The 140586-nt window shown below is 47.4% G+C and overlaps 8 protein-coding genes across 15 annotated transcripts; 4 read left to right on the forward strand and 4 right to left on the reverse strand.

Annotated features, from left to right (window-relative positions):
• Positions 1-25725: 25725 nt before the first annotated feature.
• Positions 25726-34592, reverse strand: DHRS1 (dehydrogenase/reductase 1). 2 transcript variants are annotated; one of them, XM_003420965.4, is made up of 9 exons: positions 34282-34589; positions 33527-33699; positions 31789-31932; positions 31565-31644; positions 27832-27964; positions 27373-27519; positions 26747-26816; positions 26315-26395; positions 25726-26130 (listed from the first exon to the last, which is right to left on the reverse strand). In XM_003420965.4, the coding sequence occupies exons 2-9, from the start codon at positions 33674-33676 to the stop codon at positions 25994-25996; spliced, it is 942 nt and encodes a 313-aa protein (XP_003421013.1). In that variant the 5' UTR covers positions 33677-33699; positions 34282-34589; the 3' UTR covers positions 25726-25993. The 2 variants fall into 2 exon arrangements, 1 of the variants encoding a protein (XP_003421013.1); XR_002784062.2 differs by having other exon boundaries at positions 26088-26130; positions 26659-26816; positions 34282-34592.
• Positions 34593-34646: 54 nt separating this feature from the next.
• On the forward strand, positions 34647-41287 carry NOP9 (NOP9 nucleolar protein). Its single transcript, XM_003420966.4, has 10 exons — positions 34647-34994; positions 35194-35640; positions 36402-36512; positions 36757-36898; positions 37026-37218; positions 39336-39476; positions 39856-39981; positions 40118-40354; positions 40575-40680; positions 41019-41287. Exons 1-10 carry the CDS (start codon positions 34748-34750, stop codon positions 41174-41176), a joined length of 1908 nt encoding a protein of 635 aa, XP_003421014.1. The 5' UTR covers positions 34647-34747; the 3' UTR covers positions 41177-41287.
• Positions 41288-41727: 440 nt separating this feature from the next.
• Positions 41728-43959, reverse strand: CIDEB (cell death inducing DFFA like effector b). The gene is made up of 5 exons (XM_064291845.1): positions 43919-43959; positions 43455-43611; positions 42471-42620; positions 42041-42234; positions 41728-41860 (listed from the first exon to the last, which is right to left on the reverse strand). Exons 1-5 carry the CDS (start codon positions 43957-43959, stop codon positions 41728-41730), a joined length of 675 nt encoding a protein of 224 aa, XP_064147915.1.
• LTB4R2 (leukotriene B4 receptor 2) lies at positions 43799-48034 on the forward strand. Its single transcript, XM_003421005.4, has one exon. The coding sequence runs from the start codon at positions 46350-46352 to the stop codon at positions 47439-47441; it is 1092 nt and encodes a 363-aa protein (XP_003421053.2). The 5' UTR covers positions 43799-46349; the 3' UTR covers positions 47442-48034.
• Positions 48035-49591: 1557 nt separating this feature from the next.
• LTB4R (leukotriene B4 receptor) lies at positions 49592-53723 on the forward strand. The gene is made up of 2 exons (XM_010600547.3): positions 49592-49853; positions 50441-53723. The coding sequence occupies exon 2, from the start codon at positions 50450-50452 to the stop codon at positions 51500-51502; it is 1053 nt and encodes a 350-aa protein (XP_010598849.3). The 5' UTR covers positions 49592-49853; positions 50441-50449; the 3' UTR covers positions 51503-53723.
• A 342-nt stretch (positions 53724-54065) lies between these two features.
• ADCY4 (adenylate cyclase 4) lies at positions 54066-71041 on the reverse strand. Of its 7 annotated transcripts, XM_064292349.1 has the most exons (25): positions 70488-71041; positions 69010-69207; positions 68730-68891; positions 67968-68117; positions 67388-67536; positions 67196-67307; positions 66247-66374; positions 65971-66129; positions 65582-65714; positions 65182-65352; positions 61412-61455; positions 61229-61315; positions 60967-61036; positions 60541-60638; positions 59743-59827; positions 59498-59635; positions 58764-58874; positions 58347-58531; positions 58056-58140; positions 57455-57613; positions 55639-55785; positions 55291-55398; positions 55062-55176; positions 54598-54722; positions 54072-54511 (listed from the first exon to the last, which is right to left on the reverse strand). In XM_064292349.1, the coding sequence occupies exons 1-25, from the start codon at positions 70644-70646 to the stop codon at positions 54359-54361; spliced, it is 3231 nt and encodes a 1076-aa protein (XP_064148419.1). In that variant the 5' UTR covers positions 70647-71041; the 3' UTR covers positions 54072-54358. The 7 variants fall into 7 exon arrangements, with proteins under 7 accessions (XP_064148416.1, XP_064148418.1, XP_064148419.1 ...); XM_064292347.1 differs by lacking the exon at positions 70488-71041 and having other exon boundaries at positions 54073-54511; positions 58650-58874; positions 61412-61458; positions 69010-69183; XM_064292343.1 differs by lacking the exon at positions 70488-71041 and having other exon boundaries at positions 54073-54511; positions 58650-58874; positions 69010-69109.
• An 863-nt stretch (positions 71042-71904) lies between these two features.
• RIPK3 (receptor interacting serine/threonine kinase 3) lies at positions 71905-75676 on the reverse strand. Its single transcript, XM_064291846.1, is given in 10 exon segments — positions 71905-72334; positions 72336-72551; positions 73241-73576; positions 73786-73853; positions 73964-74131; positions 74341-74390; positions 74506-74654; positions 75121-75205; positions 75207-75345; positions 75580-75676. Coding segments are annotated over 10 exon segments (1377 nt in total). The 3' UTR covers positions 71905-72265.
• Positions 75677-110923: 35247 nt separating this feature from the next.
• NFATC4 (nuclear factor of activated T cells 4) lies at positions 110924-121161 on the forward strand. The gene is made up of 10 exons (XM_064292351.1): positions 110924-111193; positions 112300-113395; positions 115313-115475; positions 116067-116266; positions 116590-116762; positions 117561-117701; positions 118790-118845; positions 119127-119253; positions 119453-120034; positions 120763-121161. Exons 1-10 carry the CDS (start codon positions 111094-111096, stop codon positions 120828-120830), a joined length of 2706 nt encoding a protein of 901 aa, XP_064148421.1. The 5' UTR covers positions 110924-111093; the 3' UTR covers positions 120831-121161.
• The last annotated feature ends 19425 nt before the right edge of the window (positions 121162-140586 follow it).

Raw genomic sequence — 140586 nt, forward strand, 5'->3', positions numbered from 1 at the left:
ATAAACTCAGACTACTCGACAGAAACCATGCAGGCAAGAAGGCAATGGGATGACATATTTAAAAATTGAAGGAAAAAAATTGCCTGCCAAGAATCATATATCCAGTAAAACTGTCTCTTAAATATGAAGGTGAAATTAAGACATTTCCAGATAAACACAAGTTGAGGGAATTCATAAAAACAAAACCAAAACCACAAGAAATACTGAAGGGAGTTTTTTGGTTAGAAAATCAATAATATCAAGTATCAATCCAAGACTAGAACACTGGGCAGAGCAACCAGAAGTCAAACCAGACAGGGAAATCCAAAAAAACAAAGCAAGATTATAAAAAAAAAAAAGCCCCAAACAGCGTAACAGATATGTTATTATATAAAAGAAGACAACATTAAAATAACAAAGAGGGACTAAGAAATGTAATCATACACCTTCCATATGGAGATGAAGATACGGCGATACAAAGAAATAAAAGTTAGTTTTAAATTTAGAAAAATAGGGGTAAATAATAAGGTAACCACAAAGGAGACAAATTATCATGCTCGTCAAAATGAAATACAAGGGAAAAATAGAGACTCAGAAGAAACAAAATCAACAATAATATGAGAAAAGGACAATATATAAAGAAAATCTACTCAGCACATGAAATCAAGTGGGAAAAAGAAACTGTCAACACACGAAAAAAGACATCAAAATGATAGCACTAAATTCATATCTATCCATAATTACCCTGAATGTAAATGGAATAAATGCACCAATAAAGAGACAGAGAGTGGCAGAATGGATTAAAAAACAAGATCTGTCTATATGCTGCCTACAAGAGACACACCTTAGACTTAGAGACACAAACTAAAACTCAAAGGATGGAAAAAAATATATCAAGCAAACAATGATCAAAAAAGAGCAGGAATGGCAATATTAATTTCTGACAAAACAGACTTTAAAATTAAATCCATCAGAAAGGATAAGGAAGGACACTATATGATGATTAAAGGGACAATACACCAAGAAGATATAACCATATTAAATATTTATGCACCCAATGACAAGGCTGCAAGGTACGTAAAACAAACTCTATCAGCATTGAAAACTGAGATAGATAGCTCCACAATAATAATAGGAGACTTCAACACACCACTTTCGGGGAAGGACAGGACATCCAGAAAGAAGCTCAATAAAGATACGGAATATCTAAATGGCACAATTACCCAACTTGACCTCGTAAACATATATAGAACACTCCACCCAACAGCAACCAACTATACTTTCTTTTCTTGTGCACATGGAACATTCTCTAGAATAGACCACATATTAGGTCATAAAGCAAGCCTTAGTAGAATCCAAAACATTGAAATATTACAAAGTATCTTCTTTGACCACAAGGCCAAACAAGTGGAAATGAATAACAGGAAAAGCAGGGAAAAGAAATCAAACACTTGGAAACTGAACAATACCCTGCTCAAAAAAGACTGGATTATAGAAGACATTAAGGATGGAATAAAGAAATTCAGAGAATCCAATGAGAATGAAAACACTTCCTATCGGAACCTTTGGGACACAGCAAAAGCAGTGCTCAGAGGCCAATTTATATCAATAAATGCACACATCCAAAAAGAAGAAAGGGCCAAAATCAAAGAATTATCCCTATAACTTGAACAAATAGAAGGAGAGCAACAAAAGAAACCCACAGGCACCAAAAGAAAACAAATAATAAAAATTAGAGCTGAACTAAATGGAATAGAAAACAGAAAAACAATTGAAAGAATTAACAAGACCAAAAGCTGTTTTTTTTGGAAAAAATCAACAAAATTGATAAACCACTGGCCAAACTGACAAAAGAGAGACAGGAGAGGAAGTAAATAACCCGTATAAGAAATGAGATGGGCGATATTACAACAGACCCAACTGAAATTAAAAGAATCGTATCAGATTACCATGAAAAACTATACTCAAACAAATTTGAAAACCTACAAGAAATGGATGAATTCCTAGAAACACACAATCTACCTAAACTAACACAAACAGAGGTAGAACAACTAAATAGACCCATAACAAAGAAGAGATTGAAAAGGTAATCAAAAAACTCCCAACAAAAAAGAGCCTTGATCCAGACAGCTTCACTGCACAGTTCTACCAAACTTTCAGAGAAGAGTTAACACCACTACTACTAAAGGTATTTCAGAGCATAGAAAAGGACAGAATACTACCAAACTCATTCTATGAAGCCACCATATCCCTGATACCAAAACCAGGTAAAGACACCACAAGAAAAGAAAATTATAGACCTACATCCCTCATGAATATAGATGCAAAAATCCTCAACAAAATTCTAGCCAATAAAATTCAATAACATATCAAAAAAATAATTCACCATGACCAAGTGGGATTCATACCAGCTATGCAGGGATGGTTCAACATTAGAAAAACAATTAATATAATCCACTACATGAATAAAACAAAAGACAGAAACCACATGATCTTATCAATTGATGCAGAAAAGGCATTTGACAAAGTCCAACACCCATTTATGATAAAAACTCTCAGCAAAATAGGAATTGAAGGAAAATTCCTCAACATAATAAAGGGCATTTATACAAAACCAACAGCCAACATCACCCTAAATGGAGAGAACCTGAAAACATTCCCACTGTAATCGGGAACCAGACAAGGATGCCCTTTATCACCATTCTTATTCAACATTGTGCTGGAAGTCCTAGCCAGAGCAATTAGGGTAGATAAAGAAATAAACGGAATCTGGGGGGCCAAGATGGCTGACTAGGTAGACGCTACCTCGGATCCCTCTTGCAACAAAGACTCAGAAAAACAAGTGAATCGATCACATACATGACAATCTATGAACCCTGACCATCAAACACAGATCTAAAGAGTTGACCTGAGTGACAGAGACTGAGAACTAACAACCAAGGGGAAGCAGCGACTGTTTTCGGAGCCTGGAGCCAGCGTCCCAGTAAGGAAACCTTGGTGCCGGGCTTTGGACTGGGCACAGGGGAGCTGAGCACGGCACCCTCAGAGAGCGCAAAAATGGGGTGCAGCCCTAGCCCCCTGAACTGACCTCAGGGGAAGCCCAGCCAGTGCACGCAGGCAGCACAGCGACACAGCTGACAGGAGGAGAAGTCACCGGGAGGCAGCGACTGGTTTTGGAGCCGGGAGTGCAGCGTCCCAGCTGGTGAACCTTGGCGCTGGGCTTTGGACTGGGAGCAGAGGAATTAACTGCGGCTTCTGAGCGCAAGCACGGGATGCGGGCCTGACCATCGGGGACAATCTCCACCCACCCAGCGCACACAGTCGAAGCGCCCCTCGGGAATCTCAGATAAAACAGTCATCCCAAGCAAGATAAGTAACTTTGTCTATATTCTGGGGTGCTACTCTCTCCTGTTTATCTGAACCCTCCCCCCCCTTCCCAGGTGGCTTCATTAACATTGGAATTTCCTGAGCCAGAGGGAGAACTGCTCTGCGGTTTTTCTTTTCCTTCTTTTTTGTCTTTTCCTAACCCATTCTTCTGGCCTGAGAGAGGCAACCACAAAAAACCCAGGGACCAAAAATCCTTCCCTAATTGGACTAAAAACACAGAACCAGCTCCAGCCAAGCATAGGTGATCCACAGTCTCGGGCTTTCATCCCTACAGGGAACAAGGTGGCTATTATAATGCAAAGGCATTTCTGATAGGGATCTGACTGCAATTGTTTTAGCGGATTACTGGAAAGACAAGTTTCTCAGGTCTGATATCTCTGCGTATTCAACAGAGCCCTCACTGACCCACAACAGGGAATTGAGGGCTGAAGCTCCCCCCGGACCACCTAGTCTCCTGCCTTAGGGGTCTAAGGAGGGTGACACCTACCAATCTGTAGAGGTACTTGCATTGGGGGCCTAAGGTCTGGTGCACACAACTATCACCACTACTTCTCTAAGGTGGACCCAAAATCAGATTCTACTCAAGAATAGTGAATGGACTCAGGCTTATATATCTGGTAACAGCCCAAATCAGCTGGTAATAGGCCATAAGTGAGTCAAGGGCTACGACAATCAAGACAGCTCAATCTAGTAGCCCATCTACGTATATTGAAAGAAAACAAAACAAGATAAGACTCAGTGAGCAAATATAGAATAAATCACTACAATCTCTTAGTGATGGCTTGGAGACAGCAGTTGATATCAAACCACATAAAGAAGCAGACCATGACTGCTCCTACAACTCCCCAAACTAAAGAATCAAAATCTTTCCCAAATGAAGATACAATCCTGGAATTGCCAGATACAGAATATAAAAAACTAATTTACAGAATGCTTCAAGACATCAGGGATGACCTCAGAAATGAAATAAGGCAATCTACAGAAAAAGCCAAGAAACACACTGATAAAGCAGTTGAAGAACTCAAAAAGATTATTCAAGAACATAGTGGAAAAATTAATAAGTTGCAAGAATCCATAGAGAGACAGCATTCAGAAATACAAAAGATTAACAATAAAATTATAGAATTAGACAATGTGATAGAAAATCAGAGGAGCAGACTCGAGCAATTAGAATGCAGAATGGGAGATCTGGAGGACCAGGGAATTAACACCAATATAGCTGAAAAAAATCAGATAAAAGAATTAAAAAAAAATGAAGAAACCCTAAGAATCATGTGGGACTCTGTCAAGAAGAATAACTCGCGTGTGATTGGAGTCCCAGAACAGGGAGGGACAACAGAAAACACAGAGAGAATAGTTGAAGATCTCTTGGCAGAAAACTTCCCTGACATCATGAAAGACAGAAGGATATCTATCCAAGATGCTCATCGAACCCAATTTAAGATTGATCCAAAAAGAAAATCACCAAGACATATTATCATCAAACTTGCCAAAACCAAAGATAAAGAGAAAATTTTAAAAGCATCCAGGGATAAAAGAAAGGTCTCCTACAATGGAGAATCAATAAGAATAAGTTCAGACTACTCAGCAGAAACCATGCAGGCAAGAAGGAAATGGGATGACACATACAGAGCACTGAAGGAGAAAAACTGCCAGCCAAGGGTCATATATCCAGCAAAACTCTCTCTGAAATATGAAGGCGAAATTAAGACATTTACAGATAAACACAAGCTTAGAGAATTTGCAAAAACCAAACCAAAGCTACAAGAAATACTAAAGGAAATTGGTCAGAAAACCAATAATATCAGATACCAGCACAACACAAGGTCACAGAACAGAGCATCCTGATATCAACTCAAATAGGGAAATCACAAAAACAAATTAAGATTAGTTAAAACAAAACAAAACAAAAAATGCTTAAAACAGGGAATCATTGAAGTCAATATGTAAAAGATCACGATAATCAAAAAGAGGGACTAAATACAGTGGCACAGAACTGCCATGTGGAGAGGGATACAAGGCGATATAGGACAATACAAGTTAGGTTTTTACTTAGAAAAATAGGGGTAAATATTAAGGTAACCACAAAGAGGTATAACAACTCCATAACTCAAAATAAAAACCAAGAAAAACGTAACGACTCAGCAAACATAAACTCAAATACTATGAAAATGAGGTACACACAATTTACAAAGAAAAAGTCTCAGCACAAAAAAGTATGTGGAAAAATGAAATTGTCAACAACACACATAAAAAGGCATCAAAATGACAGCACTAAACACATATCTATAATTACACTGAATGTAAATGGACTAAACGCACCAATAAAGAGACAGAGAGTCTCGGACTGGATAAAGAAACACGATCCGTCTATATGCTGCCTACAAGAGACACACCTTAGACTTAGAGACACAAACAAACTAAAACTCAAAGGATGGAAAAAAATGTATCAAGGAAACAATAAGCAAAAAAGAGCAGAGTAGCAATATTAATTTCTGACAAAATAGACTTTAAAGTTAAATCCACCACAAAGGATAAAGAAGGACACTACATAATCATAAAAGGGGCAATTGACCAGGAAGATATAACCATATTAAATATTTATGCACCCAATGACAAGGCTGCAAAATACGTAAAACAAATTTTAACAGAACTGAAAAGTGAGATAGACACCTCCACCATTATGGTAGGAGACTTCAACACACCACTTTCGGAGAAGGACAGGACATCCAGTAAGAAGCTCAATAGAGACACAGAAGACCTAATTACTACAATCAACCAACTTGACCTCATTGACTTATACAGAACTCTCCACCCAACTGCTGCAAGGTATGATTTTTTTTCTAGTGCACATGGAACATTCTCTAGAATAGACTACATATTAGGTCATAAAACAAACCTTTGCAGAATCCAAAACATCAAAATATTACAAAGCATCTTCTCAGACCACAAGGCCATAAAAGTGGAAATCAATAACAGAAAAATTAGGGAAAAGAAAGCAAATACTTGGAAACTGAACAATACCCTGCTGAAAAAAGACTGGGTTATAGAAGACATTAAGGAGGAAATACAGAAATTCATAGAATGCAACGAGAATGAAAACACTTCCTATCAAAACCTCTGGGACACAGCAAAAGCAGTGCTCAGAGGCTAATTTATATCGATAAATGCACACATACAAAAAGAAGAAAGAGCCAAAATCAGAGAACTGTCCCTACAACTTGAACAAATAGAAAGCGAGCAACAAAAGAATCCATCAGGCACCAGAAGAAAACAAATAATAAAAATTAGAGGTGAACTAAATGAATTAGAGAACAGAAAAACAATTGAAAGAATTAACAAAGCCAAAAGCTGGTTCTTCGAAAAAATTAACAAAATTGATAAACCATTGGCCAGACTGACTGAAGAAATACAGGAAAGGAAACAAATAACCCGAATAAGAAATGAGATGGGCCACATCACAACAGACCCAACTGAAATTTAAAGAATCATATCAGATTATTACGAAAAATTGTACTCTAGCAAATTTGCAAACCTAGAAGAAATGGATGAATTCCTGGAAAAACACTACCTACCTAAACTAACACATTCAGAAGTAGAACAACTAAATAGACCCATAACAAAAAAAGAGATTGAAACGGTAATCAAAAAACTCCCAACAAAAAAAAGCCCTGGCCACGATGGCTTTACTGCAGAGTTCTACCAAACTTTCAGAGAAGAGTTAACACCACTACTACTAAAGGTATTTCAGAGCATAGAAAAGGACAGAATACTGCCTAACTCATTCTATGAAGCCACCATCTCCCTGATACCAAAACCAGGTAAAGACATCACAAAAAAAGAAAATTACACACCTATATCCCTCATGAACATAGATGCAAAAATCCTCAACAAAATTCTAGCCAATAGAATTCAACAACATATCAAAAAAATAATCTACCACAACCAAGTGGGATTTATACCAGGTATGCAAGGCTGGTTTAATATTAGAAAAACCATTAATGTAATCCACCATATAAATACAACAAGAGACAAAAACGACATGATCTTATCAATTGATGCAGAAAAGGCATTTGACAAAGTCCAACACCCATTTATGATAAAAACTCTCAGCAAAATAGGAATTGAAGGAAAATCTCTCAACATAATAAAGGGCATTTATACAAAGCCAACAGCCAACATCACTCTAAATGGAGAGAGCCTGAAAGCACTTCCCTTGAGAACGGGAACCAGACAAGGATGACTCTTATCACTGCTCTTATTCAACATTGTGCTAGAGGTCCTAGCCAGAGCAATTAGGCTAGACAAAGAAATAAAGGGCATCCGGATTCGCAAGGAGGAAGTAAAATTATCTCTATTTGTAGATAACATGATCTTATACACAGAAAACCCTAAGGAATCCTCCAGAAAACTACTGAAACTAATAGAAGAGTTTGGCAGAGTTTCAGGTTATAAGGTAAACATACAAAAATCACTTGGATTCCTCTACATCAACAAAAAGAACATCGAAGAGGAAATAACCAAATCAATTCCATTCACAGTAGCCCCCAAGAAGATAAAATATTTTGGAATAAATCTTACCAAGGGTGTAAAAGACCTACACAAAGAAAACTACAAAGTACTACTACAAGAAACTAAAAAGGACCTACTTAAGTGGAAAAACATACCTTGCTCATGGATAGGAAGACTTAACATAGTAAAAATGTCTATTCTACCAAAAGCCATCTATACATACAATGCACTTCCGATCCAAATTCCAATGACATTTTTTAATGTGATGGAGAAACAAATCACCAACTTCATATGGAAGGGAAAGAAGCCTCGGATAAGTAAAGCATTACTGAAAAAGAAGAAGAAAGTGGGAGGCCTCACTCTACCTGATTTTAGAACCTATTATACAGCCACATTAGTCAAAACAGCCTGGTACTGGTACAACAACAGGCACATAGACCAATGGAACAGAATTGAGAACCCAGATATAAATCCATCCATATATGAGCAGCTGATATTTGACAAAGGACCAGTGTCAATTAATTGGGGAAAAGATAGTCTTTCTAACAAATGGTGCTGGCATAACTGGATATCCATTTGCAAAAAAATGAAACAGGACCCATACCTCACACCATGCACAAAAACTAACTCCAAGTGGATCAAAGACCTAAACATAAAGACTAAAACGATAAAGATCATGGAAGAAAAAATGGGGAAAACGTTAGGAGCCCTAATACAAGGGATAAACAGAATACAAAACATTACCAAAAATGACGAAGAGAAACCAGATAACTGGGAGCTCCTAAAAATCAAACACCTGTGCTCATCTAAAGACTTCACCAAAAGAGTAAAAAGACCACCTACAGATTGGGAAAAAATTTTCAGCTATGACATCTCCAACCAGCGCCTGATCTCTAAAATCTATAGGATTTTGTTAAAACTCAACCACAGAAACACAAACAACGCAATCAAGAAGTGGGCAAAGGATATGAACACGCACTTCACTAAAGAAGATATTCAGGCAGCTAACAGATACGTGAGAAAATCCTCTCGATCATTAGCCATTAGAGAAATGCAAATTAAAACTACGATGAGATTCCATCTCACACCAACAAGGCTGGCATTAAGCCAAAAAACACAAAATAATAAATGTTGGAGAGGCTGCAGAGAGACTGGAACTCTTATACACTGCTGGTGGGAATGTCAAATGGTACAACCACTTTGGAAATCTCTCTAGCGTTTTCTTAAAAAGTTAGAAATAGAACTACCATACAACCCAGAAATCCCACTCCTCGGCATATACCCTAGAGAAGTAAGAGCCTTCACACGAACAGACATATGCGCACCCATGTTTATTGCAGCTCTGTTTACAATAGCAAAAAGCTGGAAGCAACCAAGGTGTCCATCAACGGATGAATGGTTAAATAAATTGTGGTATATTCACACAATGGAAGACTACGCATGGATAAAGAACAGTGACGAATCTGTGAAACATTTCATAACATGGAGGAACCTGGAAGGCATTATGTTGAGTGAAATTAGTCAGAGGCAAAAGGACAAATATTGCATAAGACCACTATTGTAAGATCTTGAGAAATAGTACAAACTGAGAAGAACACATACTTTTGGGTACGAGGTGGGGAGGGAGGGAGGGAGGGAAGGTGGGAGAAGATTATTTACTGATTAGTTAGTAAATAAGAACTACTTTAGGTAAAGGGAAGGACAATACTCAATACATGGAAGGTCAGCTCAACTGGACTGGACCAAAAGCAAAGAAGTTACCTGGATAAACTGAATGCTTCAGAGGTCAGCGGAGCAAGGGTGGGGGTTTGGGGACTATGGCTTAAGGGGACTTCTAAGTCAATTGGCAAAATAATTCTATTATGAAAACATTCTGCATCCCACTTTGAAATGTGGCGTCTGGGGTCCTAAATGCTAACAAGCGGCCATCTAAGATGCATCAATTGGTCTCAACCCACCCGGATCAAAGGAGAATGAAGAACACCAAGGACACAAGGCGATTACGAGCCCAAGAGACAGAAAGAGCCACATGAACTAGAGACTTACATCATCCTGAGACCAGAAGAACTAGATGGTGCCTGGCCACAACCGATGACTGCCCTGACAGGGAGCACAACAGAGAACCCCTGAGGGAGCAGGAGAACAGTGGGATGCAGACCCCAAATTCTCGTAAAAAGACCAGACTTAATGGTCTGACTGAGACTAACGGAATCCCGGCGGTCATGGTCCCCAAACCTTCTGTTGGCCCAGGACAGGAACCATTCCCGAAGACAACTCATCAGACATGGAAGGGATTGGACAATGGGTAGGAGAGAGATGATGATGAAGAGTGAGCTACTCGTATCAGGTGGACACTTGAGACTGTGTTGGCATTTCCTGTCTGGAGGGGAGATGGGAGGGTAGAGAGGGTTAGAAATTGGCAAAATTGTCACGAAAGGAAAGACTGGAAGGGCTGACTCATTAGGGGGAGAGTAAGTGGGAGTAAGGAGTAAGGTGTATATAAGCTTATATGTGACAGACTGGCTTGATTTGTAAACGTTCACTTAAAGCGCAATTAAAATTATTATAAAAAAAAGAAATAAACGGCATTCGGATTGGCAAGGAAGAAGTAAAAGCATCTCTATTTGCAGATGACATGATCTTATACACAGAAAACCCTAAGGAATCCTCCAGAAAACTACTGAAACTAATAGAAGAGCTCAGCAGAGTATCAGGATACAAGATAAACATACATAATCAGTTGGATTGCTCTACACGAACAAAAAGAACATCGAAGAGGAAATCACCAAATCAATGCCATTTACAGTAGCCCCCAAGAAGATAAAATACTTAGGAATAAATCTTACCAGAGATGTAAAAGACTTAGAAAACTACAGTATACTTCTGCAAGAAACCAAAAGAGACTTACATAAGTGGCAGAACATACCTTGCTCGTGGATAGGAAGACTTAACATTATAAAAATGTCTATTCTACCAAAAGCGATCTATACATTTAATGCAATTCCGATCCAAATCCCAACGACATTCTTTAAGGAGTTGGAGAAACAAATCACCAACTTCATATGGAAGGGAAAGAGGCCCCAGATAAATAAGGCATTACTGAAAAAGAAGAACAAAGTGGGAGGCCTCACTCTACCTGATTTTAGAACTTATTATACCGCCACAGTAGTGAAAATAGCCTGGTACTGGTACAACAACAGATACATGGACCAATGGAACAGCATGGAGAATCCAGACACAAATCCATCTACATATGAGCAGTTGATATTTGACAAAGGCCCCAAAACAGTTAAATGGAGAAAGGACAGTCTTTTTAACAAATGGTGCTGGGATGACTGGATGTCCATCTGAAAAATAATGGAACAAGACCCATACCTCACTCCATGCACAAAAACTAACTCAAAATGGATCAAAGACCTAAATATAAAATCTAAAGTGATAAAGATCATGGAAGAAAAAATAGGGACAACGTTAGGAGCTCCAATACATGGCGTATACAGTATACAAAACGTTATAACGAATGTAGAAGAAAAACTAGATAACTGGGAGCTCTTAAAAATAAAAAACCTATGCTCATCCAAAGAGTAAAAGAGTAAAAAGACTACCTACAGACTGCAAAAAAGTTTTTAGCTATGAAATTTCTGATCAGCGCCTGATCTGTAAAATCTACATGATACTGCAAAAACTCAACTGCAAAAGGACAAATAACCCAATTAAAAAATGGGCAAAAGATATGAATAGACACTTCACTAAGAAGACATTCAGGTAGCTAACAGATACATAAGGAAATGCTCACAATCATTAGCCATTAGAGAAATGCAAATCAAAACTACAACAAGATACCATCTCACCCCAACAAGGCTAGCATTAATCCAAAAAACACAAAATAAAAAAATTCGGAGAGGCTGGGGAGAGATTGGAACACTTCTACACTGCTGGTGGGAATGTAATAGGGGACAACCACTTTGGAAATTGATTTGGCGCTTCCTTAAAAAGCTAGAAATAGAACTACCATACGATCCAGCAATCCCACTCCTTGGAATATATCCTAGGGAAATAAGAGCCTTTACACGAACGGTTATATGCACACCCATGTTTATTGCAGCACTGTTTACAATAGGAAAAAGATAGAAACAACCAAGGTGCCCATCAATGGATGAATGGATAAATTATGGTATATTCACACAATGGAATAGTATGCGTCGATAAAGAACAGTGAGGAATCTGTGAAACATTTCATAACATGGAGGAACCTGGAAGGCATTATGCTGAGTGAAATTAGTCAGTTGCAAAAGTTCAGATATTGTATAAGACCGCTATTATAAGAACTTGAGAAATAGTTTAAACTGAGAAAAAAACATTCTTTTGTGGTTACCCGAGGGGTGAGGGGGGGAGGGTGGGAGAGGGCATTCACTAATTAGACAGTAGATAAGAACTACTTTAGGTGAAGGGAAAGACAGCACACAATATAGGGGAGGTCAGCACAATTGGACTAAACCAAAAGCAAAGAAATTTCCTGAATAAACTGAATGCTTCGAAGGCCAGCGTAGCAGGGGCAGGTGTCTGAGGACCACGGTTTCAGGGGTCATCTAAGTCAATTGGCATAATAAAATCTATTAAGAAAACATTCTGCATCCCACTTTGAAGTGTGACGTCTGGGGCCTTAAACGCTAGCAAGCAGCCATCTGAGATGCATGAACTGTTCTCAACGCACATGGATCACAGGAGAATGAAGGACACAAGACGATTACGAGCCCAAGAGACAGAAAGGGCCACATGAACCAGAGACTACATCATCCTGAGACCAGAAGAACTAGATGGTGCCCAGCTACAACCAATGACTGCCCTGACAGGGAACACAACAGAGAACCTCTGAGGGAGCAGGAGAACAGTGGGATGCAGACCCCAAATTCTCATAAGACCAGACTTAATGGTCTGACTGAGACTAGAAGGATCCCGGTGGTCATGGCCCCCAGACCTTCTGTTGGACAGGAACCATTCCTGAAGCCAACTCTTCAGACATGGATTGGACTGGACAATGGGTTGGAGAGGGATGCTGGTGAGGAGTGAGCTTCTTGGATCAGGTGGACACTTGAGACTCTGTTGGCATCTCCCGCCTGGAGGGGAGATGAGAGGGTGGAGGGGGTTAGAAGCTGGCAAAATGGGCACAAAAAGAGAGAGTGGAGGGAGAGAGCAGACTGTCTCATTAGGGGGAGAGTAATTGGGAGTATGTAGCAAGGCGTATATGGGTTTTTGTGTGAGAGACTGACTTGATTTGTAAACTTTCACCTAAAGCACAATAAAAATTAAAAAAAAAAAAAGAGTACGAGTGGCAATATTAATTCCTGACAAGATAGACTTTAAAGTTAAATGTACCACAAAGGACAAGGACACTATATAATGATTAAAGGGACAATATACCAGGAGGATATAACCATATTAAATGTTTATTCACCCAATGACAGGGCTGCAAGATACATAAAAAGAAATCAATCAGCACTGAAAAGTGAGATAGACAGCTCCACAATTATAGTAGGAGACTTCAACACTCAACTTTCAGTGAAGGACAGGACATCCAGAAAGAAGCTCAACAAAGACACAGAAGATCTAAATGCCACAGTCAGCCAACTTGACCTCATAGACATATACAGAACACTCCATCTAACAGCAGCCAATATACTTTCTTTTCTAGTGCACATGGAACATTCTCTAGAATAGACCACATATTAGGTCATAAAGCAAGCCTTAGCAGAATCCAAAACATCGAAATACTACAAAATATCTTCTCTGACCATAAGGCCATAAAACTGGAAATGAATAACTGAACAATACCCTGCTCAAAAACGACTGGGTTATAGAAGACATGAAGGATGGAATAAATAAATTCATAGAATTCAATGAGAATGAAAACACTTCCTATGAGAATCTTTGGGACACAGCGAAAGCACTACTCAGAGGTCAATTTATATCAATTAATGCACACATACAAAAGGAAGAAAGGGCCAAAATCAAAGAGTTATCCCTACAACTTGAACAAATAGAAAGAGAGCAACAAAAGAAACCCTCAGGCATCAGAAGAAAGCAAATAACAAAAATTAGAGCATAATTAAATGAAAGAGCGAACAGAAAAACAATTGAAAGAGTTAACAAGACCAAAATCTGGTTCTTTGAAAACATCAAAATTGATAAACCATTGGCCAAACTGATAAAAGAAAATTAAGAGAGGAAGCAAATAGCCCGAATAAGAACTGAGATGTGCGATATTACAACAGAAAAAAAAAAAAAATAGACCCATCTTAAATTGAAACAATCACATCAGATTACTGCGAAAAATTGTACCCTAACAGTTTTGAAAACTTAGAAGTGGGTGAATTCCTAGAAACAGACTACCTACCTAATCTAACACAAACAGAGGTAGAAAAACTAAATAGACCCATAACAAAAGAAGAGATTGAAAAGGTAATCAAAAAACTCCCAACGAAAAAAGCCCTGGCCTGGGCAGCTTCACTGCAGAGTTCTACCAAACTTTCAGAGAATAGAAAAGGACGGATACTCCCACACTCGTTCTATGAAGCCAGCATATCCCTGATAGCAAAACCAGGTAAAGACACCGGAAAAAAAAAAAAAAGAAAATTACAGAACTATATCCCTCATGAACTTAGATGCAAAAATCCTCAACAAAATTCTAGCCAATAGAATTCAACAACATATCAAAAAAAATAATTCACCATGACCAAGTGGGATTCATACCAGGTATGCAGGGATGGTTAAACATTAGAAAAACAATTAATTTAATATAAATAAAACAAAAGACAAGAATCACATGATTTTATCAATTGATGCAGAAAAGGCAATTGACAAAGTTCAACACCGATTCATGATAAAAACTCTCAGCAAAATAGGAACAGAAGGAAAATTCCTCAACATGATAAAGGGCATTTATAGAAAGCCAACAGCTAACATCATCCTAAAGGGAGAAAGTCTGAAAGGATTCCCCTTGAGATCGGAAACCAGACAAGGGTGCCCTTTATCACCACTCTTATTCAACATTGTGTTGGAGGTCCTAGCCAGAGCAATTAGGCTAGGTATAGAAATACAGGGCATCCAGATTGGCAAGGAAGAAGTAAAAGTACCTCTATTTGTAGATGACATGACCTTATACACAGAAAACCCTAAAGAATCCTCCAGAAAACTACTGAAACTAATAGAAGAGTTCAGCAGAGTATCAGGATACAAGACAAACATACACAAATCAGTTGGATTCCTCCACACCAAGAAAAAGAACATCGAGGAGGAAATCACCAAATCAATACCATTTACAGTAGCCCTCAAGAAGATAAAATACTTAGAAATAAATCTTACCAAAGATGTAAAAGACCTATACAAAGAAAACTACAAGACACTACTTTAGGAAACCAAAAAAGGCCTACATATGTGGAAAAATATACCTTGCTCATGGTTAGGAAGACTTGACATTGTAAAAATGTCTATTCTATCAAAAGCGTTTTATAGATACAATGCAATTCCGATCCAAATTCCAATGATATTTTTTAATGACTTGGAGAAACAAATCACCAACTTCACATGGAAAGGAAAGAGGCCCCGGATAAGTAAAGCATTACCGACAAAGAAGGACAAAGAGGGAGGCCTCACTCTACCTGATTTTAGAACCTATTATACTGCCACAGTAGTCAAAACAGCCTGGTGGTGGTATAACGACAGATACATAGACCAATGAAACAGAATTGGGAATCCAGACATAAATCTATCCACATGTGAGCAGCTGATACTTGACAAAGTCCCAAAGTCAGTTAAATCGGGAAAAGATAGTCTGTTTAACAAATGGTGCTAGCATAGCTGGATATCTATCCAGAAAAAAATGAAACAAGACCCATACCTCACACCATGCACAAAAACTAACTCAAAATGGATCAAAGACCTAGATGTAAAATCTAAAGTGATAAAGATCATGGAAGAAAAAATAGGGACAATGCTAGGAGCACTAATACATGGCATAAACAGTATATGAAACATTACTAACAATACAGAAGAGAAATTAGGTAAATAGAAAAAAAAAAAAATACAAGCTCCTAAAAATCAAACAGCTATGGTCATCCAAAGACTTCACCAAAAGAGTAAAAAGATTACCTACAGACTGGGAAAAAGTTTTTAGCTATGACATTTCCGATCAGCATCTGATCTCTAAAATCTACATGATACTGCAAAAACTCAACTACAAAAAGACCAATAACCCAATCAAAAACTGGGCAAAGGGTATGAACAGGCACTTCACTAAAGAAGACACTCAGGTAGCTAACAGATATATGAGGAAACGCTCATGATCATTAGCCATTAGAGAAATGCAAATCAAAACTACAATTAGAACCATCTCACTCCAACAAGGCTGGCATTAATCCAAAAAACACAAAATAATAAAATTTGGAGAGCTTGTGGAGAGACTGGAACACTTATACACTGCTGGTGGGAATGTCAAATGGTACAACCACTTTGGAAATCGATTTGGCGCTTCCTTAAAAAGCTAGAAAGAAATAGAACTACCATATGATCCAGCAATCCCACTCCTTGGAATATATCCTAGGGAAATAAGAGTCTTTACACAAACAGATATATGCATACCCACGTTCTTTGCAGCATTGTTTACAATAGCAAAAAGATGGAGGCAACCAAGGTGCCCATCAATGGATAAATGGATAAATAAATTATGGTATATTCACACAATGGAATACTACACATCGATAAAGAACAGTGATGAATCCGTGAAACATTTCATAACATGGAGGAATCTGGAAGGCATTATGCTGAGTGAAATTAGTCAGTTGCAAAAGGACAAATATTGTATAAGACCCCTATCATAAGAACTTGAGAAATAGTTTAAACATAGAAGAAAACATTCTTTGATGGTTACAAGAGTCGGGGGAGGGAGGCAGAGGGATTTTCACTAATTAGATAGTAGATAAGAATTATTTTAGGTGAAAGACAACACACAGTACAGGAGAGGTCAGTACAACTGGACTAAACCAAAAGCAAAGAAGTTTTCTGAATAAACTGAACGTTAGCATAGCAGGGGTGGGGGTTTGGGGGCCATGGTTCAGGGGACATCTAAGTCAACTGGCATAATAAAATCAAGGAAACATTCTATATCCCACTTTGGAGAGTGGCGTCTGGAGTCTTAAACACTAGCAAACAGCCATCTAAGATGCATCAATGGGTCTCAACCCACCTGGATCAAAGGAGAATGAAGAACACCAAAGGCATAAGGTAATTATGAGCCCAAGAGACCGAAAGGACCACATAAACCAGAGACTACATCAGCCTGAGACCAGAAGAACTAGATGGTGCCCAGCTACAACCAATGACTGCCCTGACAGGGAGCACCACAGAGAACCTCTGACGGAGCAGGAGAGCAGTGGGATGCAGACCCCAATTTATCTTAAGAAGACCAGACTTAATGGTCTGACTGAGACTAGAAGGACCCCAGAGGTCATGGTCCCCAGACCTTCTGTTATCCCAAGACAGGAGCCATTCCCAAATCCAACTCTTCAGACAGGGATTGGACTGGACTATGGGAAAGAAAATGATACTGGTGAAGAATGAGCTTCTTGGATCAAGTAGACACATGAGACTATATTGGCATCTCTTGTCTGAAGGGGAGATGGGAGAGCACAGGGGATCAGAAGCTCGCTGAATGGACATGAAAATACAGAGTGGACAGAAAGAGTGTGCTGTCTCATTAGGGGGAGAGCAATTAGGAGTATATAGCAAGGTGTATGTAAATTTTTGTATAAGAGATTGACTTGATTTGTAAACTTTCACTTAAAGCACAAGAAAAATTAAAAAAAAATTGAAGACAACTAACATGCGATTGGGAGCAATACTGGGTGGCAGTATCTGGATATAAACACAGGTGGATGGGCTAGATCGTTGGGCCAGATTTGACCAGAGGGTCTTTAATAGGGATAGAGGTTGAGTTTGATTCTTTGGTCCCCAAATAATCATCTGCCCGACAGCAAGATGTGTGGGAGGTAGAACAACAGAGTGAGGAGACACAGGGATTGTGGCTGGCACAGCATCGGTGAGTCGACACTGGGATCTATCTGCTTGCCAAAAGCAGTAACATTACACAGAGCTGCGCTAGGAGAGCTTTAGAATGATGGAGCTCATAGGTTCCAGACTCTTAGAGTCAGGCCCTTTTGGGAGTATTTGCTCAGTTTTAAGAGGGAGCTGGAGAAACCATAAGGTCCAGAGGAAGAAATCAAGATGGTGAGGACAGCCCGTTTCCAAAGAGAGGAACTGGGAGAGAAGACTCAAGAAGCAGATGATAATGGCATTCAAACTCTTGAAAGGGTTGTGCTCAATCAACTACATGGATTCTTTTTATCTCAAGAGCAAAGAGCAAAGAACAGTGAGTGGATGTAGATTAATTAAATAATTGTAGTGAATAATTAAGTAATTATTCTAATAATTAAAGCTGTCCAAAGGTGAAATGGGCTTCAATGAATGGTGGTGAGCTTGCCATCATGGGAAGTAACCAAGCATATGCTGGTCAACTACTTTGTGAGAATGTGGTAAAGGACATTCACGGGCTAAAATCTCCCAATCCTGAAGTTCTGAAAGTTTCTAAATCTTTGGAATGGACCTGAGGGCTAGAATGACTCAAAGCTCAGGAAGGTCCTTCACAGTGTCCATTCCCCCAGGGTCCCAGAGTTCTGTGGGCACTTGCTCTGGGTTCTCAGATTCTCTCTTTTCTCCTTGCTCCACAGTTTGTTGAGAATGGCTGGGGAATTCCTTCATGGCTGATGCCCCCATATGCCCATAGCACACTTCCTAGCTGCAGAAGAGGAGGGAACAGGCTGGTTGATGAAAGGGGAGGGCAGGGCCCTAAGGCTGAGCCCAAAAAACAGAGGGCCCCAGAGGAACAGTCCCCACAACAGAGCATCCTATTTCACCCAGGGTGTAGCGAGTGCTGACTCAGGTTGGTGTGCTTAGGGGAAAAATTCAGAAAAGGCATCCAGGAAATGGCGCCGAAAAGCCGGAAAAACTTCTTGAGCCAGAACTGGAGCCTCTGTTACAGAAGCCGAGCTCTGCACAGCGATTGGTGAAAATGATGGCAATGCCTTAAAATTGCCCAGAGCATTGATGGGGCTGGGAATGTGGCCAGGAAGCTTGCTGTCTGGCACAACCGAGGAAATACCATCATGACACAACGTCAGGGGGTGCCATCACGTTAGGGTCAGGGCATATACAACGTGAATAGTGCCTCCTGGGATTGCACCAGGAGGCAAAAAAAAAAAAAAAAAAAATTTTTTTTTTTTTTTTTTTGAGGTAGCAGCTCTGAAATTCTCTGTCCCAGTGAGAAGCAGAAGCCTTGGAATGAGGTGAGACTGTGGAGGCCTGGGGAAGGATGGGGCACTCTGGCTGGTAGATGAGCACAGGGGACCAAGGGCCAGTCCCAAGAAAGAGAAGATGCTCCCTTGGGGAATGGCTCGACCCTCACCTTTCTCCTGTCCCATCCCTCCAGCCATTCATTCATCCATCCATCCAACAACCATGCTAGGCACCAGGGCTATATACAACCTAGTGAGCAAAACACAGACTCAGTCCTTGCCCTCATGGATCTTATGGTCTACAGCAGGGCTGTCTAATTGAACTTTCTAAAACATGGTGTAGAGAGGCAGTCAAATAATCATATAAGCAAATGTAAAATTACATTTTCGCCAACTCCTTTGCCCCCATGGAGAGTATGTGGTGCTGGATGAGCACATAGTGGGAAGAAGGTGTATCTGGGGGTGGGGGTGGGCTTCCTGGAGGAAGCAGAGCTTGAGCTGGGACTGTGGATGAGGAGGAGGACCCCTGGCTTTGGGCTTCATTGCACATCTCCCCTCTGGCCCTCAAGCACCAGGTCCTGTGGTGCCTCTGTCATAGCTCATCGCCAGTGAGGGGTGGCACCCCCACTTCCACTCTTACTGTGGGGTATCCAAGGGGGCTCATTTGCCTGCATGTCCCCATCGCCTAGCACAGTGCCTGCGCCATGGTGGGTGTTCAGCAAACAATTATGGAATTCAGCCAGTCGGTCAATCATCAGCCAGTAATTGTTGAGCACCTCCTATGGGCTGGGTTGGGATATAGCAGTGACCAAAAGATAAGGTCCCTGCTCTCGTGGAGCTTATATTTTAGTTGGGGAGACAGCCTTTATAGAGGAAAACACACAAAAAAGGTGATTTCGGAGAGTCACAGGTGCCGAGAAGAAAATTAAGTGGCGCGTCGAGACAGAGTTGGTGGGAGGAGCGGTCTTCTGAAAGGATGAACAACTGAATGAGGGAATGGTGAGCCACGGAGGCCCGAGCAAGACAGGCTGCAAAATCCCTGGGGGATCAGCGGAGGAGTGAGGACTCCTAGATCTCAGGGAGGGAGCATGGGACGAGGCAGGAGTGTTGGTCAAGGGATGGCTGCACTCCACGCCCCTAGGCACCAGGAGGGAGTGGTCGGGAGTGGTGTGGAACCTCAGAATAGGTGTAAAGAAGGAGCGTGCCTGGAACTGCTGACAGGAGCAGCACTCTGTCTCCCTGTCTCCTGTGCGCCCAGTGTGACTCAGGCTTGAGCTCTGTGCCCTGGCACACAAGACTGGGGGTGGGGTAGGGCAGGGAGGGCCTGGCGTTGAGGTTCAGGGAGCATGATGAGGGTTGGCTGGCCTCCTCAGGGGCCCACTCCCACAGAGGTGCCAGGGTTCCCACAGCTGGCCACCCTGTTGGGAAGTCCTCTCCCAGGCTCCAGGTCACTGAACTGGGGGCATGGAGGCTGAGGTGTGGTGTGTGGGGCTCAGGCCAAGGACTGATGAACACTAAGAAAAAGATGAACACTAGAGGGCAAATAATCCCGAGAGGGCCAATTCTGAGACACAGGGAGGGAGGATGAGGGCCTCATCAGTGGCTCCCACTGGGTCTGTGAGCTCAGCTACACTCCAGTTCAGTTCTGTGCTTCAGGGTTCAAAGGTTCTGTGTGGGCAGAATGAGGGGTCCAAGACCCAGCCTCTGACCTGGCGGGGGGGTGGGGTCACCTTCTACCTGGGGGAAATGATGAACCAATAAAGAGCCAGCTAAGTGCCATAGGAGGAGGCTTTCTCAAAAGGGAGCAAGAGCAATGGCAGAAGAAACCAGGAGAAGCTTTTGGGAGGTTGAGATGGGCCTGGGGGATGAATTCTGACAGGTAGAAATGGGGTCTGGGGGAGCAGGTGGCACTCTAGGATCAGAACAGCCCAAGCAAAGTGCAAAGGAGAGGAAGTATGGTCAGCTTTAGAGAAGGGCAACAGGCTGAATTTGACCAGGAGGTCCCTGGGCTCAGTGAGCATGGGAATTCTTTCACCATTCTGCCCAGCCCCCATTCCCACCCCCCACCAAAAATGAGTCTCCTCCTGCTCCCCTCCCAGTTGTTGTTAGGTGCCATGGAGTCTATTCTGACTCATAGAGACCCCATGTGACAGTGTAGAACTGCCCCATAGGGTTTTCTAGGCTGTAATCTTTACGGAAGCAGATTGCAAGGTCTTTCTCCCTCAGAGACACTGGGTGGGTTCGAACTGCCAACCTTTTGGGTGGCAGAGAAGCACTTAACCATGTGCACCACCAGGGGTCTTTACCGCCCACCCCACCAAAAACAAAACAAAACAAAACAAAACAAAAAACCTAGCAGAGGCAGCATCATGCAAGGGAAAGAGCTCACACTCGGGAGTCATACATATTTGGTCAAATCCAGATTCCTTCGCTGTCAAGACTTGCAATCTGGCCAAGTTAATCAACTTTTCTGAGCCAGTTTCCTCAGCTGTAAACAATGGGGGTAACAGTACTTATCTCAGCCGGCAGATGAAAGGATGAACTAAGACCTCCATATAGTGTTGGGGCCAGCAGCTTCTCAGTAACCATTAATTCTCTCACCTCCTGTAGTGACAGGAGTCTAGCTGGCTCACTGTGTTAAGCTGACAGCCAAAGCTTGACGCCAAGGCACCTTTGCAACTCTTACACAAACCTCTTGAAGGATGCTTACACTGCCAGTTATGGACACACCTACCTGCTTGGGCAGTTTCTATCTGCTGAAATTTGGCTTTGCTTGTTTCTTTCTTCTAGAACCATCTCTCCAGTGAGATGGGGAACCAAGATCTGCCCATTTGCAGATAGGGGAGTTTATGTTCATACTTGCCAAAAGAAATTGAACAAAGCTGACCTACTTCCTCCGTCTCCTCCCCAGCTTTCTTTGGAGGCTTCTCCATTTCTGAGGGCCTAAGAAAGGGCTCTTCTCTCTCCCAGATTCACCCATTATCAAGCAAAGCTTTCAGTTCCTCTCTGCTTCTGGCACACAAGTCCAGGAAGCCCTGTGGTCTCTTAACTTGGCTTTGAGCTGGGCCTGCACCTGGACCCTGGCTGGCGACAACTTTCCACCGCCACAGTGGGCCCACTGCTGAGTTCTCTGATGCCCCTTGGTGCTGAGGGCAGCAGCATCCTGCCCGGCAAGGCCATCCAGTGGGCAGAAGACACAGCCTGTGTCCCTCCTTAGCCTTGGCTCTGTCCCAGGTGATTCCTGCCTCCTCTGCAGCTCAACATGGGCCAGGTCAGACTGGTCAAACCGGAGGCCACGAGGCCCTGGGAATGACCTTGGGTGAGGGCACCCAAAGGGATGTGTGTGGGGCTGGCTAAGGAGATCATGGAGGGAAAGGGAAGACCCAGAAGGTCAGGGATGCCCTGGTTGCCTGGAGGAAGGAACTGAGGCAGAGATGAGGTTTGACAGAGAAAGGCAGGGATAGGAATGTTGTAACAACCACAGGGTGGTGAAACCAGGTTGGGAGGAGGTGATCCAGGTGAACTGCCTCCTGCTTCTTTGAGCTCCCACTCTGGTCCTCCAGTGTTCTCTAATTGTTTCATGTGTGATAACCGAGAGTACTTTGAAAGCTGGACCTTTGTCTCATAAGGCCTGCCAGTAGCCCCCCATCCCTCCCCACCCAAAGCCTAACCCAGGGTTGGGCACTGAGGTGGCTGCAGCAAACACAGCTGACTGGAAGATGGAAGACAGGAGTCCTGGGAAGTGAAGGGGCCAGCAAGGGAGGGCAGGTGAGGGCGTGCTGAAGGGCCAAGAGGATCAGGGGAGGGCGGGTGAGGGTATGCAGGTGAGAGGCAAGGAGGGTGGGGAAGGATGGGAAGCCTCAGAGGGCATGGGCTAAAGGGCCAGGGAGGAGGAGCTTTGTGGGGGGGATGGACCAACCTAGAGGGTTGAGGACTGGGATGGACATGGTTGGGGAGGGGCTGTAGCAAAGTGACTCCTGAGTCACCATGGGGGGGCTCTCCCCAGGGATAGGAGACCAAGCTAATGAAGGGACCAGATGCCTCACATAGTTCCTCAGACAGTGCCAAGGCCTGCCTTTGTGGGTCATGGGGGGTGGTAGCAGGATGAGGAAGAAAGAAGGGCAGCTCTGGCCCAGCTACCTCCCATTGATTTGTCCATTGGTCCCCGGATCCTGTGGGGCCCTCCTGCAGGCTTCTCATTCACCATACCTAAACCCCCACCCCAGTCACTTATATCGCCTAGCCACTCCCCTTTCCTGCCAGGCACCTCCCTCCCCACCCATGAGGCCAACAGGGCCTTCAGGATCCCATGTTAACTCCTCCTCAGTGACTTGTCCCTAAAGTTAGAACCTTAGATCCTGTTGATCCATCCCTACATCCATCACCCTTCCTGGTTAATGCAGGTCACAGCTGGCCAGAGCTCTCATCCATGGGGACATCCTGGGGATAGAGCTCCTCAGCCTGCCTTCTTTTAGCATCCCAACCCTTGGGCGGTTGCTCTAGACAGAGGAATCTCACTTCAGGTGTGACATGTGTCTCACAGCCGCAGTGTAAGTCTACTTCTGTGAGGAGACCAGGGCTGGACAGGGCCGCTTGGGCTGGTTTCCTGCACGTTTGTACCACGGGGTCATTACTCTCCATTCTTTAAACTATTACCCTCTCTCTTACCCTCCCTGCTGGCTGAGTGGGGAAATTTCTGGTGATGGCAGTAGCTGCAATAAGGACTTGGGAAGTGCCGTTACCTAACTTAGAACTGTGGAACACAAGGGCCAGAACAGGCTTGAAACAAACAAAGTTAATGTCAAGTCAATTCTGACTCATGTTGTTAGGTGCCATTGAGTCAGTTCCAACTCACAGTGACCCCATAAGGACAGAGTAGAACTGGCCCATAGGGTTTCCAAGGAGCGGCTGGTGGATTTGAATTCCCAACCTTTTGGTAAGCTGCCAATCTCTTAACCACTATACCACCAAGACTCCAAAATAAGGTTTCTAAGGAGTGGCTGGTGGATTCAAACTGCCAAGCTCTTGATTAGCAGCCAAGCTCTGAACCACTATACCACCATGGCGACCCTGTGTTTCAGAGTAGAACTGTTCTCCATAGGTTTTTCAATGGCTGTGACCTTTTGGAAGCAGATTGCCGGGTCTTTCTTCCGAGTTGCCTCTGGGTGGCTTTGAACTGCCAACCTTTCAGTTAGTTTGTGCCACCCAGGGACTCATAGAACAGACCTCAGAGATTGGAATATACAACTTCTCAGGTGGAAAGAGAGAGGCTCAGATTCATACATAGTCAAAGGTCTCCTCTGAATACGTTTAGATATTTGCTTGTACTGGCATAGACTGTCTGTGGCCACCCAGGAATATGGTAGCATTGGTTTCCTCTGGGTTGGGAACTGGTGGCTAGAGGGCAGGGATGGGAGAGAGACTCTTGACCCTTTTATATCTTTTAGATTCTGAGTCATGTGAATGTTGCCTATTAAAAAAGTAAAATGCAGAACAAAAATCTCTTTTCCATCCTTCCGTGGTCTCCTTTGGGGGATTAACTATTTTTAGGGGACTGGACAAGCCCCTTGGTTTACTCCAGTGGGGATGAGAGCACCTCAGCCAGCCTCTCATGTCCCACAAGCTGATGAGTGTTCCAGCAAGCATGCCACTGGAACAGTATATGGGGGCTGTCCCAACACAGCCACAGGAAGGCCACAGGTACTGCAGACACTGTGGGCAGCCTTGGGGAGCCTCAGCTCTTACCCTGCAGATTTACAAGAAGGGAGATGGTTGTTCTCTGCCCCTCTGATTTACAGCAGCCATCCATTACTTTGGATGGTCATCTAAACTGCTGATGACCATCCAAAGTAATAGTGTGCGGCTCATCTCTGGAACACACCTCATTGCCTTGACTCAGGCTGAGACAAGCACCTGAGCAGGAAAGGCAGCCCTAAAGGGCTCATGCAATCAGTTCCGCAGAAAGCAAATCAGGTGGTACTCCAATAGATAGCAAGGAAATGAGTGTCACTGCCATCAGGGGCTCCGCTTCCTCTCACTTGGATTTGGGCAGTATCTTTCTCCCAAAGGAGCCCTGGTGGTGTAGCGGTCAGCAGTTTGAATCCACCAGCCATTTGTTGGAAACCCTATGGGCAGTTCTACTCTGTCCTGTAGGGTCGCTATAAGTTGGAATCGAGTCGACAGCAACGGGCTCGGTTCGGTATAGTTTTTCTCCCAAATTCTAGGAAACCAAAAACACCCGGGAATCCACCCTTGCTTGATCAGCTGGAAGGCAGCAGGCATCTCTGGGGAGGGGGTGAGGAGTGAGGGGCAGGACAGAAGCACAAGACTGGGGTGTGCTCCTGCCTCAGGTTGTGGAGACATGGGGAACAGCAGGAACAGGTCTGGAGGAAAGGGGTCTTGTCTCAGGGACAGAGTCCCTGAGAACCTAAATGTTTTGTACATCTTTGAGTCTTTCTTCTAAGTACTTAACGTTTTGTGGAGTACAACATCAGCAATCAAAAACATGTTGAAGAAGAAATGAGACCTTTATTTAGCCCCCAGGGCACATTTCAATTCAGAGGCAAAGAGGAAAATGTCGGGACAAGGAAAGCCAAGGCACAAAGAGGACCCGTAAGGGTACCCAAGGCTCACCAAGGACACACAACAGAGCCCTTCCCTTCATATCAAATCTGGGAGGTGAGAAAGGCTGCCTCGTTCCACTGAGATAGGCCAAACCACCCCGGCCTGGCTGAGGAGAGGTGCAGAGTAGTGATGTCAGGCCAGGAGCGTTAGAACTTGCTGGCATAGAGGGTCATAATCCACTTGGGCATGCGGAGGAAGCCGGGAAAGTAGGGGGCCAGCCAGCGCAGGCTGGGGACGTGGGTGAGAACAGACCTCACAGACAGATAGTCTTGGACGGGGCGGCCTGGGGACAATAGGAAGGAGAGGAGGATTAGACCCTTGTCTCCCACTTCTTGGACCCCAATCCTGGCTGAAGAAACTGAGTGGGATGTGAGGAAGGAAAGGGCAGGAAGAGAGTGAGGGAGAAAAAGCAAGCAGGGAACATGGGAGGAGAGGTCCAGGCTGGCTGCTGGGCCCAGAGCCCTCACCATCTATATCCCGAAGGCCGTAGCGTCGAGCGAGGTCACAGGATGGCAGCACCTTTCCACTCAGGCTCAGGATATCAGGGTCTGTGGGCACACACAGAGCTGGAGATGGCCCGGGAGTGGCACAGGGTGACAGGGTTTGGGCTCAACAGGACAGGGCACCACTGAGACAAACTCGGGACCGCAGGAGAATTGTTTCTTTCTGTTCCTAGGAAGGTTCTTGGGCCTCCGGCTCCTGGCCACAGTTCCTAGGAGCTAGTTCCTAAGGGTTCCAAACCTCACACTGGGAATTCTGACCCTTTGGCCCTCCAGAGGCCAAAGAAAAGAAGGGTTTACTCCTTAACCACCTCCTGAACCAGGACGCAGCACTGGCTGCCGCTGCCCTGCAGATCCTCCATGCCCTTTCCTGTAGCCAGTTGTCCCCAACCTCTTCACCTGTTGCCAAAGCCACAACACATTTGCCACTTAGTTCTGTGGTCTCCGCAGACGAGAAAACAGATCTGAACTGAAACACAGGACACAGAAGTGAAGGGTTAATATCGAGTGCATTGCCCAAGTCTCCTTCCCCTTTCAGCTTCTATTCCAGGAAGAGAGAGGCCCTCCTCACTCCACCTGCTGGAGCCACTCCTCCCCCACACCCAAATGAGCCTGCACCTGGCACCAGGCCCACTGCCTTTCCTGAGTGGGAGGATCTGGGGGTGCTGACTAATGTCTGGACCTTCTGGTTGGTAGTTCAGTGTGGGGGTCAAGAGCACGGGCTTGGGAGCTTGACAGTCTTTTCCATTCACCTAGTAAGCCTTTCCATTTATGACATACGTGACCTTGAGCAAGTTTCTTACCCTCTCTGAGTTTGTTTCTCCATCTGTAAAATGGAAATAAGATCTCCCTTACAGGATTAAAGGAAATAGCTTGTGTTCAGGGCTCAGCCCTACGCCTGGCCACCATGAGCACTCAATGAGCAGGAGTAGTTACTCTTGTCACTGTTGTTATTGCCTTGTCATTGCGGATGGAGGTGCTGCTTCCTCTGTACTCTCTGCCTCCTTCACCCTCCCTTTGCCAACCTGCTTGAACACAGGATCCTCAAAAGAGTCCTCCTTGGCCATATGCTCCTTCACCAGTTCTGTCTGCACCAGCCCTGGCCACAGAGACACGTAGCTGACCCCGTGGCGCCGCAGCTCATGAGCACAGTCAGCAGCCAGCCTGTCACACTGTGAAGAAACAGAAGTAGGGTGGGCACCAGGGCACCTTCTTCTCCTACCCTCTCTGCTCCTCCTCGGGATGCCCCAGCCCCGTGCCCTTCCCAGGAGCCCTGAGGGCTTAGCTGCCCACCTTCCCCAGTGCAATGCTACTCTGGCCAGTGCAGAGGAGCCCAAGCAAAGCAACTGTCCATGGAAGGGCGGAGGGAAATGTGAAGGCCAGCCAGCCTTTTCAATCCAACCACCAGGGACTGTATCTCCTGAGCCATGGATAACATCACTGTGTCATCCCCCTCCTCGGCCTCCATGCCTCTGGGTCCTCACCGCAGCTTTGCCCACGCCATAGGGGACGCCGAAGGCATACTGCAGCCCCCCGAAGGAGGAGATGACCACGATAAGCCCCCGGCCAGCTGGTACCATCAGCCGCGCCCCATACACTGAGCACAAGTAGTGGCCTCTGGAAGAGGGGGTGGAGGAAGGAAGAGAAATTAACATTGCTCAGTGCTGGGCTGGAGCCCTGGTGGCCAGGGGTTAAGAGCTATGGCTGCTAACCAAAAGGTTGGCAGTTTGAATCCACCAGCTGCTTCTTGGAAACTTTATGGGGCAGTTCTACTCTGTCCTATAGGGTGGCTATGAGTCAAAATCGACTTGACGGCATCGGGTTTGGTTTTCGGTTCAGTGCTGGGGCACTGCAGCATCTCGACAGTGTCCTCTGCGCTCTACTGGCTGTTGTTGGCAGAGGGACGGCTGCAGACCTGGGAGATGGGGGCTGGAGGCCAGTTCTGAGGAAAACTGGCAAAAACCAACCAATGACAGATAAGAAATGATAATCTTTATAAGATATAATCGAATTAAAGTCACAGTAGCAATTACAAACATTAAAAAACCTCGGGGGGGGGGACTTGAAAATCTATCTAGACTATACATGGAAAAAAAAAACTATAAAATTCAAGTGCAGATGTAATTTGTTTGATGATAAGAAGAATCAACATGTAAAACATCAGTTCTAATGAAGTCAACCCATACATTCAATGAAATCTTACATCTGTATCTTGAGAAAACATTTTGGAGGACTTGATAAAATAATTGAAAGCTCAATGAGAAGAATAAACTGTGAAAATAGCCAGGAAAACCCTGAAAAAAGGAATTTGCAGGTGGGTGAGGGGGATATGCCCCCCTCCCGTAACAAAATGTACAATAACGATACGGCAGTTAAAAGCATGCAGTGCTGGTATCGCGACAGATAAATCAACGAAAAAAAATAGGCCATAATTAGCTCCAAGTGTACATGAGCATTCAATGTATTATAAAGGCAGCGTTTCAAATCTGGGGAAAGATGGCTCATTCAATAAATCAATTCAGGAGGACTGGCTGGCCACGGAGCAGGGGTGGGGGAACACTGGCTCTCTACTTCACTTTTTACTTCAGAAGGAATTCTAAAAGGCTTAAGTATTTGGATATAAAAAGTGAAAGCACAAAAGTACTAATAGAAAACATGGGTGAGGGTGTTAATAAACTTGGGGTGGGGGGACTTTTCTTAGCTTGACAGCAAGATAAACACTATAAAAGAAAAGACTGACAGATTTGACTTCCTAAAAGTAAAACATACATATACATACATGCGTATGTATGTACATATATACATACACAATCACAAACACACTTATACACAGAGTGTGGGGACAGCTTGCTTGCAAAAAATAAACACTAAATTGGGAGAAATGTTTATAAAACATATGTCAAAGGAATCTTGTTCTATAAAGATCTCTTATAAACTAGTGTGAAAAGATGAACGTAACAACACGAACGTCAGTTCATAAAAGAGCCAAGAAAGAGATAAAAAAACCCAAAACTCAACCTCACTAATTATTAAAGAAATGTTAATTAAAACCACCTGGAGATATTTTTGGCTTACTAGAGTTTTGACAAAGATTAAAAGCCTGATGATGTCTGGTCCTGCTGGGGACATGGGGGAAAGGATACTCCCCTTCATTATCATGAGATTGTAAATTGGTGGCGTTTTTTAAAGGGCAATTAATGTTTATGAAATCTTTAATCTCAATTTAATTAACTTTAATTTTTTGTCTCAAGAATTCCACTATTGGGGGTTGATGTAGAAATACTTGCTCAAATTTAAAGGCATCCAGGGCAGTATTATTTAATTGGAAAAATTAGAAACAACCCAATTGCTACAAATAAGGATTAACCCACTGCCCTCGAGTTGATTCCAACTCAGAGTGACCCTATAGGACAGTGTAGAACTGCTCCATAGGGCTTCCAAGGCTGTAAATCTTTATGGAAGCAGACTGCCACAGCTTCCTCCCACAGAGTGGCTGGTTGGTTTGAACCACCGACCTTTTGGTTAGCAGCCGAGTGCTAAACCACTGCACCATCAGGGCCCCAAATAAGGATTAGATAAATAAATTAGGCTACTCCCTCCCAATAGACTATTTTGTGGGTATTAAAACAAATGACAGATATTAATGTGAACAGACTATTAACAGTAGCTATCTTAGGGTAGGGAGAAAGGAATAGTGGTGAGAGAAATAAGATTATACAGATTTTTAGTTTGCGTTTTATATACACACACACACACATACATAATAAACAGGTTTGGTAATCAGAATAAACTTCTTTTGCCATGTGGAACAGTTATCAAAAAAAAAACAAACCTAAACCTGTTGCCATCAAGTCAATTTCGACTCATAGTGACCCCCACAGGACAGAGTAAAACTGCCCACAGGGCTTCCAAAGAGCAGTTGGTGGATTCAAACTGCTAGCAGCCGTAGCTCACCTTAGCTTCTAACCACTGTGCCATCAGAGCTCCAGTTAGCACCCTCCAAATGAAAACAATAGAGAGTTACGGTTTCATAAAAAAAGCCCAGCCTAAGGTAATACAGAGGAAAGGCAGAGAGAGAGAGAGTGTGTGTGTGTGTGTGTGCCTGCGGTCTGAGTCTCTGCCTTGTGGGCTTAAAGCCCTGACCAGGAAGAGATGAGGGTATGGAAGGCACCTCTCTTTGGAGGGTTACAGATGTGGGCACTGCCAATTTCTAGCTCGTTGGGTTTTCCTTCCTTGCTTCCGGGCTGACCATCCCCCTCTGTCCTCATAATCTTTCTTTCATTTTGGAAATAACAATCGTATTCTATTTCTGCTTTTTTGGATTGCAGCCAAGAGTAGCAAAATTGGAGCCGTGGGTGTTCTTAATCACTTTATCACAGATTTGCAGATAATCTCTTGGTTACTCTCACATCCATTGAGTGTAGTTTAATTACCTGAGGGAGCAACATCATTCCAACAATAATAAATGGAGACATAAAACCAAAACCAGTTGCTACTGAGTCGATTCCAACTCATGGAGCCCCCACGTGTGTCAAAGTAGAACTGTGTTCCTTGAAGTTTTCAGTGGCTGACTTTTTGGAAGTAGATCACTAGGCCTTTTTTGGGGGCACCTCTGGGTGTACTCCAATCTCCCATCTTCTGGTGAACAGCCAAGTGCATTACCCATTTGCACCACCCAGGGACTCAGGCTGAGTCAATTCTGGATGTTGTGTTTTCCCTCCTGTGTCCGATAGATGTGGACCCCATGACAACCGTGCCCTCTCTAGGTGATCTGGGAGCATCCATGCCTGTGGGTTGGGAGTGAGGATGTGGAAGGGGAGGACTGGCACTCACTTTTTCTTATTCATCTTGATCTAAAACAAAACCATTTTTGAAAATACAAACCACGGGTGGTACGCATTACTGAGGGAAGGAGGCTCCTTCTCAGTCACAGAGCTGGATGGGCAGGAGAGAGTTCAAGGGCTTGTTCGGATGAAGATTATTGACAGAAACAAGGCAAAAGTTGACACTCCCAGGTATAGACTCCCTGGGAGGAATGTCTCCAGAGGTAAGTGGTGCAAATGGGACAGAAAGGAGGAGATGGGGGCAGGGAGGGGGAGAGGCTGGAAGGAAAAGGAGAGGAGGGCTTATGGGGAAAGGCCCTAGCCCTGAGCCCTCGGCCTGGCTAAGTGAGTAAGGGAGCCTGGGCCCTTGTAGTGGGGCAAGGGGGACACCCACCTAAGTCCAACATTGTTAATGTCATCCCATACGGAGGCAGGGCTTTCCCAGAATGCTTTATTCATGTTGTTGAAGATCACCTGGAAGGCATGGGGAGGGCGATGATCTGAAGGGAGGAAGGTATGAGGGTCTGGGTAATGGAAGGGACAATGAGTGGGGATGAGGACTCAGGAGTCAAAGGGGGAGGTCAGAAGCATGGAGCTGGGATCAGAGTTCAAAGGTACCTGGACCCCGGCATAGGCGTTGTTGACGAGCACATCCAGACGCCCATGCTGCTCCCGGTCCACCTGCTCAAACAGACTCTGCACTTCGCTCTCCTGGCTTGAATCGCACACCACAGGCACGCACCGGCCCCCATTGGATTGCGCCTGGAAGGTACAGAGGGGCTATAAGCTCACAGTCACACATGAGTATGAGACATTAATGCAACTCCCCGCTGACCCAAAGTGGGCTTGGGAGCTGAGAAGCCAATCACAGAAACCATAGCTAGCAAGTGAAGGGCCACGTCAGGTAATACCGCCCCCTGGTGTCTGAGGAGTTTCAGGACTGATAGTCCCACCTCACTCCCTAGGACCCAGGGCCAGGTGGACTGGGATCCCATGCTTAAAGTGAACATTTACTAAGGCTTATATGCAAGGCATTGTGCTTTGAGGACAAATAAGGTGTGGAAAGTTCTCTAGAGAAACAAGTATCCTTTCCTTGTCCTTGGTCATTGCCATCACTCATGCCCTTAGCACCTACCCTTTACCATACACCATAGAAGCACCATACAATTCTAGCCTTCTTACTCTCCCTCCATCTCTCTTCCTTGGAGAAATCAAATCTCTTAGGCATGAACTATTTCTGCTTCCCATTCTGCCTTATCCTCTACAAATGTACCCTATCCTCCAACTTCAGAGGAAGAAGGGTGACTTATTCAAGGACAATCCCCTTATCCTCCTGACACATGCTCTGGATTTCACCTCTTACCTTCTTGTCTGAACTGCTGCAATGCCTCCTGACTGCTCACCTGACCTCCAGTCTTTCTGTCCTAAATGAATTCTACATACTACAGCCACTGTGAACTATCTACAACACAGATCTGGCCATCCTGTTGTTCTGTTTAACATCTTCCAACTGGATCCCCATCTCTTCAAGATAAAGTCAAAGTTCTCTACCAGGGCCTTCCAAGACCCATTCTCTGCTTCCTCTCCACCCTCTCACCCACCAACTCCTCCCTTGCATTTTCATGCTCTGGCATTATTTCCCACAACAGCCACACTCTTTCACCACTGTCGCTCTGTTTATGTAGCTCCCTTTGTTGGAATGCTTTTCCTAACTTTCCTTACCTGACTCTTACCTTTCAAGACTCAGTTTAAAAACCATCTCCTCCAGGGCCTCTGGGCACACCCCCATGTATCTCCATGCTCCTCCTCTGCACTCCAAAACATTCTATGCACATCCTCCTCTTATCACTTACCATATTCACATTACATTGCAATGATCAGTTTCTGCATCTGACTTTCTGTTGAACTTTATCTTTTAAGAGCAGAGACTATATGTTAGTAATCTTGGTAACTCCAGTCTTTTTCCCAGTGCCTGGCAAACCATAGGCACCCAAATATTTATCCCACTGAGCTCTAGTAGGGAAGTCTGACTTGCAAATGAAAACGGACACTTCAATAAACTCTTGCCTAACATAGAGGAAAGCACAGGTCCACAATCCTTATATTGCAATTCCAAAATCCCCCATGGGCTTGATCAGAAAGTTTTTCTCATAAAACTCACTTGATGGCAAAACCTGACCTGACTCGAAGTAATTTACGGTGTTTAACTAGCCCATATTGAGTAAGTATTCCTGTTTTGCTGAAGGCTACTACGGTTTTGGGTAATGAATTAAGGGAGGACTGGAGAAGGAATGGTTAACGGGAAAGGCTCCCCTCAGGTGGTTTGTGCCACTGTGGTCCCAGTAGAAGTGCTCACCTCCTGAGCAGTGGCCCGGAGTGTGTCCAGATGGCGGCCAGTGATGTAAACTGTGGCTCCTGCTTGGCAGAGTTGCAAAGCAATGCCGCGGCCGATACCCCTAGAGGCACCGGTTACCACACACACTTGGCCCTTCATGGGAGCTGCCATGACTCAGCAGCAAAGAGGAAAAACTGCGGAAGCAAGGACTTGCTCTGAGGGAAGCTACAGATTGTGTGTGGAGGGGGGACCCCAACTGGGGCAGGAAGGGGGAGCAAAGATTGGGATCCTATGAAGGGAGAGGAGAAATTTTAGAGGGGGCCACTGAGTGGGGGCCTCAGGGCAGGCCTTGCTGTCCCTTTTGGGAGCCCTGGTGGCGTAGTGGTTAAGAGCTATGGCTGCTAACCAAACGGTCGGCAGTTCGAATCCACCAGCTGCTCCTTGGAAACCCTAAGGAGCAGTTCTACTCTGTCCTATAAGGTCGCTATGAGTCGAAATCGACTCGATGGCAACGTTTTTTTTTTGGTTTTGGGGAGTGAAGAAGGGGGCATGTGGAGCTATCCAGGATTTGACACCTACTGGGACCCACTGAATGGGGACGACGGGGTGGGGGGTTCTCAAGGCGGCCCCTCAATGAGCGTTCACGCAGAGTCCTTCGCTTTCTGGTGCTGTGGCCCCTGATCTGGCTCAGTCCCGCCGAGCCCAGGGTGAGGATTGTCGGGGGTGAGCGCGAGGCCTGGGTGCTCTCAGCCGAGTGGGGAGCTTGCGCCCCTTACCTGCCGCCTGTGCACCCGACGCAGTCCTCGCGGCGTCTAGCTCGCCACACCTGCAGCTCCTGATCTTTGATTCCAGCCCAGGGTTCAGGACCACGTGACTAGGACTCTGGCAGGGTAAAGCGCTGGGGTGGAAGTCTGGGTTCCTGCTGGAGTCCAGCAGGTAACACGGAGGGAGGGCTTAGGAGGACAGAGGGCCGCGGGGTGAAGGCCAAGAATCGGTTGCAGTCTAACCCGGAGGTCTGGATCTCGGGCTGAGGGGACGGAGCCCTGAGGCGGGTTTGGGACAAGCAAACGGGGGCGGGGCTACCCGGAGGACACACCCACGACTTCCGGGCTGGAGGCCGTCGCGGAGCTATGACGCATTACGCCGCAGCCTGAGTGCGTCGGCGTGCATAAACTGGTTCTATCTCCGGGAGACTCTCTGCGGCTAAGGCAGCTTTCAGAGCCGAAACCCGTTGGAGCACCCATGGGGCTGGGTCCGCGCTCTCCCCAGAAGACAGGGCGCCGGTTCCCAGGTGGCGGCAAACGGCGGCGTGAGGCCAAGGGGTCGAGTCGCCCCCCGCCAAGCCGCGAGCCTGAACCCCGCCCCCCTCGGGACGGGGGCTCGGGGCCGGCTATTAATGCGCACCTCCACCTGAGCCCCGAAGCTTTGGGATATTTCCGCCGGGCGCTCTCGGCGCTGAAAGAGGCTCCCGAGACCGGGGAAGAACGAGGTAAGGAGCAACTTCGGCGTGGATCCAAGAGAGATTACCATCTGGGCAAAAAATCCGGGACAGGCAAGGAGATTTGTGGGGGTCCCTGCAGCGTCGGGGCTTAAGTTTCATCTCCCATCTCCTCCTCTTCACTTCTCACCCCTTGGTTGAGTGATGGAACATAACCTTATCTTTCAGCTTTCCCGAACTTTCTTTTCAGAGCTAATGGTGCAGAATGTACTGAAGGAGGTAGAGGCTCAGGCCCTGGCTCTGGCCACAAACAGGTCTGGCAGTGAGATGCTACAAGAACTGTTGGAGTTCAGTCCCTTGAAACCTCTGTGTCGAGTATGGGCTGCCCTACGCCCCACCTTGCGCTTTGTGGCCTGTCATCGGTGCGGGGTCCATGTATTGCAAAGTGCTCTGCTGCAGTTGCCTCGATTGCTGGGGAGCCCTGCAGTGGAGGAGGAGGAGGAAGAGGATGGAAAGGATGGTCCTTTGGAGACCCTGGAGGAGCTGGTCCTGGGACTAGCAGCTGAGGTGTGTGATGACTTTCTTTTCTACTGTGGAGACACATATGGCAGCTTCGTGGTCAGAACTCTGCTGCAAGTGTTAGGAGGTACTCTCCTGGAATCTGAGAGAGCCAGGCCCCGTGGATCCCAATCATCTGGTAAGTGTTACAGGAGAGGGAAATGGACATAGAGAGAATGAGAGTTTAGGAAGTTCAGAAGGAATGAGTAAGCAGAAGAGTAAGTCTTTAGGGGGGGAGTTTGGCCGTAATGAATTATCGGAGAAATTAGGACAGGGTTTAGCAGGCCAAAGATTAGTGTGTGCCAAGGCCCAGGGGGGTGATTCATATAGAGCAATGGATGTCAGACTTTTTTTTAAACCACAATCCACAGCATGAAAAAAAAAATTTCTTTAACACGACTCAGCATACATGTATGTATATATATACATGTTGGATTCAGGTAGAAGTTCAGGAAACAATACCCTTACTACATGCAGTCCACTTGCATATTTTTCTTTCTTTCTTGTTTTTATTTCTGTCCTATTCCATTAAAAAATGCTGGTTGAGATCCACTAAATTGATTTCATGTTACACTCATAGGCCGTGACCTACATTTTGAAAAACTCTGAGAAATAAGGTTAGGGAATTTAGACGAGGCCTGATTTTGGAACACCTTGAATACCTGGTTGAGGAGTTTGGACTATCTCCTATGGACCATGGGGGAGTTGGTTGAAGTTTTTTAGAAAAACTTAAATAGAAATGTAGTCTCAGTTGTGTCATCCAGATGAGAAGAGACATTCAGATATACCACATATGTTTAGTGTCCCCAAGCTGAATCCTTGTTTATCAGTGGAATTCATCTCCCTCCAGGATGACAGTTTGTGATCTCACCACTGTGCATGTTCTCCATCTTCCTCCAGAAACGCGAAGGGCCCCGGCGTGGGAATGTAAGCCAACTGATTTTGAGGTCCCTGAAATCTTCTTGAATTGCCTTCAGGACTTGAGCTCTTGCTTTCTGAAGGACATTGCTGGTAAGGAGCAAAGTAGGAGAGGGCTCTATAATTTACTTTTCTAGAAGTGTTTATTTTCAAACAAGGCCCTTCCTTAGATCAGCCTCATTCATCTTCTGAAACCTGATCCTGTTTGATACTGCAAAGCACTCTGTAAAGACTTTATGTCCATGGTCCCTTGTACCTTGTTGCCTAAAGTTTGAGGTTGTACAGGTCATCTGGAGTTGAAGAAAGCTGCTTTTATTATTTCTGCCTTCTCCCACAGTGTTTATCACTGACAAAGTTTCCAGCTTCTGCTTTCAAGTGGCCTTACAGATCTTACACCGCAAACTGCCCCAGCTTTGTGCCCATCTCTGCAGTGCTGTGATTGGCTATCTGAGTGCTCGCAATTCCTCAGCAGATGGCAGGTACGGTTGGGGTTTCAGAATCAACCACGGTTGGTGGGGCTGTGTAAAACGAATGGGGTGATGTGACGCAATTGCATTTTGGATGAAGTAGAATTAACATGCTTGATCTCTTTCTTGTTGTCTCCAGTCCTCTACTTCTGTTTCTGCGGGATCAGACGAGCTCCAGACTCCTGGAGCAGGTACTACTGGTGTTGGAGCCCCCAAGGCTCCAGAACCTCTTTGAGGATCATTTCCAGGGGCAGCTGCAGACCCTGGCTGCACATCCCATTGCCAACTTCCCTTTGCAGCGCCTGCTGGATGCTATCACAACCCCTGACCTGGTGAGTCAGGAACAGGGCTGGGTCTGTTTCTATACTCTTGTTTCTGCTAGTTCATGTTCACGGAGCCTTGTTTTATTGTGGACCTGCCTCCTTTCCTCTGATGGTGTGCTGGCCATTGCTCTTAAAAAGTTAGTCCTATGAACTTCCCAGACTTTGGATGAAGGCGCATTCTTCCCAGAGAGGATTTGTGTTGGCTTCTTTCAGGTGCCAGAAGGCACTAACAACAGGAAACCAGCTTAATCAAAGTTTAAGCCTACCAGCCTCTGGGTACTTGGCTACAAACCCCTGTGAGCACTAGGGCTGCTGCCACAGTGTCTCTCTTCCTTTGCTGGGTTTGGAATTGGGGCGGTAGGGCAGGTTTAATTCTGGTTCTCCCATACAGTGAGAGTATGACCATCTAAAGTGCCCTCCCAATGTGAGATGGCACCTTTAAGATTGCCCACTCGTCATCTGGGGTCATGAACACTAGCAAGTGGCCATCTAAGATGTAGAAATTGGTCTCAACCCACCTGGAGCAAAGGAGAATGAAGAACACCAAAGACAGAAGGTATTTATGAGCCCAAGAGACAGAGAGGGCCACATAAACCAGAGACTACATCAACCTGAGACCAGAAGAACTAGATGGTGCCTGGCTACAACCAATGACTGCCCTGACAGGGAACACAACAAAGAACCTCTGAGGGAGCAGGAAGGAAGTGGGATGCAGACCTCAAATTCTGGTAAAAAGACCAGACTTAATGGTCTGACTGAGACTAGAAGGACCCCGGAGGTCATGGTCCCCAGACCTTCTGTTAGCCCAAGACAGGAACCATTCCCAAATCCATCTCTTCAGACAGGGATTGGACGGGACTATGGGATAGAAAGTGATACTGGTGAGGAGTGAGCTTCTTGGATCAAGTAGACACATGAGACTATGTGGGCATCTCCTGTCTGGAGGGGAGATGAGAGGGCAGAGGGGGTCAGAAGCTGGCTGAATGGACATGAAAACAGTGGAGAGAAGGAGTGTGCCGTCTCATTAGGGGGAAAGCAACTAGGAGTATATAGCAAGGTGTACATGAATTTTTGCACGAGATTGACTTGATTTGTAAACTTTCTCTTAAAGCACAATAAAAAAAAAAAAGAAAAAAAAGGCCCACTTGTGCTGGGCCTTGTCCAGCCAAACCAAAGTCCTGACATTGGCAAGTGCTCTGAGAGCAAAAGAAGTGTTAGCGCGCCTGCATTCCCCACACCTCTCTGGTTGCAGAGTTGGCCTGACAGTTCAGAACTAGGTCTTCGTTGCTTCCTCTCTCCACTTTAATATCGTTACTTTGAACAGAAACAAACTTTTTAATAAATGTCTTGTATCTTGATTGTATTGTTGGCTATTGGGGTATGTAACTTTGTCAAAACTCATTAAGATGTACACTTAAAATGGATGTATTCAAGTGTATACCTGGAATGAGTTGATTTGTAATACTAGAATTTTTTTTTTTTCTGTGTGTAGCATAGACAGAAAATAGAGCAGCAGTTTGGAAACGGGTAGTGGTGATGTTTGCACAACACGATGACCAAAAAATAAAACAAAAATGAAAGAAAGAGCAGCAAAAATAAGAAAATACAAATGAACAAAAAATTAAAAAACTTACCAGCATCGTATTCTTATCATACTGGTTATTTTTGTGTTATATAAAACACTGTATGTTTTTGCTGATCATTTCTATGTATTTTTACCAAATTGAGATTACTTTTATGTTATTTTATAATTTGCTATTTTGAATATCAATCTCTACCTTCTATAGCAGTAAGTTTTCATCTTTGTAATATCCAGTCCATATTCAAATTGCCTACTTGTCCCAGGAATGTCCTTGTCCAAATTAGGGTCTTGCCTTAGTTGTAAATCTTTTCATTACATTTAAGTCTCTTCAAATCTAGAACAGTCTCCTTTCTTTCTTTTTATTCTTTTATGACACTGACATAGAAGAGACTGGGTTAGCTGGCTTGTTTTCATTGCTTTCGAGGCAATGCTTTTTATGTTTTATCAAGCATTTTTAGTTGTTTTCAGCAGGGGGATTTCGCTGAATAACTTATCCTGCCATTGCCAGAATGCCAAAGAGTCTTCATCCCATGTCTTCCCCCAGCTGTCCTCTGTGTTCGAGGAGCTAAGCCCTGCCCTGGAAGCTGTGCTGGCTCAGGGCCACCCAGGAGTAGTCGTCGCCCTGGTGGGGGCCTGCCGCAGAGTTGGGGCCCACCAAGCCCAGGTCCTGCAGCTGTTGTTGAAGGTGAGTGTCACCTACAACCCAGTTATGGCCTCAGTCCAAATTCTGCCTATTCAGAATTATCTAATCATCAGTCGTTCTTCTAATGAACTCAAGAGGTCTGCAGGGAAAAATGAGACAAGAAGCCATCTTACAGCCCTGGAATGAAAATTGTCTCCCAGAAATGAGAGAGAAGGTTATTTAAAGAAGAATTGTTTATTCAGTCTCTGTTATGTGTACAGAGGCTGTGGATATAGCAAGGCAGATGAGATCGTGCCCTCATAGAGCTTACATTCTTGTGGAGTTAGGCGTTCTTAACTTCTCTTGAAAGCTTTCCCCTGTCTAGAAAGTCTGGCTTAGGGATGGGTCAGTTCTCAGACCCATGTTTTGTCTCCCTGTCTAGGCATTCCACTGTGCAGAGCCCTCATCCCGGCATGTGGCCTGTGTGCCTCTCTTTGCCACTTTGGTGGCTTATGAGGTATACTATGGACTAGCAGAGGAGGAAGAAACAGCACCCTCGGAGCACCAGGTGAACTAGGGGAGAGGCCGAGTCACTGACTCATTGGGAAGCCCCTCACTCCTGACCTCATCTAGGTAGAGATGGCATTGTCCTAGGCATGGGCTCATTCTTCTGATTTGGTGACTGCCTCCTAATGTCCTGGCAGGTGGAAATGGCCACAGCTAGGCCCCTGGGGGAAGTGACAGTCCCAGGGTCTCTACTGCTCCAGCATCTGCTGCACTTCTCCACCCCTGGCCTTGTGCTTCGAAGTCTGGGTGCCTTGACGGGGCCACAGCTCCTGGCTCTGGCCCAGAATCCTGCTGGCTCCCACGTGCTCGATGCTGTTCTGACCAGCCCGTCTGTGACCCGCAAGCAGCGTCGCCGTTTGCTGCAGACTCTAAAGGTTAGACTCTAGCTTCTGCCTTGCCTTCCTCACCTCCATTGATTCAGAGACTGTGAGCTTCCCCTGAGGCGATACCTTCAGAATCAGAGGATATGTAGTTTTAGGCTGTTTTGACCCAGTCTCTAAACTCTTGAAATTTCAGTACTTCTCCCTCACCCACTATAACACCATTTTCTTGGACTGCCCTAGAGAGACCTACCTCTTGCTTGTCTCAATGCAGGGACAATACGTGGCCCTGGCCTGTAGTCGCCATGGCAGCCGTGTGCTAGATGCCATCTGGAGTGGAGCAGCCTTGGGAGCCCGGAAGGAAATTGCTGCTGAGCTGGGTGAGTACTAGAGCCTCTCTTTGACTTATCGGTACTTTTCCAGGTAGATGGATGGTTGGGAGTGGACTTAAATTCAGCGGAGACTGCAGGTCCAAAGGGTGGTCTGGGCCGTGGGTTCTTAGCAGTCTGATCTGTCCTTTCCTCTGCTGTTGTGCAGCCCTGCATTCCCACCCTTCCTCTCCACGTGTGTTCTGTGGATAGAGAAGTATTAACTGTATCTTAGAGGCAGGCCCAGGATCAAGGGAAAATGGGGGGACCGTCACCCATGTAGAATCTGTTTTCAAGCATGGGTGGGTGACTGCGTGATGATACTGAACATGGAGTGGTTCCCTTTGCAGGAGAGCGGAACCAAGAGCTGATAAGAGACCCTTTTGGCCACCATGTGGCTCGAAACGTGGCCTTGACTACCTTCCTGAAGCAGCGAGAGGCTTGGGAACAGCAGCAGGGGGCAGTGGCCAAGCGGCGGCGGGTCCTGAACTCAATACTTGAAGACTGAAGCCTTTGGACCTGGGACTGGGTGTTGATGGGGGAGGGGGAAGGGGCGTGTCTATCCCATCTCTTTCCTGATTTTAATTGGAGTCAAAAGTCTTATTGGTAAATATTTTTATATTTTTATTAGAAATGTTTTTGTTATTTTTTGGGGGGGAGAGTACAAAGAAATAGAGATTTCAAGGTAAAGTCATAAGGGGCTCTCTTTAGTGTGTTGGGCAGCTTAGGGACGGGATGGGAGATGTTGGTAAGGAATCCAGATACAGTAGCAGTCAGGGTGGGATCAACATGTTTGGGGGCAGGTCTGTAGCCTTCAGGGTAAGCGGGAGGCTGGAAATATGGCTGGGAGTGGGCAGCATTCTTCAGGAAAGGGTGTGGGCTGAGGGTCTAAGGCTTTGAGCTGATGACTTCTGCCACGATGGGTCAGCAGACGGGCTGTCTGATAAATTACCCTAGCCTGCACTGTCTGCCCTGGTCCAGAAACCTGATGCTGTCACACTTCTAGCAGTGTGTATGTCTCTTGGAACAACTTTTGGGGTAGAAGCTCAGAGACCCTTCTCAGTAGGCATGGAGGCGGCCCTGCCGCTGCCACTGCTCAGTCCCCTCCACTACGTGGCGCAGGGTGGAGGAAATGCCCAGCAACATATGGCCCACGCCTTGGAGCAGTGTGGAGATCCAACGTAGGAGCTCCCTGGAGGGCAGAGATGAGGGAAAGTCAGATGGGTAGGGGAATACTGGGGGAGGCTATAGAGCCAGAGGGTAGGGGCCCTCCATAGCAAGAGCTAACTGAGGGTAGGTGGGTGCTGGAGAAGGAATTGTGGGGACTGCCCAACTGTAGGGGCAGGGGAAGTGTGACATATTGATCTCTGACCTGAGTATTTTCTTTGGGCCGAGTCCTTGAAAGTCACAACTCATGGAATACAGCCCATAGAATGTGGCTTTGATGTTCAGGCTGCCAAAGAGGTCTCTCGGGTTTTGCTTGTACACATCGAAAGTGATGCGGGCGATGTCCTTGCTGTGCTTGGGCTTCTTTCTGCCCAGGCCATATGACAGCATTCCGCTGTGCTGGGTACACAAGTGAATGCAATTTGGTCTGCTCACCCTGACATCCACCACTAATCCCCATCAGTACTGGATCAGACCCACCCTTGCCTGGAATGTCTGTGTACCATAAGGTGTCCTTAATAGCTCCACAGCTCTCCAGCCCCTCTTCCCCCAAGATCATGGTTAGGCTAAAGAAGAAGCCAGGAAGAGCTATAAAGGATGGGTGGCCAATAGCAGCCTTAGGGTGGGCCTCTCACCCTGGTGGGGCTCCAGCTCTGCCCTGACTCCAGCACCATCAGGCATGTGTCATCCTCCAACAGCTGAAAGAAGTCCTCACTCTCCACAGTGGTCCCATCCTCCTCTAGCACCAGTGTTAGCACTCCACTCAGCAGCAGGGTCTCCAATGCCTATACAGTGGCAGGAAGCAGGAGGGAAGGGTTGGAACTTACCCAGGTGCCTCCCCTCTCCAGCTACTCAAAATCCATCTGTTGGCCTAGACACTGGTTGATGCCCCAACTCTACTTTCTGGCCCTTTGCCATTTCTTCTAATGGCTCTAGCTCTAAGTCTTCTAGTTGTTAGAGGACCCTCATTAGGGGCTGACCTTTTTTCCTATTTGCTCATGTTTCACCACTACCATGTCATCATCATCTTTTCCTACTCCTTTTCTAGCCACTCCTACTAGTTTGGAATTGAAAAGCTACCAGATTGTCTTGAAGTTCATTCTTCTGTCTTATTTAGAGAGCCTTACCCCATTCTCTCCTACCCTCACTGAGCTCTCCAGAACTGTTTTCAGTAATCATGATATTTAACCTTTTTTGAGTCCTCACTATGGCCCAGTATCTTTGTAGCACTTTACATGCATTATCTTTGATTTCTTTCAGCTACCTTCGGAGGTGGATTATATTAATCCCTTTTTATAGATGAAGAAACAGGTTTTGATAGGTTGAATAACTTTCCAAGGAAGTGTTAGAATCAGGGTTTGATCTTGATTTGTCACAGAAATCACCATTCCATACTGTCTTGAGTTCCATCCTTCCAGCCCTCCCTATCCATCGATCCCCCCACCCCAAACAAATTGACCCAAATGCAGCAGAGGCCATTTGGCTCACACTCCATTTAGCCCCCGGAGAGAGGGCAGCTATGTAACCTCACCGTTTCTGCTCCATCCTTTCACGTTCTCGTTGTTCTCTAGCCCCTTGGCTGCCCCTGCAATAGGAAGCCAGGGACTCAGCCCACTCACCTTGTCTAGCAGTTCCTGGCGCGTGGCAGCTGTCAGACCTTTCCGGTTGGTCCGCTTGTGATCGCAGACACGGAAAGGCCTCTTGGGTGGTGGAGCTGAGTTCCAGACCCTACGGCCAACCTCAGAGCTCACATTGGACACTGACCTGGTAGTTGGAAAGAAAGGTCAAGGAGGAGCAAGGAATAGTTTGTTGAGTACAATGGGGGTAGGATGGAGTAGCTAGAGAGTTGGGTTGGGAGGGATCTAGGTTTGCAGATTAGAGAAGCCAAGGGAGGGAGGGAGAGAGCACAAGAGGGTGTTGGGGGCAGTGGTGGTTCCGGAACTGCTCTAGCCCACCGGGGAAGTGTGGGGTTGGGAGGAGAGGAAGCGGTTTGAGTAAGCAAGTGTCCAAGGGGCCGAGTGGGCTTTTGTTGTCTCAATCACATCCCCAGAGTTAGAGGGTGGAGAGGAGGGTTAGAAATCACCTGAGCAGGCCGCTGGGGTTCAGGGCAGAGAGGTACTCCATGGTGGCGGGAAGGAGTAGGGGAGGTTGCCTCTCCCCAGTGAGTTCTGGGTTGGGTGGGTCTCTGCTGTACTGGGGCTGAAATGTTGGTGTTTTCTGTTACACAGCTGATATCCCAGCCCCAGTCAAGTGGGGAATGAGTCAATCCTGGACTCTGGACCCTCTGCCTGGCCTATAAGAAGGACAAAGTCCAAGAGGAGGGAGCGGGGGAAGGGCCTAGATGGGGTCCTGGATGAAGGATTGAGGCCTAGACTTGCCCAGAAAAAGCCACAGAAGCTTGTGTGTGTTTCTGGTGTGGGCATGTATTTTGAGAGTAAATGGGAACTATATAAGAGGATGGCTTGTAACCTCTGGTGTTTTTTCTTTGGAAGAATGTTTCCAGGGAGTTTTCTGGCTCCTATCTGAGAAGCTGCATTCTATGAGAGCAGCGCTGTATGTGCTGCCACCTACCGGAAAAACCATAAGCTGCAGCTTAGGGGAAGGGAGGCAGGGGCTTGGAGAAAATGAGGGTGTGCTTGGGTGGGGTGTGAGGAGAGACTGGCTTTGTCTGTGTCCACTGAAGTCAGGGTGTCTCCTTGAAGCCTAGTCACCAGGATTCTGTCTGGGATCCTGACCTTCCAGCTGTCCTCCTTCCTCCTTGGCCCAGGGGAGGGGCTGGCTCAACATCTCTCTCACGTCATTCACCAGAACCGCCTGCTTCAGCCACACTTGACTAGTCATTTTCCCTCTCACCTTTCTCCTTTTGCCGCTTACTTATTGTGCATGAAGGAGATGCAGATTTTGGGGGGAGGGAGGAGGAGGTGGAGCTCCTTCGATGGCAGCAGGACTTCAGCTCTTGGTGCCCTGTGTCCTTTATCTCTGATTTCAGCTGTAGCTGTGACGGACAGTTGTGTGGAAGCGCAGACTCTCACACACGGTGAAACCCTTATCTGAGCACAAGTCTGTTTTCCTGCCTGGGAGCCTCATCTGAAGCTGAGGCAGCTCACTCAGCCTCTGACGAATACAAGCTGGATGTGTGTATGGGGCTTAAAGCCTCTGGGGCAACCCTCAAACAATGGGAGCTGGGGGTAAATGCCCCAGTCTTCTGTCTTTCTGGAAGGCACTCTGTATGCTTCTTGGAAGTTTCCAATGGCTCTTTCTAATGGAGACCCTGGTGGTGTAGTGGTTGGGTGCCACGGCTGCTAACCAAAGGGTCGGCAGTTCGAGTCCGCCAGGTGCTCCTTGGAAACTATCAAGCAGTTCTACTCCGTCCTGTAGGGTCACTATGAGTCAGAATCGACTCGACAGCACTGAGTTTGTTTTTTGTTTTTTTTTCTTCCTTATCTTACCCTGCGCCCTGAGCTGAACTCCCAAATTCAGGATTACTTGTACCTAAGCCTTTAACCCAGACTCTGCTTGGACAATGCTCCTGGTGTCCTGGCTTCCAGGGAACCCTCAGTACTGGCTATTGGCTGGGCAGAGTACTTTCATTCCCCTTCCTTCAACTCTATCCATCTCTGAGGTCCCTCTGAAATCTCTTCATTTCCAAGCTTTGCTTGACCTCTCCATCAGAGAGGGCTTTTTCTTCCCACTGCACTCTGCTTTATTCCTGCCTGGTGCCCTGGTGCAGCAAGGCAGTGTGGTCTCTTCGCAGTTCTGTGCTGACTCCCCAACCAAGTTATAAGCTTCTTACACCTCTGTGGTTCTTCCTGTCCCCACACCCCACCCCAGAAGGTGGAGGCTGGGGGGATTGGTACCAGAGCTGGGAAAGGAATGCAAGCAGAAGCAAGACCTAGGATCAGGATTCAGCAGGATGCCCCTACTCGCCTCCATGAGCCCTGAGCCCTATCTGTACTTCTTCAGCTGATCCTGTTTCCATGTGGAGGCAGGCTCTCACTCGCCTATACCTGTTAGAGGTGGGAAGGAGTGGGATGAGGGAGGGGCCCCAGAAAAGGCACAGGATGAGCCCGACCTAGTCCCTCCCCATTCTCACCTCACTCTCTGCAAATGTGACAGGCACAGGACTGGAATAGGCACCTTGCCCTCCACTGCTTTGCCTTTCAGCTTCGCCAGGCCTCTTGTGGGCTCCCAAACTTGCTTGCTCCCAGCTGGGTAAGTGGATCTGCCGTTGTACCTTTACTACCCCCTGGACGAAGGAGGGGCCAGGCTAGAGGGGTGGAGGTAGTAATAGCCTGGGAGTCAGGACAGGGGGTCTGGTTCCCACTGGGCTCTGGGAAGAAACCAGGAGTTGAGGTCAGTTGTGTGGGAGCAGGGAATCTGGGTTCCAAGAAGGAGTAGGGCTTGAGTGGGACTGGGGTCTTCAAGGCAGTCAAAGGCCCCAGACAGAAGAGAGGCAGGCTGCAGGGGGCTGTGGGGATGCAAAGTCCCGTCTCCCCTGATATTAGGCACCTTCTATGGCACCTTCCAGCCCCCCACAGCGCACAAGAATGCCCTGCTACAGTTTTCCGGGGAACCAGACGCTACTGAGCTCGAAGGCCTCAAGAGCCACAGGCACCGCCTTCCTGCTGTTGGCGGCACTGCTGGGGCTGCCCGGCAACGGCTTCGTTCTGTGGAGCTTGGCTGGCTGGCGGCCTGCAGGGGGGCGACCACTGGCGGCCACACTCGTGCTGCACCTGGCGCTGGCTGACGGCGCGGCGCTGCTGCTTACGCCGTTCTTCGTGGCCTTCCTGGTGGGGCAGGTCTGGCCGCTGGGCCCGGTGGGCTGCAAGGCTGTGTACTACGTGTGCTCGATCAGCATGTACGCCAGCGTCCTGCTCACCACCCTGCTCAGCCTGCAGCGCTGCCTCGCCGTCACTCGCCCCTTCCTGGCGCCCCGGCTGCGCAGACGGGCCCTGGCCCGCCATCTGCTGCTTGCCGTCTGGCTGGCCGCCCTGCTGCTCTCCATCCCGGCCGCCGTCTACCGCCATCTCTGGCCTGACGACGTGTGCCAGCTGTGCCACCCGACGTCGAATCACGCCGCCGTCCATCTTGGCCTAGAGACCCTGACCGCCTTCGTGCTTCCCTTCGGGCTGGTGCTCGGCTGCTACGGCGTGACGCTGGCTCGGCTGCGAGGTGCCCGCTGGGGTGCCGGGCGACACCGGACGCGGGTGGGCCGGCTGGTGAGAGCCATCGTGCTAGCCTTCGGCTTGCTCTGGGCCCCCTACCACGTGGTCAACCTTCTGCAGGTGGCCGCTGCGCTGGCTCCGCAGGAAGGGACCTTGGCGAGGCTTGGCGGGGCAGGCCAGGCTGCGCGGGCAGGAGCTACGGCCTTGGCCTTCTTCAGCTCTAGCGTCAACCCTGTGCTCTACGTGTTCACCGCCGGGGACCTGTTGCCCCGGGCAGGTCCCCGTTTCCTTACTCGGCTTTTCGAAGGCTCTGGAGAGGCACTAGGGAGTGGCGGTTCAAGGGAGGGCACCATGGAGCTCCGAGCTACCCCTCGGCTAAAAGTAGTGAGGCAGGGCTGGAGCAATGGGGACCCTGGGGTTAAGGTGGAGAGGGACACTTAGGGATGGGCCCTTTGACACCAAACTCTACACCTGGGCTTGCCCTTTCCCAGCCCCTTCCATTGCCCTTAGGAACTCAGGGAACCACCTGGACATTTAGGGAACACTTCTCTGACCACAGTCTGTCTGGGCAGAATTATACACCTAGGGCAGGCACAGGTTTCTCCATACTGAGGCATTGTGAGGGTGCTGACGGTCTGTGTTAATAAGTGTCGTGTGCTTGCAGGTTGACATGTACCCATGTGCCAGCACTGCTTGGTTCTTGCCAATAGCTATGTGAAATACATTGGTCATCTATTAGGCGATGGCTTTAGAGTTTGCTCCCCCTGGTGGTTCATCATGCCTGAGTTGTACTGAAGCCCACCTGGTTCTTTGGTTGGGCCAGGCCAGGGCTAGGCACTGCCAGCCTTCAGTGGCATCTTGGCCTGCCCTCCCCAGCCCAGGTGGCCTGGTTCCCTGACACTTTTGAGTTTGGGGATGTAGGGGACATCCATGTGCACACATATGTGGTCACTAGGGTGACCAACTTGTCCAAGTTTGCCCATGACTTGCCCAGTTTTAGCACTGAAAACCCTGCATCCCAGTAACTCCCTCAATCTCTGGAAAACTGAGATGGTTGGTCATCCTGTTCCTGCTTTAGTGACGGTTCACACCTCCCAGGCAGAGGTGAAGAAAGAGCCAAGGAAATCTAGGCCCCAGGGTCATGCCAGGGCTGCTGTGCAGTGCAAAACTGGGTTGGAGTGGAGCTCTGAGCTTGGGGGCAGTGAGTATGCTTACAGCATCTAGTCCTAGGCAAGGGAAGAAAGGCTAGCCAGGGAGATGGGGGTGGGGAGCAGCTGAGGAAGGGAGGCAAAGACAACACAGTTTCTATCTGAAAAGGCCTGTGTTTCACCCCAGAGGTCTGAGCCGAAAGCTTCTATCCTTGAACAGACTGTTGGTGCTTCCCCCTGTCCTCACATGCTGGGGAAGAGGTTCCCTAACTTCCTCTGTCACATATCCTGTCTCACACACCCTGTGTGGCCAGCAAGCCCTTCCTCAACTCTGACCTCAGTTCTTGCTGTGGTTTCAGCTCATTTCTTTTTCATCATATCCTCTGCCTGACAGCTACTGGGTCAACTCTGCTCTGCCTGGTTTTTCTCAAAGCTGAGCAAGTGGAGGCCTTGGAAAGGATAGGGGTACTTTATTGACTACTATTACATTCTGCATCTTTCCTGAGAAGTGACAGGGAGGAAGTGTGTTGGAAGTGAAGCGGGGAGGCTCACAATCAGATTGGAGGAAGAATTTTCCAATTCTTGACTTCTGTGAGAGTGTGCCCTCCTAGAAAGGAGAAGGTGACCCTTTGGGAGCAGTTTGTCTTTCTACATTCCTGGTTTCCTCTCTTGGCAGGGTGGGCATGGGCATCATGGTCCCTGCTCCTTCATTCCTGCCCCCCCCATCCTCAGCCCAGCCTCTATCATCCTCTTCTTTCTCAGTGTGACTGAGGTGGAAGTGGATGGTAGGCTGTGGGAAGGTGGAAAGAGGTGGTACCACACCTCCTTGCCTAGTGCCCAGATCTTAAATCCCACCTTGGCAGACTAACCACACAGGGAAGCACAAGACAAGTGCTTGGGCAAAAAAAAAAAAGGGAAGAAATTGTCATTCTGTTTGGAGGTCTTTGAGCTCTGGCTTCTTCTAAAGAAAATGGATTACTGGTTGACCTGGAATGTGTAATCAATCCCCTGATGTGAGGGGAGGGATGGGGGTTGCTTGAAGAGGGCTCTGGGTTTCCTCCCCTGCTCTTGGCTTGAACCGAAGCCAAGGATAGGGTGCTGTCCCCTTCAGCATTTACTGGCATCCTTCTTTTAAGTCACGATGTTACCTAACCCGAACCCAGAACTTAACCACTTCTTCAACCTACACTTCCTATTAATCTAAAAATCTACTTTGTTCACAAAAAAATAAAGCTACCCGGAATTCTGGCCTCTCAGTCTGAGCCTGTTCACCTTCTCTTTCTTCCTTCCATCATCCTATATGACACAATTTCTTAGTCTGTCCAATTCTCCAGTCTAGACCTGCATCTTGGGACCACACCCCAGCCTACTCACTCCCCCGCCTCCTTTTCCTCTGACTGTCCCTTCCTAGGTTCTTCTCATCTGGCTCCACCCCTGAGGATTCTTCACTGGGCTCTCCTGGAACACAGAGACTATTTTTTTTCTACTAGTGAAGGGAGGGGTGGGGGTTTCAGCCCCACCCTAAGGAAGATTCATCTTCCCCCCACCTCCTGCTCCGTGGTACTTCCTCTCTGGCTGACTTAGCTGACAGCACCCAGACCTGGGGCTAGGCCCCGGGCACTGGGACAGATCTGGGGATAGGCCACACCACCCTGCCCTGACCCTGGGATTGGCACCAGCTTCCAACCAGTACTTGGCAAAGCCTGTAAGTATCCTGGGTGTGCTGGTGGTGGTGATGGGGTACCGCTATGAGAGAAGGTGCAAGGAGATCCTGCCCAGTGATAAACGGAGTTGGCAGGATTCATTCTCACTGCCCGTCCGCTAACTCCTTCCTATCTCTGGCAGACACTGGGCATCTGGGGAGAGTGGATAGGTGACTGGAGGAAGTCAATGGGACTTAGGGGGTTAAGGGCCTGGCAGGGGACAGAGCAGCTAGCCTTTAAAGGGATGTAGCAATGGTGAGGAAAGCCCCCCAGTTTGTTTCTGGGTTTCAGAGCTCCTAACAGGAGGCTGAAAGGCTCTGGAAATGCTGTTGCTGCTGCTGTGGTTGTATATTTTGCTAGTATGTCTGTGGGCAGGAAGGGGGCCAATGGCCTGGTTAGGAAACCAGTCTTTCTCTCTCCCAAGACAGATCTCCAAGGTTAGTGGGCAGTGAAGGGGACAGTGTATTGCCGAGGGGCCTCTGAGGTTGCTGACCTTGGAAACAGGCAAGGGTACTCAGGCTAAGTGAGTCCATAGTGTCAGGAAACCCTTGGTGCCCTATCCTCATTGGGGTGTCCACCCACTCTCCAGGTCCTTGCAATGGCCATGAACACTACATCTCCTGGAGCAGCAACCTCACCAGGTGTCTTTTTCCAACCGCTGGCCATCATTTTACTATCACTGGCACTGGTTGTGGGGCTTCCTGGCAACGGATTCGTGGTGTGGAGCATCCTGGCAAAAATGCAGAAGCACTCCGTCACTACCCTGCTGGTCCTGAACTTGGCCTTGGCCGACTTGGCCGTATTGCTCACTGCCCCCTTTTTCCTTTCCGCCCTGGCCCGAGGCACCTGGGACTTTCGACTGGTTGGCTGCCGCCTCTGCTTCTATATCTGCGGGGTCAGTATGTATGCCAGCATCCTGCTTATCACGGCCATGAGTCTGGACCGCTCACTGGCAGTGGCCCGCCCCTTCTTGTCCCAGAAGCTGCGCACCAAGGCGATGGCTGGGCGGGTGCTAGCAGGCATTTGGGTGGCGTCCGTACTGCTGGCCACGCCCGTCTTATTGTACCGCACGGTGGCCTTGCAAAAGAACAACAGGAGCCTGGCCTGCTTCATGAAGTACCCTACTGAAGGACACCGGGCCTTCCATCTGCTCTTTGAGACCATCACCGGCTTCCTGCTGCCCTTCCTGGTCGTGGTGGCCAGCTACTCCGACATCGGGCGCAGGCTGCAGGCCCGGCGCTTCCGCCGCAGTCGCCGCACCGGCCGCCTGGTGGTGCTCATCATCCTGGCCTTTGCTGCGTTTTGGTTGCCCTATCACGTGGTGAACCTGGCCGAGGCGGGCCGCTCGCTGGCCGGCCTGGCCGCCTGGTCCGGGCCAGCGGGGATGCGGCTGCTCCTGACCCACAAGGTGCTCATCGCGCTCGCCTTCCTGAGCAGCAGCGTGAACCCTGTGCTGTATGCTTGCGCCGGCGGTGGCCTGCTGCGCTCGGCCGGCGTGGGCTTCATAGCCAAGCTGCTGGAGGGCACGGGCTCTGAGGGGTCCAGCGCCCGCCGCGGGGGCACCTTGGGCCAGACCATGAGGGGCGCCCCCACCTCTCCTGACCCTGCCCCCACCGAGGATCTCACTGCCTCCTCCAACCCTCTAGAGTGAAGCGAACTGAACTAGGCCTGGTGGGTGGTGATGGAAGGATGCTCACTTTCCTCCTGCTGGAGGGCCCTCCTGCTGGCCTGACCCAATTCTGTACCCCAAGGAGGAGAATGAGAGTGGGGGCTTGAGCGGAAGAAGAGAGAAGGAGGGGCAAGTGGCTGCCGACTGAGAAAGCCTGCTCGGGCCTGGCTCTCAATGGCAGCTTTACAATTAAAACTGAAATCTGAAATTGGGTCAGCATTGTGAGTGGGGCTTGTGTGTGATGGGGGACTGAGTGCTCACAGGTGGCCCTTATGACATCCCTCTGAGTCATTGAGAGTCACATCCTTTAATTCCCCATGATTTTCAACTCTGGAAGGACTAAAAAAAAAAAAAAAAGGTAACAAAAAAAAGCAAACCGTTGAGGTGGAGTCCCATGTGTTACAGAGTAGAACTGCTCCATAGGGTTTTCTTGGCTGAAATTTTTAGGGAAACAGATTACTAGGCCTTTCTTCTGTGGTGTCACTGGGTGAATTTCAGCCACCAGCCTTTAGGTTAATAGTCAAACTTGCCAGGCCTTTCTTTTTTGGCATCACTGAGTGGGTTCCAACCATAAACCTTAAGGTTAGTAGTCAAACAAAAGCCATTTGCATCACCACTGGGACCTAAAAAAGACATAGAAATCATCCCCTCCCGCCCTCAGATGATTCTGAGGCAGCTAGTTTGCAGATCATACCCTGAAAAATGAAGGTCTACAGACTACTAAGACTCCTAAAGATGCTGATCAAGGAAGGCAATGTGAACTCATGACTCCAGACTCCCTGACTCAGGGGATCTTCTGATAAAACTTAGCGCTACTATGACACCATCTACCCCGTAGCCTGTGACAGCTATTGTTCGTGCGACTTTCCAATTTCCTGCAATAATCTTCATCTCTCAGCAGGAGATGGTCTTGGAAATCCCCATCCTTTCCTCCATCTCCCAAGGAGGTCTCATTTGAGAGCCAAATCATCAGATCTTATTCCCTAGAATTTGCCCATCAGCATCCTGCCAGCCCCTAACACACGCCCTGGCACAGGGTGGGGCCTTCTGTGGCCACAGTTACCCCAAGGAAATAAAGATTCCCAAAAGTGAGAGGGATGAGTCATTATTTCCTATGTGTCACTGTTGTCTTAGACAGCTTTGCCTAGCTCTGTTCTAACAACATTTTGGGAAGATGGCAGCAGCAGTGGAATCTGTACTTGTGGAGTCTCTCCAAAAGAGCAGCCAGGGAAGCAAACTCAAAAATTCATGTGCCTGTAGATAAGAACTGCTTTGGGTGAAGGGAAAGACAACACTCAATACAAGGAAGGTCAGCCTAATTGGACTGGATTAAAAGCAAAGAGGTTTCTGGGATAAAGTGAAAGCTTCAAAGGTCAGCGGAGCAGGGGCTGGGGTCTGGGGAACTTGGTTTGAGGGGACTTCTAAGTCAATGGGCAAAATAATTCTATTATGAAAACACTCTGCATCCCACTTTGAATTGTGGCGCCTGGGGTCCTAAATGCCAACAAGCGGCCATCTAAGATACATCAATTGGTCTCAACCCACCTGGAGCAAAGGCAAAGGAAGAACACCAAGGTCACACGACAACTAAGAACCCAAGAGACAGAAAGGGCCACATGAACCAGAGACCTACATTATCCTGAGACCAGAAGAACTAGTTGGTGCCCGGCCACAATCGATGTCTGCCCTGTCAGGGAGCACAACAGACAACTCCTGAGGGAGCAGGAGACCAATGGGATACAGACCCCAAATTCTCATGAAAAGACCATACCTAATGGTATGATTGCGACTAGAGGAATCCCAGAGACAATGCTCCCAGAACTTCTGATGGCAGAGGACAGGAACCATCCCCGAAGACAAATCATCAGGCATGAAAAGGACTGGTCAGTGAGGGGGAGAGAGATGCTGATGAAGAGTGAGCTAATTAAATCAGGTGGACACTGGAGAGTGTGTTGGCAACTCTTGACTGGAGGGGGGATGGGAAGATAGAGAGAGAGGGAAGATGGCAAAATTGGCATGAAACAAGAGACTGTAAGGGCTGACTCAATAGGGGGAGAGCATGTGGGAGAAGGGAGTAAGATGTATGTAAACCTACATGTGACAGACTGATTGGAATGGTAAATGTTCACTTGAAGCTTAATTAAAAAAAAAAATTAATAGCAAGAAAAATTAATCAATAAAAAAAAAAAATTCATGTGCAACATCTACAAGAGACTTAGAAGTCCAGAAAGCCCCAAAATATGAGCAGGTGGGAATAAGCCGTTGATGTGTAAAGAAGGGCCTAGAAGGAATCAGGGGGTATCTGATGGATCTGAGAACAGGGGAATTCCCAAATTGTCTACCGGTACTCACTGGAAAGCATGGTGGGGCCATCTGAGAAGAGAAGCTGAAACTGGGAGGGACCTAGTAGATTACTTCCCAGGCCTCTAGCTCATGCTGCATGGTAAACCCATAATAAGTGCTTGATTGGTGTTTGTTGAATAAATGTGGGTCAAATGACATTTCCTTGGAGATTCCTTCCAACATCTGTGAAAGAAAAAAATCAAGGTGTACAAAATACTGAAATCAGGTTGGCTGGCAGGCAGACAGGGTGAGGCAGCCCTCTTCCTGAGCTTGCAAACAGAATCACCCCCTTCCAACACACTCAGGCTCACCCATGCTCATGCCTGCACACTCACACGCAGAAACACTCAGTTTGGTCTCGAAGAAGCTGTCCTACTGAGGGACAAGAAGGCAATCCCCAGCTCTACCAGAAGCTTCTGGCATCAACTGGCTCCAGACACACCAGAATCTCTTTATTGAAGATCTCAGGAGTGGAGAGGAGGGGAGTGGAAGGTCTTAGCCTAGGGTGGCTGAGGGGGGTCCAGCGCGTGTTAAGTCTGTGTTCAGAAAGTATGTGCAAAGCTGCCCTTTGCCTTTGACTTTGATGATGCCCCGCCTGTAGCAGGTATAGCCCAGGGATTGCAGGGCCCGGGCTGTCTCCTCAGTCACCTGGAATTGGAGGAGGGAAGAGAGTGTGGGGTAGCCCTACCCTTATCCCTCCCACCCCTCCCATGCCTCCAGTGCAGCTCCCTCACTTGGATCTTGCCCAGGACCCCTGTACTCTCCATGCGGCTGGCCACATTCACTGTGTTGCCCCAGATGTCATATTGTGGCTTTTGGGCTCCAATCACACCAGCCACTACTGGTCCATGGTTCAACCCTGACAAGAGTTGTGGCAAAGAAGGGGTCTTGAGGGGTGGAACTTTGAGGAAGGAGAAGGAAAGCAGAAGTTGAAGGAACTGGGAGAGGGGAGAGGCTGGGGCAGGGTGGTCTTAGAGGAGAGGAGAGCTCTCCAGGCTGCAGGAGTGTGGCTTAGGGAAGGCAGCCAATAGCCTTACAGCTCCTGGCCCAGCAGCTCTATGCCCTACACCATGGGGTAGATCCGGGGGGTGGGGCAGTGGTTCAGGGATGAGCAGGGAGCAGCTAACAAAGTACTTGGTGGGGAACAGCTTGAGAAGGTGAGGAGGGCTAGACTGCCCCAGCAAGAGAAGGTCCTCACCCACACGCAGGCGGAAGTTGTTGAATGAGTGCTTGTTGATGACATCCAGTTTACACCCCAGAGCCACTGCAAATTCCACCATGGTGCCAAGGTGGCTGCAACTTCGTTCAGCATCCTGGCAATGGGCCATCCACCAGGATGCGCCAATGAGGGAACAGGAATAAGTCCCGCTTATTGGCCCACCAGTGAGCCCAGATGAAGGTTGGTAGGTAAGGAGGGGATGCTGTACCTGCTGTGCATCCTGTCCAGAGGTGGCATTTAAACCTGTGGCTGCCATGTAGGTGCTGCCGATGGTTTTGATTTTCTCTACCCCACTGAACTTGGGCTTGGAGAGCAGCTGTAGAGATAGGAGGCTGTGTCCCCAGTCTCTCTAAGCTCACCTGCTCCTTTCTCCCAGAAGGCCAGCCAGCCCCAGGTCTTTGGAGGCCAAAGGTCCAGAGTGGGGAGTAGTTGCAGGAGAGGGAGAGTTAGTAGTGGCCAGAGTTGCTGGAGGGGACAGAGCTGGGTGATCAGAGGAAAGGGGGTGTTGGGGAGGGGAAGATTGGCCTCATGGCTGTGAGGACGAAATGAGAGTCACCTCATCAAAATCAGCAATTATCTCGTTGAGCAGTCGCAGACACTCCAGCCCCTCGTGGTTGATGTTGGATTCAGAGTAAAACTCCTTGAAGTCCGGGACTGAGGCGAAGAGGACACAAACACACTCATAGGACTGGTGGTAGAGGTCCTGGAGTGGGCGGAAGGCTGAGGTGAGGGGTGAGCACCACCTTCTTCCCCCTTCTGGGTCTGCACGGGACCCTCCTCCCTGTGTCCACACTCCTAACCCCTCCGTTTAAGGATTGGGTTGGGGCAGGGCCAAGTTAACCTGGGGATGGAACTTGGGAATCAAAGATTGGGTCTCATTGTAATTCTAGGAGAGGCAAAGGTTTGGGGTCAGGATCACCTCACAGCTAAGTGAAAGGATCACATCTAGAAGTGGGATCATGTCAATGGGAATTATTTTTATATCCAACTTTTTCCTGAAAGGTGTTAAGTCAGTTACTTCAGCATATGTGGGAGATAAAATAAAGCAATAAAAGGGAAAATGGGGCAAAGGGAAAATAAGGATAAGGTGGTAAAGACACAATTAGGTCCGAGGTTGGTTCACAAAATGGGTGCCATGAAGTCCTTGTTAGTCCTAGATTCAGGCTCTGAGCTTTCTAGTAGCCAATGTGAAGGGAGAGATGGATCAGTTACAAGATTCCCAGTGTCTGTAAGAGAGGAAACTAGGAGAAGTAGAGCTACTTCTGATCTTGAAAGCAGAGAGCTCGTGGTGGGAGCATAAGGCTGTGGACCAGCCCCTGAGCTGTTTGTTTTAATATCCCTCAATCAGGCCAGGAGCATTTCCATAGCTGAGAGAGTGAAGCGGTGGTGCTACAAATAAGATGGTGCATGCATGTGGGTAACTTTGTGATGGTCCAACTATAGAAAGATTTTTGAGGGTCTAGAGCAGGGAGCTCTGGTGACACAGTGGTTAAAATGCTCAGCTGCTAACCGTATGGTAGCAGGTTCAAACCCACCAGCCCCTCTGCGAGAGAAAGTCTGCTTCTGTAAGGATTTACACCCTTGGAAACCCTATCAGGCAGTTCTACTCTGTCCTATAGGGTCGCTGTGAGTCGGAATTGACTCAACGGCGGTGGGGTTTTAGAGCAGTATCAAGGAGCCATGGTAGTGCAATGGTTAAGCCCGTGGCTGCTAGTCAAAAAGTCGGCAGTTTGAACCCACCAGTGGCTCCCTGGGAGAAAAGACTTGATGATCTCACCTACATCCTAGGAAACCCTATGGGGCAGCTTGCTCTGTCCTAGAGTATCACTGTGAGTCAGAATCGACTCACGTCATACAAGAATTGAGCAATGTCGTTCAAGAGAACTTCCTGCAGTCAGTGGTGGAAGGGTTCTATATCTGTTCTGTCCAATATGGTGGCCACTAGCCACATGTGGCTGTTGACCACTTTTAATGTGGCTAGTGTGACTGAGCAACTGAATTTTTAACTTTAATTAGCTTAAATTTAAAGACCATATGTGGCTAGTGGCTACCATATTGGAAAGTGCAGGTCTAGAGAGATGGCTGGGCTGTACCTTCCAGAAAACCCCATCAACACTAGATTAAGCTTCTGAAAGGTATGGAGTAGCCATGAGTTGGAAAAGACTTTCCTTCCAAGCATGAACTTGAAACACAGAGATTCTGTGCTCACTGAAGACAGAGCCTGAGATCTTGTGAGAACAACGGCATCCGACAGGGACAAGTGCCTGGCCACTATGGGGGAGTGCAGAGATGATGGGCCAAGGGCCAAGACTTTCCTCCACAATTAATCCCTATGATGATCTGGGGCTCAGGAGTCAGGGGTCAGGAGTCACCTCATTGCGCCGGTTTTGGCCAATGAACTGGGGGGCCACGTGTGCAGGGAGCACATTCTCCAAGAGCAGCCGAGTAAGGTTCTCCATTGTCTCTGTCTCTTCTCTCTCCTGCCTCAGCTTCTTCTTCCACAGGAAGTCCAGGCGGCAGTAATACTCATTCTGGGGGAGGGGTCACCGGGGCCATGGGGACACACAGTGCAGGGAAAGCCTAAGCTCCTGAGTGTTCCTGCCCCCACTCCATGATACCCGAACCCTCCCCCCGCCTTTCTAAGTAGAAATAAGGCTTAAGCTGGAAGCATCCCTGGGACAGACGGCCATTGAAACTAGATTCAAACTAGGGTGTGCAGAATTGGGAGTTTTTTTTCTTTTCTTAAGTGTGGGTTTTACCAGATTGGAGGGATAGGAAGCACTTGAGGGCATTCCTCTTGTATAGTGAAGGTGAAATAAAGGAAGCACCTACATGCTGCTGGTGGGCACACTGCTTGGACCAAACCCTGAAGATGTAGGACTAAGAGGAAGAATGAGCTAGACCAAGCCACAAATATGGAGACCCCAGCGTCACCATTCACAGGAACCGGGAGGGCTGAGCTGGGTGATTTACCTGCCGAGCCAGGACGAGGAGGGTGAAGAAAAAGATGAAGAAAGAGATGACTCCCATCAGTTTGGGCTCCTTCAGCACCCCTGGCCTGAGGAAGCCACGGATCAAGGTTGTCCCTCCCCCTGCCCCCTTCCTGCTTTCCTCCTCCCTGCCCCCAGTGCCCACACAGCCCTCTGCCTCCCTCCCTTTGCCCTGTGGGTGGTTTAGGCCAGTAAGGTGAGGGCAGTTCTGCTCTATCCTGTCTCACCCCCATCCAGGAGGGCCCGGGCACCGCTGTTCAGCAGTCATGCGCACCTGGAGTCCAAGGAACCCATATAGAGGCGGGCGATGAGGCAGTCAGACAGCCAGGCATGGGAGTGCAGGAAGAGGGAGCAGGAGGCTGCCAGCCACAGCAGGAGCAGGAGCAGCTTCAATTCGAAGCTCATGTGTAGGAAAAGGGAGCAGGAGAGGAAACCCAGAACACAGCAGTGCATGGAGTACTGTGGGGCCAGGTAGGGGGTCAGGAGGTGGGGCAGGGGGCATGGATACCCCAGGCCTCCTGGCCCACCCCTCCCAGGGCCCAGGTCCATCTAGGGGTCAGGTGTGTCAAATGCATACCATGTGTGACTTAAGTCTGTTCCAATTCTCAGGATGGAATTCTTTCCAACTAAGGAGGCAGGGGTGTGAGGAAGAGCCTGGGTAGGAGATCCAGGGTTGTGGAGGAGCACTCACCGGGACACTGATGAGAGGCAAGGACCCAGGAAGCTCCCAGGAGAGGTTGAAAGCCATGGCGGACACATTGGCAGCCCGGAAAGGGCAGTTGGATGATGCTGGTAAGAGGAACTGCAGTAGGAGATAAGGAGATAAGGGCTTAAGGGTGGCCTGCACTGGGTGTCAGATGACCCAGGGATGAGTCAGAGCTGGGTTCCTCCAAAGAAATGGATTCTGCTATTTTTGGCTGGTGAGGAAACCTCAACCCTGGGGTCCTCATGGGGCAGGGAGACGCGGGAGTGCGTGTTATGCGTATTAGTCTGCCACGGATCTCTTGCCCGCCACTTAACCTCTCTGGGCTTCAGCTTCCTGTTCTGTAAATTGGCTGGGGAATGAGGTGGGTATGATCCCTAAGATGCCTTCCCCGGATTTTTATTCTAAGTTCTAAAAATTTATTATTCTAAGTTCTAAAAAATTCATCAAAATTAGCTACACAATCATAGCTAAAGGGCTAAGTAAGAAGGATGTGCCCACGTAGAAGACAGGAAGGATGTCCACTAAAGGGTTAGCAATGATTATGTCCAGGGGGTAGGCTGAGAGTGTGAATTTTTTCTTCATACTTGTTCAACATTTCCAGCATCCCCTGGCCTTAGTCCAGCTGCTCCCCAAAATCCAGGGCGCCCCCTCAACCCCTGGCAGGTCCAATATGCCCTGATGGGGGTGGGTGGAGCCACTTCCCTCACCCCTACCCTCACCAGACTGGTAATGGCCATGACGAAGACCAGGAGAATGGTGGCGGTGCCCAGGGCGACTCGCAAGCCGGGCCGCGTGGCCACCAGGCCAGACAGTGCAGGCAGCCAGTGCAGCATCTTGGGGCCTTTCAGGACACACCTCTGCAGAGGGAGCACGAGTGGTCAGCAATGGGGCTGGAGTGCCCCCTTCAGATCAGGTTGTGGCCAGGGCCCCCCCTCACTACTTCTGCCCCCCCTCCCAGCCTCACCGTCAGGTGCTCTGAGAAGCAGACAAAGAGGAGGAGGAGGAAGAGGAGGAAGGTGATGCTATAGGTGATGGCCAGAGCTGGAGGCCTAAAGGGAGACAAGGGTGAGGCCTCAAAGTGTCAGAATAGTCTCCCCTTGCGCCGTGAGGGTGCTGTGTGATCTGGTTGGGAGACATGGCACAGATTGGTCCTCAGGGTCCAGACTGGCTGCTGATGGGATCCTGGCTGGTAAAAGACATTAAGTTCTGATGCATCTGAGAACGCTGAGGGGTCTCGGGCAGTGTTGGGGTGGACCAGGAACTAATAAGACAGGGACAGTATTGGAGGGGGGCAGGGGGCCCAAAAGAGTTGCTGAGGCTGCATCAGACCAATCTTACTGGCCTTTAGGCCAAAGCTCTTTCACTCTGGCTGAATTTCTAAGAAGTCCTCGCCCCTCCTGGCAGTGGCCTAGGAGTAAGGACCTACTTTTCTAAGCTTCCTCATTTGCTGTGAGACTTTGGGCTTCTCTGGTTTTTCAGTTCCTCATCTGCTCAAAGGGAACCAAACGTCCTTCAGGGGATGTTGTTAGAATTAGAAGACAGAGGCACGTGAAACTCGGGCTATGCCGAAAGTCCACAGGATGTACGATATTAAGATGAGGGCTGTGATTATCACTGGTTCCCCAGAACACGCATTTCCTCTGTGGGTAATGCCCGAGGCGAAGGGAAGGGGGTAAAGGGGAAAAGTGTGGGTTGTGGGTCAGGGAGGAAAAGGCAATAAGTATATGAGAACCAGGGCTTTCCTTGCCTCGGTATCCCTCACCTGTTTGTCACCAGCATCTGGATGATGAAATTGGAGAGAAAAACCAGGAAGGTGCAGGCTGCATAGTATTTGAAGGCGGGGAGTGCAGAGAGCCGGTACTGGAAGGGAGGGGTCAGGTGGAGACAGGGCACTAAAGGTGCCCATCACCTTGAAGGAGTCAATCCCAGGCAGGAGTGGGTTCCCTGCCTCACCATCCTACCCTCTAGTTCAGTCCCACGCAGCCCCTACCGATTCCCCACACAGCTACCCTCCTCCTCCTCAATCTAGAGCGGCTTTTCTTTTGGGGACAGGCATAACCCCTCACCCCCAGGGTCACAAACTGAGCACAGTTGGGTAGGGGAGGTGAGGCCACAGGACATGACTACTGCCAGGGACGAAGGAACAAAAGTTGGGAAATCCTCTGGTGCCACCCACGCCCCAGCCCACCTCCTTCTCCATCTCCTTCTTTCTGAAGTACAGTGTCAGTGGGTTGAAATCCTTCGATTGTTTCCACTGTCTGGTAGGAAGTGGGGGCGGTAAGTACCAGAGAGGAAAGAGCAGGGCAGAGAGAGGGCAGGAGGAGGTGGTGAGGTGAGCCTGCCTGGGCTAGAGCAGGGAAGCCCTCACGTCCTTCCAGGTGATCAGGGGAGCACCATCCCTCCGCCACCACATGACCCTAGAGCCTCCAGCCCTCTTCTGCTTCCCGTACTTCTGAGAGTTGAGCTGCTCGATGACCTGGAAGAACTTGGCATCCCCAGTGTCTAGTTCATCATCTAGTCCCCGGGGGGTACGGCTCCTGCACAGGAGAGCCCAGTCTGTCACCACCAAGACAGGGAGGATAGAGGTAGGTCACCCAGAGAGCCCTGCTGCCAAGATGCTCGGGCTTCCTCACCGGTCCAGGCTCCACTGGGGGCTGAAGGAAGCTAGGGCCTTCTCCTGCTGGGAGAGCACATTGGGTAGGGGGAGATGGGGAGACCGTGAATATCCTGGAGCCTCTCTGGAGTGAGACAGACTGTGAACTGCACTGCATGTCCTACACACGTCCTTGACTGTGGCACCTTGACTGTGGCTTCTCCTGCCCCTAATGACTTCCCCATCTCTCTCTACTAAACAGCAACTCAAATCCATTTCTCCTTAAGGTGCCTTCTGACTCTTTAGACCCCCAGGGGCTTTCCTTTGATTTCCTGATAGTTTCTACCACTTACTGGGCAGCCATTTATCTTCTATAGGCTTGAGTAGATGTTGATTCTCTGTGTCTCACCATCTCTAAAGACCCAAAATTCCAAAGGCAGGGACTTTCCCGTCACCTTTGGATGCCAAAACATTATATTTGGCTTAGATTGAGTGACAAGGCAGAATGTTCTGACTCCCCTCTGACCTTTTGTGATATCCACCAGGCGTGAGCTGGAAGGTGGTGGAGAGCTAACAAAAAATGGAGAAGAAAGGAAAAAAGGAAGAGAAAGAAACCTGATTATAGGTATTCTCTTTTCACTCAAAGAAGCGCACAGTGTAAGCAGAGTTTGGAAGATGAGCATGCACATAAAGCAGGTGAGGACAACTCAGGAGGGAGGAGAATGACGTTCTATGGGCCACTGTCCAGTATAAGAAGCCTGGTGGCCATTCTCCCCTGCTCCCCTTGGCTCTGTGAAGGCAAGAGGGCCACATCACCCCCTTCCCCGAAACCAGATGCGTATGAAAGGAGAGAGAGAGAATATGAATGGGTCTGGTCTAGGTATAGGCCCACCCGTACACCTATGCCTTAGCTTTTTTCAAATTGCCTACCACCCCCGCTCCCCCAATGCCTGCAAGAAATTTGAAGGCAGGGGAAACATCGTATTCAGTTTGGTCTTCTCAACACCTAGCTCAGTGCTTGCCACAGAGTAGGCGCTCAGAAAACGTGGAAGGGATAAATGGATAAAAGCTCCACATTATGAGTTAGTTGATGGTAAATCTTATTAGTGGTTAACCGGGGGCAGAAATGGGGAGTTAATGTCTAAGAGGTAGTCAGTGTCTGTTAAGGGCGATAAAAAATTTGGAACCAAATCATGGTGACGGTTGCACAGCATGAATGTAATTAATGTCACTGAATTGTACGTGTAAAAATGGTTGAAATGGAAAATGTTTTGTTACATATATTTTACCACAATTGGAAAAAAAAGAAAAAGTATGCCGATGCTGACTCTCAGAATTTCTAACATTTGCTCATGCCCCCTGGGACTTCAGGGAGCCCTGGTAGAGCAAGCTGTTTATACTGGCAGCTAACCGAAAGTGTGGTGGTTTGAACCCACCCACTGGCTCCACAGAAGAAAGGCCTGCCAATCTGTTTCTGTAAAGATTATAGCCAAGAAAACCCTATGGAGCAGTTCCACTCTGTAACACACATGGTTGCCATGAATTGAGGGCTGACTTGAAGGCAGCTAACAATTAGAACTTCAGGTGCTGTGACGTAAATTTCTGGGCTAGTGAGATCTGCCTCAGGAGGTACCTTTGAACAATCGGTTCCTGCCCCTTGATCCTGACACTTCTTAGCCTACACACCAGTAAGGAGTGGGAGCAGGTCTCACATGGGCTTTGGGGGATGTCTGTATCACAGGGTTGAACCTGAAGTTGTCTCACAGTCCCTAGGCTTCAAGCAAGCCCTATACTCCACCCCACTCCCACCCTGGAGACCTCATCTGGCTACAGTCAGCTGGCCTTGGATTGTTCCTGCCTCTTCCTCTTGACAGCCTAACCCTCTGACCTCTCTCCTACTCCATGTTGAAGTTTGAGGTTAAATGCATTCACGTGCCACATAACGTCCATTCAAGCAATGCCCTACTGCATATATGTCAGTGGTCCCGTAGGGTTTTGTTTTGTTTCAAGGGAAAGCAGTTCTCCTTTTGTGTATTATTTCCCCCTAATGGTTTTAAGAGCCCTGCTAGTGCAGTGGTTAAAGCTTTGGCTGCTATGGCAGGGTAAACTCACCAGCCACTCCCCAAGAGTGAAGATTTAGAGCTTTGGAAACCCTATGAGGCAGTTCTACTCTGTCCTACAGGGTCACTATGAGTTGGAATCGACTCGCAGGCAGTGGATTTGGTTTTTCTGGAATGGTTTTAAAGACCTCCAAACCCCCAGAGTGAACAAGCAGGGTGGCTGCTGGGCACATCCCAATCCCTGAAGTACCTCCTCCTCCTGTCATTCCTCCTGGCTTCATTCACCCACCCAGCAGCCGTTCAGCCGTTCATTCCCGGCACAGGGCAGTGCCTGTCTTAGCTCCTCTGCTGTTGCTGCAGGCGCTGGCAGGGGCCCGAGCTGGGCCGGGGTGCTCCTGGGCTCCTGGCTCTGGGTGTGTCTGCATATGATCAGGGAGCAGCCGCACCAGGCAGGGCTGCCACTGCCAGCTGCACCCTGGGCACCCTCACACTTGCTCCCCTCTCGGTCCCTGTGGCCACCTCTCTGAGCCCCTTGTGCCCCCCACCCACATGCGCAAAGTCCCAATCCAGCTGCCTGCGCAGCCACTGCTCCTCAGGCGGGTGGAACAGTGGGCAGGGCTGGGCCTATAACCCGGGACTGCCAGTATACAATAAGGTGTTCACGCAATGTCTGAATCCCATAACGTCCTATTTCACAGAACGTATAGTAGACGTTAAGCAACGCATGACTGCACTCCCCTGAACCACTCCTGCTAACTCCCTCCATTCAGCCCCCAGTGTGCACTTATCTTTGGTACTTTTCTGCGGGGTAGAAGAAGAGGGGGGATAGAGCACAGAGAGGGTACTCTGGAGTCATCCCATAAATCCAGCCAGGTCTATCTAGTAGAAAGGATTCTGGGAAGATCTGCAGAAAGGTGGCTGGGAATGGCCAACAGGTTTTAGGAAGGCCAGATAAGATGGGGGACAGCAGGCTGAGGAGGAGGAAAACTAATCCTGACGCAGGTCTTTATAAACATAACCTGGGTTGCTTATGAGGGCATCCAGTAGCTAGTTGCTAAGCATCAACCCGAGAGCCAGCCAGTGGGGGAGATCCAGGATCCTCCACCAACTGGTGGGTTGTTGATTACCTGAAGGTGCTATACATAGGATCAGCCAGTGATTGGCCCTGCTCTTTCACCTAGACAAGAGGTAGCCTTCCCTCCTTCCCCAACCCTGCCTGCTTATGGTGATGTCCTTCTTCAAGGTCATCTGTGATTTTCACTGTCACCTCATTTTATCAGTATACAAGCGCTGGGGAGTAGGGGTAGCAACTGATTTGCCCAGCCTTCCCAGTCCTTGTGGGGTTGGAAGAGGAGAGCATGCAGCTAGCAGGAGTTGAGTTAAACAGACACCTGTCCTGGTGGGAATTGACAACCTCCTCAGAGTCAGTAGGAAGTGTAGTCTACCACCTTTGTGGGATCAGGAGAAGGAACTCTCCTGAGTGGAGGCTGGGGAGTGATGGACATGGTGTCTGTGTGGATTTAGAATTTTCTCTGAAGTGAGCTCACAGGGCAGCAATCTTTGCCCTTTCTCTGGAAGGAAGCACAGAGAAGGGTCTGGAACCAGTGACTGGGGTGACCAGATAGTTCAGGACCGTGGGATGTCAAGGGTCATCAATTGACTCATCAGAGGTGGAGGGGGGGAGGAAGGGAGTGAAGCCCATGCGGGTGGGTTTACATAAGTGCCAGGCTAGTGATGGAGGTGCACGTACCGGGAGAGGGGTGGAGGTGGATACAGGGCTGTCTATGTGGCTCAGGTGAGCAAAAGGCTTGGCTGCACCCCAGGACTCCAGATAGCGGGTCATCAGCAGTGATGGACGCATCTTGGGGCCCTCCAGAGAGGACAACAACCCTCCTGCAGTGCCCTTCTCATCCTCCTCAGCCTGCAGGGGGCGTAGGAGGGCAGAGAGTAAAGATTGCAGATGCTTCCCCATATCCGCCCCCACAGCCCTTAGAGCTTTGTGTCCTCCCCCCACTCTCCCACCCCCTGCCTGCCCCAACACACACACTTGGTCCCAGGAACTCAATCTTTGGCAGAGGAGAAGAGATCAGGCCTGTTGGCCATGGGATGGTTTGGTGAATCAGCCCATGGGATTCAGGCTGGGCTTTTACCCGGGGATCGATGACCAGGTAGGTAGGCTCCCCTAGCTCCCGAAGGTATGGGTCCCGGTGTTCCATGGCTGCATCCTCCACAGCATAAGCCCCTGCCAGCAGGGCCAGGGTGGCCCCTGTGATGTGCACTCGTCTGGAGGGAGGGGGTAGTTGGAGTCAGCACGGAGGGTCTCCAAATCTCTCATTTCTTTCAAAGAGCATTCCTGGAGGCCTGACTTCATGCAAAGCTCTCTGCTGAAAGAGGTGCTCTCCAGCTCCCCTCCCTGCAGCCCAGGAACCTGATGAACCCCACATGGATTGTGCTCAGCTTAGGCCACTATGAAAAGGGTGGCGGTGTGTGTGAGGCCTAGATGGCCTCCTGCTGTAGCTGCCTGGGGCCCAGGTCTCACCCTGGCACACCGCCTGCCTCCATGTGGTTGGCCAGGGTGACATCATGGGACCAGACATCATATTGCCATTTCTGCAAGCCAATGACTCCACAGAGCACACTGCCCGAGTGCACGCCCACACGCATGTTGATGTCCACGCCGGTGGCTGCCCGAAGTTTCCTGAACAGGGTGTGTGTTAGGCTCTGCCTCCAGCTCCACCCATGCCACATGCCTCCACTCCCAAGAAGGACTTCCACCACCTTGCCTGTCCCTCTCCCACATCCATCCTAAGCTGACCTGATGGCCCGGCACATGTCCAGCCCCATGCGCACACAGTTGATGGCATGGTCTGGCAAGGAGAGGGGCAACCCAGAGACACAGTAGTAACAGTCTCCCAGAATCTTGATCCGCATGCACTCATGCTCCTAGGGGTGAGGGGAGCACCTGGTTAGAGGCCAGAGTAGGCAGGGAGGAGTTAGGGAAAATGAATCAGTGTGGTATTGCTGAAGAGCTTCTGAGGTTGGGAGTGTCTAGAGGAGTCTTCTCAGGTTTGTTGTTGTTGTTGGGTGCCATCGAGTTGGTTCCAACTCATGGCAACTCTACGTACAACAGAACCAAACACCGCCCTGTCCTGCACCATCCTCACAATCGTTGTTATGCTTAAGCCCATTGTTCCCTAAACTTGACGTGGAGCTGGCTGAGGTCTCCCATGTGGATGTCTTTCTCAGAAGGGTTGGAATATCTGTGACTCTCCCCAGCTTTGCCATGTCTAGGGTGTATCCAGACTTGGGAATATAGAGTAGCTTCAGGACTGAGGTGTTTGGGGGGGTCTCAAGTTTAGGTTGTTTGGGGATATCCGTGGGGTCCTCAAAGGCGACTGGGCTGAGGTCACACAGGGCAGAAATTTCCCTTGGAAGGGCCTCCCATGGTTGTAACATGTGAAAATTTCTCTAGATTTGGTTGTAGTGTTCAGAAACATCTATGTTGTAGGTCTGAGAACATTTGGGGGTATTTGGTGGGGCATCTGGGAAGATGTTGAGAGGTATCTCCAGGTCTAAGGTATGTGGTGTGTAGCTCCATATTCAGAATGTTTGAGAGGGCTTCCTACTTCCATAAAGTACCTGGGAGTCCACATGGGCTCTGAAGTGGGACTGGGGCCTTGTAAGGCAGGGGTTTCTCTTGAAAGAGGCTTTCCAGGGTGGGAGTGTTTGTGGCTCCCTGGGTGGGGAAGGAGGCGCCTTCTGACCTTGGCAATCTGGTCGAACTTGCCAAAGAGTTCATTGAGCATGAGCACCAGCTCCTTGGGGGAGCACTCGCTGGCTAGTCGTGTGAAGCCCACTATGTCCGCATACAGCACGCTGGGGAGGGCAGACTGCATTAGTAGGGGCAGGGTACCTCAGCCCACAGTCTCCTCCCCTCCCTGCATCCTTCCTTATACCTGACTCCCTGGTGCCTCTTGACATAGAGGCTGTGGAAATTGTTGGTGCTCTCAGGCCGTGACCCCTGTCCAGCCTGCAGCCGGGCCATGATCTCTGCCTTCATCTCTCGGGCCAGGTAGGCAGGAAGGATGGACAAGAGAAGGTGTTCCTGGGGGAGGTCATTATGAGTGCCAACTTTCCTGCACCCTACAGCCAGGAGCCCCAGCCCCCAAACCAACCAGGAGCCCACACACTGCCCCACCTCCAACAGATGCTCCCCAACATACTCCCTCAGGTCCTCCCCAGCACACCCAGCCAAGTTTCAGCACCCGGTCTGCACTGATCACCTTTAGGGACTGAACTCCCACCACTGTTGCAAGAGTTAGCGTCTTTTCTAAAGTGTAAAAGCTCTTTTACAAGCTTCAGTTTGAGCCTTACAATAACCTTCCAAGGTGGACAAAGGCACGTTTTACAAGGGAGGAAATAGAAGGTCGGGTGGTTTGCCCCAAGTCACTCAGCTTGTGAAGCATGTCTTTTGTGTGATCTAAACACTTCCTCTGTCTGAGCCTGGGCCCACCCCGCCTCCCCGGGCCAGCTGACCTGGTGCTTCTTCTCGGTGTCCAGCCGCCGGCGTGAGTGTAGGGAGCTGAGCGCCTCCCGGAACGTGGCACGCAGCGCGCGCTCCATCAGCGCCTTGTGGTACGCTCCAGCCACGTTCCCGCACAGGAACAGCACCGCATTTGCCACTAGCTGTGGGTGAGGGCCGGCCTCAGAAGGCGCGGGATCGGGGTGGGGGTGAGGAGGCTATGCATGCGGCTGGAGTTGGTCACGAAGACGGGCTGGGGAGGATCAGGCTCTACAGTTAGGGACCTAAGTATTGCCGAACAAGTGGTGGGTACGCTATAGGTTCCTTAGGGGCACTTCACTTCCCCGTGCTCCAGACTCTTCGCTGCTGCACCAACATGATTAGTTCTAGAAACCTTTGCATGCGCCGTTTCCCTTGCCTGGAGCACCATTTTCACCCCCTCACATTCCAGTCGCATAAAACTACTCAAGCTTGCATTTTACATTCTCTGTGAAAGTTCCATCATCCACATTTGTCTCTACCACCTTGGTCCCCGGACGAACTAGTCACCAAGACTCCCTTCCCCGTGCTCCTAGAGCCCTCTTCTGGCGTCGGTAGGTATTGCGCTGCACACCTCCGTGAACTCCATGAGGGCACGCTCGCGATCTATTGGTATTTGTACCCAGCGCCCGGCACTGCGCTCTGCTTTTATGTCAGAACTCAGCCAGAGTTTGGAGAACCAACTAGCGCGCAGCGGGGTGGGCCCGGGGCTCCACTCATGCTACGTGCGTGCTCACCTGGGGCAGCAGCGCTGGCCGTGAGTCTGGCTGGGGCCCAAGGTACAGTCCAAGGGCAAGCAGGTGAGAGAGTGAGGAGACGAGGCCCGCGGCGGCGGCGTCCCGCATACCCAGGGGCAACATGGCGTACACCGTGAAGATAACGAAGAGAAAGAAGGACACCTGGAGGGATGGAGTGACGTGGGAAGCATCAGGCTGGCGAGGAGCTGTTCATGCCTGGATTGGGTTCGAAGCCCGAGCTCACTCCCCTCCTCCCCGCCCCAGCTGAGGCCCCTCTCACCTGGTCCCAAGCACTGACCACGCCCCCGGTGAATAGGAAGCCGTGGCCTAGCGCAAGCAGCGCGGCCCACACCAGGCCAGACAGGGGACGCGTCCAGCGCTGCAGTCGCTGCTCGCAGGAAGCCAGCCCCAGCAGCAGCGAGAAGCCGCCCAGTGCGCACACCACGGTGGTCAGGAAGCCCGGGTCAGAGGCCAGCTCCTGTGGAGAGACAGCGCGTTAGGGGAAGACTGGATGGGGAGTTTGGGGAGCTCTCCCAAGGCAAGGGGGAGCGAACCAGGTAAGGGCCGGCAGCCCCTTTCTGGCCAGTTCTTAAAAGTGTCTCAAATCCAAGTCTGAAAAAGACGCAGGCGTCTCCGCTTGCCATTCATATTATGAAATTGCTGATGTTCTGTTTGAATCCACAGGGCCGGCAATTTTACACGGTTCAATTCAATATCTTTATTCTCACTTGGCTCCTGCAGTGGCGGCTGGGCGGCTGGGACACGGACCAGAAGACCTGGTCATTTGTGAATCCATGACCTTCCTGTGCCTCAGTTTCTCATCTTTCAAATGGGAGTCATAGTGCCCGTCTGGGTCCCTGAAGTGAGTGAAAGATCCTGGCTCACAGAAGACATTTAGGAATGAGAATATCCAGATCTGGCCAATTTGTTCCAGAGATTCCCGGGCCCAGGGGGCACCCGGGTCTGCTCGAAAGAATGCTCGGGCAGCAGGGGGCACCCGAGGACTACCGCACCTGGCACCTCCCTCGCCGCTGTAGTCTGCGCCCTGGCCACCTGCCTCAGCTCTAGCGTTGTCGTCCCTCCGCTGTCCCTACCCTTTGTCCCACCTCTTTCCGGACTTCGGGCTGGACCGGCAAAGACTGACTCTCCCAATGATTTTACCATCTTGGCTCTGAGGTAAACCCGGAGCAGGATGTTTCCAGAAACGGATTGGAAGACCCCCTGTCTCTACCCCCTGCCTCACACACACCCAATAATGAAACTAGAAATGGTTTTATTTGGGGACTGAACTGAGAGCAGGATGGAGGATGCCTTCTGCGAGTTCGTGGGTACAATTGCCCCACACCCTAAGAGGGAGAGAAAACCAGGAAACGAATTCTCCTGGGGCCTCAGTGGAATTTCCCACGCTGGAAAATTGGAAAATCCAGTGTTGGATTTATTTTAGAACCAGTTTTTTAGATAATAGAAGCTCCCAAGGTCTGTCAGAAGCCGGAGAACTTAGAAGCGTCCAGGGCTCAGCTATCTCCCTGCGCAGACCCAGAGACTGTGGCCCAGAGAAGTGGAGTGACTTGCCCAGGGTCACTATAGGTTCGTAGTAAGGTCCAAAGCTCTTTCACAGCTCCCAGTAAAGAAAACGCATGGAGAAAACCTCATAAACCCCAACGCCGAAAATGCCCCCTGGGTAGTGATCCTCCCTCCATCCCGCAGCAGAGAGACACCGCCCTGGAGAAGGCGCATAGCGCCGGGGGCCCCTCTCACCCTGCCGCTGGCCCAGGAGACGGCGAACAGCGCCACCAGCGCGCAGAGCACGATTACCAGCAGCAGTAGCAGCAGCGGGTACTGCTGGCTTAGGCTGTAGTAGGTCTCGTAGAAGAGGTCTTCGCTGGGGGGCGGCCGAGGACTGAAGAGGCCGGCCATGGTCTTCCCCTCCCCGAGCTCCGGGCTGGGGAGGGCCGGGCACCGGGTTACCTCCTGCCGCCGGGTTACCTCCTGCCGCCGGGCCCAGGCCCAACTGTGCGTCTCTCACTGGGTTCAAGCCTCTGCCAGCAGGCGCCCGCAATTTCGCGGCAATCAGGTCTCCTTCCAGGCACTCCCTGAGGCCTCCCAGCCTTCTCCCAGCTGGCGGTGAAGGGAATCTCCAAGACTTCCCTGCTCCTTCCTCAAGCTCTGCAGAGGTGCCCTGGCAAGAGCCTCATCGCCAGGAGACAGGGCCTGGGGTGGTTGCGGTGGAGCCGGGGAATCCTGGTTCCGGCGAACTCACTGCCCGCGACGCCGCCGACGCAGGGAGCCCGGGGGGACGGTTGAGGAGTCAAGCTCGCCGCCAGGGCAGCGAAGCCGCGACGCTGGTGGTTCAGAGCCCGGGGCGACAGGCTCTCCGCCCCCCCTCCCCGGCGCCGAGGCCCCCTCCCACTTCCCCGACGGGACAGCCCAGCCCCTTCCCGTGCAGGAGCCTGACTCCCCTGGCTTCCTCCCCCACTGATTGTCTCTCCTAACACCACCGCCTCCCCCCTTCGGCTAGTTCAAGGAAGGGGAATGCCGGCTGTGGGAGATAACGGGTGGGGGTGGGGGTGGGGGGAAAGAGAGTGGGCGAAGGATTAAAACTGAGGCGGTATGCGAGGATGTGGGGGAACTGGGGGAGGTTGGAGCAAGGCCTGCCGAGAATGTAGGGAAGAACGCGGGTCCCGGTGCCACATGGGGACTGGGATCAGTTCAGAGTGGGGGATGCTCATTCCCCTCCTCTCTCCGCCCTGCTGGCAGCCCCTGTGGCTGTAAGCTGTGGCTGTGAACTGTCGATGTTCCTGTTGTCTCCAGCTCCATGGGAGGTGGCACGTCTGTGCTTAGCTTTGTGGAGCCATGGCTTTCCACTCCCAGACACCAACGGGGAATCAAAAGGGCTCCCAAGCCTGGGAAGCAATGTGCATGTGAGTGTGTGTGATGGGGAGGGAGATGGTAGTATGAGGGCTGACCTCTGAGTCAGGGGCATCATGCAGGGCACAAAAAAGGCCAGGGTCTGCGAATTTCCAGGAAGCCCCCCCCCCCCAAAGCCGCGGTAGTGTTTCTGAAGCCCAGAAGAAAAGTGGGGAGTTGGGACCACAGCCTTTGTCCCCAGATCTTAGGTTTAGGGTGGGGTAGCGGTGCCCCAGATCCAGAGGAAGAGCTCCGCCCTGAGATTAGAGCTGCCCGGGGAGCCAGGCCTCAGGGATTCCTTCCTGCCACGGTCTGGGCCCTGACCTTGTGTGCCACGCCGTTGCCAGGCCCCAGCCCCCAGCATCCTGGCTTCCGGCCTTGGCGAGGATACAGTGCCTCCCCCTCCCTCACTGCCAGCTCACCGGCCCACCATCGCTGTCCCTCCCGGCCTCTGGAGGACGCCTTAGCCTCACCCTCCAGCTTCGCGCTTTGGCTAAAATTCCACAACATTTATTGACTGAGTTCTCCCTGCGGGCAGTTCATAAAGTCTGCCCGGGTGGTGGCGGCAGGTTCCCCAAGAAAGTCGCCGCTTCAAAAAGGGGTGTTTGCTGCCTCATCCCTGAGACGGTTTAGAAGGTGCAGCAATTCACATTCTTATATTCGCCCTGTGACCTACTCCAGGCTTCAGGCTCTTCAGGATCCTTCTTCAGAACTTACTCCTGGAAGGTTCTGCCAGCCCCTACCCACGCTGGGAGGTGCCGGGCCCTGTGTGGGCAGGGTGGGTCTCCCTAGTATGTTCAAGTAGTTGTTGTTTCCTATCTGCACCCCTTGGCACCCGTCCAGGACGATAGACAGCTGCCCTTTAAGAGAAATTAGCAGCAAAATTAGGCGGAGCAGCGGCACCTCGCGTTCACCCTGGGGAAATGCAAGTATTGGGTCTCTGAATCAGCCAGGGGCCGGTCAAGGTTTGCCCTTGGCCTTCCCCTTCAGGCTGCCCCTCTAGAACTGGGTTCACAAAAGCTTAAGAAGAGTGATAACTGACATTTGAGATACTGATATTTGGGTCTCTTCTCTTCAGAGACCCTCTGGACAGACATAGCAACAATGGAACTTAGAGGGGCTGGCAGAGCTGGTGCTGGGAAAGTCAGAAGACCCAGGGGCAAATCCAGGCTTTGCTATGTGATCTCAGTGGGATCCTCTCCCAGTGGGTGTCAGTTTCCTCATTTATTAAAGGAAGAGGTTGGGTTAGATGATCTCTAACACCCTCCCCCCACCCCTTCCCAAGGTATCTGGACATATGTCTTGAGGAAGAAGCTGGGGAAAGAATTGAGCAGGGAAAAGGAGGGGTGAAGGATGAGTACCTGGTATTGGATTTAGCCCTGAGGTCCAGTGGGGCCAGTTCTTGCCATGTCTCTTAAAGCCCCCTGCAAACAAACACGGAGCTTTCAGGCCCCATGTCCAGGGGCCTGATTCCCCTACTACAGACCCCTCAGCCCCAAGTTTTCCTTGGCAAAAGGACAGGATTCACAGGGCACTCCAGCTCATCCGCTATTCTCACCAAAGGCTCACCTAATTTCCTTGGGCCCCAGAACCTGGGACCCAACCTGAGGTGGGTTGGGTATCTGGCTTCTGAAAGGTGAGGTCTTTGGAGTTTGGGGCAGTCAGGTAGTTGAATCTGAAGATGCCCCTGCTATCTTGGTATCCTGAACCTGCTCTCTCTGTGTCCTGATCTCAGTAAGGCTTGTACATTTTTTAAGAACAGTGCTGGGGCACTCCTCCAGGTGCAGGCTGTTCAGGCTCTCAGAGACTGTGGAATCATTCCAAGAGCACAGGCTTCCCATGATTCCCCCTGGGTCATCCATTTCCGTCTCTCCTCGGCCTGGTTCTAAGGAAAACAACCTTCTATTGCTTCTCCTGTGCTCAGAAAGAAACTTCTTCACCTGCAGACACAGGAGGAGCTTGCTGGGTGTGAGACAGCCAGAGTTAATTGGAGGAAGTAGTCTCTTGGGCCATATTTACTGTCTGGGAACTTGAGAGTTGGTGGGGGGTGGAGAAGATTAAGGCATAAAGAACAGTAGTCAGTGGGGAGTCACTGGGTAGCCAAGGGAGCCATGTTGTAACATCCCTGGGAGTATGGGTGAGGGTTCACCATGGAGACAGCAGCATCCCTCTTGTCCTGCTCCAGAAGGAACACTTCAGAGGTTTTTGATCAGCAGTCTGGAGAGACAGCAGAGTGGGCTGCAGGTGAACAAAACTTCTTCCTAGGTGAAGCCCCTTGCTGACAGATTCAGGTCTTGTCCCAGCTGCCTGCCAAATGGCCAACTCACCCTGGAAGGAGGGCCTATCCTTGGGCTTATGGCTCCAACAGTGCTGCATTAACTTCTTCAGCCCTTCCAAGCCAAGAGTGTTGGGCCTGGGCTCTGGTAGCTCACTCAGAAGGGGCCGGTTCTGTTTCTCACACATTGCTACCTGCGCCAGCCATGTCTGGATCACCACTGCCGGGTGGGGGGTGGAAGAAAAGAGAAGGCATTGAGGGTATGCCCCTTTCTTCATCATGGAAAAGGGCAGTTGAGTGTGGTCCAAGGGGGCGTGAGAAGGGAGTAGGATGGTCTGAGTAGATAAGCAGGAAGGGGAGGGCCTGGAGGCTTAAGCCTGTGTGAGGAGGGCACCTGGGGTTAAGGATCCCAGAGTCTGCTTAGAGTACTCCTTTCAGCTTCTCTTCTGACTAGCACTGCCCATATTAAGATCCCAAAGCTGCAGGAGACAAAAAGCTGAGGCAGCCAATAGTAACACTTCTCTCTCACATATCATGCATCCCTTAGAAGGGCCTAGAAAGTTGTAGAGTATGTGTTTGGAAAGGGTACCTTACCTGTAGACATCACTGTCCATGGAGGCCCTCTGGTTTACATCAGCCAACAGTTCTGGGGCTAAATAGCTTAGGGCGCCCCCTACTCACCGAACCCTGCCCCTGACAAAAAAAAAACCACCTTAAAATGTTGACAAGCTAAAATCTGCCAGCTGCAAAGGGAGGGAAGGAGGAGGACATAGAAGAAGGGGCCAGGTAGCCTCCAGAAGCACCTTCTCCCCAGTAGGTGAAGCTCCAGCCTGACAAAGGGGGTAGGAAGGATCAGAGGAAAGGTAGGGTCAGTGGCGACCTTGGGTTGGAGCTCTGGGTCTCCTTCTCAGTGGAACTGGGGTCAAGGGCCTGAGTCTTCTGGCCCAGGTTGGCCATGGATCTTTGAGGGCCTGATCAGGTAGGCTCATGAAATTGATGATTGTGGGTCAAAGTTTTTGTCTTCTGGTAGGGAAGGGGCTGAAGCTTCCGGGTAGACCTTGGCCTCTGAACAGTTCTGTGTCCAGAGCGAGAGGCCGAGGGTATACAACAGGACAAGGCTGTGGCAGGGCCTGTGTCAGATTGGCATCAGAGGCTCCGGGCCAAGGTCTGTTCCTGAGACAGGGCTGGGATGTGTGTGAATCGGCTGACCTTGGCACGCAACTCTAGGTCCAGCAGGACGTTGGAGGGCTTGAGGCCTCAGTGCAGCAGTACCGGGTTCAGGTTGTGCAGGTAACACAACCTCGCGTGGCAGGAGGCAGCGGAGCAGTCACAGCCAGGGCCCAGGGCGCTGGTGCTGCAGCAGCTCCGATAGGGAGGTGTTTTCCATGAATCAAGTCACCAAAGCCGACCCAACACATTCTCCCACTCCAGTTTCTAGGTGAGGCCTAGCAGGTGTGGCACCTACTGGTCTTGCAGATTTACCATGGCTTTGACCTCCCGGGATATGGCCTTCCTACAAGCCAGGAGGGGGCTGCAGAGTCTGGCAGAGGTCCTGGAAAAATCCTTCTACTCCTCATCCAGTCCCTGAGGAACAGCGGGGTTGTTCTTGACCGCTACATCATAACCCCACGCCCTATGATGCGCCCCCAACACCTCGCGGAACCTCACTGGCTGAAGAACTTGGACTGTCCAGTTCCCTCTGGGCACCAGGGGTGCGGAGCAGCTGCTGGGCCTGAGAGAGGTGCCAAGTCCACCAGCCAGCCATGGCCCCACGTCCGAGCTGCTCCCTCCACTCCCTGTGACTCGGCACTTTGTGTACAACCGTCGGTCTCCCCCGCCGGCCCCAGCTCCCCTAGCCTTGGCACAGGCGCAACCGAGTTCCCTGAGCCTGCAGCCGAGTGCCCTGTGTAGAGTGTTGGAGGCTGCCCCACTCACCATAACTTGGAGGGAGACATCAAGACTGGAGGGTATGAGAGGCTTCTGGAAATTGTGAGTCACACAGGTGGAGTGACTTCTGGGGCTCTGGGCTTGTGGTGGAGGCGGGGTGGGGGAAGGGCTGGAGGGTGGTCACTCTCTAGACGCTGCCACCCACGGATTCCGCTTCCTGGGTAGCCCTCCAACACTGAGGGACTTAGCAACTTCCTTCTTCCACAGGCGACGGGCACCTGCACAGTATTGACCCTGGGATGGAGTGAACTGAAAGCTAGTGCTTTTCTCTTCTTACTGTTTTCTTGAGCACTTACTGTGTGCCACATCCGGATTTGGTGTCGCTGGGCATTTAGGGTGCCAGGGAAAGAATTCTCACCTTCCAGGAATCCACAATCAGCCCAGTTCTACAGCCTGTGGCTCTCTCTTCTCCCACCCAACCCCCAGCTCTACCACCTGCCAGACCTGCTGGGGGGTTCTTAGGAGGATTTTATGGGCCAGGGGCTCAGCTTTCTCAGCTGCCCTAAGATGGTAACTAACACTTCTATGACGATTACCATGTGCCAGGTACAAATATCAGTTTGTTTAAATCTCACATCAACCCTAAGGAAGTGGTACTGCTTTTATCCCATTTTTTTTTTATAAATGAGGAAACTGAGGCACTGATAGTTTATCTTTGCTAAGCCAATATGGAACTGGCTCTAGAGCCTGCCTCTTAACCATCAAGTTATCCTACTCTCACATAGCCTTCAGGGCTGTACCACTCAGCTGGTCGTGAAGGCAGTTGAGGAAGGTGCGAAGCGTCTGTATTCCTGCCCAGTCCCTGATAGCTGCTCTTGCTGAAGCAAGCCCCTGGCATTGGTAGTGACTTCTCTGCCCTATGAACTGAAAATCCTGGAGCTGATAGACCAAGACCTATTCTCAGGGCTTGTGGTCAGGTTAGATGTGTTGGTCCAGCCAGGGGGCTAATGGCATTGTGGCGTCAACTGTGGTGAAAACACCTTAGAACTCCTTACGACCACCCTGTTGCCAATTCCTTCATGTAAATACCCTAATTCATGTTCCTGATAAGCGCACGATCTGGATTTGGACCTTTGAGAATTCAGGAGCTTGGGGAGGTTTAGGAGCTTGGGGAGGTTTAGGAGCCCTGGTAGCTCAGTGGTTAAGAGCTATGGCTACTAACCAAAAGGTTGGCAGTATGAATCCACCAGCAACTCCTTAGAGGCTCTATGGGGCAGTTCTACTCTGTCCTGTAGGGTTTCTATGAGTTGGAATCGAAGCAACGGCTTTGGCTTGGTTTTTTTGGGGAGGCTTACAGATTAGGGTAGACAAAAAATATCTATACATTACCTCCCCAGGACTCTGGCCATGGCAAAAAGTTGTGGGAGCTAGCCCTAGGGATTCAGTTCTTTGTGAGGAGACCCAGCCCCTGGGGCCGTGCTCCAGCATTCACTAGAAGGTGCTCACATTGGTAGTTGCTTTCCCTTCTGTCAAATGGTCAGTGGGCTCTGCTGGTTGGAACAGAAGCAGCCAGCAGTGATTTCCAAGAGCAACTGGGAAACCTAGGATCCACACCATGGATTCTGGTGGGGTCAGTTCATGTTATTTTGGAGTTACTTAGGGAATTCCGAAAGGTTACTTCTTAGACTATAAAGCCGTTGCCGTTGAGTTGTTTCTGACTCATAGTTGACCCTCTAGAACAGAGGAGAACTGCTCCATAGAGTTTCCAAGCAGCGCCTGGTGGATTCAAACTGCAGACCTTTTGATTAGCAACTGTAGCTCCTAACCACTATGCCACCAGGGTGTCGAAGACATAGAAGTATGGGGGAAATGTCTGTATGAAAATGGACCCCACTCACTATGGCCCCTGCTCCCCCTACCCTTGGGGTTCTTTGGGGAGAGCCCTCAACCCTGCAGTGCCCAGGGCATGTTCTTCTCCTTTAGGACTCCAAGAAGGTCAAAAGCCCCTTTTTACTTACCAGGCTGAGAAAGACTGTTTTCATAAAGAACTACAGTGCTTCTACTGCCATCTATCCCAGTAAAATGGAATCCCTGCCCCTAATGTGTTTCCTCACAGAGTGCATTTCAGAATCACATCCTGAAATGTTCCACTGGCAGAACCTAAATCTCATGTCTACACCCTTAAGACAAGGGAGACTGGGAAATGCAACTTCTTTTGGTTCTATATTAGCATGGTGGGATTAAAAAGATTTTGGACAGCTGTAAATGATAAATGTCAACACGGGTGAGCACACACATACACACATACACAACAACAACCATAATTTACCTTCTACCACTGTACAGTCCTCTCCTTGTCTACTGTGTCTCACTAATTTCTAATGTCTCAACCTCTCTGAGCTTCTGTTAATTACAGTACCTAATGGGTTGGGTTACTGTGAGGATGAAATGAAATAAGGCATGAAAGAACACAGTACATTTCCTGGCACATACTAAGTGCACAATAAATGATAGGCATTACTTCCATAAGCATTGTTGGGTTTCCAGTTGAATGAACATTTGTAGTTCCCAACAAAATGTGAGGCAGAGAATATTATCCCCATTTTGTGGAGGAAGAAACTGAGGAGGCCGTTAGAGGTTAAACAACCAGCCTGAGGACATACAGAGCAGGATTTTAAACCCAGATCTATTGTCTTTCAGCTATTTGTAGGGCAGAGAATATTCATTTAACTACTTGCTCAGTGAAATACCTGTAGTAGGCTAACTTTGTTTTCTGGGAAGTTCCCAGCACTACCCATTCCCACAGTCTGTTTAATGACTCACCCCTAAGGTATTCTTTCTCTTCTCTTCTCTCCTCTCCTAGAGTGGGTGATTGAGGAAGTCCGTTGTGTCTCTGCGTAGTTTTGAGGAGAGAGGCCTTTAATGCCAGGTCTCTGGCTTCTCTGCTGAAAGGTACTTACTTGAAGTTTGCCTGTCTGGCACAAATGTATTCAACAATTTTAAGAAAGTCGATTGTTGACCTAGAGCTTCCTGGGTGGTACAAAAGGTTAAGCATTTGACTATTCGCTGAAATGCTGATGGTTTGAACCCACCCAGAGGCACCTTGGAAGACAGGCCTAGTGATCTGCTTCCTAAAGGTCACTGCCACGAAAACCCTTTAGAACAGTTCTACTTTGCACACATGGAGTCATCATGAGTCGTAATTGACTCAACAACATTGTTGACCCAAGGGCTTTTGAGCTCTGTGCCACATGTCCTCAGCCCACCTCTGATTTGAGCTGCAGCTATGGTGGACAGTCCATTGACCCTGCCAGTGCCCCATGCAAGGTGTCTTGTTTCTGCCTTTCTCTTTCTAACACAAGTGTGGGAGGAAAGGAGTTAGTGCTTCGAGGACAACTCTGCACCAGTGCCACAGCCTCCTGTCCTTGAGAGGGTCAGTACCACAGCCTTCTGTCCTTCAGAGGGTCAGTTTTAAGGTGTTCCCCACAGTTCTTTAGAGGGTCCCTGGATGGACTGAGCTTCACCTCAGTAACTATCTCAACATGCAACTTTTTAATTGGCACTTTCCCCTTCCCTGACTCACATTTTCTGCTCCCTCCTTCCTGATTCCTGGGACCACGTCCCAGGAGGTCTCAGGTCGTGCTCTCAGGCACTGTTTCCAGGGGAACATAGATGCCTTTGGATTATGGTGTTCCTGAAGAATATTGACTTTAGATTGCATCGACTGCCAGAAGAATGAACAAATCTGTCTTGGAAGAAGTACAGCCAGAATGCTCCTTAGAAGCAAGGGTGGCGAGAGTTTGTCTCACGTACTTTGGACATGGTATCAGGATGGACCAGTTCATGCCAATGGGTTTGGTTTTTGGGTAACGAGCATCTTTTCACATGCTTATTTGCTATCATCTATCTTCTTAAGTGAAGAGTCTGTTCGTATTTTTGCCCATATTTTATGGGGTTGTTTTTTCCTTACTATTGAGTTTCCAGAGTTCTTTATGTATTCTGGATTCAAACCTTTTTTCAGATATATCATGTAAAAATATTTCCTCACTTTCTATGGCTTGTCTTTTCATTTTCTTAAGTGTTTTTTTTTTATCGTGCTTTAAGTGAAAGCTTACAGTTCAAGTTAGTTTCTCAGACTAAAATTTGTACACACATTGTAATGTGACCTTAGTTGCTCTCCCTGTGATATGACAGCACACTCCTCCTTTCCACCCTGTATTTCCCGTGTCCATTCAGCCAGCTCCTGTACCTCTCTGCCTTCTCATCTCACCTCTGGACATGAGTTGCCCATTTAATCTCATGTGTCTACTTAAGCTAAGAAGCACACTCTTTACAAGTATCATTTTATGTCTTATGGTTCAGTCTAATCTTTGTCTGAAGAGTTGGTTTAGGGAACGGTTTTAGTTTTGGGCTAACAGAGCGTCCGGGGGCTGGGGTCCCTCTAGTTGCAGCCAGACCATTAAGTCTTTTCTTTTTACTAGAATTTGAGTTCTGCACCCCATTTTTCTCCTGCTCCCTCAGGGGCTCTCTGTTGTGTTCCTTGTCAGGGCGATCATTGGTGGTAGCCAGACACCATCTAGTTCTTCTGGGCTCAAGCTGATGGAGTCTCTGGTATATGTGGCCCTTTCTGTCTCTTGAGCTCATATTTTTCTTGTGTCTTTGGTGTTCTTCATTCTCCTTTGCTCCAGGTGAGTTGGGACTAATTGATACATCTTAGATGGCTCCTTGCTAGCTTTTAAGACCCTAGATGCCACTTACAGAAGTGAGATGCAGAGCGTTTTCTTAATAAACTTTGTTATGCCAATTGGCCTAGATGTCCCTTGAAACCATGGTCCCCAGACCCCCGCCCCTTCTACATTGTCCCTCGAAGTGTTTGGTTGTATTCAGGAAACTTCTTAGCTTTTGGTTTAGTCCAGTTGTGCTGACTTCCCCTGTACTGTGTGTTGTTCTTTCCTTCACCTAGAATAATTCTTGTCTTCTATCTAGTTAACGAATACCCCTCTCTCTTCCTCCCCACCCTCGTAACCATCAAAGAATATTTTCTTCTTGTTTAAACCTTTCCTTGAATTCTTATAATAGTGGTCTTTTATAATATTTGTCCTTTTGCGACTAATTTCAGTCAGCATAATGCCTTCCAGATTCATCCATGTTATGAGACGTTTTGCAGATTCATCGTTTTTCTTTATCATTGTGTACTATCCTATTGTGTGAATATACTGTAATTTGTTTATCCATTTGTCCTTTGATGGGCACCTAGGTTGTTTCCTTCTTTTTGCTATTGTGAACTGTGCTGCAATGGACATGGGTATGCATATATACCTATTCGTGTGAGGACTCATTTCTCTAGAACATATTCTAAGGAGTGGGATTGTTGGATCGTATGGTAGTTCGATTTCTAGCTTTTTAAAAAAAAAAGTTTTTTTTTTTTTTTATAAGGACACGCCAAATTGATTTCCAAAGTGGTGGTACCATTTTACATTTCTACCAGCATTGTATAAGCGTTCCCGTCTCTCCACAACCTCTCCAACATTTATTATTTTGTGTTTTGGATAATACCAGCCTTGTTGGGGTGAGAGGGCATCTCATTGTAATTTTGATTTGCATTTCTCTAATGGCTAATGATTATGAGCATTTCCTCATGTATTTAACACTGTTTTTTGAAGAGCCGAAGTTTTACTTTTGATAAAATCCAACTTGTCAATTTTTTCCTGTATGTATCATGCTTGTCACGTCGTAAGTAAGAAATCTTTGCTTAATCCAAGGTCATGATGGTTTTCTCCTAAAAGTTTTAGGGTTTTACATTTTTTATTTATATCTATTTTTTTTTATTAGTTTAATTTTGTGTTTTTCATTTATTTATTTTTTGGAGTTTTAAAATTTTTTTTATTGTGCTTTAGATGAAGACCCACAGAGCAAATTAATTTCTCATTAAACAATTAATACACATATTGTGTTGTGACACTGGCTGCTAGCCGCACGATGTGTCAGTGTTCTCCCCTTTTCTATCTCGGGTTCCCCATTTCCATTCGTCCAGGTTTCCTGTTCCGTTCTGCCTCCTTGTCCTTGCTTCTGGGCCAGTGTGCCCATTTAGTCTCGTGTATTTTTGTTTGTTTTACGGTCCTGTCTAATCTTTGGCTGAAGGGTGAACCTCAGGAGTGAACTCATTACTGAATTAAAAGGGTGCCTGGGGGCCATACTCTTGAGGTTTCTCCAGCCTTTGTCAGATGGGTAAGTCTAGTCTTTTTTTTGTGAGTTTGAATCCTGTTCCACATTTTTCTCCAGCTCTGTCTGAGACCCCTGCACTGTGATCTCCATCAGAGCAGTCCGTAGGGGTAGGCAGGCACCATCTAGATGTGCTGGTGTTTGTGTTTTTTAGATCTATTTGTTTTTAAAGATTCCATCATCCCTGCTTAGAGTGTGAGTGTGTGTACGTGTGTGTGTATGTGTACTTCTTGGATCTTTGACCTCTTCCTTAGTTTTTAAGGAAATTCATTTGAAAGTGTTAGATTGACTTACCTTTGATAAGGGAAATAGATGGGGAATTTGTGTAGCTTAGGCAAGGTTTTGGGTGGAAGAGAGTGCCCTCCACACCCGCAGCTTTGAGGTGGAAGTACAGAAGTAACCCAAATGAGCATTAAGAATGTTTAAACAACCACTTGTTCTCACCTAAAGACATGCCTTCCAGAGTTCTTCTCTGCCAAAGACTTAAAAGGTTCCTCTTTGTTTTAAACTGAAAGCTGTGGAAAGGTTTTGAGCTGTGGACCAACAGGATCAGATCTGTGTTTCAGGAAGACCAAGCCAGTGGTTGTCTGGAGCATGGATTGAGATGGGGAGAATTGATGGTGGGGAAAACAGGAGACCATAATTAGAGTAATTCAAGATAGAGATGATGAGGACCTGTACCATGTTAATGCCAGTGGGAATGGAGAAGAGGGAGCCAGTGAAGAGATATTTCCGAGGTATTAATGAGAGGATCTGGAGGAAGATAGAGAGGGAGTGTTTGAAGTTTCTATTCTGGAACATTGAGAAAATGATGATGTTATGAAATGAGTTGTGGAACATAGAAGGGGCACAGATTGTGTGGGAATGGATTATGTTTGGGCGTGGACATGTTTGTGTGAGGGCCCTGTGCTACAGCCTCAAGGAATCTCCCAGCAGGAAGGAAGAAACAGGAGGCTGAACAGGGAGAGGGTGCAAGTTAGGTTGAAATGAATGGCACCAATCAGGAGAGGCTATGGAAGGACAAGGGAAGAAAGCAGAGGACAGAAAAACTTGCAAATTCAATGTCAGGTCAATAGAAGAGAAACTGGTAAGGGAAAATGAGGAGAGTTCAGAGAGTTAGGAGCAGAATCAGGATAGTATAGAATTATGGAAGCCAAGGGAGAAGAGAATTATCAGAGTCAGCTGAGATGACATCTAAGGTTGGGTTTCTCCAAAAGAAGAGCCTGAGCATGGATTTAAGTGCTGATAGTGTTTTTGGGAGGTGAGCTCTGGAACAGGAGTGAGGGAATAGAGAGAGTGAGACAGGGAAGGAGGAAAAACCAATATAAGGGTGTGTTCATAGGCATTGCTGTTCCAGCAGAACATTCAAATTTAGAGAATGCCTCCCAGAATCCTCCAAATAAAAGACGGGAAGATGAAACATTCATCTGCCAATGTCTGTACTCATTGGTGAGGGCAGCACCTGGGTGACTAACTCCCCTGCACTTCCTGGCTGTGTTTGCATCAGACTGGTAAAGGAGTGGGTGATGAGCAAGTGCCCATTGTGTAAGAAAACCAGGAAGGAGAAAATGAGAGACAAGGTGCAGACTTGAGGTAGAATGCTGGCAGAGCAAAGTTGAGTCTGAGCTCACACAGAACTGTCTACCATGGCTGTGGCTGAAAACAGAGATGTAATGTGGGGGCAGAGGCATCTGCTAGAGATGGTAAACAAATGGGCTGAGGATTCACCCAGCCTGTGGGATTGGCAGTAAAGCAGACTTTGGTGATCCTAGAGAGTGGAGTTTTATGTTTCATTTTTGGCGAGTTAATGAGTAGGATCTGAGGAAGTGGAAGCAGAGAGCATAGACTACTGTTGAGAAGTCTGGTAGTAAAGGAACAGGACAAGGCAGGGATGTTAGATTAAGCAAGATGAAGGGTCAGGAGAACTTCCTTCTTCCTTCTTCTTTCCTTCTTTACCTCCCTCCCTTCCTTGGAGTAACTTAAGACTGTGAAAAAGAGGGAGTAGTAGTAGAGAGGGAAGAATTGCAGGCATAAGAGAGGGAGTGAGGATCCAAAGTAGTGGGTAAGGATGGATTTCAGGGGCATAGGTCGAAGGGTTAGCTTTGAATAGAGGTAAAGATGTCTTTTTATGAAAAAAAAAAGTCTAGAAAATAGGTGAATATACTGAATTATATTGAGGATATAGGAAGGAAAGTAAGTTTCTGTTTGCTCGGCAAGTAGGGAGAAGAGAGTTAATGTAGCCCAGTGGAAGAGAAGCACAGCTTTGGATTCAGATAGATCTAGGCTGAGATTTCAGCTCCATCATTTCAGAGTTGTTTGTCTTTGGGAAAATTCCTTAATCTCTGTGAATGTCAATTTCCTTGTGTATAAAACAGGAAACTAGTATCTACTCAACAAGGCCAACAAGTGGATAGTAGTATATAATACATATATTATAGTGCCTGGTGGCCTTGGAAACCCTATGAGGCAATTCTACTCTGTCTTATAGGGTCACTATGAGTCAGAATCAACTCAACAGCAGTGGGTTTGGTTGTGGGTTTTGGTTTTGGCACACGATAGACACTCAAAAGGCATAATTATTATTAAGTAAAATAATTTTCTGAATAGGAAAAATTAAGTGGGACTTGGGTATGGATTAGCCCCTGTGAGAAGTGGGAAATAAAAACAATATCATTTATTGTATTTTTTCGGTTCTAGATTTTACATTTGATTTTTTAAATAGATTTTATTTATCTGCTAAAATTCTCCATGTTATCATCTATTTACTCAAACTTATTAACTGCAGTTATTTCGAAGTTCATATCTTGTAACTCAAATATCTTGATCACCTGTGGGTCTGCTTCTCTTGTCTATTTTTTTCTCCTGATTTTCAGTCATTAGTTGCTTTTCCTTGTAACTTTTGATTGAATGATGGATATTTATATGAAAAATTATAGAGATACTTTAAGTCTCCAGATAATATTAGGTTATTTTATCTAGAAATAATTCATTCTTGTTTCTGGCAGGCAATTAAAGTAGGGAAGAATCACCTTAATCTGATATGGGATTGAGTTGATTTGAGGTTGAGTTTAAGTCTTTCTGAGGACTGATATAATTACAGATTTTCCTTTGTGCCAATTACTAATTTATTGCCTCTCAGCTCCAAATCCACCCTTCCCTGCTTCCTTGACAATATTGGAACTGGATTCTAGAAATAGTTCTTTTGCTTGCTGGTGCAATGTTAAGCATTGTCAGTAGAGGGTGCTGATGGGACACTGGAGGACAAAGGGTCCCTCTTCCTGGTTCTGGTGTGCCCCTTTTGCTAGGCTCCTGCAGCTTGTGCAACTTCTTCAGTGCCCAGCTCCTGCAGTGCACAGTGGTCAGTAGTGTCCAGTGGCCAGTAGCTCCCCTGGCACCTCCTCAGGTGGCTTCTTAGTGGATTGCCACTAGTGAAGCACCTCCCCATGAACAGCTCCTCATGATACCTTCTTAGGCAGCTTTGCATCAAATTCTAAGGTTCAATATTTCAACCACTCCTCCACCAACCAGTGAGCCACAACCAGCCTTCTTCAACTAGGCCTGTATATCAGCTCTGGGGTGAGGGATGGGATGGAATGGTGGTCTTCCTTGGACATTCTATCTCCGCCCTTGGGTAGTGGCTCTTCCTTGTATCTGCTATTCCTATATTCTTTAAAAGTGTCTTTTTTCTTTTCTAGTCAATTCCTCATTACTCCAGTCCCCACTATAGTTAATAAGTCTTTATGTTAAACTTCCTTAGTTCAAATTACTGTGTCGTTTCTATTTCCGATTGAATCCTGATTGATACAGCTTTAGTCTTAGGGTATAGCTCTTCAAGGGCACTAACTGAAGTCCTGGTGTGTTTATCAGGGCCCCTCCTTCTCAACAGATCCTGAACTCTAATTTTTGTTTACTCTGTACCATGAGACTGCTGAAAACTCTGCCCAAACTGTTAGGCACTGTTTTTTGCTCAGCTTCTCAGCCTCTTGGGTGCCTCTCACAAACTGACAGATGCTCCAGTGAGGAAAACTGCAGAATGTTGGGCACACTCAGTGTGCTTTCTTTCTACCTGGGACCTTGGCTCCTCGGGTAACTGGCAGCCTTGGTTAATTTCCAATGTCTTCTAACATATTTTCAGAATTATATCCAGCTTTTATACTTTTTTTTTTTTATATACTTGCTCTCAGAAGGTTGCTCTGATGCAAGCTAACTCATTAGAGTGAAATAAGTTGGATATAATAAAGAATGAGCAAAGTGTTTGTGGAGCAGTACTGAGTGTCCAGCTGAAGTTAGAAGGCAATGATTTATTATAGAATCAATCTTCATGATTATGATAATTTCGCCCAACCAGGAGAAGGGCTTATCCTAGTTTGGGCAGTGATGAAAAGTTAGGGGCTGAGGAAATCCTGACTGCTTGTGAAAAAATATTTGAAATGGCTGACATAGATCCCAAGATGGGCCCAGAGATGACTGAAGTGGGGAGCTGTTAGGCTAGGAGAACAACAAAATACTGGGCATTAGAATTGGTGAGGAGGGAAAAGAGCACGGTTTGGGCCCAAAAGAGGAATTTTAGAGTTCGATAGTAGGAGAAGGAGCATTCGTAAACCTTGATAAGTCCAAACTGTGTTGAATACGTAAAGTATTGAAGTGAGGCATGAGTCAAGGTCATTAGATTGAGGGACCATGACCTAAGGTGTTGGAATAGCCTTAGTCACACAGGTTGATGGCAGTGATAAGGTAGAGAGACACAGTAAGTTAGGAGTCAAAGTTCATCATGAAAGTCCTTTAGGTCTGCAGGTGGCTATGACTCAAACTTTAGAGGAAGAGAAGCTGTTGAGTGAAAATGATCAAGAGTTTTCTGGGAGCTACTGTGAGGATCTATGAGAAGGAAAACCCTACCTCCCTTCCTGATATGTGGGAGCACAGCCTCTCTGTGGGAGGATTGTGAGAGAATATCCAGGTCTCAGGTAAGGTGAGAGAGGGGGAGTTACTGGGAAGAGGGCCAAGGAAACGATAATTTATGCCCACAGAATGGAGATACACAAGTGGAAACGCAAGGTGAAGGTAAGGGACTGGGATTGCTCCTGGGGAGAGGTAGGGAAGCAATAGAGAAGACAGCAGACTGCAATAATGGAGAATCACTTGGATGAAGGAAGCATGTCAGTATGAGCTATATTGGAGGAACTGCCTTCCTTCCTTCCACAAACATTCGTTAAGCACATACAAAGTGCAAGGCTGTCTTCTGGGCATTAGGGAAAGACAGATGAATCAGACATGGATCTTGCCCTTAAGGATCTATGAGGCGGGGGATGGGGGGGTTGGGGGGAAGGTGACATGATTTTTGCTTTTCTTTTTTTAAATTGTCATTTAGGTGAAAGTTTACAGAGCAAATTAATTTCTCATTAAACGGTTAATACACAAATTGTTTTGTGACATTGGTTGCCAACTCCACGATGTGTCCACATTCTCCCCTTCTCCACCCCAGGTTCCCTGTTTCCATTCATCCAGTTTTTCTGTCCCTTCCTGCCTTCTCATCTTTGCTTTTGGGCTGGTGTGCTCATTAGTCTCGTATACATGGTTGAAGTATAAAGCACAGCCCTCACGTGTGTTATTGTTGGCCCTATCAAAAAATCAAGCCAAACCCATTGCCATCAAGTCACTTCCAACTCATAGCAACCCTATAGGACGGAGTAGAACTGCCCCATAGAGTTTCCAGGGAGCGCCTGATGGATTCAAACAGCTGACCTTTTTGGTTAGCGGCCGTAGAACTTATCCACTACACCACCAGGGTTTCCTGCTGGCCCTATAGACCTGTCTAATCTTTGGCTGAAGGGTGGACCTCAGGAGTGACTTCAATACTGAGTTAAAAGGGTGTCCAGGGGCCATACTCATGGGGTTTCTCCAGTCTCTGTCAGACCAACAAGCCTGGTCTTTTTTTTGGTGAATACGAATGTTCTATATTTTTCTCTCACTCTGTCTGGGATCCTCTATTGTGATCTCTGCCAGAGCAGTAGGTGGTGATAAATGAGCACCACCTAGTTGTTCTGGGCTCAGTCTGGTGGAGGTTGTGGTAGTTGTGGTCCCTCAGTCCTTTGGACTAATCTTTCCCTTGTGTCTTTAGTCTTCTTAATTCTTCACTCCAGCTGGGATGGGACCAGTAGATGTATCTTAGATGGCCAATTGCAGGCTTTTAATTGCAGTTGCTACTCAGCACAGTCAGATGTAGAACATTTTCCTTTTTTCAGTTTTTATTGTGCTTTAAGTGAAAGTTTACAGATCAAGTCAGTCTCTCATACAAAAATTTATACACACCTTGCTATATACTCCTAATTGCTCTCCCTCTAATGAGACAGCCTGCTCCTTCCCTCCACTCTCTCTTTTTCATGTCCATTCCACCAGCTTCTAACCCCCTCTGCCCTCTCATCTCTCCTGCAGATGGGAGATGCCAACATAGTCTCAAGTGTCTACTTGACCCAAGAAGCTCATTCTTCACCAGCTTCTTTTTCTATCCCATTGACCAGTCCAATCCCTGTCTGAAGAGTTGGCTTTGGGAATGGTTCCTGTCCTGGGCTAACAGAAGGTCTGGGGGCCATGCCCACCGGGCTCCTTCTAGTCTCAGTCAAACCATTTAAGTCTGATCTTTTTAAGAGAATTTGGGGTCTGGATCCCACTGCTCTCCTGCTCCCTCAGGGGTTCTCTGTTGTGTTCCCTGTCAGAGCAGTCATCAATTGTAGCCGGGCACCATCTAGTTCTTCTGGTCTCAGGCTGTTGTAGTCTCTGGTTTATGTGGCCCTTTCTGTCTCTTGGGCTCGTAATTACCTTGTGTCCTTGGTGTTCTTCATTCACCTTTGGTCCAGGTGGGTTGAGACCAATTGATGCATCTTAGATGGCCATTTGCTAGCGTTTAAGACCCCAGACGCCGCTCTCCAAAGTGGGATGCAGAATGTTTTCTTAGTTGATTTTATTATGCCAATTGACTTAGATGTCCCCTGAAACCATGGTCCTCAAGCCCCCACCCCTGCTATGCTGGCCTTCAAAGCATTCAGTTTATTCAGGAAATTTCTTTGCTTTTGGTTTAGTCCAGTTGTGTTGACCTCACCTGTATTGTGTGTTGTCTTTCCCTTCACCTAAAGTAGTTCTTATCTCCTATCTAATTAGTGAACACCCCTTTCCCTCCCTCCCTTCTTCCCCCCTCTCATAACCATCAAAGAATATTTTCTTCTCTGTTTAAACTATTTCTCGAGTTCTTATAGTAGTGGTCTTATACAATATTTGCCCTTTTGGAACTAATTTCACTCAGCATAATGCCTTCCAGATTCCTCCATGTTATGAAATGTTTCATAGGTTCATCACTGTTCTTTATCAATGCACAGTATTCCATTGTGTGAATATACCATAATTTATTTATCCATTCATCTGTTGATGGGCACCTTGGTTGCTTCCATCTTTTTGCTATTGTAAACAGTGCTGCAATGAACATGGGTGTGCATGTATCTGTTCGCGTAAAGGCTCTTATTTCTCTAGGCTATATTCCAAGGAGTGGGATTGCTGGATCATACAGTAGTTCTATTCCTAGCTTTTTAAGGAAGTGCCAAATCGATTTCCAAAGTGGTTGTGCCATTTTTCATTCCCACCAGCAGTGTATAAGTGTTCCAATCTCTCCACAGCCTCTCCAACATTTACTGTTTTGTGTTTTTTGGATTAATGCCAGTCTTGTTGGAGAGAGATGGGTTCTAATTGTATTTTTGATTTGCATTTCTCTAATGGCTAATGATCTTGAGCATCTCCTCATGTATCTGTTAGCTACCTGAATGTCTTCTTTAGCGAAGTGTCCAGAACGTTTTCTCCCTCTTAACCATCAAAGATTGTTTATTTCTGTGTTGAAACATTTTCATGTGTTTTTATAATAGTGATCTCATTCAGTATTTGTCCTTTTGTGATTGACTTATTGCACTCAGCATAATGCTCTCCAGATTCGTCCATGTTGTGAGATATTTGCAGATTCATCATTGTTCTTTATCATTGTGTAATATTCCACTGTGTGTGTGAACCGTATAGTTTATCCATTCATCTGTTGATGGGCAGTTAGGTTGTTTCCATCTTTTTGCCATCGTGAATAATGCGGCAATAAACATGAGTGTACATGTGTCTATTTGTGTGACAGCTCTTATTTCTCTAGGATATATTCCTTGGAGTGGGATTGCTGGGTAATATGGTATTTCTATTTCTAGCTTTTTAAGGAAGAGCCATATCGTTTTCCAAAATGGTGTACCATTTTTCATTCCCACCAGCAGTGCATAAGAGTTTCAATCTTCCCACAACCTCTCCAACATTTGTTATTTTTTGTTGTTTTGATTTGTGCCAGTAATGTTGAGGCGAGATGATATGGTAGTTTTGATTTGCATTTCTCTAATGCTAACGATTGCGGGCATTTCCTCATATGTCTGTTAACCACCCGAATGTCTTCTTTGGTGAAGCGTCTGTTCATAATATCCTTTGCCCATTTTTAATTGGATTATTTGTCTTTTTATTGTAGAGGTGTTGGATTTTCCTGTAAATTTTAGAGATTAGACCTTTATTGGGTATGTCATAGCCCAAAATTTTTGCCCAGTCTGTAAGTTCTCTTTTTACTGTTTTGGTGAAGTCTTTTGGTGAGCATAAGTGTTTAATTTTTAGGAGATCCTGGTTATCTAGGTTATCTTCTGGTGTTTGTATGTTGTTAGTTATGGTTTGTATCCTGTTAATGCTGTATTTTAGGGCCTCTAACACTGACCTTATTTTTTCTTCTATGATCTTTATGGTTTTTGGTTTTACATTTGGTCTTTGATTCATTTTGAATTAGTTTTTGTGTATGGTGTGAGGTATGGGCCCTGTTTCTTTCTTTCTTTTTTTTTTTTTTTTACAGATGGATATCCAATTTTGCCAGGACCATTTGTTAAAAAGACTGTCTTTCCCCCATTTAATGGACTTTGGGCTGTTGTCAAAGATCAGGTGGCCTTAGGTAGATGGATTTACATCTGGGTTCTTGATTCTGTTCCATTGATCAATATGTCTGTTGTCAAACCAGTACTAGGCTGTTTTGACTACTATGACTGTGTAGTAGGTTCAGAGGTCAAGCAGTGCGAGGCCTCCTACTTTGTTCTTTTTCTTCAATAATGCTTTATTTATCTGGGGCCTCTTTCCTTTGCATATAAAGTTAGTGATTAGTTTTTCCTTCTCATTAAAGAATACTGTTGGTATTCAGATCGGGACTGCAATATATTTGTAGATTGCTTTGGGTAGAATTGACATTTTCACAATGTTAAGTGTACCTAACCGTGAGCATGGTATGTTTTTCCATTTATATAGGTCTCTTTTAGTTTCTTGCAGTAGTGTTTTGTAGTTTTCTTTGTAAAGGTGTTTTATGTCACTGGTTAGATTTATTCCTAAATATTTTATTTTTTTAAGGGGGGGTGACATAATTTTGTTTTTAAGTAAAGACAAAATCTTTTGCCTAGTCAGTCTGGAAGTTCCTTTTCTATGTAGTTATTGACATCAGAAGGAGCCCTGGTGGTGCAGGGGTTAGTGCTTGGCTGCTAACTGAAAGCAGTTCGAACTCACCAGCTGCTCCGAGGGAGAAAGATGTGACAGTCTGCTTCCACAGATATTTACAGCCTCAGAAGCCCTATGAGGCAGTTCTGCTCTGTCCATAGGGTTACCCCGAGCAATGGATTTTTAATGAACATCATGTGAGAGTCAGGGCTCCACCTTTCATTAAAAAAAAAAAAAAGGAAGGCTAAAACCAAAAACAAAGCCAAACCGGTTGCCATTGAGCTGATTCCAACTCATGGAGATCCCACTTACGTCTGAGTAGAATTGTGCTCCATAGGCTGATTTTCAGAATTAGAGCCCTTGGCCTTTCTTCCAAGGTGCCTCTGGGTGAACTTGACCCTCCCACCTTTTAGTTAATAACTGAGTGCTTCACTGTTTGTGCCACCCAGGACTCCCTAAGGAAGACTAGAAGCCAGATATTCCCTTCTTTCACTCCCTGGCAGCCAGTGCATGGGAATGGGACCTAGATTCCTCTTTGGGACTGGGAATCATGAGCAAGTGATGCAAGGATGCAGGAGCAGCTTAAAATTAATTCATTGCAGCATCCAGCAGTGATGGAGCAATTTCCGGTGTCTGGTGGTGTCAGTGATGACATCCTAATCAGACTGTTCCTGAGCATAACATTGGGTGTGGCTTCTGTTTTCTAGCCTCCCTATTTCCAAACCTACTCCTCCCCTCCTTACTGTAAGCTACCTCTCAGCTGTAACCAAGATTCCTGATTCTTTTAATTGTGACTGTTGCTGTTGTTAGGGGCCGTCGAGTCTGTTCTGACTCATAGCAATCCTATGTACAAAAAACCCTTTGAAGAAAAGACATTCCTGTGCCATCCTCACAATCATTATGCTTGAGCCCATCATTGTAGCCATGGGGTCAATCCATCTTGTTAGGGGTCTTCTTCTTTTTTCACTGACCTTCTGTTTTTATCAAGCATGATCTCCTTCTCCAGAGACTGTTCCCTCCAAATACATGAGATGAAGTCTCGCCACTCTTGCTTCCAAGGAGCATTCTGGCTATACTTCTTCCAAGACATATTTGTTCATTCTTCTGACAGTCCATGGTATACTCGATATTCTTCACCAACACCATGATTCAAAGGTGTCAATTCTTCTTTGGTCTTCTTTATTCATCGTTGAGCTTTCACATGCATATGAGACAATTGAAAATACCATGGCTTGGGTTAGGAGCACCTTAGTCCTCAAAGGGACATCTTTGCTTTTTAACACTTTAAAGAGGACTTTTGCAGCAGATTTGCCCAATGAAATATGTCGTTTGATTTCTTGACTGCTGTTTCCATGCCTGTTGATTGTGGATCCAAGTAAAATGAAGTTCTTGACAATTTCAATATTTTCTCAGTTTATCATGATGTTTTTTATTGGCCCAGTTGTAAGGATTTCTGTTTTCTTTATGTTGAGGTGCAATTCATACTGAAGGCTGTAGTCTTTGATCTTCATCAGTAAGTGCTTCAAGTCCTCTTCACTTTCAGCAAGCAAGGTTGTACCATCTGTGTATTGTAGGTTGTTAATGAGTCTTCTTCCAATCCTGATGCCACATTCTTCTTCATATAGTCCATTAATTGCAACTAATAATACTAATTAAGCTACTTTAATCATAAATGGGAATTTATAAAAAAATATACAGGGTTTTAGCAGTCAGGGTCCTTTCAAAAGGGATGAGTTTAATGAAAGAACCTTTTACAAAGAAACTAGCCAGGGCTATTGAAGCAACCCAAGTTAGGCAACATCAGGAAACCTGAAGGGGAGAGTGGAGGGAACAAATACTGGAAACTGGTGAGACCTCTATCTGATCCCCTTTGGTGGGAGGGGTTGCCTTACGGAAGTTGTGGCCTTGGGTAGAGAAACACAGACCCTGTCAATTTGTTCACCAAACTCAGTCAGGAGCCAAAGGGCAAAAATGTCTATCTGATGTAGGTTGAATAAAAGTGGAGAAAGGACCTGGAGAGGAAAATGGAAAATACCCAGCACAAGGGGTATCTTGTAGAATTCAAGCAGAAGTTGGACTAGTCCTTTAGGAACTTATGCAATTCTTGGAACTTCAGCCTATGAATTCATGCCATTACAATAAATCAGCTTGAATTCCTAGTGTCTGTATGTGTCAGTTCAAATTCCAGAGGGAAAGAATTTAATTGGTTCAGCTTTGGTCAGTTGTCCACTTTATATTCAGTCAGCTATGACCAGGGGAGCTGGGCCATGTAGCAGAGAAAAAGGGCTGGGTAAACATCTTCCTGCAACATTCTCTCCTGGACTAATCAGCACACATTTCTTCCTATACTTGCACCCCCAAAATGCCTCCATCTAGCATGACCCAACCATCCTTGCACAATCATGAGCACACTTACCATGACCAGAAAGAGAGGCCATTCAAAGCTCAAGGAAGGGCTCTTTCAGGGGTCAAGTCCTGGCACCATTTTCTCAGAGTGAACAACCTCAGGAGACGTATGTCCATTCCTCCTCAGGTATCTTCAAGATCTTTCTGCAACCACTGATGGTGCTCTTCCAAAGGTCCCCTCCCAAAGCCATCCCAGATAAACATACAATTTAAGGAGAAACAGTCTGCTAACTATGCAAACATAACTTCAAGAAAAGCCTCCTAAAATCTCCCTTCCAAGCAAATTGCTCCTTAAGGCACTCCTATATAAACATTCTGGTGCTAACTCCATCTGCCGTTTATAAACCTGTTGTAGAGAAAGACTTGAACACAGTTTCAAGTTAAAACAGAGAGGTTTTATTAAGAGTTTAAAAAACTGCAATCGAGAAACTACATAGCCCATTGAAAATGGAACCATGTAATTCCAGAGCAGTTTTGTTATACAAGTATTCTTATCAGGTAAAAAGAGGACCCAACCATAGGGAGGGCAATTACAGGAAAATCAATGAATATTTTTATAATCACACTCTGACTGCTTACAGATTATTAACAGTATAGTTAGTGATTACAGATAGTTTCACAAGATGCTTAGATCATAGTCACAAGAAGCTTACGTGTATTTTCTTTGTCTGTCTTGTGAAAATATCTTGTTGACAGCAGCACCCAGACAGCACTCTTCCTGAGTATGTTTATTTTGAGGGGTGCAGATGGTCGCTTGGTTAAGACCCCATAGGTATATGGCTTCAGATTCCTGGTTTTGACTACCGAGGAAATACACGTTTTTCTAAAAAAAAAAATAGCTGTTTGTCTAGAAATCCAGATTAAAATTAGGTACTATGATCAGCATATTATGCCTTTGTCTCACTGACCGCACTGAAAGTTGTCTTTTCCTGAGACAAACCAAACGACAAGCCTGACCTACAGTAATTGATTCTTTATAATGGGGAGAAAGGAAAGGAAAGAAAGAAAAAAAAAGATTATTCCTGACTTTAAAGAGTAAGGGAAGGAGGCAATAATCTATTTATTGGACACTCAAGCAGAAAACAGAAAGGAAGATAACCACCTTTGTTTCTGCAACTAGTCAGGTAGTTGCAACTGGTATTTTGACTTCTCTACTCTTTTATACTTTTCTTTTGTCTTTGGCTGACCCCTTAGCTGGCTGTTATGTTTGTTGTGCTCAGCGGGGTGGCCTATCTTCATTGTAGAGGGTTTTGAGCCTTTGATGATCCTCCCTGTCTATGTAGGTTTGTGGCAATCTTCTGTTAAGCTGTAGCAGTGGGCATGTTGGAAACACTCAGAGGGGTCCCTGTAGCCCCAGGCACACCTTTCTGGACTCTATTACCCTCCCCCCACCCCCCCACCTTGATGGCTGGGGTCATTAATCTTGGGTCTAGACAATTCTGTGACTTTTTTTTTTTTTTTGTCTTTTTCTGGTTCTTTTAATGGCACAAGGAGCCTAAAATGACCCAGTGAGAGTGGAGCCATTAATAATTTCTTTATGGAAGTGTATGTTCCTTGAATTGTAAAACCTATATAGGGTCGCTATGAGTCGGAATCGACTCGACGGCACTGGGCACTGGGTATAGAGAGTTACAGGAATTAGAAGCAAAACTTTGAAGATTGAGTCAGTTAGAGTATTTATGAGAGATGATATTAGTTTTCTATTGCTACTGTATTAAAAAAAAAATGCTGTAACAAATTACTATAAACTTTGTGTCTTAAAAAAAAAAGGACAAAACAAACCAGTTGCTGTCAAGTTGATTCTGACTCATGGCAACCACGTTTTTCAGGGTAGAACTGTGCTCCATAGGGTTTTCAATGGCTGTGACATTGCTAGGACCTTCTTCTGAGGTGCTTTTGGGTGGCTTAAAACAACACGTATTTATTATCTCATAGTTCTGTAAGTCAGCAGTCAAATACTGGTCTCACTGGGCTAAAACCAATGTGCTGGCAGGGCTGTGTTCCTTATAGAGGCTCTAGGGGAGAATCTGTTTCCTTGCCTTTTCTAGATCTTAAAGGCCACCCGCATTTCTTGGCTTGTGGCCACATTCTCCATCTTCAAAGCCACCAGCGCTACACCTCTCTGTGCCTTTTTTCCATAGTAACATCTCCCACTGATTCTACTGCCTCCCTCTTCTACTTTAAGGGCCCTTGTGATTACATTGGGCCCACCCACATAATCCAAGATAATCTCTCCATTCTGAGGCCATTAATTTAGTCTTATCGGCAAATTCCCTTTTGCCATGTAACTTACTCACAGGTTTTGGGAATTGGAATGTAAATCTCTTTGGGGGGACTAATGTTCTATCTACCACATGTTGTTTCTCAGAACCATGTATTCTGGTATAGGATAAACAATACTAATTATTAGTCACTATGGCACCTTAACCTCAATATGGTTTCTCCATGATGGTGCCTTAGTTATTCAGTAAGCCATTTCATCAATCTGACGATGGGCTTGTATGCAGAAAAATCTCAGAGAATATGTGAGACATTTGAAATTGGATATGGGTTAAAGATTGGACAAAACAAAATGAGCCTTGTCGTAGGCTGGTTGCTCTAGAGAAGTAAAACCAGTGAAGCTTATAGAGAGAGAGAGAGAGAGAGAGAGATTTATATTAAGGAAATGGCTCACGCAGTTGTACAGGCTGGAAAGTCCCAAGTCTGTGGGTCAAGCGTCAGGTTAGAGGTTTCTTCTGACTCACATAGCTACAGGGGCTGACGAACCCAAGATCGGCAGGTCAGACTGCAGGCTGCTGGATCACAGGCTGCGAAGGCTGACAAATCCAAGATTAGCAGGTAAGATGACAGGCAGGTGGCTTAAGTTCCAAGAGCCAGAGTTCAGATGATGACAAGCCAAATGCAGGATCCAAAGCACAGCAAAAGCCAGCAAGCTTTGCCAGAAAGTCCATGTATATTGGATGCAGGCCGCACCCCCAAGCAAACTCCCTTTCAGCTGATTGGCTGCTCACAGCAGATCTCACATGGAGGGGATTATATTATATCAGATCTAATTATGGAGATGATTACATCATTACATAACTGCCAAACCACTGGGAATCAAGGCACAGTCAAGCTGACACACAACCTTAACCATCACAGTCCACCCTTTGTCAACTTGGCACCCATACACAGCTCCCTAAACCATATACAGTCTCTAAATAAAGATAATTATAAAGTCATACATGCACATAACATGATACAACTAACACATGTACAACCGAAAATGCACCAGCCCAGTTTACATCTTATATTTTATAAGTGAAGAAAACAAAAACAGTTGATGCATACATACAAGGAAGAAATACTCATAACAATTACAGTTCTGCAACTGGTCATGTGATCATAGCTGGTATTTCTAACTACCTTCTTCCACTATCCATTCCGTATTCCTTTTACTCTCAGTGAGCACCTCAGCTGGTTGTGGTTCTTTGCTTGGTGAGGTGACCCAAACCTTCATTCCTGAAGGGTCTGGGCCCTTAGCAGTCATGTTGGAGTTGGGTTGCTGTAGTTTTCCATTGACTTTCCATTTAAGAGACACCCCAAGGGATCTCCTGCATTCCAGACATACTCTTCTTTACCTCCATTCTGTAATATCAGTCTGATTTCCTCTTAGCAATCAGGATCAATCACACCAGCCAGCATGGTAGCTCCCATCTTTGCCTGTTGATCCAGAAGCATGAGGAACCCAAAGTGGCCAGGTAGCATTCTTAACTTCCAGTTCAATGGAATCAGTGATGTGTCTCCAGGTGGGAGTATTCCTCCCTTAAGAACTAAGACCTCTAGACTCACAGAGCACAGGGTCCTGAGAACAGGAAGCAAAAATTTTGTGAGTGGGTCACTAGGGGTATTATTGAGTGGTGCCACTTCCATTTCACACCTTGATTCCGTGGCCCATGAATCCTGGCTATAGGAGAAACAGAACCATATATTGTACATGGGTTTAGAGCATATACTGCCTCCTGGAGAACTTGTGCCTTCAGGTCCTGCTTGGGCTTGCAAGGTATTGCCACCTAGCTGGCACCATAATTGTGTCTTTAGAAGGCCATTCCATCGTTCTATCAAGCCAGGTGCTTCAGGACGATGGGAACATGGTAAGACCAGTGAAATCCATGAGCATGGGCCCATTGGTGCACTTCATTTGGTGTGAAGTGAGTCCCTTGATCTGAGGTGATGCTATGTGGGATACCATGATGATGGATAAGGCATCCTGTAAGTCCATGGATGGTAGTTTTGGCAGAAACATTACATGCAAGGAAGGCAAATCTTTATCCAGGGTAAATGTCTAATCCAGTATGAGCAAAACACTGCCCTTTCCATGATGAAAGTGACCCAATGTAATCAACCTGCTACCAGGTTGCTGGCTGATCACCTCGAGGAATGGTGCCATATGATGGATTCAGTGTTTGTCTTTGCTGCTGGCAGATTGGACAATCAGCAGTGGCTGTAGCCATATCTGACTTGGTGAGTAGAAGCCTATGTTGCTGAGCCCATCCATAACCTCCATGCCTGCCACCATGGCCACTTTGTTCATGAGTACATTGGGCAATGATGGGAGTAGCTGAGGAAAGAGGATGACTGGTTTCCACAGAATGTGTCATTCATTCAACTTGATTGTTACAATCCTCCTCTGCTGAGGTTACCCTTTGGTGGGCATTCAAATGAGACACAAATATCTCCACCTCTTTGGCCCATTCAGAGAAGTCTATTCACATACCCCTTCCACATACCTCCTTGTCTTCAAATTTTCAATCATGTTCCTTCCAATTCTGACTATCCATCACAGCCCATGAATCAGTATACAGTCACACATCTGGCCATTTCTCCTTCCAAGAAACGTAAACATTAAGGTGCACTGCTCAAAGTTCTGCTCATTGGGAGGATTTCCCTTCACCACTGTCCTTCAGGGAGGTCTCAGAAAGGGGCTATAGTCCTGCTACTGTCCACTTTTGAGTGGTGCCTGCATATTGCACAGGACCATCTGTAAACCAGGTACAAGTTTTCCCTTCCTCAGTCAACTGATCATAAGGAACACCTCATGAGGCCATACGTGCAGGCAGGAATGGAGACCTTGGGCATTTGGGCCACTTCCTCATGCAACTTATTTGTGTCTTCAGGTTCTGCTTGGGCCTGATCTCATGTATACCACTTCCATTTAATGGTGGAGTGCTGCTGTGCATGTCCAACTTTATGGCTGTGTGGATCAAACAATACCCAATTCATGATGGGCAGCTCATTCCACGTGGTGACTTGGTGGCCCATGGTTAAGCATTCAGTCTCTACTAAGGTCCAATAACAAGCCAAGAGCTGTTTTTCAAAAGGAGAAAAGTTATCTTCAGAGGTTGCAGGACTTTACTCCAAAATCCTAAGGGTTTGTGCTGTGATTCACCAACAGGGACCTGCCAAAGACTCCGAACATCATCTCTTTCTGCCACGGACACTTCAAGCACATTTGGATCAGCCAGATCATATGGCTCAACTGGCAAAGTGGCTTTCACAGCAGCCTGGACCTGTTGCAGAGCCTCTCCTGTTCTGGGCCCCACTCAAAACTAGTAGCTTTTTAAATCACTTGATAAATAGGCTGGATAGCACACCCAAATGAAGGAAATGTTGCCTCCAAAATCCAAAGAAAGCCCAGAAGGCATTGTGCCTTCTTTTCAGTTGTGGCAAGGGGCCAGATGCAAATAACTTACCCTTCACTTTAGAAAGAATATCTCAACATGCCCCACATCACTGGACCCCTAGAAATTTCACTGAGGTGGAAGGTATCTGAATTCTTGTGGGATTAATTTCCCACTGTCTAGCACGTGTCTGTCAGTTTGTCATACTGTGGGGGCTTGTGTGTTGCTGTGATGCTGGAAGCTATGCCACCAGTATTCAGATACCAGCAGGGTCACCCATGGAGGACAGGTTTCAGCTGAGCTTCCAGACTAAGACAGACTAGGAAGAAGGACCCAGCAGTCTACTTCTGAAAAGCATTAGCCAGTGAAAACCTTATGAATAGCAGCGGAACATTGTCTGATATAGTGCTGGAAGATGAGCCCCCCAGGTTGGAAGGCACTCAAAAGATGACTGGGGAAGAGCTGCCTCCTCAAAGTAGAGTTGACCTTAATGACGTGGATGGAGTAAAGCTTCCGGGACCTTCACTTGCTGATGTGGCACGACTCAAAATGGAAGAAACAGCTGCAAACATCCATTAATAATTGGAACCTGGAAAGTACGAAGTATGAATCTAGGAAAATTGGAAATCGTCAAAAATGAAACGAAATGCATAAACATCTATATCCTAGGCATTAGTGAGCTGAAATGGACTGGTATTGGCCATTTTGAATTGGACAATCATATAGTCTACTATGCTGGGAACGACAACTTGAAGAGGAAAGTCGTTGCATTCATCATCAAAAAGAACGTTTCAAAATCTATCCTGAAGTACAAAGCTGTCAGTGATAAGATAATATCCATACGCCTACAAGGAAGACCAGTTAATACGGCTATCATTCAAATTTACGCACCAACCACTACGGCCAAAGATGAAGAAATGGAAGATTTTTATCAGCTGCTACGGTCTGAAATTGATCGAACATGCAATCAAGATGCATTGATAATTACTGGTAATTGGAATGCAAAAGTTGGAAACAAAGAAGAAGGATCAGGAGTTGGAAAATATGACCTTGGTGATAAACAATGCTGGAGTTCGAATGATAGAATTTTGCAAGACCAACGACTTCTTCACTGCAAATACATTCTTTCACCAACAGAAATGGTGACTATACACATGGACCTCGCCAGATGGAACACACAGAAATCAAACTGACTACATCTGTGGAAAGAGACGGTGGAAAAGCTCAATATCATCGGTCTGAACAAGGCCAGGGGCCGACTGTGGAGCAGACCATCAATTGCTCATATGCAAGTTCAAGCTGAAACTGAAGAAAATCAGAGCAAGTCCACGAGAGCCAAAATATGACCTTGAGTATATCCCACCTGAATTTAGAGACCATCTCAAGAATAGATTTAACGCATTGAACACTAGCGACTGTAGACCAGATGAGTTGTGGAATGACATCAAGGACATCATCCATGAAGAAAGCAAGCGGTCACTGAAAAGATAGGAAAGAAAGAAAAGACCAAGATGGATGTCAGAGGAAACTCTGAAACTTGCTCTTGAGCGTCGAGCAGCTAAAGAAAAAGGAAGAATTGATGAAGTAATAGAACTGAACAGAAGATTTCAAAGGGTGCCTCGAGAAGACAAAGTAAAGTATTATAATGACATGTGCAAACAGCTGGAGATGGAAAACCAAAAGGGAAGAACACTCTCGGTGTTTCTCAAGCTGAAAGAACTGAAGAAAAATTCAAGCCTCCAGTTGCAATAGTGAAGGATTCCATGGAGAAAATATTAAATGACGCAAAGCATCAAAAAAAGATGGAAGGAATACACAGTCATTATACCAAAAAGAATTAGCCGATATTCAGCCATTTCAAGAGGTGGCATATGATCAGGAACCAATGGTACTGAAGGAAGAAGTCCAAGCTGCTCTAAAGCCACTGGCGAAAAACAAGGCTCCAGGAATTGATAGAATATCAATTGAGATGTTTCAACAAACAGATGCAGTGCTGGAGGTGCTCACTTGTCTATGCCAAGAAATATGGAAGACAGCTTGCTGGCCAACTGACTGGAAGAGATCCATATTTATGCCTATTCCCAAGAAAAGTGATCCAACCGAATGTGGAAATTATAGAACAATATTATTAATATCACACGCAAGCAAAATTTTGCTGAAGATCATTCAAAAACGGCTACAGCAGTATATTGACAGGGAACTACCAGAAATTCAGGCTGGTTTCAGAAGAGGACGTGGAACCAAGGATATCATTGCTTATGTCAGATGGATCCTGGCTGAAAGCAGAGAATACCAGAAGAATGGTTACCTGTGTTTTATTGACTATGCAAAGGCATTCGACTGTGTGGATCGTAACAAACTATGGATAACACTGCAAAGAATGGGAATTCCAGAACACTTAATTGTGCTCATGAGGAACCTTTACATAGATCAAGAGGCAGTTGTTTGGACAGAACAAGGGGATACTGATTGGTTTAAAGTTAGGAAAGGTGTGCGTCAGGGTTGTATTCTTTCACCATACCTATTTAATCTGTATGCTGAACAAATAATATGAGAAGATGTACTATATGAAGAAGAACGGGGCATCAGGATTGGAGGAAGACCCATTAACAACCTGTGTTATGCAGATGACACAACCTTGCTGGCTGAAAGCGAAGAGGACTTGAAGCACTTACTAATGAAGATCAAAGACCACAGCCTTCAGTATGGATTACACCTCAACATAAAGAAAACAAAAATTCTCACAACTGGACCAATGAGCAACATCCTGATAAACAGAGAAAAGATTGAAGTTGTCAAGGATTTCATTTTACTTGGATCCACAATCAACAGCTGTGGAAGCAGCAGTCAAGAAATCAAAAGACGCTTTGCATTGGGTAAATCTGCTGCAAAGGACCTCTTCAAAGTGTTAAAGAGCAAAGATGTCACCCTGAAGACTAAGGTGCGCCTGACCCAAGCCATGGTATTTTCAATCACATCATATGCATGTGAAAGCTGGACAATGAATAAATAAGACCAAAGAAGAGTTGACGCCTTTGAACTGTGGTGTTGGCGAAGAATATTGAATGTACCATGGACTGCCAAAAGTATGAACAAATGTGTCTTGGAGGAAGTGCGACCAGAATGCTCCTTAGAGGCAAGGATGGGGAGACTGCATCTTACATACTTTGGACATGTCAGGAGCGATCAGTCCCTGGAGAAGGACATCACGCTTGGCAGAGTACAGGGTCAGCAGAAAAGACGAAGACCCTCAACAAGGTGGATTGACACAGTGGCTGCAACAATGAGCTTAAGCATAACGATTGTAAGGATGGTGCAGGACCGGGCAGTGTTTTGTTCTGTTGCGCATAGGGCTGCTATGAGTTGGAACCGACTCGACTGCACCTAACAACAAAGAACAACAGCATGCAAATGTTTTACCAGTAAGTCCAGGCTCATTGACGTTTCTTGTTTACTAATCCAATCAGCATAATGTCATCAATGTAATGGAGCAGTGTGATGTCTTGTAGAAGGGAAAGGTGATCAAGGTCTCTGGGGACCAAATTATGACATAGGGCTGGAGTGTGATGTAGTGCTGAGGTAGGACACTGAAGGTGTATTGCTGGCCTTGCCAGCTGAATGCAAGCTGCTTCGGGTGTTCCTTCAAAATAGGTATGGAGAAAAAGGCATTAGCCACATCAATAGCTGCATACCAGGTACCGGGAGATACATTAATTTGCTCAAGCAATGAAATCACATTTGGAACAGCAGCTGCAATTGGAGTCACCACCTGATTATGTTTATGATAATCCACTGTCATTCTGCATATCTATTGTTTTTTATACAGGCCAGATAGGTGAGTTGAATAGGGATGTGGTGGGAATCACCACCCCTGCATCCTTCAAGCCCTTCATGGTCACAGTAATCTCTGCAATTCCTCCAGGAATATGGTATTGCTCCTGGTTTACAATTTTTCTAGGTAAGGGCAATTCTAATGGCTTCCGTTTAGCCTTTCCTGCCATAATAGCCCTTACTCCACATGTCAGGGATCCTATGTGTGGGTTCTGCAGTTGCTGAGTATATCTATTCCAATTATGCATTCTGGAACTGGGGAAATACTACAGTACGGGCTCAGGGACATACTGGAACCTCTGTGAGATGGACAGGAGCTAACACTTGATTAATAACCTGATCTCTATATGCCCCTACTCTAACTGATGGGCCACAGAGATGTTTTGGGTCTCCTGGAATTGGTGTCAGTTGAGAGTCAGTATCCAGCAATCCTTAAAAAGTCTGATTATTTCCTTTTCCCCAGTGAGCAGTCACTTTCATAAAAGGTTGCCTATTTCTTTGGGGGAGGCTGGGAGTATGATTAACAGTATAAATTTTTGGCAGTGTAGTGGGGTCCTTCCTCAAGGGGACCTGGCCTCCCCTTCATTCAAGGGATTGTGGATCTGTAAACTCATTCAAGTCTGGGGATTAATTAAGGGGCCATGACTCTCTATTCTGGTGATTTGAGTTACACTGCTGTTCACTTGACCTAGACTTTTTCTGCTTGTACAGATCAAGTGAGTATTTAGTAGACTTCCCATCTATTTCACCCCTCAGGACACCATGACTTAGAAGCCAGTGCCACAAGACCATATGAGTCAGACTATTCTGATTACTGCTTTGACTCCACCACCACTACGGTAACCACGCTCACCTTTTCTTTGTCAACTGAGTGCCACCACTTGGGCTCTACCACCAAAGGGTCCAATCAACCCCATTGTAGTTAGGTGTCTTAATTCAGTTAGGGTAGCTCCCACTGTCAAATCTAACTTATGTAAAATAGCAATCATAGAAGTCTTCAAGAATGCTGGGGGTCCCTTCACAAATTTGTTCCTCTCTGTTGTGGTAAAAGGTGTGTTCTCTGGCACTCCATGTGTGGTTCTGTGGGTCTAACTGGATAAATCCACTCTAACATGCCATTTTCCCTAAGCCTTTGGATACCTTCTTCTACAGTATACCAAGGTAGGTCTGGTGCCTCAACTTGATTTAGTGTAGGCCACAGTGTTATCCATGCTTCAGCAACCCGACCAAATAAACTATTAGATCCTCTCCTAACCTCTTGAGCTGAAACATTGAATTAAGGATCTGTGCTTAGTAGGCACATATCAATAAACTCAGACTGATCCAACTTTTATGTTTCTTGTAGCATTATCCTACACCATTAATAGCCATTCCCACACATATTTCCTGGGTTTCTGTTTGTACTTATTAGAAAAATTAAGCAGTTCTTTTGGAGTGTAGGATAACTCTTCCTTGGCCACACTTTGTACTTCACCTTTTGGGCCTCAATGGGATTTAAGTCTAGTTAGAGGCCTAGAAGCAAAAATGGGTGGTGGCGACGTGTTTTCAGAACATTCAGTAATGTCTTGTAAGGTATCTGCCTCAGGTGATGACTCAGACACCAACCCAGGTAACACCTCAGACAAAGGTTCTTCAGACACAGTCGGATTAATCTCATCAGTTGGAAGTGGAGGGCGTAATGGTTTTGTGATTCAACAGAATTTAGGGGCTCAGTGTCTCCAACTTCCCATATGTCCCCATTCCAAGATTTAGGATCCCATTTCTTCCCAATCAATGCCCTCACATTAACTTCAGACACCATTCGAGGTTGGGAATTCAATTGTTGTTATTCAGCCACTCTTACCATAAGACTCTGGGTTTGGTTTTGGCAAAATCAGCTCTGTTACTATAAGAAATGAGGCTTTCTTTCAGTGCACAAATGGCAACTCTGAGGTCATTTATGTGGTGGTTGAGATTTGACTCTAAGCCCTGAGATCATTTCTTTCTCTTACCACTTTGTCTAGTGAAAGTAGGATCAACCAACCAGCTTCCTGATACTTCTCATTCTGACAAAATTGTAGAAAAGTATCAAACATGTGATCACCCAGAGCCTCGCTTCTGACCAATACTTGATCTACTGGTGGTGATATTTTGTGTATTTCTATTGCCATCTCATGCTATGGATTAGTAGTGCCCCCTTTACTATTGAAAGCAGAGTTATCAACATCTTTATGGTAGCCAGACTTGAGAACCAATTTAGAAAACTCATCATTATAATTTGTTTTTCTAGAACTACTCTCGGTACCAAATGTCTTAGGCTGGGTTCTCTAGAGAAGCAAAGCCAATGAAGCTTATATACATGTATGTGTATATATATATCTAAATTTATATCTGCAGAAGTATATATATATAGAGAGAGAGACAGATTTATATCAAGGAAATGGCTTACACGGTCATAGAAGCTAGAAAGTCCCAAGTCTGTCAGTCAAGCCTCAGCCTGGAGGCTTCTCCTGACTCATGTAGCTACAGGGGCTGATGAACCCAAGATTGGCAGGCTGCTGGGTCATGACTGTGGAGGCTGACAAATCCAAGGTTGGTAGGTTAGGTGGCAGGCTGCTGGCTCAAGCTCCAAGAACCAGAGTTCAGATGATGACAAGCTGAATGCAGGATCCAGAGCAAAATAAAAGCAGGAAAGTTTTGCCAGAAGGTCTATATATACTGGATGTAGGCTACATCCTCAAGGAAACATCCTTTCAACTGATTGGCTGCTCATAGCAGAGCTCATCATGGAAATGATTGCATTATAGCAGATCTTATCATGGAAGTGATTACATCATTACATAGCTGCCAAACTACATCATAACTGCCAAACCACTGAGAATCATGGCCCAGCCAAGATGACAAACCTTAACCATCACAAGACTGTTTCCACATTCCAGAAAGCCAAATTAGATGAGGTTTGGTGTGTTCAAAGGTGAGGAGGAATGTGGGAGTGTTAGGGTTGGATTTTTGCTTCCGATGGTACTGGATAGCTGAAGGTGGAAGAATAAAAGTCTTAGAATACAGAACATCTACCTCAAAGCCCAAAAGACAATACGAGCCCTGCTACAGGCATTCTTTTCTATCTGTAGAGGTCAGACTGAGGTAGCTATAAGCTGAATTCAGTAACTAACCTAGCAAGTTGTTGAACTGCAGATAAATTACAACCTCATCTGGTGAGCCGATATGGCAGATTGTGCATACATGTAGCCATCTTTATGGCTACATGTATGCATTTATCCCATTCCACTTGATCTTTTTACAGTGTAACTGACTGCTACCTAGAGGAGAGATCTATGTTCTCACCCCTTGATTCTAACCAGGTGTGTGTGAATACCCTGACAGATGGAGTAGGACTAATATGACTTTCAAGGCTGGGTCATAAAAAGATATAGCTTCTGGCTGGCTCTCTGGCTCTTGATGCATGCCTGATGTTGTGTTAGTTGTTAGGTGCCATTGAGTCTGTTCCAACTCATAGTGACCCTGCGTACACCAGACCCTATGTTGTAAGGAAGCCTGAATCAAGTGGAGCAGTCATGTGCAGGTGATACAGCTAAATGGCCTTGCTAAAACCTCAGCCAACAGTCAGCATCAACTGCCAGACACTGAATGATTACAGTCCTCAGTTTTTGATTCCCCAGACCTCGTGCAGCAGATACAAGGCTTCCTCTCTACACAGTGTCTGAATTTCTTTCTCACAGAAATTGTGAGGGATAATAAATGATCATTGCTTTATGGTGAGTTGGGACGTGTTTTACCCTGCCTCACATACTCTTCCATCTACTTTTTTACTCCGGCTGTTGTTATGGCAACCAATTACTTTCAGGTGTCACCTGGCAGCACACAGTCCCAGCTATAACTCCTGTATTTTGCCTTTTGCCCAAGGGCTTTTTCTGCTGCAGTCAAGGTCCCTGGGTGGTATAAAAGGTTTGGACTTGCTGGCTAATCTAATGATTGGCAATTTGAACCCACCCAGCTGCACTGTGGAAGAAAGGCCTGGTGATCTGCTTCTGTAAAGATTACAGCCAAGAATACTTGGTGGAGCAGTTCTACTCTGTTAACACATACGGTCACCATGGGTTGGAGTAGACTTGATGGCAATGCATTTTTTTTTTTTTTTGGTTTAGTAAGGGAGTTAACACTCCAGGGGCAACTTTTAACCATTTAACCATTGGGGGTGGGAGCCAGTAGATAAATGTTCTTCTGCTCTGTGTCTTGAGTTATATTCTACATGGTTCCACAGAAGGTCCCATTTCTTAGAGTAGTGACCAGCTCAATAACACACCCTTGAATGGGCTTTCCCTCTTGTTCAGTTAGCACTCTTCCCAGTCCCTTCTGTTTCTTGTGATTGCTTTCCGCAATAAACTACCCACATTACATTCTTGTCTCAGTCTCTGCTTTTTTGGGGGAGTCCAGGCTAAGACAGGTTCCTGTATGAACTGTGGTGTAGTGGAATTAGCATTGGACCAGGATCCAGGAGGCCTGGATCATAAGCCTGATTTTGTGAAAGTCATTTTATCAACTGAAAAGGTGGACACTTTTTATCATCATTATCAGATGCCCTTATACGGACATGGAAGATTTCCAAAGCCATTTGTTGACGGAGGGGAGGGGGTTAAAAAAAAAAAAGTCAAGAGAAATACTTGTAGCATGATCTCATATGAATAAAAAGAGAATGTGTGTACATATATATGCTGGTAAATGCATAAAAGAGCGAGCCCTGGTGGTGCAGCAGTTAAAGCGCTGGGGTGCCAACCCAGAAGTCAGTGGTTCAAACCCACCAGCTGCTCCCCAGGAGGAAGATGTGGGAGTCGGCATCCGTAAAGATTACAGTCTTGGAACCTTATGGGGCAATTCTACTCTGTTCTGTAGGGTCGCTATGAGTCAGAATCTACTTGACAGCAATGGGTTTGTTTTGGTTAAATGCTTACAAAATGGTGAACTAGCAAGGTTTACTATATATTTTTGTACGTGTTGAATTGTTTACAAGGAGAATGCAGCTTGTGTAATTAAAAAAATATAACGTCCACCTCACAAGGCCGTTGAATCATGCTAATGAAAGTGCAGAGTAGGAGGTAAAGCGCTCCACAAACGCAAAGGCGAGAAATCCGCGCTGTGCTCAGGTGAGCGCGCTAGGGGGCAGCGGAGCTGGGACAAAGGCAAAGCGAGGCGATAAGCCAAGCGCCGAGGGAGGAAGGGCGGCTGGGTCTTTGTGGTCGCCAGAGGGCAGAACTGTAGGGCAACCTAAACTGACTACTACCCGCTCCTCCCCAGGCTCCAATACCAGGCAGGGCATTTCAAAATTCGTATATTCCATCCTTCTGCGCAGCCCAGACAGATTGGAAGGCTTTCAGAATCGAGGGGATGTCCCCCGCCCCGAAGAAGTTCTCCACTCTGAGCAGTCTCCGGGCTCATTTGTACCAAATTTGCACTCAACGACGCTTCCTTCTGCTCCCCTTTTCCATCCAACACCCACAGAGAGGGGAAATCGAGTCACTGGGAGGACAGACAAGAGCCACCGGGGGAATGAGCGCCAACGCCAGCCCTCTGGGCCTTCCAGATGCTGGCAGGAGGGGGAGGGTTCACCAGGAAAATACACAAAAGGGGGTGAGGGGGGAGGAGGCTGGCTGGGCAGGAGCTGAGCCAGACACATGAAGAAACGCTGCCCAGGATCAAAGGAAATATGACATTTGAAAAGAATGTGCGCGTCTGCTTGTGCTGCGGCGGAGCGGGGTGGGGGAAAGTGTATGGGGGAACAAGGGCTGGGCTGGGTCTTGGGGTCTCTACGCGGTCTGTCTAATCCCGGCTTTCCACCACCCTTTGCTCTGCTTCAGCGCCCCCTTGGGGGTCTATTCGCCTCTTAGGTGGAGCCGGGCCGCCTGATGAGGGGTGTTCCTAGCTCTCCCACCGGGCGTGTGTCTTTCCTTTATTTCCGAGATGAAGCTGGAAGGGAAATGTAACCTGAGGAGAAGCAAAAAAAAAAAAAAAAAAATCAAACCAGGCGGTCTTCCCGCTCCGCCTCGGAACATTCTTCTCGCCGCCGGCCAGGACTCTCCTCCCGCCCCTCTTGCGTCGCGGCCTTGGGCTCGGAGCTGAGGCAGCTCCGCACGTCACTGGGGTCCCCGGGGGGTGTGTGGGGGGGTCCCCTGGGCGGGCCTGAGAGGACCGGAGGCGAGGGAGGGGAGTCGCCTCGGCTCAGCCGCTCTCCGGGCCTCTGGGCCTGCCCTCTCTTCCCCCAGCCCCGAGGAGCCTGTTTCTCATTAGAGTAACGGGCGCGGTCCCCGCCCAGCTCCCGACAGTTTGTAAACGTCTGACCCGAGAGCCATCGCTTACTTAACCCTTTAGGCACCGGGCTTGGGAGGGGCTGGGGATGCGAACCGGGAGCTGGAGGGTTTTAGAGACTGGAGATCACCTCCGAGTCCGAGTCACGAGTAACCCGTCCTTAATTCCCTCTTCTACTACTGGAGCTCCTCAATGTCTGCCCTTCCTGGAGATTCCAGTCCGAATCTTCCTTCCTCTCCCACCCAGGTGACAGGTGTCCAGCTTTGGGGCCCACCAGGTCTTGGGGCTCTGGGACCCTAGTAAAACTGGCCAGGATTTCCAGGAGAGCTGGAGCGGGATGCCAGGGGATCAGGGATTCATTCCAGACAACAGTTCTAGGGAGGAGGGAGCGGACTTCCCGTGGAGGCTAATTAATGGCCCCTCTGGGTGGCTGGGACAGGGGCAGAGGCAAAGTACGGCCTGGATTATCGCTCAACAGGGCCGTGGGCCTTTGAACAGTTCCCCAAGTTTCTTCGGCTGGGACTGCTAGGCCGACTAAATGCCCTTCACGTTTTGGGGGGGAAGAGTCAGCAGGTGGAGGGGCTGATTTGGCAGGGCTAAGGACTCCAGTAGGCCCAGGCAGGGTAGCCTCAGGTCAGGGACTTCGAAGGAATGGCCCTTCCCTCTTCAGAGCAGCCTGGAGCCACTCGGCACCCCGAAGGCAGCCAGCCTCGGGCTTGGGGAAAGGAGAGGGGAAGGTCCTGCCTTGTTAGGTGTTGTTGGCTGCACAGGCCTTCGGAACTTAAGGAAGGGTCCACCTTGGCTCCTGTACACTGGGGACCCACGATGTGGCTCCTTTAAGGAACTCGGACCCGGAGCCCCGAATTGGCGAGACCAAGGCGGGGGGGGGGGGTGTTGGTGATGGCAGGACTTGCGGAGGGAAAAGAATGTCACAGACGTGGGCCAATAGGCATATTTAGGGTCCTACTATTAAGCTCGAGGGACCGTTTTCCAATTAAGTTTTTTGTTTCTTTTTTTTTAGGGGAGGGAATGGGGAGAGGACAGAGGGAGGGAGAGTGGGGGAGGACAAGGGGCGCGTGGTTTTCCCATCTCATCCCAGGAGGAGGGGCCGGAGCATCCCCGGCAGCCAATCAGGGACAGGCTGGGGGGGGCCGCTTTGAAGAAGTTTGGGGGAAAAAAGTTTGGAAAAGTTTCTATAATAACGAGGGGGCGTCCGGAGGGAGGCGACAGCGGCGGAGGAGGGGGCGTCTCAGAGAAGGGGAGGGAGGGAGCCGCGGGTGAAGACACAGCGGCCTCCTGAGCTCCCCCCTCCCGCCCAGACCCGGACCTGGGGGCTCTGGCCGGATCCATGGGGGCAGCAAGCTGCGAGGATGAGGAGCTGGAATTTAAGCTGGTGTTCGGGGAGGAAAAGGAGGCTCCCCCGCTGGGCGCGGGGGGGTCGGGGGAAGGTTAGTGCGGGGCTGGGAAGGGGTCTTGGGGTCAGTGAGAGAAGAGCCAGGGGACCCTGAGTCGGGGAATTTAGGGCAGCGAGTCTGGGGAGGTTGAGAAGGTCAGAGATTAATGGGAGTTTGGGGTTTCGGGGGTCTGCGGAGATGAGGCTGGGGGCCCCAGCACCACTTTCTCCTTTTTAGGTCGTGACTGGGGTGGGGGTGCCGCTGGCTGCGCGCCGCCTCCCGGCTGGGCCGACTGTCATTGGGATGGGGGGCGGGAGGGCACCGAGTCCGCAAGAGCTTCGGGCGCCGCCGAGGGAAGGGGTGGTTGGGCTCTGGAGCCAGACCCTGGCTGACCGAGTCCGGGGCCAGCAGACTCTACGCCCAGGGCCGGGGGCACTCTCTGGCCCCGCCAGGGCGCCCCTCCCCCTTCCCGTCTGGTCGCAATGAGAGGCAGATGGCGGGGATCGAGCCGGGGGCGGCGGCTGCAGCTCGCACGGAATCCACGCTGCCCGCGGCCCCCCTCCCGCCGGGCCCGGCACGCAGCACCCCCTCCACTGCACCCCCGCCCCCGGATTGGGGGGAGCGAAGGAGGAGTCACCTCGCCCTCGTCACCACAGCCCTGGAGCCCCCCTTCCCCTGGCCACGGTTACGATGGCAACTGGGGTTATTGCCAGCGCCGTTTGGGGGTTTGGGAACCGCTGCTAATTGGGTTCATGTGTGAGTCGCCCCCTGCCCAGACCAGCGCCTCCCTAAGCACGCCTCCAGGCTCAGCTCCAACCCTTGACGACTAGCCTCCCTCACCTTAAGGCCCGCCCCCTCCGGTACCCCAGGTCCCGGGCCTGGGGGAGAGGGCTACGGCGATGAGTTTCTCGCAGTGGGACAAGGCCTGACCGGCCTGAGATAGACTCAGGTTCAACCCGAGGTTTAACTTTGCATTTGTCTTTGGGACTCGAAGGGCTCCTCAGAGATCCCTCCTTGCTGAGGAGGGGGGAGCTTAGCAGGACTTGGGTGTCTAGCTATTCAAGGAACCTAGACATCTGAAGTTCTCCTCTCTCTTCCCATCTCCTGTGACATACCTTCCTCTGTCTCCCTCCTACCCCCCATCCTTCCCACTTTCACAGAACTGGACTCAGAGGATGCCCCACCATGCTGCCGTCTCGCCCTGGGGGAGCCACCTCCCTATGGCGCTTCCCCCATTGGCATTCCCAGGCCTCCACCCCCTCGGCCTGGCATGCACTCGCCACCGCCGCGCCCAGCCCCCTCACCCGGCACCTGGGAAAGCCAGCCCGCCCGGTCGGTGAGGCTTGGGGGGCCTGGCGGAGGGCCTGGGGGGGCTGGGGGAGGCCGGGTTCTGGAGTGCCCCAGCATTCGCATCACCTCCATCTCTCCCACGCCTGATCCGCCTGCCCCACTGGAGGACAACACCGATGCCTGGGGGGACAGCTCCCCAAGAGACTGCCCCCCTCCAGAAGGCTTTGGGGGCTACCGAGAAGCAGGGGGCCAGAGCGGTGGGCCCTTCTTCAGCCCGAGTCCAGGCAGCAGCAGCCTGTCCTCTTGGAGCTTCTTCTCGGACGCCTCGGATGAGGCAGCCCTGTATGCGGCCTGTGACGAGGTGGAGTCAGAGCTAAATGAGGCGGCCTCCCGGTTCGGCCTGGGCTCCCCGCTGCCCTCACCCCGGGCCTCGCCTAGGCCGTGGACCCCGGAAGATCCCTGGAGCCTGTACGGTCCCAGCCCAGGAGGCCGGGGGCCTGAGGATAGCTGGCTACTCCTCAGCGCCCCTGGGCCCACCCCTGCCTCGCCTCGGCCCGCCTCTCCATGTGGCAAGAGGCGCTATTCCAGCTCGGGAACCCCATCTTCTGCCTCCCCAGCTCTGTCCCGCCGTGGCAGCCTGGGGGAGGAGGGGCCTGAGCCACCTCCACCACCCCCATTGCCTCTCGCCCGGGAACCTGGCTCCCCTGGTCCATTTGACTATGTGGGGGCCCCACCGGTTGAAAGCATCCCCCAGAAGACCAGACGGACTTCCAGCGAGCAGGCCGTGGTCTTGCCTCGGTCTGAGGAGCCTTCTCCGTGCAATGGGAAGCTGCCATCTGGAGCGGAGGAGACTGCAGCTCCTCCAGGGGGCTCCAGGAAGGAGGTGGCTGGCATGGACTACCTGGCAGTGCCGTCCCCACTCGCTTGGTCCAAGGCCCGGATTGGGGGACATAGTCCTATCTTCAGGTGAGGGTCCCCTGACACTCAGCCATCGCCTTAGGAGAGCAGGAGGGTCAAGGGATGGGTCTGAAGGAAGGTCCTAGTGTTTTTCTGTCCTCTTCTTTCATAAGGGAATTTGCAACCTGCAGGGCAGAAGCCATCTACTGTTTCAGGGACAGCTAGAAAAAACATGGCCTCTAGCGACAGACAATTTGCAAAATAGCAATATCTTGGTGGACCAATTAGGAAAAAGGTCCCACATTCTAGGAGGACCAATTAGGTAAAGGCACTGTTCCTCTAGGGTGCCCCAGCTCTGGGCCCTGGTGCCAGGCTGGGCATGGAGCTAGGTATGAAGCATGGGCTGGATTTCAGCCTTCCACTCTGGTGCTCTAGACAGGTGTGGGTCCTGCACTTTCTCCCCTGTAGGAAGTTGTCTTTCTCTACACCCCGGTTTCTAGGGCCTGATCTAGGGGCTTAAAATGCAGCTGCTAATTTGAATAAATTAGTATATATTTGCAAGACAAATACAGTATCAGCAAAGCCTCAAAATAATACCTTCCCCCAAATATACTAATAATATCAGGGGAAAAACCTATTGCTGTGAAGTGGATTCTGATTCATTGTAACCCTATGTGTGTCAAAGTAGAACTGAGCTCCATAGGGTTATCAACAGCTGATTTTTAAGAAGCAGATCACCAGGCCTTTCTTCTGAGGCACAGCTGAACGAACTTGAACCTCCAACCTTTTGGTTAGCAGCTGAGTGCATTAACCATTTGTTACCACCCAGGGAATCCAATACGTGGGAAGCAGAGCTTAATTTCTCTCCCATTGAGTGTGGTCTGGACCGTGCCTTGCTTCTAACAGAGTACAGAAAGGGAAAAACAGAAACTTTACAGTAGAAAAACCTGGCAAACACCACTTTACCCAAGTGATCAAGGTTAACATCACTAGTGAGTAACAACTCAGAAATGTTGAATAATGAGATAGTCGACAGCTGAGGAGTGGGTGTAATTTATATTAAAACAGGCAGTTCTTGCAGCTCTTCTATCCCTTCCATCCACAGTGAATCCCATCATTTCAATAGTCCTAAATTTTGAGATGTCACGCTGAGCTAGCTCCACCCAGAAAAGTTTCCTGGGGAAGAGAGCTTGACGTGGTCTCCCCTGGGTTTCTCCTAGGGCAGAGTTCTCAAACCCTGTTCTATCGATATCTTGAACAGAATAAATCTTTATTATGAGGGGCTGTCTGGGGCAATTGTAGTATGTTTAGTGGCATCCCTGGCCTCTATCCACTAGATGCTAGTAGCACTGCCTTCCTTAGTTATGATAATCAGAAATGTCTCCAGACATAGCCAAATATCGCTTGGGGGTTGGGGGGCAAAATCACCTGTTGAGCTCCACTGCCCTAGGGTACCTGGGAGCTGAACACAGGAAAAGTTGCCCATGTGTAACCCCCTGGCTCCCTGGAGCTCTATCCTGCCCCAACTAATGGAAAGGGTGCTGGCCTGGGAGCAGAACAACCTCAGGCTAAGGCTCTGTCACTCTTTGGCTTGCTTGGTCCCCTCCATTCCACTCGCTGGATCTCAGTTTCTTTATTTGTAAAGCAAAGGTGTTAATCTCTAAGGTCTTTTCTAGCCTGAAATCGTGCTTCTTTATCTCTCTTTTCCCATCCAGGTTTGAGAGATTAAGGTTGGGTTTAGGGTTTCTCTGTATTGGGGTAACCCCACCCCCAAATACAGCCTCAGGCCTGTTGTTATCTTCCACATCCTCATCTCAAATGACCATCTCTCTCCTAGCTTCTGGGCTTTTGTACTTCTTTATTTCCACTGTGACTCCCTCTTCCACACCCACACCCTCCTCCCTCACATCCGGGGAGCTGAGACTAAGGGCTGCCCTGACTGGGGTCTAAGGCTACAGGTGATCGGTGCTCTTCTCTCCTACACAGGACCTCTGCCTTACCCCCCCTGGACTGGCCTCTGCCCAGTCAGTATGAGCAGCTGGAACTGAGGATTGAGGTGCAGCCTAGAGCCCACCACCGGGCCCACTATGAGACAGAGGGCAGCCGAGGAGCTGTCAAAGCTGCCCCTGGTGGTCACCCCGTGGTCAAGGTAAGGGGCAGAGGGCAGGCCTGATACCCTTTCTCCTCTCCCATCCCAGATCCCTGCAGCCAGACTCCAGCTCTACAGACCCATGGCACTGCCCTTTCCCACACTCTCTCTCAGCTCTGACCCTGCAAGCAGCCTCTGGGAGGGGCTGGAGTTAAGGGAGGGGGGATGCACTTCAGTAACCCGGATATACTTTCTATTATTCTGTCCTTCCACTCCAATTCAACTCATCCCATGGGACACTAGCCTCATGTCTACTCTGGAAAAACGGTGGCCTGCCAGATGTGGGGGAGGGGTTATGCTAAGGCCAAAGGTCACTGGGAATTAGGTTGTTCCTAAGTTGAATTGGGCCAGTCTCTCTTGGAAGCTCTTCTCCCTTCCTCCAGCCCAGTTTCGGCCTTATTCCAAGAATAACACCGTGAGCTCCAGGCCATATTTTCTCCACAACTGGTGCCCAGTTCCCCCAGGGAATCCCTTCCAGGATATCCTTTATCTTTCACCATCCCTGTCCCCTGGTGGACTCAAAATCCAGGGATGGATGAAAGATGAATCAGTGGGGATTTTAACTGGGTGGCCTGTGTCTCCTTCTGCCAGCTCCTAGGCTACAGTGAGAAGCCACTGACCCTACAGATGTTCATTGGTACTGCAGATGAAAGGAACCTTCGGCCTCATGCTTTCTATCAGGTGCACCGAATCACGGGCAAGATGGTAGCCACGGCCAGCTATGAAGCTGTAGTCAGTGGTACCAAGGTGTTGGAGATGACCCTGCTCCCTGAGAACAACATGGCAGCCAAGTAAGTTCCCGTTCAACTTCTCTTCAGTCTGCAGGCTTTAGGACCAGCTTTTTTCCATCAGGCCTAGGCTAGGTCCACTTCCTCTTGGGAGAAGTGTGAGGCATCATCCCTAGAGCTGGTTTCAGGCCTTTTCACCATCAAGGAGAGGATATTTGGGGCTGGGGGACACTCTGGAGAGGCCATCCCTGGGTTAGAAAATAGCTCTCATAGCTCTCTGGGAGATCATTCAGGGCTTTGGAGAGAGGGTGGGAGCTTTCCTCTTTGGGTTGTTTTACCATTCAGGCTTCAGCTAGGAGGGCTTGCCATCCATTTTTTGCCTTCAGCATTGACTGTGCTGGAATCCTGAAGCTTCGGAATTCAGACATTGAGCTGCGAAAGGGTGAGACAGACATCGGACGCAAGAACACTCGAGTGCGGCTGGTGTTCCGGGTACACGTGCCCCAGGGCAGCGGGAAGGTCGTCTCAGTGCAGGCAGCATCGGTGCCCATCGAGTGCTGTGAGCAAAGAGGCCCCGTGCCATCTCTGTCTCTTTACTCCCTGGTCTGTCTGTCCATCTGCTCTGCACAGTGTCCTGTGTAGCCCTGTAGAGGACTCAACTCTCATTTCTAACATGGCCAGCGGGAAGGGGTTTGTGGTTTGGCCCCTGCCACAGACTCTCTGTCCTTGGGCTGGCCCAGGGTGACCCTGTACCCCATCCGCCCCTGGGTGGCCTTGGGTACTTGTCTGGGTAATTCCCTGGCCTACTCCGCTCACCTCTCTCTGATGCAGATGTGGCCTCTTATATGGTCTGTGTGACGCAGGGCTTAGAATTGGTTCTGGTTCAAAACCTCGCTGAGAATTTGCATTTCCAACAAGTTCCCAGGTGATGCTAGTGCCTCTGAAACCACCACCACTGTCGTCGAGTCGATTCTGACTCATAGCGACCCTATAGGACAGGGTGGAACTGGTTAGGGACTAATTCTGAGAGCCACCAGTAGAGCAGTGGTTCTCAAAATTTATTATGTGTAAGGATCACCTGGGAATCTTGTTAAACTATAGATTCTGATTCAGTATATCTGGGGTGGAAATGCAAATTCTCAGTGGGGATTTGAACCAGAATGAGCTGGTTTACAGCCCTGGTGTGACCTCAGTGATACTGTTGATTTTCCTGTCTACCTTTGAGGAGGGCTACGCCAGAAGCCCCTGGATGCCCCCAGGGCTCTGTGGCAGTTATTCCAAGGATGGGGCTGGGGCAGAGGAATCTCTCCCCTCAATACCCCACCCAGCCAGGCCTCTTCCCCGCACTGCTCTGCAGCCCAGCGCTCGGCCCAGGAGCTGCCCCAGGTGGAGGCCTACAGCCCCAGTGCCTGCTCCATGAGAGGAGGCGAAGAACTAGTGCTGACTGGCTCCAACTTCCTGCCAGACTCCAAGGTGGTGTTCATTGAGAGGGGCCCTGGTGAGTTCTCCCTGGGGAGAGGAGGAGAAAGGAGGGAAAAGAAGGGGAGGGAGTCAGGAAGAGCTTGGAACTGGTAGGTGGGAGATCCCTGGCACTGTCACAAACTAGTTGAACTTCAGTTTCCTTATCTATAAAATGGGAAAGATAGACTGCCCTTCCTATTGAGCTGTCTGCTTCCCACGCGGAGACATGTGTGACAGCCATCTAAAACATGAGAATGTTGAACAAATGTAAGAAATACATTCTACTTGTTAAAAGAGGAGTCAGCTTTGAGATAATTTATCCCCATGTGGATGGGGTATATAAGGAAAAGGGCAGAGAGGCAAGTGTCCTGGCCAGTTCAGGTTTATTTTTATGTCTCCAACGGGTGGAGGAAGTGTAGCCTTACCCAGAGTTTCAAGTTCCTTCCTTCCCTCACAGCCCCGCCCTGAGCCCCTCCTCATCTAAGCTATGGGCCTGGTAGCACAGAACTTGTGCCCAGCTGTGATTACAACAGCCTGTCAGGTACCAAGGATAAAGCTGCAGGGGTACAGAAGGGGAAGACTGAGGCTCCCACCTGCACCTGCCCACCTGAGGCCTTTGCCCTCCCTCAACACTGCCCACCAAGGGCCATAGCTCCTATACCCAAGTTTAATACCCTGGAACCATGTTGGAGCAGATTCTGAGGCTCTAGGTCATGACACTTGAGGATCTCACTGGTTTCCCTCAAGCTAAGAGCCTTACCTATCCTTCATTCTTCTCCCCACAACTATCACGGGGTGGATGTTTGGAGTTGAATGGGAGAGTTTGAGAGTTGCTTCTACCATTTACTCTCTCTGGCCCTGGGCTGGCCCTGCCATTGCCCTTGGTCTCAGTTTGCTGCTCTACGGCCCCTTACATGATTTGTGTGGGACCACAGTATGGGGACAGTTTGAAACCCTGCCTCTTCCCTTCAGTTGAGTAAATGTGCAATGGGCCCTTCTGTGTGCCAGGTCTTTGAAGGGTCTTCTGAATCCGCTGTGGCTCCAGTAAGAGGAGAAATGGCAGGGGACTGGGGCAGGGGCAGGGGCCCCAGAGTTGGGTTGGAGCTCTTTGTTCCACCTGCACAGATGGAAAGCTGCAATGGGAGGAGGAGGCCACGGTGAACCGGTTGCAAAGCAATGAGGTACCAGTGTTGTTAGGGCACCCATGCTGGGGGGTGGGCTGTGGGGGAGGTCAGAAAATTTTGAACTGAATACCCTTACCCATGGGAGTGGACTCCAGACGCTACATATTCTTTTCTGAGGGAGGCAGTCTGGCCACTCTGGAAGCAGGTGATATCTAGGGAATGACCTTTCACTCTTGGCAAATGGAAAAAAGCCAGGAGGTGCCGTTAGTATCCTCGGAAGGGCTGGGCTGATCCTAGATACCTGAGGGCTCCCTGCCTCATCCTCTGCTCTTTTCCAGGTGACGCTGACCCTGACAGTCCCTGAGTACAGCAACAAGAGGGTGTCCCGACCAGTCCAGGTCTACTTTTATGTCTCCAATGGGCGGAGGAAGCGCAGCCCCACTCAGAGTTTCAAGTTCCTTCCTGGTGCGCTCTAGAATAGCCCGTGGTGGGGGTATAGGGATATGGGGACCTAAGGCAGGGGCAGAGGGAAGGAGTGACCCCTTTGTGGGGCCAAGGGATAGATGAAATCTGGGGATGGAAAGGTCAGGTTGTTGGAAGGTGTGCAGTGGGGACACAGCCAGACCTCTCACCAGCATGCCCTTCTGTTTCCCCAAATACCCAGTGATCTTCAAGGAGGAGCCTCTTCCGGATTCATCTCTCCGGGGCTTCTCCTCAGCACCAGGGCCCCCCTTTGGCACTGACATGGACTTCTCACCACCCAGACCCCTTTACCCCTCCTATCCCCATGAAGACCCTGCTTACGAAACTCCTTATCTGTCAGAAGGCTTCAGCTATGGCACACCCCCTCTGTACCCCCAGACTGGGCCCCCGCCATCCTACAGACCTGGCCTGCGAATGTTCCCTGACACTGGGGGTACCACAGGTTGTGCCCGGCCACCTCCAGTCTCCTTCCTTCCCCGCCCTTTCCCTAGTGACCCCTATGGAGGACGGGGCTCCCCTTTTCCTCTAGGGTTGCCATTCCCTCCACCAGCCCCTTTTCGGCCCCCACTCCCTTCGTCCCCACCTCTTGAAGGTCCCTTCCCTTCTCAGAGTGGTGTTCATTCTCCCCCTGCTGAGGGATACAATGAGGTAGGGCCAGGCTATGGCCCTGGGGAGGGGGCTCCGGAGCAGGAGAAATCCAGGGGTGGCTACAGCAGCGGCTTCCGAGACAGTGTCCCTATCCAGGGTATCACGCTGGAGGAAGGTGGGTGTGGGACTGGGATCTATGAGTGTGAGTGTGTGAGGGGTTGCTCTGCATGTTTGCTGAGGGGGCCTCTTTTGGGTGGACTGGAGCTTGGCTTCCCAGAGGTTGGGCATTCTTGGTTTCTCAGGGCCAATTGGAGGGTCCCGTAAGGCAAGTTTTTGGTGCTCATGGCCACCTGAATCCAGTTAACTTAATTTTGAAGGGTGCATGGAGTACCTGCCCTGACCCTTCTTGTGCCTCTTCCTTCTGCCCAAAATCTTAGGGCTAGAAGTACTTTCAAGATCATTTAATCCTGTTTCCTCAATTTGCGGCTTCAGTCACAGAGTTTCCGAGAGGGGCAGGGGCTTGCAGTCAAGTGTGTTTTCCCTTGCCTCAACTCTCCCCCAAACCTGGGGACTGTGGTCAGGACTGGTGACTAGAAGCCCTCCTGTTTTGTCTCTCCTTCTCCCACCTCTGCCTTGCTGACACTGACTGCCCTGACACTGCGGGCCAAGCCAGCAGGAGAGGAGCTGGGTTCAGGGCCTGGGAGACCTGGGCAAGATCGGATTGGGAGCAGGTGTCAAGAGCTGCCAGGGAAACTTGAGGCCCAGTGGAAGAGAAGGCAGTAGAGAAGGAGCCTAGAGACATCCTAGACTGGGACCTGCCTAGAATGGATGGCGGGGAGGGGAGTCCTGGAAAATAAGGGGGCCCACCTCTAGCCCTGTCTTTCAACTGCCCCTCCTTTACAGTGAGTGAGATCATTGGCCGAGACCTGAGTGGCTTCCCTGCACCTCCTGGAGAAGAGCCTCCTGCCTGAACCATCGTCTGGCAACCCCAGCCCCCTGGCTCCAGCCCTGCCCACTTCCCCTTCTTCCTGGGGTGGTGGTTCCAGAAGCTTGGGGCCAACTCTGGTTCCTTTTTCCCCAGCTTTTGCTACCCTCCCCACAACTATTCTTCCCGTGCCCCAGCTGAGGTGTGGCCTCCAGGCCTGGTGCTGCCTTGGAGGGGTAGGGGAGGGAAAGTGTGGAGGACTAGGATGGGGGTGGAGACAGACTGGGCACGCAGGCCGGGCTGCCTGGAGTGAAAGGCTGTGTCTAGATTGTGTACAGGCCATTGTGCTGGGAGAGTAATAAACTGTTCACTGATTAGTGCCTCAGGCTCCAGAGCTCTTTGGAGAGAGGGGTGGGGCAGGTTATTCTAGCTGTGGCTCACAGAGGCTGAGAGGTTGGAAAAAGAAGGAGTGTGTGGTTGGGAACACTGTACCCCCAAAAAACTTCTTGGTGCAGGGAGGCTGGGGAGGGTGTGAAGGCCTCAGAGGCTTCCCAACTAAGGCCCAGGGGCCTGAAGCCCCTGTAGAGGGACTGGGGGCCAGTGCTTGAGTAAGGCCTCTATTCTCTCCTCCCTGGGAATTCAGATTCCTTTCAAAGCTTGGGGATAGAATCTGTGTTTTTTCGAGTTCCTTTCTCTTACCACCACCAGCAGATTCTGACTTATAGCCAAGGCCAGGAAACACTGGTCTTGTCACTTTCTTTCATTTATATAGGAGGAATCTGAGGCTGAGAGAGGGACAGGCCTGGCCCAAGGCCACACAGCTAATCAACAGTAGGTTGAGCACCAAACTTCTGGGCTTCTGGCCCCAGTCCACCCTCAGGCACTCTGGCCCAGAAGTTCTGGGCTCCTGAGGCTCATCTCCAAGGAGTATGTGTGTGAGGAGGGTGGGGGGAAACCGGTAGGGGTTCATTTACACTCTGCATTCACCCACCCTTGGGGATGATGAAGACAGCTCTATGCTTCACCAGTAGTCTCCAGGAGGCCAAGCAGCCTCCTCAGCGGCTCAACTGCCACTTGATCTGGGGCTGAGGACATCCTAGGAGCTCCTGGCTGATCCTGCAGACATACCCATGCTGACCTTCTAAGTAGCTGGTCCATCCGTCACCACTGACAGGCTTGACCTGGAAACCCAGTTTGTTTTCCATCTTGACAGTCAATGGGGCCAAGTCCCAGTAGGTTGCAGGAGGTTAGAGCTTGCCTGCCCTTCTCACTGGGAGCCTGGCACACAGTAGGCACTAACAGCCACTAGCCTGAAGTGGACTGAGCTCAGCTGCAGGGGGCTGGACCCAAAGGATGTTCATGGAATTAGTACTTGGGAAACTTGGCTCACCTCAAGGCTGGTGGGGCATCTCTCTGCCCAGTGGGTCCAGACAGGCCTGGCAAACACCCTTGAGTTCAGAGGTGGGTGTAACTAAAGCTGGCTCTGGATTGGAGGACAAGAGAACCAGGGTGACCCCCCTGGTAAGCTGCAGCTTTCCAATAAATTTTCTTTATCTTCCTGAATACAAACTGCTACAGAGCAAACTGACATCAAGGGATCAGCTTCCTGGGCCTTGGCTGCTTTGCAAAGCAGTCAAAACCCTCGTTTCTCCCCTATTAGAGCCCTTACACTGTAATCTTCAGGTCAGAAGGGATTCTGGGGCTCATCTGTCACTCTCAGAATTCTTCAGCTCCCCTTCCAAGATCCCTAATAGGGGGTGGGTCAGCCTCTGCATGAACGCAGAGCTGCAGTGATGAGGCTTCACTGCTTCCCAAGGTAGATCGTTTCATCTTCTGCCAGAGAATCACTTCTCATTCATTGTCAGGTATTTACTGAGCAGCTACTAACTGCCAGCCAGTAGGCCCTAGAGGACCTCTTAGATCATGGGGCAACAGATAAGTAAACAGTGAATTCCAATTCGACAATTCAACTCAGTATTTATTGTGCAGATAGAGTGTCAGGTCTTTGGGGGCAGTGGACAATTTTAACACAGGGTGCAGAGGAAGCAGAGCACAGGGGAAATCTTTTTTTTTTTTTTGTCGGGGCTTAGAGGGACCTCCAGGAATGACTGCTCAATTGAGATCTGACCAAGCTGTGAGTAGGCGAAGGGCAGGCCAGGCAGAGAGATCAGGGTGGGCAAAGTCCTGGAGAAGAAAGACAAGTGAGGGAGGCTGACAGATTTCGAGGGCTTCATATGCTTGGAAAGCTAAGAGTGGTTCAGTTTGGGAGGACAAGGAGGGGTAGGTGAAGCCTGGAAGTGAGGAGTAGTGAGGAGAGGCTAGAGAGAGAAGCAGGAGCTGGATTCTGGAAGGCCTTGTAAGCCATGCTGGACGTGGTGGGAGTTTCCCACTAGACCACAGGCCTTCAGCTGGGAACAATGCAATAGATTTGCCATAAAGTCCTTCCTCATGTTGAAACCGCATCTGCTTCATTGTGACCGCTGTTCATAGGGCTTGTTCTGCCCTCTGGGCCCATAGCGTACGTACAAACCTACCTCCTCTTCCAGTAGAATCCCGATGTGGGTCGGCCTCCTGGAGCCCTTGCACAAGTTGTCATTCTGGAACTTCCAAAGTCATTGTCTCTTTCCAGGCCTCTACAGACACCCGGCTCTCTGGGGCAATAGGTGGGAAAGAGAAAAGAAAGGGGCTGGGTCGTCAGTTGGTGCCAGAAAAGGCCTTCTTGGCCAGGGTTTCTCAAAGTGTGGTCTGAGGATTACTTGCATCTGAATCACTAGGGTGTTTTGTTTTGTTTAAATGTAGATTCCTAGGCAACCTCTGACCTACTCAATCATATTTTCTAGGGGCAGGGCCTAGGTATCTGCATTTTAAAGAGTACCTCAGTTGATTCTTCAGCACTGGAAAGCTTGAGAACTAGTGTCACCTGCCAATTAAATATCGCTCCTTTCCACTCCAAACTCTAAAGCAACTTCTTGTTCCCTTCTTACAAGCCTTGTCTGGGCAGCCTTGGGTGGAGGGTCACCTGGAAAAATTGGGGAAAGGGCAAGAGCATACACATTCCTGACAGCAACTCATCTCTGCCCTCCCCTGAATCTGTTTTGCTACTTAGGTAATCTGAGAAGGGTCTCAGTGGCAGCCTGAAGCCCAATTGCAGGAACAGCTGCAAAAGGCCTGGGAAGGGGCACATTGGGTAGCCTTCCAGTTGTGTGGTGGGATTTGCTTGCAGCTGGTTCCACTAAAGCCTTGGAACCCACTACTGTGCTTTCTAAGTTGTTGTAGAGAACAAGGCCCAGAGAAGTAGGCATCTTGTGTGCTTCCTGGAAATTCCAAACACGGGAAGGACACAGGGGTTTGGCTGCTTTTTTTGGGAGCTGGTTTTAGTTGCCTCAGTGTGTGACTGTTTACTAAGTCAGCTCCCCATAAAGTTCTCCAGGGCTTCTGCTCCTGCCCAGCCCTGTGCTAGGCATTTGGTACACGGATATTGTACTGGGGCCTTGCCGTGGAGGAGCTGACAATCCAGTCACTAGTGGGAGAGACCTTCCTGTCTAAAGATCAGTGTGAGATGGTTGGAACTGTCTGAGAGGCAGAAATGATATGTTGCTATGGAAACACTGAACAGAGTCCAGGGTAAGAGTCAAAGAATATTTCATAAAGGGAGGTGATTTTGAACAAGGTCTTAAAGAAGAAGTGAGAGTTTTCTGGGTAAACAAGATAAGGATGAGAGAGGGGGGTCATACCTGGGGGTTAAAGTATATGAGGTCAAGAACAGATAGGTGGGCAGGAAACAGACTTGGGATGCTTTAATAGGCCACGCTAAGGAGTATGGGACGCGTTTTGTGGCTAATGAGGAATTACTCACTCGTTTGGTCAGAAGATCTGCAGTGTGTGTGTGTGTGTGTGTGATATTTAAGATTTAGAAGCTGTGTGGAGAGACTGGTGGTGGGGAGACCAGACAGGAGTTTTACAGTAGTCTGGGCTCTACTTACTGCTTAACTCAGCTAATAGGATGAGCTAAGGTGCGACTCAGAGAGCAGTGGGAAAGGAATGGGGTTCAGCCATCTGTGTGATCTTCAATAAGACCTTCATCAGACCTAGCTGGGCCCTAGCTGCCTCTTCTGTAAACGTTGATTTCGTTCCTTCTATGTGCCAGGCTCTGTGAGAGGCACTGGGGATAGAGAAGTGAATGAGACAAACATGATCCCTTTCTTCAAGGAATTTAAAATTTAGAGGAGGACAGAGACAAATAAACGGGCAATTACAGAACAGTGTATAATGGTGAGGGAAGAGCTGGGGCTTTGGGACCTCAGAGAAAAGACACATAACTTGGTGTTTCCCACTGCTTGTGTAGCTATTGTAGTAGTGGAGGACTACTATGTTTTGAGATAACCTATTGGGTCCATCCATTATGGGGGAAATAAGATGTTATTTTAAATGAATTGATATTCACAATGTTAGTTGCTGCCCAGTTGACTCCGACTCATAGTGACCCTATAGGACACAGTAGAATTACTCCGCAGAATTACTCCGTACGGTTTTCGAGGAGCACCTGGTGGATTCAAACTTCGGACCTTTTGGTTAGCAGCCATAGCTCTTAACCACTATGCCACCAAGGTCCATCTGCTAACCAAAAGTTCTGCGGTTTGAGTCTACCAAAACTGCTCCTTCGGTGGGTTCTACTCTGTCCTATAGGGTCACTATGAGTTGGAATTGACTCAAAATCAATGAGTTTGAGTTTGTCTGCTGTAAAAAAAAAAAAAAAATTTTTTTTTTTTTGTCTGCTGAGAGGGCCTAAAATCAGTGACACCCCACTAGCAATAAGCACACGTACATCTTAGTTTCTAATACCATCCTACAATAAAAAGAATCAGAGTTCCTTGGAGAAATGCCTTGTTTTAGGGCTGGGGCAGGGAAAATACAAGGTGATTCTGGAATATCTTGCAGTGCCAGGAAGTAAGAAAGTACTTTAAAACAAAACAAACAAACAAAAAAAGAGCATGTCAAAAGGACATAGGAGCCAATCTAAAAGCCTGCCAAATGGCCAAAGCTAGAACAATTTGAATAACAACATATAAAGATAAAGGAGCTCTGATGGCACAATGGTTAAGTGCTCGGCTGCTAACAAAAAGGTCAGCAGTTTGAATCCATCCAGCTGCTCCACTGGAGAAAGACCTATTTGCTTCTGTAAAGATTAAAGCCAAGAAAACCCAATGGGGCAGTTCTATTCTGTCACCTGGGGTGGCTATAAGTTGAAAATTAACTTGATAGCACTTAACAACAACAACAAATAAAGATAGCATTTGGTTATAATCCAAAGAATAAAATAATTATCTATGAGTTCGCTGACATAAATAAACAATTGAATAACTAACTAAAAGGGGGAAAAAAAGGACAAATCTTCCTCACCGAATTTTAATTAATAAATGTAGAAGGGGTGAGGGAAATAGAAAATCACCATTAGAACACCACAGTAATAATTGCTAAAAAAAATTTTTTTTTTTTTATGATAATTGCTACAGCCAAGATCAATTAATGAGTGCTAAAATAAGCAGGTAAAACTCTAAGGACAACACAACTCTGAGACCAGAAGAACTAGATGGTGCCCAGCTACCCCTACCAACCACCCTGACTGGGATTACAACAAGGGTCCCTGAGAGAGCAGGAGAAAAATGTAGAACAAAAAATCAAATTCACAAAAAAGACCAGGCTTACTGGTCTGACAGACACTGGAGGAACTTTCAAAACTACGGACCGAAGACACTCTTCTGACCTGGAACTGAAGCCATTCCCAGAGACCACCTTTCAGCCAAGCAATAGACAGGACCATAAAATAAGCAATAACACCTGAGAGGAACATGCTCCTTAGAACAATCAGTTATACGAGATCAAAAGGACAACATCTGCCCGAAAGCAAAGATGAGAAGGCAGGAAGGGGTAGAAAATCTGGAAGAAAGGGAACGGAACTCAGGGCAGAAATGAGAAGAGTGCTGACACATGGAGGGGAATGCACCAATGCATGGAACACTTTATGTACAAACTATTGAAGGGGAAACTAATTTGTTCCATAAACTTTCACCTCAAGCACAATGAAAAAATTAAAAACTAAACAAAAACTTTAAGGAGAAACAGGATGTTTGCAAGCCTCAAAATATCTTCCCTAAAATATACTCATAATATAAGGTGAAAAACCAGTTGCTGTCAATTCTGACTCAGGCTGACTGTATGTGTGTCAGAGTAGAACTGTATTTCATAGGGTTTTCGATAGCTGATTTTTTGGAAGCAGATCACCCGGACTTTCTTCTAAGTGAACTTGAACTTCCAACTTTTGGTTAGCAGCCAAGTGCACTAACCATTTGCACCACCCAGGGAATCCAACATGGAAGAAGTGGAGCTTAATCCCTCTCCCCTTGAGTGTGGTCTGGACTGTGCCTTGCTTCTAACAAATAGAGTATGGAAAAGGAAAAACAGAAACTTTACAGGAGAAAAATCTGGCAACCACCACCTTACCCAAGTGATCAAGGTTAACATCACTGATCAGTAACAAGCCATATTGATATTCTGTGCCCTCTGATATGCTGCAGTGAAAAGAGCTCACATCACCTCTGTGGTATTCATTCCCCAAATCCAGAACCTCAGCCTCTTCATGAGAAAACACCAGACAAACCCAAACTGGGAGAGAGTCTATTGACTACCTAATCACAGCTCTTGAACAGTGTTGAGATTTTTGTTTTTGCTATGAGGAAAAGCATGAATATATTTAGGTATTGATGGGAAGTAGCCAGCAAGAGAGAGAAGTTGAAGATCTAGTAGAGTGATGGGTAAGCCATCCGAAAGCTTTGTGACTGTGACTTCCGCCTGAAGCTCTCAGACCTAGGGCTAGGAGTGGTATAGTTCTGCATCTGTTTGGATGTGTCCCAGGCATCCCACTTCAGATGCTGTGTTTTCACTGGACAGTAATTCCCCTTGGCTTCCTTTCTTCCCTCCTTCCAGGCAGTTGCTATTTAGGTCCAGGCTGGGAGATCTGGAGAAGGGAGGCCTCTTCCTTCCCAGAGGCTCCTGGCTGGGCTTTAGGTCTTGCTTGCCTATGCCTCCGGGTAAGTAGTGGACAGTGCCTGGGCTTCCCCCGGGGGTGCTAGGAAGGTGGTTGACACCAGGTGGCAGTAGTAACAAAGTGGTGGGTAGGGTGGGCAGGCAGGGGGAAGGGGGCGCGTGGAGGCTGGTCTGAAGTAGTTAGAAGAGAATCTTCCAACAGTTAGAAAAGGAAATGTCCTCTTTCTGAGTGGCCTTCACATACTATATCCTTTCTGTGTTTTCTAAGACCACCTGTCACAGACTGGTTTCCAGAATCATCAGCCATTTGGCCCTTGGTTTTTAGTCATAGATTCAGGAGCCGTGGTAGCACACTGGTTAAAACACTTGGCTGCTAATTGAAAAGTTGACGGTTCAAGTCCACCAGCTGCTCCATGGGAGAAAGATGTGGCAGTCTGCTTCCATAAAGATTACAGCCTTGGAAACCCTGTGGGGCAGTTCTACCCTGTCCTATATGGTCGCTGTGAGTCGGAATTGGCTCAACAGCAGTGGGGAGTCATAGATTTGCTTTGTTAATTGTATCGTTAGAGACTTTCCCTTGTCTCTCCTACTAGATCATAGAGTCGGAATTGGCTCGACAGCAGTGGGGAGTCATAGATTTGCTTTGTTAATTGTATCTTTAGAGACTTTCCCTTGTCTCTCCTACTAGATCATAAGGTCCTAAAGAGCAGAAATGATGTTCGATAACTCCTTGTACCTTCATGTACAGTAAATGACAGCTGCCATTTCTGTGATGTGTATTAGGGGAGTGTTTTACTTTTTTTTGGTTTACTTTAGGGCCCTGGTGGTGCAGTAGTTAAGAGCTCAGGCTGCTAAACAAAAAGGTCGGCAGTTTGAACTCAGGAGCCACTCCTTGGAAACCCTATAGGGCAGTTTTACTCTGTCCTGTAGGGTCGCTATAAGTCAGAATCAACTTGACTGCAGTGGATTACCTGGTTTAACTCCAAGTTTGCTGCCATCCTAAACCAAAGCTCAGGGATAAGTAATAAGAACAGCTGCAGCAGAGGTAGATGACGCTCAACAGATTGCCAACTGTGCCCCAGGCACCTCAATAATCCCTTTTCATAGCTCATCTCATTTAATCCTCTCCCAATAATCCTGGGAAACTGAGGCACAAAGGGCTTAAGTAATGTTTAGGGTCACAAAACTCACCAGGGACAGGGCTAACTCCACGTCCAGTGATCTTTTCCACGACACTGCAGCAAATTCCTTATCTCATGGGTGAGATCATGTCAAAAGTAAACACCCAAGGCAGCCTTCAAACAAGGCAGCCAGACAGGCCAGAGACTGAACTTCAGACTTTTAATCAAAGGCCCTGGGGTGCCCCTGGTTGGACATCATTCACTTCTTAAGTAGTAAAAGGGTTGGACTAGGCCAGACAGTGCCAATTCTAACAGTCCCAGAGTTTAGACAGTGTGCAGAGTGGCCTGTAGAAGGAGGCCCTCCTAAGTGCGTTGTTAGAAAAAAACATAGGATGTCCAAGTTTCACCCCCAATTCCCACCTTAAAGGGTAGAGTAGGGAAAGGAGGATACTGGCTGGGCACAGGTGGAGATGAATCAGTGGCCTGGAGTCAATTCTGACTCATGGGGAGCCCATGTGTTTCAGAGTAGGACTGTGCCCCACAGGGTTTTCAACGGCTGCTTTTGTCAGAAGTAGATTGCCAGACCTTTCTTGTAAGGCTTGAACCTTCAATCTTTCAGTTAGCAACCAAATTCATTAACTCATTTGCATCACCTAGGGGACTCTGAACACAAGAGTTGTAAATTAAAAACCATAAAATAAATAATACATGTTTAAATAAAATGATGACAATGGTGATGATAAATATTTCTTTTATCATTTTATTAATTCAATGATATATATATTTTGTACATACCAGTACATCAGGTGAAGTCCCTGGGTGGTGCAATAGTTAACGTGCTCAGCTACTAACCAAAACATTGGAGGTTAGAGTCCCCCTGGAAGTACCTCAGAAGAAAGCCCTGGTCATCTACTTATTTAAAAAATTGTGATTTAGATGAAAGTTTATAGAGCGAATTAGTTTCTCATTAAACAGTTAATACGCAAATTGTTTTGTGACATTGGTTGCCAACCCTGAGATGTGTCAACACTCTCCCCTTCTCCACTCCGGTTTCCCTGTTTCCATTTGTCTTAGGCTGGGTTCTCTAGAGAAGCAAAACCAGTAAAGTGTATAAATATACATAGAGAGAAATATTTATATCAAAGAAGTGGCTCATGCGATTGTAGAGGCTGGAACGTCCCAAGTCTGTGGATCAGAGTAGAGGTTTCTCTTGATTCACGTAGCTGCAGGGGCTGGTGAACCCAAGATCAGCAGGTCAGAGAGCAGGGCTCTTGCTCACAGGCTGTGAAGATGACGAATCCCAAAACCGGCAGAAAAGCTGATAGCTCAAGTACCTACCAAGAGCCACAGGTCAGATGAACAGGAGACAGCTGCAAGATCCAGAGTGAGCCAAAAAGCCAAAATGTCTGCTTATATTTGATGCAGGCCACGCCCCCAAAGAAACTCCCTTTCACCTGATTGGCTACTCACAGCAGATTCAATCATGGGAGTGATCACATATAAACACTGAGAACCGTGGCCCAACGAAGTTGACACACAATCTTAACCATCACACCATTCATCCAGTTTTCTTGTCCCTTTCTGCCTTCTCATCTTTGCTTTTGGGCTTGAGTGCCCATTAGTCTCGTATGCATGATTGAACTATGAAGCACGACAGTCATGTGTGTTGTTGGCCCTATGGACCTGTCTAACATTTGGCTGAAGGATGTACCTCAGGAGTGACTTTAGTACTGAGTTAAAAGGGTGCCTGGGAACCATACTCTTGGGGTTTCTGACAGGCCGGCAAACCTAGTCCTTTTTTTTTTTTTTTTTTTTTGGTGTATGTGTGAATTTGAATTTTGTTCTAGATTTTTCTCCCATTCTGTCCAGAACCCGCTGTTGTGATCCCTGCAAGAGCAGTTGGTGGTGGTAGCCATGTACTGTCTAGTTGTTCTGGGCTCAGTCTGGTGGAGGTTGTGGTAGTTCTGGTTCATTAGTCCTTTTGAACTAATCTTTACCTTGTATCTTTAGTCTTCTTCATTCTTCTTTACTCTAGCTGGGATGGGACCAGTAGATGATTTTGGCTGCTCACAGGCTTTTAAGACCCAAGTTGCTATTCACCACAGTTGGATGCAGAACATTTTCTTTATAGACTATGTTATGTCAATTGAGCTAGATGTTCCCGAGACTGTGGTCCTCAGCCCTCAGCCCTGCAGCTTGGTCTCTCAGGGCATTTGGATGTGTCTGTGAAGCTTCTATGACTTTGCCCTGATCAAGCTGTGCTGACTTCCCCAGTATTGTGTACTGTCTTACCCTTCACCAAAGTTACCGCTTATCTACTATCTAGTTAGTGTTTTTCCCTCCCCATCCCTTTTTTTTTTTTCATCCCTACCCTCCCTTGTAACCATCAAAGATTGTTTCTTTCTGTGTAGAAACATTTTCACGTGTTTTTGTAATAGTGGTCTTATACAGTATTTGTTCTTTTGTGATTGACTTATGTCACGCAGCATAATGTACTTTTAAAAAATCAGCCACTGAAAACAGTATGGAGCACAGCATTCATCTGACATACACAGGGTCTCCATGAGTCAGAATCAGCTCAATGACAACTGTTTTTTTTTTTTTAATGTGGAGATGAGGTGTAAAAATTTGTTCTTAGCCACCAGTGAGCCCCTTTCCCCACTCAGTTTTTTTTAACTTCTTTCAGGATGATTCTCCCCTTGGAGAGAATGTGCTGCTGGTCTCCCCTGTTGGCAAAGGACAAAGGATCAGAGAGGGCTAAGGTCTTGGTCTGCCGTGGTGCCTGGTTAGCACCCCCCAGCCATGGAAATGATGCCATGGCATTTAGATTCAATTGGGTGTTGTAACATTTTATTACCCCTAATGTAAGTGATGCGATAGAGCATGAAAGGTTTTTGCAACACAGAAGTGATAAGTTTCTATTCCATTGTGGGTTACTTTTGTATTATTTTCCCCCTTTCTGAAAATTCTCTCTTCCTAATTTAATCACCCTACTGGCTACGGAGCAGTCTTGGCTGGTTTTCCAGTTTGGAATGGATTTGGCTACACTCCATTTCCTGTCTCCTTTCAAGACTCCCCATTGTTTCTATGAAGTTGTGTCTGGTCAGGATGATCTTCACTTGTTCTCCCAAGATGTAAAACCAAAATTTTCATTGGCTTAATTGTTCAGTAGCTATCCAAAATTCCATTCTGTTTTTAAATTTGTACTGCTAATTCCTCAGTTAATGATTTTTCTCTTTAGAAGGACTATGGTAACTTCGTGGAAAAGTGTTGGCCTCTGTTGGGATTAAAAAGGCATGTAAGACAAAGCTCTCTCCTCCAGCACGCTACAGCTGTGCTGTGCAGTTTGTCATAAAGCAACATTTATTTGTTCACAAAGGATTTACTAAGTATTAAGTACCTGGCAATGGTAGGTACTGGGGATACCAAGATCAAGAAGATACGATTCCTGTTCTTGAGAGGGTCACACTTGAAAGAGATCACCAACTGGTGATTTGATCTGTTTTGTTTGGTCCTCATGATGTTTTAATAATTTCTGTCTGTTATCTATTGCATGTAAGAAACCACACTAAAACTTAGTGGTTGAAAACAACAATGAGTTATTTTTTCTCATGATTCTTGAATTTACCCTAGCAGTACTTCTGCTGCTCTCCCCCAGACAGTAATGTGGCTGCACTCGGTGGCAGCTCAGCTGGTTGATTCTGGATGGCCCATGCCCATATCTGAGCTTCAGCTGGGAGGATGGCTGGGATGACTAAGCATCTCTCTGACCATGTGGCCTCTCCACATGATGTCGCATCCTCCTAGGCTCTTTTACAATATGGCAGAAGCATTTTAAGAGGGTGAAAGCCAAAGATGCAAGGTCTCTGGAGGCCTAGGCTCAAATACTGCAAATGTCATTTTCACCACATTCTATTGGTCAGCACAACTCACAGGGCCAGGCCATTTCAGGGGGGTAGAGGAACAGACTCTACCTCTTGATGGTTGGAGGAACAGTGTCACATTGCAAAGGGTGTTCATGTAGGGATGGAAGGAATTTGTGGCCACATTCTGCAGTCTACCACAGTGGCCAATTGCCTTAGCCTGGCTTTTTAGAGGAGCAAAACCAGTGAGACAGATATATACATATACATATACATATACATAGTATATGTATACTATACATATAAAACAGAAAATATACATATACATAAAAACCAAAAAAAGCCAAACCCGTTGCCGTTGAGTCAATTTCGACTCATAGTGACCCTATAGGACAGAGTAGAACTGCCCCATACGGTTTCCAAGGAGCGCCTGGTGGATTTGAACTGCCAACCTTTTAGGTTAGCAGCTGTAGCTCTTAACCACTATGCTACCAGGGTTTCCTTATACATATATGTACATATATATATATATATGTTGTTGTTGTCTGCTGTCAAGTTGATTCTGACCCATAGTGACCCTATAGGGCAGAGTAGAACTGCCCCATATGATTTCCAAGGCTGAATTTTTTTTTTTTTTTTAATCTTTATGGGAACAAGCTGCCAGGTCTTTTCTCCCATGGAGGGGCTGGTGGGTTTGAACTGCTGACCTTTCGATTAGCAGCTGAGTGCTTAGCCATTGTGCCATCAGAGCTCCTTGTGTATATATATATATAGAGAGAGAGAGAGAGAAAGATTGGCTCATGCAATTGTAGAGCTGGCAGGTCCAAAATTCATGGATCAGGTGGCAGGCCAGAGACTTTTCCGCAGGCTTATGTCCCAAGATTCACAGGTCAGGTGATGAGAAGAGTGCAGGGTCAAAAGAAGAGTGAGCTCTGCCAGAAGATCCATTTATTTTCTGGAGGCAGACTAAACCCCCAGGAATACTCCCTTTTTGACTGATTATCAGATCATATCATGAAAAGTGATTACATTATACCCCCTTCTCTCTCACTCCTACCCCTGGTAACTACTAATAAACTTCGGTCTCTGTACATTTGTCGGTTCTTCTTGTTTTATATGAGCGAGGTCATACAATATTTGACCTTTTGTGATTGACTTATTTCACTCAGCATACTTTCTTCAAGCTTCACCCATGTCGTAGTATGTATCAAGACTTCATTTCCCTTTCTAGCAATATAATACTATTTTTAGTTTCTGTTCTACCTCCTAATTCTGTGCCTGGGAACTTAAAAACTTGTGAGTAGCCATCTAAGATGCAATAATTGGTCTCTATTCACCAGAAGCAAAATAAGAGAGACCCAGGAATCAGAGAAGGAGGTGGACTACAGGATTAATGGTATCCATGAACTACTGCCTCCTCTGTCATGAGATCAGAAGAACTGGATGGTGCCTGGCTACCATTACCAAACATTTTGGCATGGACACAATAGATGGATCCCGAGTTTCAGTTTGTGGTGGTGGAAAAATCACGTTGATTAAAAGATAGGAAGCTTAGTGGGCAGTGAGATTATGTTATCGGGGAAAAACAATTTGGAAAAGGAGGGTTAAAATGGCTGCACAACCTAAAGAATGTAATCAGTGTCACCGAATTGTACATGTAGAAATCATTAAATTGGTGAATGTTCTGCTGTGTATATCAATAACGGCAAAAAAATCAAATAAATAAAAAAATATATAATATTATACCAATTTACTGGATTGTCCCTGGAAGCCATGGCCCTTTGAAACTTTGAACCAAGAAAGTGAATCCTGTGAGGTATTTGGTCATATCTAAGCGGTATCAGTGGTTATAGCCTCTTTTTTTTTTCTTTTGATAAAGTTGTAGTAAGATTATATATGACTTCACATTTGCCAATTCGTTGTTTTTCTTGTGTACAGTTTAGTGATATCATTTACATTAGTCAGGTTATACAAACTTCACCCCTATTCAATGCCACTTTTCTTATCACCATAAACGAAAAGTCACTATTATCTAGTGTCATGGATTGAGCTGTGTCCCCCAAAAATGTGTGTCAATTTGCTAGGCCCTGATTTCCAGTATTGTGTTATTTTCCACCCCTTTGTAATCTGATGTGATTTTCCTTAAATAGGTGTTGTAAATCCTGCCTCTATGATGTTAATGAGGCAGGATTAGAGGCAGTTAGTTAATGAGGCAGAACTCAATCTACAAGAGTAGGTTGTGTTTAAAGTTGATCTCTTTTGAGATATAAAAGAGAGAAGCAAGCTGAGAGACAGGGGGACCTCATACCACCAAGAAAGGAGCACCGGGAGGAGAGACCCAGAGTTGCCTAGCCAAGAAGCTCCTAGCCCAGGGGAAGATTGATGACAAGGACCTTCCGGAGAAAGCCTTCTTCTGGAGCTGACGCTCTGAATCTGGACTTCTGGCCTACTAGACTGCGAGAGAATAAACTTCTGTTCGTTGAAGCCATCCACTTGTGGTATTTCTGTTATAGCAGCGTTAGATAACTAAGACACCTAAAGAGTGATCCCCCCAACCCCGTAACCACTAATAGTATTTAGAACAGTCTTAATGGAAGGAAGAATTTCCTCCTTAGGTCTTGATATATTTGTATAGCAAAAGGTGTACCTTCCTCTTGTTTATATTAAAAATTTTATAGGGTAGTACCTGCCCATTAAAAAAAATCTAAAGGAACTATAAATGGTCCTTAAATAGAAGAAGTACAGCCAGAATGCTCCTTAGAGGCAAGAATGGCGGAACTGTGTCTTACATACTTTGGATGTGTTATCAGGAGGGATCAGTCCCTGGAGAAGGACATCATGCTTGGCAGAGCACAGGGTCAGCAGAAAAGAGGAAGACCTTCAACGAGGTGGATTGACACAGTAGCCGCAACCATGAGCTCAAGCATAACAATGACTGTAAGGATGGCTCAGGATCGGGCAGTATTTTGTTCTGTTGTGCATGGGGTTGCTATGAGTCGGAACCGACTTGATGGCACCTAACAACAACAACAACAAATATACAAAAATATGCACAAATCTACTCTTAATAAGAGAAATACAAATTAAAACTACAGCAAGATACTATTTTTCACCTACAGAGAGGCAAGAATTGCAACATTTTTCAATGTACAGTGTTGGCCACTCTCATACCCTGCTGGCACGTCCTCACAACCTCCAAGGGCAGCAATTGACAATATCTATCAAAATCTTAAGTGCATATACTCTGTGACCCAGCAATTGCACTTTTAAGAATTCATTTTACAGACCTATCCTACACGTGCTAAAAAAAAAAAAGAAAAAATATGAAGAAGGTTCTTCTTTGCAGTGTTGTTTGTTATGGCCCATTGGAAATAACCTAAATGTGGATATTCATACAATAGAATACTATCCTCAAAAAAAAAAAAAAAAAAGGGAGGGGATGGAATTAGGCACATCTATTTGTACTTGCCACCAACTATCTGTCAATTTGTCATACTGTAGTGACTTGTGTATTGCTATGGGGCTGGAAGCAATGCCACCAGTACTTCAAATACCAGCAAGGGGAGTTAACTAACCATGGTGGACAGGTTTCAGTGGAGCTTCCAGTTAAGATTGTACCCAGTCACCTAACTCTCATTCGTAATCATATTATTTGTAAAGATACTTTGTAATATATTTTCAGTTGATTCTCTTAGGTTCCCCCCCCAAAAAATAATCATTATTTACACATATTGATATATTTTGGAAACTTTAGTGGCAAAGTGATTAAGAGGTACAGGTGGTAACCAAAATGTCGGCAGTTTGAATTCACCAGGCACTTCCTGGAAACTCTATGGGGCAGTGTTACTCTGTCCTACAGGGTCGCTATGAGTCGGAATCAACTCGAGGGCAACAGGTTTGGTTGTTTGGTGATATATTTACTTAATTTATTTCTCTTATCTAATAATGATGACTAAAACTTAAAAAACACCTTGTCATTGAGTCAATTCCAACTCATAGTGACCCTATAGGGCAGAGTAGAACTGCCCCATAGGGTTTTCAGGGAGTGGCCGGTGAATTTAAACTGTCAACGTTTTGATTGGCTGCCAAATGCTTAACCTCTGAGTCATCAGGCCTCCAATAATGATAACTGTTGTTGTTAGGTGCCATTGAGTTGGTTCTGACTCATGGCGACACTATGTACAATGGAACGAAACACTGCCTGGTCTTGCACATTCCTCACAGTCATTGTTGTGCTTGAGCCCATTGTTGCAGCCACTGTCTCAGTCCTTTACGTTGAGGGTATTCCTCTTTTTCACTGATCTTGAATGATCTTCAGCAAAATCCTCCTTGTGTGTGATATTAATGATATTGATTGATAATTTCCACCTTCTGTTGGATCACCTTTCTTTAGAATGGGTGGGTACAAATATGGATTTCTTCCAGTCAGTTGGTCAGGTAGCTGCCTTCCGAATTTCTTGGCATAGACAAGTGAGTGCTTCAAGCTCTGCATCCCTTTGTTGACACATCTCGATTGGTATTCCATCAATTCCTGGAACCTTGATTTTCCCCGATGCCTTCAGTGCACCTTGGACTTCTTTTTTCAGTACTGTCAGTTTTTGAAATGGTGGAACATCGACCAATTCTTTTTGGCACAGTGACAGTGTGTATTTCTCCCATCTCCTTTTGTTGCTTACTGCATCATTCAAAATTTTCCCTATAGAATCCTTCAATATTGCAACTCGAGATTGAATTTTTTCTTTGGCTTTTTCAGCTTGGGAAATGCTGAGGGTGTTCTTCCATTTTGCTTTTCTATCTCCAGATCCTTGCACATTTCATTATAATACTTTACTTTGTCTTCTCGAGTTGCCCTTTGAAATCCTCTGTTCAGCTCATTTACTTCATCATTTCTTCATTTTGCTTTAGCTACTCGACTTTCAAGTCTCTTCTGACATTAATTTTGATCTTTTCTTTCTTGTCTTTTTAATGACCTCTTGTTTCTTCATGTATGATGTCCTTGATGTCATTCCACAACTCGTCTGGTCTTCGGTTATTAGTGTTCAACGCATCAAATCTATTCTTGAGGTGGTCTCTAAATTCAGATGGGATATGCTCAAGGTAGTACTTTAGCTATCACAGACTTGTTCTGATTTTCTTCAGTTTCAGCTTGAACTTGCATATGAGCAACTGATGGTCTGTTCCACAGTGGGCTCCTGGCCTCATTCTGACTGAAGATATTGAGCTTGTCCATCATTTCTTTCCACAGATGTAGTCAATTTGATTCCCGTGTATTCCATTTGGTAAGGTCCATGTGTATAGTCGCCATTTATGTTGTTGAAAAAAAGGTGTTTTCAATAAAGAAGTCATTGGTCTTGCAAAATTCTATCATGTGATCTATGGCATCATTTCTATCACCAAGGCCTTATTTTCCAACTACTGAGCCTTCTTCTTTGTTTCCAACTTTCGCATACCAATCACCAGTAATTACCAATACATACTGATTGCATGGTCCATCAATTTCAGACTACAGAAGTTGGTAAAAATATTTAATTTCTTCATCTTTGGCCTTGGTGGTTGATGAGTAAATTTGAATAATAGTCATATTAGCTGGTTTTCCTTGTAGGCATATGGATATTATCCTATTACTGACAGTGTTGTACTTCAGGATAGATCTTAAAGTGTCCTTTTAGATGTTGAATGCAATGCCATTCCCCTTCAAGTTGTCATTCCTGGCATTGTAGACCAAAGATTATCTGATTCAAAATGGCCAATACCAGTCCATTTCAGCTCACTAATGTCTAGGATATGGACGTTTATGTGTTCCATTTCATTTTTGATTTCCAATTTTCCTAGATTCATACTTTGTACATTCCACTTTCTGAATTATTAATGGATGTTTGCAGCTGTTTCTTCTCATTTTGAGTCAAAAATGGCTGCAGCAGTATATTGACTGGGAACTGCCAGAAATTCAGGCCAGTTTCAGAAGAGGACGTGGAACCAGGGCTATCATTGCTGATGTCAGATGGATCCTGGCTGAAAGCAGAGAATACCAGAAGGATGTTTACCTGCGTTTTATTGACTATGCAAAGGCATTTGGCTGTGTCGATCATAACAAATTATGGATAACTTTGCAAAGAATGGGAATTCCAAAACATTTAATTGTGCTCATGAGGAATCTTTACATAGATCAAGAGGCAGTTGTTTGGACAGAACAAGGGATACTGATTGGTTTAAAGTCAGGAAAGATGTGCGTCAGGGTTGTATTCTTTCACCATACCTATTCAATCTGTATGCTGAGCAAATAATATGAGAAGCTGGACTATATGAAGAAGAATGGGGCATCAGGATTGGAGGAAGATTCATTAACAACCTGTGTTATGCAGATGACATGACCTTGCTTGTTGAAAGCAAAGAGGACTTGAAGCACTTACTAACGAAGATCAAAGACCACAGCCTTCAGTATGGATTGCACCTCAACATAAAGAAAACAAAATTCTCACTACTGAACCAATGAGCAACATCATGATAAACGGAGGAAAGACTGAAGTTGTCAAGGATTTCATTTTGCTTGGATCCACAATCAACAGGCATGGAAGCAGCAGTCAAGAAATCAAAAGATGCATTGCATTGGATAAATCTGCTGCAAAGGACCTCATTAAAGTGTCGAAGAGCAAAGATGTCGCCTTGAAGACTAAGGTGCGCCTGACCCAAGCCATGGTATTTTCAATCGCATCATATGCATGTGAAACCTGGACAATGAATAAGGAAGATCGAAGAAGAATTGAGGCCTTTGAATTGTGGTGTTGGCGAAGAATATTGAATATACCATGGACTGCCAAAAGAATGAACAAATCTGCCTTGTAAGAAGTACAACCAGAATGCTCCTTAGAAGTAAGGACAGCTAGACTGCGTCTTACATACTTTGGACATGTTGTCAGGAGTGATCAGTCCCTGGAGAAGGACATGATGCTTGGCAGAGTACAGGATCAGCGTAAAAGAGGAAGACCCTCAACGAGGTGGACTGACACAGTGGCTGCAACAATGAGCTCAAGCATAGCAATGATTATGGGGATGGCTCAGGACCGGTCAGTGTTTCATTCTGTTGTGCATGGAGTTGCTATGAGTCGGAACCGACTCGACGGCACCTAACAACAAGAACAACTACAGTGGAGCTGAATGGGCCCTGTGGTAGGGGCCAAGTGGTGGCACTCAATCAACAAAGACCTTGTGGGTGTGATTACTAAAATGGACAGCAGAATCAAAACAGCAATCAGAATAGTCTGACTCATATGGATTTATGGCATTGGCTACTTATTTACGGTGTCTAGATGGGAAATCTACTTAATATTTTCTTGATCTGTATAAGCGGATCAAGTGAACAATGGTCTAATTTGAATCACTAGAATAGAGATTCACAGTCCGTCAATCAATTCTCAGAATTGCGGCCAGACTCACAACCCCTTGAATGAAGGGGAGGCTGGATCCACGTAAGGAAGGACCCTGCTGCACTGCCAAAAATTTATACTGTTAATCTTTCTCCAAGCCTCCCCCAAAGGGATCAGCAGCCTTTTACAAGAGTCACTGTTCACTGAGGAAAAGGAAATAATCAGAAATTTCAGGAATTACTGGACACTGGCTCTGAACTGACAGAAATTCCAGGAGACATAATTCTAAAACGTCACTGTGGCCTGCCACTGTGAAGGTCAGATTATTAATGTAATTTTCGCTCAGGTTCATGTCACAGTGGGTCTGGTGGATCCTCAGACTCATCCTGTAGTGATTTCCCCATTTCTGA

The sequence above is a fragment of the Loxodonta africana genome, chromosome 10, assembly GCF_030014295.1.
Source record: "Loxodonta africana isolate mLoxAfr1 chromosome 10, mLoxAfr1.hap2, whole genome shotgun sequence".
Taxonomy (NCBI): Eukaryota; Metazoa; Chordata; class Mammalia; order Proboscidea; family Elephantidae; genus Loxodonta; species Loxodonta africana.

Bases quoted from the DNA above. Each gene is read 5' to 3' on its own strand.
- DHRS1 (XM_003420965.4), bottom strand. From the start codon at position 33,676: ATGGCAGCTCCCATGAAGGGCCAAGTGTGTGTGGTAACCGGTGCCTCT. The intron at 27,520-27,831 runs GTGAGGACCCAG...GTTTCTTCACAG, and splicing joins ATGGCGTGGGCAAAGCTGCG to TGTGACAGGCTGGCTGCTGA. The intron at 26,817-27,372 runs GTTGGCAAAGGG...CCTGTGTTTCAG, and splicing joins AGGATCCTGTGTTCAAGCAG to TTCAGATCTGTTTTCTCGTC.
- NOP9 (XM_003420966.4), top strand. From the start codon at position 34,748: ATGGGGCTGGGTCCGCGCTCTCCCCAGAAGACAGGGCGCCGGTTCCCA. The intron at 36,513-36,756 runs GTAAGGAGCAAA...CTTCTCCCACAG, and splicing joins CTTTCTGAAGGACATTGCTG to TGTTTATCACTGACAAAGTT. The intron at 40,355-40,574 runs GTTAGACTCTAG...GTCTCAATGCAG, and splicing joins GTTTGCTGCAGACTCTAAAG to GGACAATACGTGGCCCTGGC.
- CIDEB (XM_064291845.1), bottom strand. From the start codon at position 43,959: ATGGAGTACCTCTCTGCCCTGAACCCCAGCGGCCTGCTCAG. The intron at 42,621-43,454 runs GTGAGTGGGCTG...GCCACTGTATAG, and splicing joins GCCAGGAACTGCTAGACAAG to GCATTGGAGACCCTGCTGCT. The intron at 41,861-42,040 runs GTCAGAGATCAA...TCTGCCCTCCAG, and splicing joins GGCCCAAAGAAAATACTCAG to GGAGCTCCTACGTTGGATCT.
- ADCY4 (XM_064292349.1), bottom strand. From the start codon at position 70,646: ATGGCCGGCCTCTTCAGTCCTCGGCCGCCCCCCAGCGAAGACCTCTTC. The intron at 69,208-70,487 runs GTGAGAGGGGCC...GTCTCTCCACAG, and splicing joins TCTCCTGGGCCAGCGGCAGG to GAGCTGGCCTCTGACCCGGG. The intron at 67,308-67,387 runs GTATAAGGAAGG...TGCCCTCCCCAG, and splicing joins AAGAGGCACCAGGGAGTCAG to CGTGCTGTATGCGGACATAG.
- NFATC4 (XM_064292351.1), top strand. From the start codon at position 111,094: ATGGGGGCAGCAAGCTGCGAGGATGAGGAGCTGGAATTTAAGCTGGTG. The intron at 113,396-115,312 runs GTGAGGGTCCCC...TCTCCTACACAG, and splicing joins GGACATAGTCCTATCTTCAG to GACCTCTGCCTTACCCCCCC. The intron at 118,846-119,126 runs GTACCAGTGTTG...GCTCTTTTCCAG, and splicing joins ACCGGTTGCAAAGCAATGAG to GTGACGCTGACCCTGACAGT.
- LTB4R (XM_010600547.3), top strand. From the start codon at position 50,450: ATGGCCATGAACACTACATCTCCTGGAGCAGCAACCTCACCAGGTGTC.
- LTB4R2 (XM_003421005.4), top strand. From the start codon at position 46,350: ATGGCACCTTCCAGCCCCCCACAGCGCACAAGAATGCCCTGCTACAGT.